Source organism: Myxine glutinosa, chromosome 7 (assembly GCF_964187855.1).
Source record: "Myxine glutinosa chromosome 7, kmMyxGlut1.1, whole genome shotgun sequence".
Lineage (NCBI taxonomy): Eukaryota > Metazoa > Chordata > Myxini > Myxiniformes > Myxinidae > Myxine > Myxine glutinosa.
Genome location: NC_136267.1, coordinates 16160809 through 16304987, shown reverse-complemented (window position 1 = coordinate 16304987; position 144179 = coordinate 16160809). Strand labels below are relative to the sequence as shown.

The 144179-nt window shown below is 43.9% G+C and overlaps 3 protein-coding genes across 4 annotated transcripts in view; 2 read left to right on the top strand and 1 right to left on the bottom strand.

Moving 5' to 3' along the window:
* The window catches only part of ABCG4 (ATP binding cassette subfamily G member 4), a 77052-nt gene extending 34592 nt beyond the window's left edge, over positions 1 to 42460 (top strand). The window contains exons 2-15 of the mRNA XM_078781309.1: positions 3285 to 3402; positions 5833 to 5950; positions 12602 to 12734; positions 13092 to 13142; positions 19335 to 19480; positions 20781 to 20904; positions 22588 to 22702; positions 23335 to 23474; positions 26619 to 26717; positions 26820 to 26988; positions 28155 to 28255; positions 35196 to 35354; positions 36809 to 36927; positions 41868 to 42460. Of these exons, the coding sequence (XP_078637435.1) occupies positions 3285 to 3402; positions 5833 to 5950; positions 12602 to 12734; positions 13092 to 13142; positions 19335 to 19480; positions 20781 to 20904; positions 22588 to 22702; positions 23335 to 23474; positions 26619 to 26717; positions 26820 to 26988; positions 28155 to 28255; positions 35196 to 35354; positions 36809 to 36927; positions 41868 to 42147 (1872 nt within the window). The 3' untranslated portion in view covers positions 42148 to 42460. The remainder of the gene's footprint in view (positions 1 to 3284; positions 3403 to 5832; positions 5951 to 12601; positions 12735 to 13091; positions 13143 to 19334; positions 19481 to 20780; positions 20905 to 22587; positions 22703 to 23334; positions 23475 to 26618; positions 26718 to 26819; positions 26989 to 28154; positions 28256 to 35195; positions 35355 to 36808; positions 36928 to 41867) is intronic.
* LOC144892896 (uncharacterized) lies at positions 28627 to 33667 on the bottom strand. The gene is made up of 2 exons (XM_078781310.1): positions 33435 to 33667; positions 28627 to 33328 (listed from the first exon to the last, which is right to left on the bottom strand). The coding sequence occupies exon 2, from the start codon at positions 33204 to 33206 to the stop codon at positions 31347 to 31349; it is 1860 nt and encodes a 619-aa protein (XP_078637436.1). The 5' UTR covers positions 33207 to 33328; positions 33435 to 33667; the 3' UTR covers positions 28627 to 31346.
* Positions 42461 to 58273: 15813 nt separating the features above from the next.
* LOC137431003 (uncharacterized) lies at positions 58274 to 114800 on the top strand. Of its 2 annotated transcripts, none has more exons than XM_068121853.2 (15): positions 58274 to 58601; positions 71507 to 71572; positions 84040 to 84104; positions 84270 to 84314; positions 86093 to 86422; positions 86554 to 86608; positions 88010 to 88062; positions 95003 to 95128; positions 95420 to 95561; positions 95773 to 95909; positions 96094 to 96231; positions 110065 to 110128; positions 110242 to 110422; positions 110635 to 110717; positions 111673 to 114800. In XM_068121853.2, the coding sequence occupies exons 1-15, from the start codon at positions 58577 to 58579 to the stop codon at positions 111909 to 111911; spliced, it is 1749 nt and encodes a 582-aa protein (XP_067977954.2). In that variant the 5' UTR covers positions 58274 to 58576; the 3' UTR covers positions 111912 to 114800. The 2 variants fall into 2 exon arrangements, with proteins under 2 accessions (XP_067977954.2, XP_067977955.2); XM_068121854.2 differs by having other exon boundaries at positions 58399 to 58601; positions 71510 to 71572.
* Positions 114801 to 144179: the final 29379 nt, after the last annotated feature.

Below are 144179 nucleotides of genomic sequence, written 5' to 3'. Positions count from 1 at the left end.
ATTTAACCATCTCTCATACATACATTCAACAACCTCTTCGTCCTATTCACTCCAACTTCTCCTGCAGCAATTATCATCTCTGTACACACCTCATCAATTTCCACCAACTCCACTTTCCCCTCCACATGTCTTGGTAGCTCCAGCTCTCCGTTGCTTCCTTCCCGGGTGAACAACTGTTTGGAATATCCTTCCCACACCATCAATATTGCGCCCCTCTTTGCCACGAGCCTCCCACCACCATTCTTAATCACCATCCCCTGTTCATGTCCAATTGCTATCCTCATCCTTGTTCCGAGCCAATTTTAGATCATCTTCCTCCCACCATCCTCTTCCAACTTGTTGTACACGTCATCTTCCATATCATTCCTCGCCTTATCCACAGCTCTGCTTGCTGCTGCCTCATGTGGACGTTAAACTGGGTGTTCTGTCTTATAGCATTAGGTGGACATTCTTATAGGTGGACATTAAAGATCCCACGGTATCCTTGGTGAAGAGGAGGCAGGTTATCGCTGGCATCCTGAACAAATTACAAACTCCCGCCTAAACTGCAGGGAGCTACTGATCTGGTATTCTTGGAGATTCCTTGACACCAGGATACACTGCTTGCTATATATTCGAGCATGATTGATGTCTGGGCAGCAACTTCTACAATCTACAGTATAAATAAATTCACTCAACCAGGTGTTCCTCAAGTGCCACGTGTGAACCGCCGTCTCCTCTTCTTCCTCCAACTCCTCTCCTCCTTCCTTGGGATAATCTTCAAATATCTCTTCCAGTCTATCACAAAGCTCTTCCAGCCTATCACAAAGCTTTTCCAGCCTATCACAAAGCTCTTCCAGTCTATCACAAAGCTTTTCCAGCCTATCACAAAGCTCTTCCAGCCTATCACAAAGTTCTTCCAGCCTATCACAAAGCTCTTCTAGCCTATCACAAAGCTCTTCCAGCCTATCACAAAGCTCTTCCAGCCGATCACAAAGCTCTTCCAGCCTATCACAAAGCTCTTCCAGGCTATCACAAAGCTCTTCCAGCCTATCACAAAGCTCTTCCAGCCTATCACAAAGCTCTTCCAGCCTATCACAAAGCTCTTCCAGCCTATCACAAAGCTCTTCCAGCCTATCACAAAGCTCTTCCAGCCTATCACAAAGCTCTTCCAGTCTATCATAAAGCTCTTCCAACCAATCTTCAAGTACAAAAGGAAAACTACATGACATAATGAATACTGTATATTCTCTGGGATATAATGCTGTGAATGCTGGAGCAATAAGACTGTTCCCTGACTACTGATACGGTCTGCTGACGCTGTTCCTGGTTACTCAAATCAGATGCATGTGTGACCAGGTATGTTTCTCACTTATTGAAAGGAGGTGTTGCATGACTTTTGGTGTATATCGTAAACTAGCCGAAAGCACCCGGCATTGCCCGGGTTCTTTTTGAATGAATTTACTACTATAATTCAGCTTTTACTTGCGGCCGTAGAAGATTGACTACTATAATTCAGCTCAGCTTTTAATTGCGAAATGGGCCCAGCCTGGCCGAGGCGGCCTCGACCGGCCTCGCCACCTAGCCTAAAACCTTCCCGGGCCCGTCCCAACATTTTTAGTTCTTTTTGAATGAATTTACTACTATAATTCAGCTTTTACTCTCGGCCGTAGAAGATTGACCACTATAATTCAGCTCAGCTTTTAATTGTGAAATGGGCCTTGACTGGCCTCGCCACCTCGCCTAAAACCTTACTGGGGCCCGTCCCAACATTTTTTGTTTTAGAGGTTTCCTCCTATCTTTCACTGTTCAGGAGATTAGCGCGTGCAGACAAACAAACAAAAACTTTCTTTTATATATATAGAAGACTAGCCGAAAGCACCCGGCGTTGCCCGGGTTCTTTTGAATGAATTTACTACTATAATTCAGCTTTTACTCGCTGCCGTAGAAGATTGACTACTATAATTCAGCTCAGCTTTTAATTGTGAAATGGGCCCAGCCCCGCTGAGGCAGCCTCGACCGGCCTCACCACCTAGCTTATAACCTTTCAGGGGCCTGTCCCGACATTTTTGGTTCTTTTTGAATGAATTTACTACTATAATTCAGCTTTTACTCGTGGCCGTAGAAGATTGACTACAATAATTCAGCTTTTACTCGTGGCCGTAGAAGGTTGACTACTATAATTCAGTTTTTACTCGCGGCCGTAGAAGATTGACTACTATAATTCAGCTTTTACTCGCGGCCGTAGAAGATTGACTACTATAATTCAGCTTTTACTCATGGCCGTAGAAGATTGACTCCTATAATTCAGCGTTTACTCGTGGCCGTAGAAGATTGACTACTATAATTCAGCTTTTACTCGCAGCCGTAGAACATTGACTACTATAATTCAGCTTTTACTCGCGGCCGTAGAAGATTGACTACTATAATTCAGCTTTTACTCGTGGCCGTAGAAGATTGACTACTATAATTCAGCTTTTACTCGTGGCCGTAGAAGATTGACTACTATAATTCAGCTTTTACTCGCGGCCGTAGAAGATTGACTACTATAATTCAGCTTTTACTCGTGGCCGTAGAAGATTGACTAATATAATTCAGCTTTCACTCGCAGCCATAGAAGATTGACTAATATAATTCAGCTTTTACTCGCGGCCGTAGAAGATTGACTACTATAATTCAGCTTTTACTCGCGGCCGTAGAAGATTGACTACTATAATTCAGCTTTAACTCGCTGCCGTAGAAGATTGACTACTATAATTCAGCTTTTACTCGCAGCCGTAGAAGATCGACTGCTATAATTCAGCTTTTACTCGCGGCCGTAGAAGATTGAATGAATGAATGAATGAATGATCGTTAAGATTGACGACTATAATTCAGCTTTTACTCGCGGCCATAGAAGATTGACTACTATAATTCAGCTTTTACTGGCGGCCGTAGAAGATCGACTACTATAATTCAGCTCAGCTTTTAATTGCGAAATGGACCCAGCCCGGCCGAGGCAGCCTCGACCGGCCTCGCCACCTAGCCTATAACCTTCCCGGGGCCCGTCCCGACATTTTTTGTATTAGAGGTTTTCTCCTATCTTTCACCGTTCAGGAGATTAGCGCGTGCAGACAAACAAACAAAAAACAAAAACTTTATTTGATATATATGGATACATAGATAGATTACCTTGCATGTGTATGAAAATAACCTTGTTATTTTATCCCATCTGTGGACTATCAGAGTGTCGTTCTATAAATAGGTTTGAACACAATACGTCCTTGCAAATTCACATCGCAATCTCACACCTGCTTGTGTTTCAGAATCGTATGAGTGAGGTACACCATCTCACCCACCTGCCTCTGCGCTCACCTGTGTCACTTGAGTTTCACAACATCACTTACTCTGTGAGGGAGGGCTCGCGTTGGTGTTCTCGAGGTAGTAAGTATGAATTCCACCCGTTAAAACACCTTATATTATCATCATTGTTGTTAACCCTCATTGGACTTGGTCCGAAACGCGGGCCTATGGATTGGTTCTCGTCCGTCCGTCCGTTCGTCCATTTGGCCGTCCGTCCGTCCATGCCAGCGTCCGCAACCATATATTGGATATGTATGGACTGATTTTGTTCATACTTGGTGCAAAGACAACACATGATGGTATACATATGCACATCATTTTGTTTCACGATGTGATCAAGTATGGCCGACTGGCAGCCATTTTTTTACTTAAACGTGCCCCCAACCATTTGTTCAACATGCATGGATCGATTTTGTTCAAATTTGGCACAACGACAATAAACGAGAGTATACATATGCACAAGATGTTGTTTTGTAATCCGACCAAAGATGGCTGACTGACGGTCTTTAACTCCATTCAGCAAAATTGCTAAAGCCACGGGGGCTGTGACACTTTATGGTTTTCTCCTTGTTATTGGTTCACGAGTTATCAAACAGAGTGACCACTATATTCGTCATGGGTGTTTGTCTGTCTGTCTGTCTGTCCGCAGCATAACTACCCAATGATATCATCTAGTCTTGATGAAACTTGGGTGGGAGGTTGATATCATGATCTAGTTGTGTCCTGCCTAGAGTGGGCGTATTGTGCCCATTGTGGGCGGAGCCACGCCCGAAAAAGATGTATTTTTAGGGGGTAATCGAGTTCAAGCTACATCTTCTCCGAGGGGTTTGGTGGAATCTGACAGGGGTTTCGATATTTGGTTAGGCCAATGTCACGTGTCTAGCCCCACGGAGCTCGAATTTTCATTTTCGCCCCAAGGTCAAGGTCACAATGTCACGAAATTTAGAAAAGTCGATTTTTGATGGTTATATTTCATTGTTCGCTTCCTGATAGGGTGAAATGTCGTACATGATCTTATATTATCACATACATCATGAAATACAAGTTTTCCAACAAATTTCAGAATCTTCGACCTTTGACCTTTGAAGGTCACAAAGGTCAAATTTGTCATTGAATACCGCTCGCTCGTGAACCATCGTCTCTCCTGACTTGTTCTTCTTCTTATTAGTCCCCTACTGGTGTACACCGGAGGGGACTATAGATTTGCATGCCATCCCTCCGTCTGTCCGTCTGTCAGTCCGTCAGTCTGTCAGTCTGTCAGTCCGTCACGCAAAGAACAGTTTTCCGGACTTATTTTCTAAACGCTTAATGCTAATGATTTCAAACTTGGTACATGGTTTCCTCATGATAAGTTACAGATCAAGTTCGAACTTCACGACGTTTCGATCATTTTTGACAAAGTTATGGCACTTTGAACTTTGGGAATTCTGATAATTCTGATGATCCTTAACTCAGTGCCATTTTAAGTTTTAATTTCCTTTCAAAAAGATTTTCTCTGCAATAATAGGACCGATTGAGATCAAATTTTCACCGTATGGGGGACTCGGTCTGTAGAATATTTTAATGGTAATTATGACGTCACAGGTCACGTGGTTCGGCCGCCATATTGTTTTTCGTGAAAACACGAACACCCCTTTTTCTCTGCAATGGCTGAACAGATCGAGGCCAAACTTTGCAGGCAGAATCGCATACCCATGACAAACAAAAAAGTCAACGAGCATGACGTCATGCATCACATGGTTTCAGAGTTATGACGTTTTTAAGCATGAACCTTTAAAACCGAGCTCTTCCCTCATTTTTGATCCAATCGAGGAGAAACTTCACAGATCTGTTCAGCATGTCAGTCTACTAAAATGTCCTTTTAGAATTTGCGATAGGGCACGTGGTTTGGCAGATATCGTTAATTAAATGAAAATATTAAGAAAATGGATATCTCTTGAATTGCTCGTACCTCAGACCGTGAGTTGGTAATTATATAATTCACACAGTGCAATATGTGCAGGCTGCTCCACAGAGCGACCTTGCGGGCTTATCAACGAGGCGAGGCGTGACACACATGTGTCTCAGCATACCTCAGATCAAGTTTGAAAACCAGCATCAACCGTGCATAAACTTGCATATTCGATCATTTTTGACAAAGTTATGGCACTTTTAACTTTGGTAGGGGACATGTATTGCAGCGCAATACTCAGAATGCTTGTTATTTTTTTCTCAAGGACAGCACAGATCAAATGCAAAAGGAGTGAAATAAAATTAACAAAATCGATGTTGTCTCAATAACATACGTGGTATTTATTCAACGTCACAGGATAAAGGGCAGTCCTATGGTCTCAAAAGCATAAACAGGTGGCAGTCACAGCACGAGAGGGTTGATGTAAGAACAGCATCTGCAAGGAAGATAAACAAAGCAAATTATCATTTCATAAATATGGTTTTGACCCATTAAAATTAGTTCAATACATGATTGATAGGTTTTGTTGACAATTAAGATACACTGAGATTGTTTCCCAGGGTACAAGACTGTGCTGAAAGGCCTTTCGGGCAAATTTGGCAGTCAAGAACTCATTGGCATTCTTGGCCCCTCGGGTGCTGGGAAATCTTCACTTTTGGACATCCTTGCTGGTTACAGGTGAACTCCACCTACATACCTACCTGTATGTATGTATGTATGTTTGTATGTATGTATGTGAATAACATGGATAAAGATATCAATAACATGGATAGTGAAAAACCTGGGAGTACCTGTTGAAACCCCAGCCGCCCCATCTTTCTCTTCCCACAAACATCCAGTTAACTACTTGAGAATGAAGGAAAAATAATATTCCTTATTTGCGATTAAATGTTTTGCACATAAAAAAATGAATAACACGGTTAGAAAAGGCTGATTATATTAAATAAAAAAGAGTGGTTCTTCTTCTTGAATGTCTTTCATATGTATAGTAAGCCAAATTTTGTGAACCCCTCCCCCCTCCCCTCCACCCCAAACAGGCAGTTCTGTCTTAATTTATTTCATTTCTTAAATTTGGAATAAAACTTTTTAAAAATCAATTCAGCATTTTTATCCTTATTAGGATGACGTAACAGTTCCCCGCTTTAGTACAGTACCCCCATTTTAGTACAGTACCCCCACTTTAGCCCAGTATCTCCACTTTAGTACAGTACCCCCACATTAGTACAATACCCCCATTTTAGTACAGTTCTGTGGCGGGCACAAGGGGCAATAATTCCGCACACCAGTGGGTGGCGCGAGCGTCCAGGCGGGGAACGAAAGCACATGCCCCGCCCTTCGACCGATCGGCCACGCCCGGGGACTAGGCGTGGCCTCGGGACATATATGCGGGCTCTAAGCTCGAGCCCGCCCAGTGCTGAAGTGCGAGCTTTGAATAAAGACTCTTGTTGTACCAATGCGTTGTGGCCTACCTCTCTGGCAATCGAGTCGTGTGTGCACAGCACCACACTGGTGACCCCGATTGGTTCAGCCGTTGCTGACCACCGAACGCGCCATGGCTACCAACGCCGTCGCAGTCAAACTCCCAGAGTTTTGGGAAGCCCAAGCCGTCGTTTGGTTTTTGCAGGCCAAAGCTCAATTCCAACTCCGAGGCATAACGGCGGACGAGACCCGGTACTACCACGTGGTCGCCGCCCTCGGGCCCGGCACTGCCGCCCGAGTCGTGTCCATCCTTCGGCGCCCGCCGGGCGACAACAGGTACGAGGCGCTCAAACGTCTCCTCACCACCACGTTCGGGCTCACAGAGACCGAACGGGCCGACCGCCTCCTGGACCTTCCCACCCTCGGCGACACACGACCATCCGTCCGGATGGATTCCATGCTGTCCCTGCTTGGAGACCAGCCCCCGGATTTCTTATTCCAGGCACTTTTCCTACGCCAGCTACCTGCACAGGTACGCCTCATGCTGGCCGGTTCCAAAATAAAGGAACCCCGCGCCCTGGCCATAGAGGCCGACAAGTATTTCGCGGCCTGCGACACACGGTCAGTGTACGGTGCTGCCGTAATGGATCCCGGTGCGGAGGCTCCAGCGCCCCCGGTTTCCCTCGTGGCCGCTGCTACGCCCCGTCCACTACCGCCGCCGCCACCACCACCGCCGCCGGCACGGCCGCCGCGGCCGTTACCGCCGCAAACCTGGTGCTACTACCATGCCAGGTTCGGCCGCCAGGCTAAAGCGTGTCGCCCGCCGTGCTCTTTTGACGGGTCGGGAAACGACCTGCGCTCACTTGCGGCCATGAGCGTCGGCCATTCCGGCAGCCTCCTGTTCATCATGGACACCTTGTCCGGGTGCCGTTTTCTTTGCGACACAGGAGCGCAGGTAAGCGTCCTCCCCGCCTCCACATCCGACAAGCAAACCGCGGCCGGGGCCCCGCTTTGCTTGCCGCCAACGGTACACCCATCTGCACATTCGGTAAGCGTTGCCTCTCCCTGCGGTTCGGAGGGCAGCGCTTTCAATGGTCGTTCGTGACCGCCAGCGTGCCAATGGCACTGCTCGGTGCGGACTTCCTATGTGCGAATGGGCTGTTGGTCGACGTGAAGCGCAGACGGCTCATCCAGGCCGAAACCTTCAGCTTGCTCGCTTGTTCGCTGAGCGGCTCGTTGAGCGGCTCTTTGAGCGGCTCACCGAGCAGCTTGCCAAGCGGCTTGCTGGAAGATTCCGTCCCGGCGAGTTTAGTTTGCACGCTTCCGGCAGCGGACGACTTTACCCGCCTCCTCGCCAGTTTCCCGGCCCTCACGCAGCCCACCTTCTCAGCGGTGGCCGTTAAACACGGGGTGGAGCACCATATACCCACGGTCGGGCCGCTGGTCTATTACCGGGCACCCCGACTCGAACCCACGAAGCTCGCCGTGGCGAAAGCGGAGTTCGCCACGCTGGAGCAGCTGGGGATCGTACGGCGCTCCAACAGCGCTTGGGCTTCTCCTCTGCACATTATGCCGAAGCCCGGCGGAGGATGGCGGCCGTGCGGGGACTACCACTGGCTCAATGATGCCACCACCCCCGACCGCTACCCGGTCCCGCATATCCAGGACTTTTCCGCCCGGTTGGCAAACACGACCGTGTTTTCCAAGGTGGACCTCATCCGGGGCTACCACCAGGTCACCGTCCAACCGGACTATGTCCCGAAGACGGCCGTCATCACCCCTTTCGGCCTCTTCGAGTTCCTGAGAATGCCTTTCGGGTTGAAGAATGCGGCCCAGGCATTCCAACGGCTTATGGACAGCGTCTTGCGCGACTTACCTTTCCTCTTTGTCTACCTGGACGACATCCTAGTCGCGAGCGCGTCCCGGGAGGAGCACCTGCTCCACCTCCGCATGCTTTTCGAATGCCTGGGCCAGCATGGCCTAATCATCAACCCCGCCAAGTGCCGTTTCGGCGTCGCCACCATCGACTTCTTGGGGCACCGCATCACCAGGCACGGGGCCGTCCCTTTACCGGCCAAGGTGGAGGCGGTCAGGGATTTCCCACGGCCCCGCACGATTAAGGGGCTCCAGGAGTTCCTGGGCATGGTAAATTTTTACCACCGCTTCGTGCCCCACGTCGCCCAGCTCCTCCGCCCCTTGCACGAGGCCCTCCGGGGCAAGCCGGGCAAAGGTGACATCGCCTGGTCGGAGCTGATGGCCGCGGCATTTGCGGGCGCAAAGCTGGCCCTGGCCGACGCCACCATGCTGGCGCACCCGGCGCCCGATGCACCGATCGCCCTCACCACTGACGCATCGGACTACGCGGTGGGTGCGGTGCACGAGCAGTGGGTGCGTGGTGCTTGGCAACCTCTGGCGTTTTTTAGCCGGCAGCTTCGCCCGCACGAACGCCGCTATAGCACCTTCGACCGCGAGCTGCTCGGGCTCCACCTGGCGGTCTGACACTTCCGCCATCTGCTGGACGGCCGCCCGTTCACGGCTTTCGTCGACCACAAGCCCCTTGTGTTCGCGATGGCCAAGGTCGCCGAGCCATGGTCGGCACGGCAGCAGCGTCACCTCTCTGCCGTGTCTGAGTACACGACAGACATCCGTCACGTGGCGGGTAAAGACAACCCGGTGGCGGATTGCCTTTCCCGGTCCGTCGTGCATGCGGTCCACCTCGGCGTCGACTATACCCGGATGGCGGAGGACCAGACCGCCGACCCCGGCGTCCAGGCCTTGCGGACCGCCGTCACAGGCCTCCGCGTCACCAAGGTGCCATTCGACGCCGCGGGCGCGGCCCTCCTATGCGACGTCTCCCTTGGCCGGCCTCGCCCCATCGTGTCCGCTGGCTGGCGGCACCCAGTTTTCGACGCCATGCATGGCCTGTCCCACCCGGGCACGAAGGCATCCCAGAAGCTCGTCGCGGCGAAGTTCGTCTGGCATGGCCTCCGGAAGAACGTCCGCGACTGGGCCAGGACGTGCCTCGCGTGCCAGCGCGCAAAGGTCCACCGCCACACCCAGGCCCCGTTGGCCCCGTTTGTGGTGCCCGAGCGTCAGTTCGACCACGTGCACGTCGACTTGGTGGGACCTCTGCCTCCCTCGCGGGGGTTCACCCACCTCCTCACCATGGTGGACCGCACCACACGGTGGCCGGAGGCCGTCCCATTGGTGGCGACGTCTGCGGCTGATGTTGTGCAAGCCTTCATCGCCACTTGGGTTGCCCGGTTCGGTGCCCCCTCGGACATCTCGTCCAACCGCGGCCCCCAGTTCACCTCGGAGCTCTGGGCCGTGGTGGCACAAGGGCTCGGGGTGAAAGTACACCGCACCACGGCCTACCACCCCCAGGCCAATGGCCTGTGTGAGCGCTTTCATCGCTCAATGAAGGCCATGCTCCGGGCCAGCCTCCGCGACGGCGGCTGGGTCAACAGACTCCCCTGGGTCCTGCTGGGCCTCAGGACGGCACCCAAGGACGACCTGTGCACGTCCTCGGCGGAGCTGGTCTTCGGGCAACCACTGCGGGTACCGGGTGAATTTATCCCCGACTCCACGGCTCCTTGGTCCGCGGCGCAACAGCGCTCCGCCCTTCAGGAGACCGCCCGGAGGTTCGCCCCGGTGCTGACGGCACACCACGGTTGCCCGCCTTCCCACGTCGCCCCGGAGCTTCGCACGGCGAAGTACGTCTTCGTCCGGCACGACGCCCACCGGGCACCGCTACGGCCCCCGTATGACGGGCCCTTCCGCGTGCTGGAGACCGGGGACAAATTTTTCACCATCGACATCGGCGGTGCCCCGGATCGCATCTCTGTGGACCGCCTCAAGCCGGCCCAACTCGATCCGGACCACCCCCCGCAAGCAGCTCTGCCTCCATGTCGAGGCCGCCCCCCGGCGGTCGGACCCCCGACACCCCCCAGCCCCGCCGTCCCGCTACCCCCCAGCCCTGCACCCATCGCCAGGGGGCGTTTCGGCCGGGTCATCCGGCTTCCCCGCAAACTCACCCTTCAGGTGCGCGGGAATTCTGGGGGGGCGCGTGTGGCGGGCACAAGGGGCAATAATTCCGTGCACCAGTGGGTGGCGCGAGCATCCAGGCGGGGAACGAAAGCACATGCCCCGCCCTTCGACCGATCGGCCACGCCCGGGGACTAGGCGTGGCCTCGGGACATATATGCGGGCTCTAAGCTCGAGCCCGCCCAGTGCTGAAGTGCGAGCTTTGAATAAAGACTCTTGTTGTACCAACGCGTTGTGGCCTACCTCTCTGGCAATCGAGTCGTGTGTGCACAGCACCACAGTTCCCCCATTTTAGTACAGTACCCCGACTGCAGTACAGTACCCCCACTTTCGTACAGTTCCCCCACTTTAGTACAGTAGCTCCATTTTAGCCCAGTGTCTCCACTTTAGTACAGTACCCCCACATTAGTACAATACCCCCATTTTAGTACAGCTCCCCCATTTTAGTACAGTACCCCGACTGCAGTACAGTACCCCCACTTTAGTACAGTTCCCCCACTTTGGTACAGTATCTCCATTTTAGCCCAGTGTCTCCACTTTAGTACAGTACCCCCACATTAGTACAATACCCCCATTTTAGTACTGCTCCCCCATTTTAGTACAGTATCCCCTCTTTAGTGCAGTACCTCCACTTTAGTACAGGATCTCCACTTTAGTACAGTACCCCCACATTAGTACAATACCCCCCATTTTAGTACAGTTCCCCCATTTTAGTACAGTATCCCCTCTTTCGTGCAGTACCCCCACTTTAGTACAGTATCTCCATTTTAGTACAGTACCCCCACATTAGTACAATACCCCCATTTTAGTACAGCTCCCCCATTTTAGTACAGTATCCCCTCTTTAGTGCAGTACCTCCACTTTAGTACAGGATCTCCACTTTAGTACAGTACCCCCACATGAGTACAATACCCCCCATTTTAGTACAGTTCCCCCATTTTAGTACAGTATCCCCTCTTTCGTGCAGTACCCCCACTTTAGTAGAGTATCTCCACTTTAGTACAGTACCCCCACATTAGTACAATACCCCCATTTTAGTACAGTTCCCCCATTTTAGTACAGTATCCCCTCTTTAGTGCAGCACCCCCACTTTAGTACAGTATCTCCACTTTAGTACAGTACCCCCACATTAGTAGAATACCCCCATTTTAGTACAGTTCCCCCATTTTAGTACAGTATCCCCTCTTTAGTGCAGCACCCCCACTTTAGTACAGTATCTCCACTTTAGTGCAGTACCCCCACATTAGTACAATACGCCCATTTTAGTACAGTTCCCCCATTTTAGTACAGTATACCCTCTTTAGTGCAGCACCCCCACTTTAGTACAGTTTCTCCACTTTAGTACAGTACCCCCACATTAGTACAATACCCCCATTTTAGTACAGTTCCCCCCTTTTAGTACAGTATCCCCTCTTTAATGCAGTACCCCCACTTTAGTACAGTATCTCCACTTCAGTACAGTTCCCCCACTTTAGTACAGTACCCCCAGAGTACAGTATCCGCAGTTTAGTGCAGTATATTCACTTCAGCACAGTACCCCCACTTCAGTACAGCAACCCCACTTTAGTACAGTATCTCCACCTTATGGTGGAGCTGAGTACAGTACCCCAACATTAATACAATACACCACTACAGTACAGTACCCCACTGCAGTACAATACCCCCCACTGATATTTTGGTTCTATTTCCTCGTCCTTGCTTCTCACACTCATGTTCATCAGGTTGTGTTTCCAGTGGTGAGTGGTCAGGCCCCCATTGTTCAAAATACCCAATGACACGGCTCACAATGATGACGTGCTGTGTCATTACACAGTGAATGTGGAGTTGTGGTTTACTTTACATGTGTACTTGAATTTCATTTGGCAGACAAATGGGTGTGTCTGGTGAGGTTCTCGTGAATGGTCAAATCCGTGAACCCAGCACCTTCCGTAAACTGTCATGTTACATCATGCAAGACAACGTGCTGCTTCCACACCTGACCGTTAACGAGGCCATGATGGTAAGATGGTATCCTTGGGAACTTGCAGTCTGTACATCACAATGGCCGTATACACGTCGGTACTAGCATACCGTACAGTGAATACCTCTAGTGTCCTGTCTCTGCACACACCCTCACGCTACCTGCGTAATGTCCCATTGGTGGATCCACAAATCCCCATTTCCTTTTGAAAAGATTATGCCAACGTGTGCCAGGACAGTCCTTTAAAATTCCGAATTTTTGTCCAATTTTTATGAGGACCCATCATGTCGAAACCACAGCGCACTCTCCACACCCGTATGAAGTGTTTATGAGTTTGAATTTGCTTTTTGAAAACCAAACATGAAAAACAAATGAAAAGCTTCTTTTACTTTACAGGTCTCTGCAAATCTCAAACTGCGGGACAAAATGGAGGAGAAAAAGAAACTGGTAATGAAGCTGGATTTTTTGTATTACATTTCAACATGTCGGGGCTGGTTGTTCGGTTTAAAGACTCGTGTTTCTTCACTCTCACTTTCTCCACTCTCACTTTCTCCACTCTCACTTTCTCCACTCTCACTTTCTCCACTCTCACTTTCTCCACTCTCACTTTCTCCACTCTCACTTTCTCCATTCTCACTTTCTCCACTCTCACTTGCTCCACTCTCACTTGCTCCACTCTCACTTGCTCCACTTTCACTTTCTCCACTCTCACTTGCTCCACTCTCACTTGCTCCACTCTCACTTTCTCCACTCTCACTTTCTCCACTCTCACTTTCTCCACTCTCATTTCCTCCACTCTCACTCGCTCCACTCTCACTCGCTCCACTCTCACTTGCTCCACTCTCACTGGCTCCACTCTCACTTTCTCCACTCACATCTTTCTCCACTCTCGTCTTTCTCCACTCTCACTTTCTCCACTCTCATCTTTCTCCTCTCTCACTTGCTCCACTCTCACTTTCTCCACTCTCGTCTTTCTCCACTCTCGTCTTTCTCCACTCTCACTTTCTCCACTCTCACTTTCTCCACTCTCACTTTCTCCACTCTCATCTTTCTCCACTCTCGTCTTTCTCCACTCTCGTCTTTCTTCACTCTCACTTTCTCCACTCTCACTTTCTCCACTCTCATTTTCTCCACTCTCACTCGCTCCACTCTCACTTGCTCCACTCTCACTTTCTCCACTCACTTTCTTCACTCTCATCTTTCTCCACTCTCACTTTCTCCACTCACTTTCTCCACTCTCACTTTCTCCACTCTCGTCTTTCTCCACTCTCGTCTTTCTCCACTCTCGTCTTTCTCCACTCTCGTCTTTCTCCACTCTCACTTTCTCCACTCTCACTTTCTCCACTCTCATTTTCTCCACTCTCACTCGCTCCACTCTCACTTTCTCCACTCTCACTTTCTCCACTCTCACTTTCTCCACTCTCACTTTCTCCACTCTCACTTGCTCCACTCTCACTTGCTCCACTCTCACTTGCTCCACTCTCACTTGCTCCACTCTCACTTTCTCCACTCTCGTCTTTCTCCACTCTCGTCTTTCTCCACTCTCGTCTTTCTCCACTCTCGTCTTTCTCCACTCTCACTTTCTCCACTCTCACTTTCTCCACTCTCATTTTCTCCACTCTCATTTTCTCCACTCTCACTCGCTCCACTCTCACTTGCTCCACTCTCACTTTCTCCACTCTCACTTTCTTCACTCTCATCTTTCTCCACTCTCACTTTCTCCACTCTCGTCTTTCTCCACTCTCGTCTTTCTCCACTCTCATCTTTCTCCACTCTCACTTGCTCCACTCTCACTTGCTCCACTCTCACTTGCTCCACTCTCACTTTCTCCACTCTCACTTTCTCCACTCTCACTTGCTCCACGCTCACTTGCTCCACTCTCACTTTCTCCACTCTCACTTTCTCCACTCTCACTTGCTCCACTCTCACTTGCTCCACTCTCACTTGCTCCACTCTCACTTGCTCCACTCTCACTTTCTCCACTCTCACTTTCTCCATGCTCACTTGCTCCACTCTCACTTTCTCCACTCTCACTTTCTCCACTCTCACTTTCTCCACTCTCACTTTCTCCACTCTCACTTTCTCCACTCTCACTTGCTCCACTCTCACTTGCTCCACTCTCACTTGCTCCACTCTCACTTGCTCCACTCTCACTTTCTCCACTCCCACTTGCTCCACTCTCACTTGCTCCACTCTCACTTGCTCCACTCTCACTTTCTCCACTCCCACTTGCTCCACTCTCACTTGCTCCACTCTCACTTGCTCCACTCTCACTTTCTCCACTCTCACTTTCTCCACTCTCACTTGCTCCACTCTCACTTGCTCCACTCTCACTTTCTCCACTCTCACTTGCTCCACTCTCACTTTCTCCACTCTCACTTGCTCCACTCTCACTTTCTCCACTCTCACTTGCTCCACTCTCACTTGCTGCACTCTCACTTTCTCCACTCTCACTTTCTTCACTCTCATCTTTCTCCACTCTCACTTTCTCCACTCTCGTCTTTCTCCACTCTCGTCTTTCTCCACTCTCACTTTCTCCACTCACTTTCTCCACTCTCATCTTTCTCCACTCTCACTTGCTCCACTCTCACTTGCTCCACTCTCACTTGCTCCACTCTCACTTTCTCCACTCTCACTTGCTCCACTCACTTTCTCCACTCTCACTTGCTCCACTCTCACTTGCTCAACTCTCACTTTCTCCACTCTCACTTTCTCCACTCTCACTTGCTCCACTCGCACTTGCTCCACTCTCACTTTCTCCACTCTCACTTTCTTCACTCTCATCTTTCTCCACTCTCACTTTCTCCACTCTCGTCTTTCTCCACTCTCGTCTTTCTCCACTCTCATCTTTCTCCACTCTCACTTGCTCCACTCTCACTTGCTCCACTCTCACTTGCTCCACTCTCACTTTCTCCACTCTCACTTGCTCCACTCACTTTCTCCACTCTCACTTGCTCCACTCTCACTTGCTCAACTCTCACTTTCTCCACTCTCACTTTCTCCACTCTCACTTGCTCCACTCTCACTTGCTCCACTCTCACTTTCTCCACTCTCACTTTCTTCACTCTCATCTTTCTCCACTCTCACTTTCTCCACTCTCGTCTTTCTCCACTCTCGTCTTTCTCCACTCTCACTTTCTCCACTCTCACTTTCTCCACTCTCACTTTCTCCACTCTCACTTTCTCCACTCTCACTTGCTCCACTCTCACTTGCTCCACTCTCACTTGCTCCACTCTCACTTGCTCCACTCTCACTTTCTCCACTCCCACTTGCTCCACTCTCACTTGCTCCACTCTCACTTGCTCCACTCTCACTTTCTCCACTCCCACTTGCTCCACTCTCACTTGCTCCACTCTCACTTGCTCCACTCTCACTTTCTCCACTCTCACTTTCTCCACTCTCACTTGCTCCACTCTCACTTGCTCCACTCTCACTTTCTCCACTCTCACTTGCTCCACTCTCACTTTCTCCACTCTCACTTGCTCCACTCTCACTTTCTCCACTCTCACTTGCTCCACTCTCACTTGCTGCACTCTCACTTTCTCCACTCTCACTTTCTTCACTCTCATCTTTCTCCACTCTCACTTTCTCCACTCTCGTCTTTCTCCACTCTCGTCTTTCTCCACTCTCACTTTCTCCACTCACTTTCTCCACTCTCATCTTTCTCCACTCTCACTTGCTCCACTCTCACTTGCTCCACTCTCACTTGCTCCACTCTCACTTTCTCCACTCTCACTTGCTCCACTCACTTTCTCCACTCTCACTTGCTCCACTCTCACTTGCTCAACTCTCACTTTCTCCACTCTCACTTTCTCCACTCTCACTTGCTCCACTCTCATTTGCTCCACTCTCACTTTCTCCACTCTCACTTTCTTCACTCTCATCTTTCTCCACTCTCACTTTCTCCACTCTCATCTTTCTCCACTCTCGTCTTTCTCCACTCTCACTTTCTCCACTCACTTTCTCCACTCTCATCTTTCTCCACTCTCACTTGCTTCACTCTCACTTGCTCCACTCTCACTTGCTCCACTCTCACTTTCTCCACTCTCACTTGCTCCACTCACTTTCTCCACTCTCACTTGATCCACTCTCATCTTTCTCCACTCTCACTTTCTCCACTCACTTTCTCCACTCTCACTTTCTCCACTCTCGTCTTTCTCCACTCTCGTCTTTCTCCACTCTCGTCTTTCTCCACTCTTGTCTTTCTCCACTCTCACTTTCTCCACTCTCACTTTCTCCACTCTCATTTTCTCCACTCTCACTTGCTCCACTCACTTTCTCCACTCTCACTTGCTCCACTCTCACTTGCTCCACTCTCACTTTCTCCACTCTCACTTTCTCCACTCTCACTTGCTCCACTCTCACTTGCTCCACTCTCACTTTCTCCACTCTCACTTTCTTCACTCTCATCTTTCGCCACTCTCTCTTTCTCCACTCTCGTCTTTCTCCACTCTCCTCTTTCTCCACTCTCACTTTCTCCACTCACTTTCTCCACTCTCATCTTTCTCCACTCTCACTTGCTCCACTCTCACTTGCTCCACTCTCACTTGCTCCACTCTCACTTTCTCCACTCTCACTTGCTCCACTCACTTTCTCCACTCTCACTTGCTCCACTCTCACTTGCTCCACTCTCACTTTCTCCACTCTCACTTTCTCCACTCTCACTTTCTCCACTTGCTCCACTTTCTCCACCATCACCTCCTCATGGCCGGTACGGGTTTCCATTTGATTGGCTACTCACTGTCGCCAACCCGCAACGCCCCTCCACATGAGCTTGGGGAGGCCTGAGGCCTGCAATAGGCTGGAATGGACATGGTTTATGGGTTTTTAATGCAACATCCCAGAGCTAGTTGTTATTTGTCATATTTGAGAAATATTTGAAAAAAATAAGTTATGACATCACATTTAAGTAAGACGATATCTCTCCTTTGTTTACCAAATACATATCTATTGCAAACGGTTCACAGTGCAGTATTATAAGCATGTGTTGGACACGTGTTTCTGCCTAAAAGCTTCATTATCAAAACGAAATCGACCGACAATGAAGGTTGTTGACCCAGTCAGTTTGTTACATCCATCACCGAAGGCAGCCGGACATTATGTTTTCACCCCTGTCTGTTTGTCTGCAAGCACGATATCTCAAAACGATTCGGACGAAATTTGATGGACAGGCTTTATTTTTTTATTGTTTTTAAATACAAGGTCGAGGCTCGTGTAAGAGCTAACATTGATCACAAAAAGACAAACTGGCACATAAAACATAAAACATGATAAAGGGAGCGGGAGAAAAGATGGAGAGCAGGGGCATCGGGAGATCTGTGGGAGGGAGAGGGGTTGGGGGGAGGAGGCATGGGAAGGGGGGGGGGGGGGGGAGGTGGGAGAGGTATAAAACACATGGACACTGCTCGGACTTCCAGGAAAGAAGTCGGTATTTCAATAAAGTGGTTTTGGGGTGTATTAACGGGGGTAGAAAAGATCAAGGTTTTGGATGGGGGAAGATAAGAGATGGTGGTGAACAGCTGTTTTAAGGACCTGGAGGGAGGAGTGGGATTGAAGGGAGTGAGGGAGTTTGGGTGTGTGACACGGACAAATTGATTCAATTTTGGGTGAAGATGCTGATCCGGATCCGGTAAATATATATATTTCTTTTTTAAAGTGATTCTTCACCATTGACAGATGGGACCAAAAACGAAATTTCAAAAACTTATGGACGGATTATGACGAAACTTGGTGGATGAGTTTGGCACGTGATAAGAACAAGCGATTACATTTTGTTTAAGGTCCACATGCAGATCCGGCCTATCAGGGCTACAAAACGTAAACTATTCAGCTTGGTGGAGGGATGCGCTCTACCGAGTGCAGTTCTAGTTACCCTGCGCGCACAAAGTGAAAAGCGGGGTTAAGCGATCGGGTGCGTTCGTACATACATGTCATATGTACGTACGTACGTGTCTGCATTTTTAAAATTAATTTTCTCGGCAACCCTTGATCCAATTGACACGATATTTTCACCATAGTATGCGTCTTCTCATGTTGAATCATGTAGTGGTAATTATGACGTCATATGGCATATGGCACAGGCGCCGTATTGGAAAAATCGAAAACATTTGGACCTCTATATATCCGAAACCGCTTCATGGAAAAAATTGAAACATGGTCATTGTAAAGAACTCCTCATGGTGAATAAGTGTTGCTAACGATGACGTCAATGGTGCCTTTATTATGACGTCATAATTCGATAAGTACGATGCTCAGTCCAATCAGCTGGAAACTTATTGAGCGTCATCTGCACAACAAATATATTGGAGAATGTAAATGTATGACGTCATCGGTCACGTGGTCTGGCAGCCATATTGGATCAAGGGAAGAAAAAAAACCTTAAAAAAAACAGAAGAGTTGACTGCGCAGGGGAGTAACCTGTTCGCCAGTGCAGAAAAGTGCTGAGTTATCAATTGTTTGGTGTGAAAATGCATCATCACAGTTGGTGAGTAATAAAAGGTTTGCCAAGACATCTCAGGGATTAAACAATATCAATTAATAAAAAATTTCTACATCACTTTCAAATCAGTCAAATGCTGTGTCGCCGTATCCTGTGAACTAATTGAAGCAGTCCCTTTGTTCTTGTGTTTGTATGTCCAGGTGAGTGAGATTGTCGCCGCACTAGGCCTGGGTGGATGTGAAAGCATCCGAGCTGGAAGCCTCTCCGGTGGTCAGAGACGCCGCCTTACCATTGGCCTCGAACTTGTGAACAATCCACCTGTAATGCTTTTTGATGAGCCTACAAGGTTCGTGACGTCATCGTATAGTCTGTGTACGGTGAATATGATCACCATTGCAAAAGGAAATTCTGTTACACCGACTTACTGGCAGAGTGATATGTGCATTGAGTATGGACACCTGGACGGGACTCCACCCTCAGACCGTTAGACACGCCTGCTGGGGTCATACATGTGATTACCTCCGCCAACAAAAGTGGATGGAGGTTATGTTTTCACCCCTGTCTGTCTGTTTGTCTGTTTGTCTGTTTGTGAACAAAATATCTCAAAAAGTTGTGGACGGATTGGGACGAAATTTGGGAGAGATGTAGCATATGTGACAAGGACGAAATGATTAGATTTTGGTGAAGCTACGGATTCGGATCCGGCTACCAGAATTTTTTACGTGATTCTTCACCATTGGGAGATCGGGCCAAAAATGATAAAGAGCAAGATATCTCAAAAGGTTATGGACGGATTTGGACGAAACTTGTTGGACAGGTTGTGTATGTGACAAGGACAAATAAATTCGATTTTGGTGAAGATCTGAATATGGATTCGCATATGAGAATTGTTTAATTTTTCTTAAGTGATTTTTCACCACTGGGAAAGAGGGCCAAAAACTACACATTGCGGGATGTCTCAAAAAGTTATGGATGAATTTAGACGAAACTTGTTGGACAGGTGTTGTGTGTGACAAGGAAGAATCGATTCAATTTTGGTGAATATCTGAATATGGATTCGGATATGAGAATTATTTAATTTTCTTAAGTGATTCTTCACCATTGGGAGATGGGGCCAAAAACTATACATAGCAGGATATCTCAAAAAGTTATGGATGAATTTAGACGAAACTTGTTGGACAGGTTGTTTGTGTGACAAGGAAGAATCGATTCAATTTTGGTGAATATCTGAATATGGATTCGGATATGAGAATTATTTAATTTTTCTTAAGTGATGCTTCACCATTGCGAGATATGGCCAAAAACGATACATAGCAAGTTCTCAAAAACTTATGGATGGATTTGGACGAAACTTGTTGGACAGGTTGTGTGTGTGACAAGGAAGAATCGATTCAGTTTTGGTGAAGATCCGGATCCGGATCCAGCTAGTAGCATTTTTAAGTGATTCTTCACCATTGAGTGATATGGCCAACCAGGCGGAGGTATGCTCTCTACCGAGTGCCGTTCTAGTTGGTCATGTAATTGTGATTATAATTATCGATATTTAAAAAAAATGAAGAAGATTGGATGAGTAAGCAGATGACACTGTGTGTGTGTGTGTGTGTGTGTGTGTGTGTGTGTGTGTGTGTGTGTGTGTGTGTGTGCAGTGGCCTGGACAGCTGGGCCAGTGAGCAGGTTGTGTCCCTCCTCCGTGGCCTAGCAGCTGGGGGACGCACAATTGTATGCTCACTACACCAGCCCAGTGGACGCCTTTTTCACATGTTTGACCAGGTATTCTACTAGATAAATGGATAATAAACTTCCCTCTACCTCCATCTCTGTCTCTACCTCTACCTCTCTCGACTTGGTGAGTGACGGATTCGTCTTTATATGTCTGTAGGACAAAACATCGAAGATTCGCAATTAAATTTGTTCCCAGAGTATGTTTGTTTGTTTATTTGTTTGTCTGTCACCTACATGTCGCAAATTCTCAATCGATCTTCACTAAACTTTACACCAACTGATAGAACTAGCCAAAAGGTGGATACGTAGTGTTTTTAGGTCAATAGGTGAAAAGGTCAAAGGTCAAGGTTGCATAAATTGTCACTTTTCATCCGATTCACTTGATATCTACATATACAGTTATATATAATGTTTGTGCAACCGAAGAGCATGGGTGGATGGTGAAGCCTCGGTCGACCCACATGAGTATGTCTATTAATTACGTACTGTTTGACCGAGTACGTCTATTAATCAGCACCATGACGACTTCGATTAATTACAGACTATTGGAACATACTTTTTAGACATTTAGACCTTTTAACCATTTGAACATTTCAATGCCATTTTTGCCCCCTTAGATCCTTTAGACATTTTGTAAACACAGTCGAGGCTCATAGAAGAGTGGGTACACTGAATGTATCAGGACATAACAGGACGAAAGGAACAGTAGAGAGGGGCGCACCAACAGCAGAGTTAAAGGCCAAGATGTGGGGAGGAATGAGGGGTAGTGGAGAACACATGGGGTGGGTATAAGATGGATACAGAAGGAAAGTCTCAGGAGGAAAAAACTGGAAATTTGGAAGTAGAGGTTAGGGCAGTGTGGGGGTGGGGGAGTGGGGTTGCGAGTGTAGAGTAGGTCATGGTTTTGGATTGGGGATGATCTGAGATGGTCGTGAACAGCTGTCTTGAACACCTAGACTCCTAGAGAGAAGAATGACATTGAAGAAGATGTGGAAGTTTGTTCCACAGGCAGGAGGAGGGGTGGGGAGGATTGTTTTACACCTTTTTACCGCTCATACCCCTTTAAACTCTAACAGACCATTAAACCCCTTGTAGACCGTTGTAGAGCCCGATAGACCATTTAGACTTTTAAACTCATGGGCATGTTAGACCTGTAGACCGTTAGACCCCTTTCGACGCACACCACACGGACATCTATGGAGTCTTCTTGCAATATACATTATACAGGTTATACTTTTTTCAGCGAATAATGCGCAATCTCCACCCACCTGGAAGCTGGAAGCTGGGTACTCTACAAGGTGGAACAAAATTTGCATATTGGGTCATTGAATTGGTTCACCAATCAAAACCTGGAAGCATGTTGCTTACTAGTGAGGTACCTGTGCTATGCACGAGTGGGAGCCCAAAATCTCAACCGGCGTTGTCCGGGCCGGGGGAAAATCAAAATCATAATTGTGTTGAGAAATTTATGAAACTTCTCGCCCACTGTAGGACACCTGCTGGGACCCCAAAGGGTCCACAGAAAGTTTGGTGCGGCTGGCCCAGTAGTTCGGGGATGGACGGACGGACAGACAGACACTCCTGCTTTACGATATAGATTTGCATTTTGTATGTAATGTGCCATGCACATCTTTCTTGTTTAATAGTGAAATCTTTCCTTATTTGTTTTGTCCTTTTTAGATGTTTCGCTCTCGTGCATGTCCTAATCCTAAGCCTTCGCTCTCCCCGCAGACATATGTCCTGAGCCACGGTTGCTGTGTGTATCAGGGCTCGGTGACGGGATTGGTACCTCATCTCGCCCAACTCGGCTTGCAGTGTCCGACATACCACAATCCTGCGGACTTCGGTACTTTATTCTTCTTCTTCTTCTTCTTTTCTTTCTTTCTTGTAATGTAGAAGGCTCCAGGCACAGGCTATGTCGTCCTCATCGAGGCCAGGCCGAAATAAAAGAGCTGCATTATCATCAGAAATTATTTCACCTTACTCCACATTTCTGGATCACAAAAGTTGATTTCAGTAAATTTCATATCATGTGATGCGTAAACAAACTCATTATCTCGAAAGAAAATAACGATCACCTTATTCTTCGTCTTCCTTGTCTATTTGCTTGTTCTATACTATGGTCACATGGTCCATCTTTATGACTCGGGGTCAGTGTGGAGAGAGATTGAGGTAACTCATCATCCGTGATGAGAGAAACTCTCTCAGCATCTCATGCCAAGCAACATGGCACAGAGAAATAGAAGTGAGCAGGAAGTGGGGAATTGCAATTTAATGAGGATACTGACAATCACAGACTTTTTCCTGTTCCGAAGGCAATGTTTAATGCACACAACCGAGTGCAAACAGGCAGGATAGCCAGCTTAACACCATGACTTAAGACGAGCATACTGTGACATACATCGTACTTTGTGCAACAGCAGAACCCCATTAACCGCACTCCATGTTCCCTCATTCCTTCGAATTCATCGGATTTAGTGATGGAAGTGGCTTCTGGCGACTACGGGGACCTGACGTCCCTCCTCGCTGCTGCTGTTCAAGATGTCGCCACAGACGCTACGCGGCCCAAGATGTCCACGAGTGACCCTTCTTTGGAGCCCTGTCTCACAGGCCTAACTGTGAGGAAATCCCACTTTCAAACAAACCACCATCGCACACGGTGTAGGAGTGTCGCGCCACCATTGCAACATCTCGTTTACGTTTCTGCCTTCTTTATACGTTGCAAAAATTTACTCAAAAAAATTTACTTTCGTATTTATTCATTAAAATTTATTTATTACATTTATGAAATAAAATAAATTTAAATAAAATTTTAAAATTAAATTAATTATAGTTTAATTATTAAATTTTTAAATAATATATTATTAAAATAAATTAATTAAAATATATATTAATTAAAATAAATTAATTTTTTTAATTATAAATTATAATTATAAAAATTATAATTTATAATAAATTTATTTTATTTAAATAAATTTAGTGAATTTTATTTATGAAAATTTATTTATTAAATTTATGAAATAAAATAAATTTAAATAAAAATTTAAAATTAAATTAATTATAATTTAATTATTAAAAAATTTAACAATATATTATTAAAATAAATTATTTTAATAATGAAGGTGGAGGAAGGTTATTTTCACACCTGTCTGTCTGTTTGTTTGGCTGTGAGCAGGATATCTCAAAAAGTTATGGACGGATTTGGATGAAACTTTTTTGGATGATTTTTTGATTTGGATGAAATTTGGACCCATGGGTCCTAAAATCCTGTTCTTCCGCTCTTTCACTCCCTCTCTCTGTTCTCCTCACCCTCTCTTTTGCTCAAGGTCATCTGCCATCTGCTTGGAAATCAGCCAACATCACCGCTTTGCACAAAAAAGGTGCAAAAACAGATCCTAGCAACAACAGACCAATCAGCCTTCTCCCAATTATCAGCAAAGTCATGGAATCCATCATTGCTTCAGAGATGAAATCTTTCCTCTTCTCCAATGGCTTGATCTCTGATCATCAATTTGGTTTCAGACCAGGTCACTCTACTCTGGACATGCTGCTTCTGCTGTCTCAACAATGGATGGAGGTTCTCAATGCCAAACAGGAAATTAGAGCTGTCTCCCTTGACATATCACGTGCCTTCGATACCGTCTGGCACCCTGCTCTGCTCACCAAACTCTCCTCCTTTGGTATCCATGGAAATCTCCATGCATGGCTGGCGGACTACCTCTCTAGTCGTAGCCAACGTGTGGCCCTGAATGGGTTTCTCTCATCTCCCCTTCCTGTTCAGGCTGGAATTCCGCAAGGTATTGTTCTGGGCTCTGTGCTTTTTCTGGTCTTTATCAATGATCTCTCCGACTCTCTTGAAAATCCTCTCTATCTCTTTGCTGATGACTCTACTCTCTGTCGCTCCATTCCTCATCCCTCAGATCGGCAGTCTGCAGCCTCCTCACTCTCTGCAGACCTGGACAAAATCACAGACTGGGCAAACAAGTGGAACATGTCTTTCAATCCTGACAAATCTCACACTCTTACGATGTTTCTCCGAAAAGACCGACTGGACAACCCTCCCATCTACTTTCTGAATAATCCTCTCCAAGAAGTTCTGTCACTCAAGCTTTTGGGTCTCATTATCTGCCATGATCTTTCCTGGGAAAACCACATTTCAAATCTGGCCTCCAAACCCAGTCGCCGACTGGGCATCCTCCGTCGTGCGAAGTCCTTCCTTGGCACACCTGAGCTCCTCACCACATACAAGGCTTTCATCTGCAGCTCAATGGAATACTGCTCTCCCTCCCCTCTGGGCTGGTGCTCCTGCCTCACACTTCGCTCGTCTTCACGCTGTTGAAACCAAAGCGCTCAGAATCATTGGAATCTCCCGCGATGAAGCTAACTCCGAGTGCCTTTCGCTTACTCACCGCAGGCAGGTTGGTGGTCTTTCCGTCTTCGACCGACTCCTCTCCGGCCTTGCTGCGCCAGCTCTCTCTGGGCTCTGTCCCCCAAATATTCCTACAGCTCGCACAAGATCTGCCAGCAACCCTCTTATGGTTAAACTGCCAAAATCAAGACTCTCTGCTCACCTTCACTCCTTCATTCCTCTTTTCTCCCACCTCTGGAACAAACTCCCTCACTCTCTCCAATCCCACTCCTCCCTCCAGGTCTTTAAAACAGCTGTTCACCACCATGTCTTATCTTCCCCCATCCAAAACCTTGATCTTTTCTACCCACGCTAATTTCACCCCAAATCCACTTTTTTGAAATACCAACTTCTTTCCTGGAAGTCCTTGGTGTCCTTGTGTTTTATACTTCTCCCACCCCCCCCCCCTTTCCCACGCCTCCACCCCCCAAGCCCTCTCCCTCCCACAGATCTCCCGATGTCCCTGCTCTCAAATGTTGTGTTTGTGTGCTTCCGCTTCTCTCCCCATCTTGTCTACCGCTCCCCTTTGTATATACGTTGTTTGTCTGTTGGATTTGTTTCTGTGATAAATGTTAGCTCTTTCACGAGCCTCGATTCTGTATACAAAAAAAAACAAAAAACTTGGTGGACAGGTGTTGTGTGTGTGACAAGGACTAATCAATTTGATTTTAGTGAAGATCCAGATCTGGATATGATCATTTTTAAGTGATTCTTCATAATTGAGAGCCGGGGCCAAAAGGATATATAGCAGGATACTTTTTAATGTTTTGGGCAGGTTATGACAAAACTAGGTGGATGAGTTGGTTCGGTGACAAGAACAAGCCGATTAGATTCTGGTTCAGGTAGGAATCCAGATCCGGCCTGTCGGTGAGATACAAAACGTAGACTGTTCAACCTGGCGGAGGTATGCCCTGCGGAGTACCGTTCTAGTTTTGGGCCTTTTTTGAGGCCCTCAACTCACGTCTCAATCACAATCCTTCCTTTTCACATTTAACGGTTTTTTCCCTTGACAATTGGCTGTGATCGAACAGCTGGCAACCTGTTGGGTAGGTGTTTGCTCCATTGAACCAAGGCAGTTTGGCAGCTCGTTTCAGTCTCCAACGATATATAGGAAGTAATTTATTGTAGAATGGAAAAGTAGGATACTCTTGAATGTTTTGGACATTAAAAGACTAAGCCGTCTTGCGGATGACGGCTATTGTCGATCTGCATCGGCGGACAGGTAGAACGATGGAAACCAGGTGGAAGGTGCGTACCATTACTATACTGACCTCCATCGTTACTATAGTATACTGGATTCCCATCAGTCGTGTTACGTTACACACAGAGGGAGGAAATTGCCTGTGAATTGCAGGAGCCGTGTGGCTGTGCCTGCCGGTCGTTTGGTGCCAGTTTTACGACCCAGCTGTGCGTTCTGCTTCATCGCAGTCTCATCACCATCACTCGTGACACTGTGAGTACAGTCACATATCGGGGGCATCGCACAAATCCATTCATGTAGCCGCTCCTTCATTCACCGCAGCTCATTCATTCCCTTCACTCATTCTCCCACCAGGTGCTGTGCCACCTGCGTCTTGCATCACACCTCGCCATCGGCGTGCTTGTGGGACTGCTCTACCTGGACATCGGCTCCGATGCCAATAAAGTCTTCAATAACTCGGCTTTCCTCTTCTTCTCACTGCTTTTCCTCACTTTCGCTGCAATGATGCCCACTGTGCTCACCTGTATGTCCTTAGCTTACACCTCCGTGACTTATTGATATTATCTATTTATTTAATTGTTTGTTACCTCCAACAATTATTTGTATACAAGGACAGGAAGGAATACAAAAACCGTTTAATTAGTGAAATCCTCATTTCGTGGTGCATCAATAATGTCATAATTTGGCCATCTATTTATTACATATGCAAATATAGCAGATTCTTACCCTCCCCGCTGTCCACACCTGTTCATATGCCTCGTACACCGAAATGTCTTTGAAGACCCTTCCCAGCAATATTTGATTTTCTCTTTCCACCAATCTCACACACCTAAATCGACATTTGTTATCTTCGCCACCGAAGGTGGACGGAAGGTATGTTTTCACCCCTGTTTGTCTGTTGGCATGATATCTCAAAAAGTTGTGGATGGATTTGGGTGAAACCTAGTTGGGTGTGTGACAAGGACGAATTGTTTCGATTTTGGTGAAAATCCGAATCAGGATCTGGATACTAGAATTATTTAATTTTCTTAAGTGGTTCTTCTTCACCATTGAGCCTGGTGTTGGCTTAGCGTTTAAGGTGTCTGGCTCGAGATGTCAAGGTCAAGCCACCTTCAGCCACTAAATTAACACCAGGTGGGTTGACTCAGTCTGTCATCCTTTTGAGGTCGGCAAAATGTGTACCGGGATGAATGAGCCATTCGAGTGTCCTGTGTCGGAGTGGCGACCCGTCAAGGATTGTGCCCATTAGCCAAGAAACTGCTTCGGCAGCCATATGTATCATCACGATGCAAAAAGGAGTGGTCATTGTCATCATTCTCACCATTGAGAGATAAGGCCAAAACGATATATAGCATGGTATTTGAAAAGCTGTGGACGGATTTGTGTGAAACTTGGTGGACATGTTGGGTGAATGAGAAGAACAAGCGATTAGATTTTTGTTTCGGTCAGGATCCAGATCCAACCTATCAGTAGGTGAGTAGGATACAAAACATAAAGTGTTCAGTCTGGCGAAGGTGTGCGCTCTACAGAGTGTCGTGTTCGTTTCTGAATGTATTTGGAATTTCCTTGTCTGACCAAGGACTGCAAAGTGTTGTTATTGCACAAGAATGTACGGGATTTTAATTCATCGGTATTTTATAAAGCACCAAAGAATGAATCAAATGGGAATGAATCGATAGTGTGTGCCAGTCCCTACAGAGATGGCTGTGTTTCTACGTGAACACCTGAACTGCTGGTACGGACTCAAGACCTACTACATTGCCAAAACTCTGGCAGACATTCCATTCCAGGTTTTTCCTGCTTTACACTTGTTTTCCACTTGTGTGTGAAATTGCACATTTGCGGCTGCTGTTGTGATTGGTACTACGTACTGCGCAGTGACGTCTGGAGGCGTGGCTTCGGTAGTTGCTGGCGGCACGTCATGATTGTCGTGTGTTCTGTGAGAGCTTGGTATCGTCTTTAATAAACAACTTGATTGAAGGAGATTCCTGAACCGACTACATGGTGGCAGCGGTGGGATCGTGAAGATCAACAAGCAGTTTGACGTTTGGTCTTGTTTTTCTTTGCGGATTATCACGGCGGCACGTTCCGTGTTTTTTCAACATGGCGAGTTCCCGACAATGGACTGTGTTGTGAAAATCAATCAAGTCCACAACTTTGTCCCATAGGTAGGTTTAATAACAATCAGATCTCTGGCATCATCCTGTAAAATACAATCATGCAATATATATCAGGATCTTGGCATCATATAGGAAGGATCGATAATATTAGTCAATGCAAGCAAGCCTAGAATATGTGCGGGTACGTACCATTCAAGTCTACATGTCATAGTATAATGTCGCAGGAGTGGCCCAGAGTCGCGGATGTCCGAGGTCTTATAGACGCCTCTCAGCGGTATAAGTGAGCATCACACCTGGGTTCAACTTTGATACATTTTCACTACATTCTCCCCGCCGTTAGAACTACACTGCCGCTAGGCAGGAATCAAGCGTGCGTCAGCATTAATTGATCGGTGATGTCAATCCATGTCAGTCGGTCCATCCGTAGCGGTCAGGGCGGCGAATTACCCTGCCAGCACGGGTCCGGAAACTACCGGGTACGACATCCCCAAGCCCGGAGTCCCCTGCATCGGAGTAGCCACTGGAGGCAGGTGTCGAAGGGGGCACCTCAGTGCCTTCAGGCAGGGGTGTATCTGGCGAAAGGAGGGACGGCAGATGCTCCATAGGGGGAGCTTCGGGAGAGTCCATAGACTCGTAGATCGGTTCGTCGATATCCCTAAAAGGGTCGATGACCCCACAAGGGGCGAGATGGCGTACGGAGACAGTGGACTCACGTCCATCTGCCGTCATCACATGAGCATGCTCAGGATTAGCCTGGAGTACCTGCACCTTATCCACTAAGGGATCGTACTTGCTCGTGCGAACCGCACGTGTGAGATAGGCCGGCCCCGGCTCAGCGAGCCAACTGGGTAAAGATAGGATACTACCCGAGCTTCTAGGGTGGTGGAACAGTCTTTCGTGAGGAGTCTGGTTGGTGGCCGTACATAGTAGAGCCCTGATCGAGTTCATCGCCGCGGGTAGCGACCAAGCCCATTTATCTAGGCCCCGGCCGAGGGTCCTGAGGCTTAGCATGACGGCCCTCCATATGATCCCATTGAAGTGTTCGACCTGCCCATTCGCCTGTGGTCTGTACGGAGTGGTGTAACTCGAAGTGACATTATTTTGGAGCAAGAAGCACTTCACTTCCTGGGACAGGAACACCGCTCCCCGATCTGTATGCACGTAGGCCGGATACCCAAACATAGAAAACAAATTCTGCAGGCACCGTATGACTGTGGCAGCTGTCATATCTGCGCACGTGTAAGCGAAAGGGAATCGCAAGTACTCATCAACGATAGTGAGCAGATAACGAGAGTTACTCGACACCGGCAGCGGTCCTTTGAAATCCATCACCAATCTCTCCCACGGTCTAGTAGCCCTGACCAGCGTCCCCATGGGAGGGTTGAAAAACGCGGTTTGAGTTCCGCACATACAGCGCAGTCACGGCAGACCCGGCGGATGTCCTCAACCGAGTACGGCAGATTACCACGACGCACAAAATGAGCGAAACGCGTCACCCCAGGATGACACATAGTGTCGTGCAAAGCGCGCAGACCCTCCAAAGTTATGAGACCCGCGCACGTAGCCGGCCTCGATAAGGCGACGGTGACCAAGTTATCCTTCCCCGGGCGATATTTGATGGTGTAGCAGAAGTCGGCGAGTTCGATACGCCAGCGAGTGATTTTCTCATTCTTAATGCGTTGAGCATGTAAGGTGTCGTACATAAACGCCACGCTTTGTTGGTCCGTGATGATTTGGAAGCATCGCCCAAGCAAGTACGGACGCCATCGCCGAATCGACTCGACGATCGCGTACGCTTCCTTTTCGACAGACGAATGCCTCCGCTCAGCGGAGGTGAGAGTCCGCGAAAAGAAAGCCACAGGCCCCCCCCCCCCCCCTGGGAGAGAGTCGCCGCTATCGCATGATCCGAGGCATCACTTTCTAAGACGAAAGATTTGCTCTCGTCGATCGTCGCCACTGCGGCGCCAGCGATGTCGGACTTAAGGCCCCTAAAGGCAGCCAAGGCGGCTGGGCTCAGGGGAAACGCGTCGCAGGCCACAAGTGGGCGGAGTTTCGCGGAGAAATCTTGCACCCACTTAGAATAATGGGCGACCAGCCCGAGAGCACGCTTCAGCGAAGCTCGATCGCAGGGCGGGGCCATATCGAGCAAAGGTCGCAGACGCTCCTTATCTGGAGCAACAGAGCCGTGGGTCACGGTGTACCCCAGAAGATCTATCGTGTGCATGGAGTAACGACACTTAGCTTCATTCATGGTTAGGCGATACCTCTGCGCGACCTCGAGGAAGCGCTTCAGATTAGCATCGTGATGCCCCTGGTCATGCCCACAAACCGTAAGATTGTCCAGATATACAAAGACATCTGTCAAGTTCTCCTTAGCAATGAGGTCGTCCATAGCCCTCTGAAAACAGGCGACCCCGTTCGTCACCGCAAAAGGTAGTCGGGTGAACTGGTATAACCGTTACCTGATTCAAAAGCGGTGTAGATGCGATCGGCCCCTGCGGATGGCGGATGGATGGATGGGATGGATGGATGCGGATGGATGGATGGCGGAGCGGATGGGGATCTGATGATATGCACTACGCAGATCGAGAGTGCTATAGATTGAGTACTGGGCCACCTGTCGAACCAGTGCGTCCATCCCCGGTAGGGCGTAGGCATCCAGCTGTGTAAAGCGATTATCGTCTGTGAATAGTCGATTACCATTCGTTTGCGATGCGCTTCACTTCGCACCACTAAGACCTGGGCCCGCCACGGCGACCGGCTAGGTTCTATGATACCTTCCTTTAAGAGCTGGGCTGTTTCTTTCGCAATGAATTGTGCGTCTGCCCCGTGAGTAGCGCCGTGATTTTACCGCTACAGGTGTGCAGTCCGTGGTCATGTTGGGGAACAGCGAAAGAGGCTCAATTTCCATTCCTGCGAGTGCACACACAGCAAGCGTGTCAGTCCCACCAAATTCCATTTCCAAACGTCCATGTCGCTTAAGAAAATCATGTCCTAACAGAATATCAGCACATAAAGCAGGTAAGACCATGAGATGTACATCTGGAAACATGCGTCCCTTTATCACAAGCTTCAATCGACATTCCCCTTTTGTGCTGAGCCTAAGCCCTTGGGAGGCCATAAAGATCCGTCGTGTTGTCCCAAGGACCGGCCATCCATGTTTACTCACCAGTCGATGATCAATAAAACTATCTGTGGACCCCGTATCGATTAAAGCCCGTGCAAAAATGCCTTCGATCATAAGTGGAATAATGGCCTGAGCAAGGCCGGGTGGACCGGCAGGTATTGAGCCATCCGAGCGAGATGATCGCGCCTCGCGTGTAGATCCAACGCCGGCTACAGTTTTCCGGCCGTTCGAGCAGCCTCCAGAGGGCGCTCGTGCCAAGCGCGTAGTTTGCTGTGCCAAAGCAGGAGCTTGTAGTTCGTACGAGCAGCCATTGGATGGCGCTCGTGTCACGCGAGAAGGGTCGAAGCCAACTGTAGTTTCACGTGCTGAAGCAAGAGCTTGTAGTTCGTACGAGCAGCCTTCGGATGGCGCTAGAGTCGCGCGATGAGTCTCAAAGCCATCATGAGACGTTCGGATACCAGCCAAGGATGATCGCTCCGCGTTCGGTCGTGTTAGCGCCACTTGTTTTGGCGGCCCGATGTATCTCACCAAGGTCGAGCGTGCAGCCAGGGGCCCACGAGGAGGAGCGCCGCTCATCAAAGCCGGGTGAGGCGCCCCGCTCTGTGCTCGGCCCGTTGGCTCGGCGATAAGCCCATTCAGGGTCGCGCGAGTTTGTGTGCCCCGCGCAGCCTTTTGGCAAACTTTTGCAAAATGTCCTTTTGTCGAACACAAATGGCATATCGCTTCCCGAGCCGGACATGCAGACCTGGGATGTTGTCGATTCCCGCAGAAGTAACACGTAGCGTTTCGTACAGGCTTTGGTCTAGCCGCCGCAGCTGCCGCCAAGCCAGAATCCGGGTCCTCCTCGGGAGCGGCCAGGGGTTCCGCTAGTGTGGTCGAGTCCGCTCCCATATCCTCGGCGGTAGCTCTCTCCGGTCGCGTGTGTTGAGAAGCCCCCGCAACGACACGTGTGTGATCATAGGCGTTAGATTGCTCCCGGGCCTCATCGTATACATGTGCCAGCCGTAGAGCTTCCGTGAACGTCAGGTCCGCTGTTTCCAAAAGTCTGGTTCTGATAGTTGACGAGCTGATCCCAGAGACAAAAGAATCTCGGACAAGATCATCTTGGACTTGATCATGAGTGCGTACCTCGGGAGTACTGTCTGCAAGTAGACGTCGCAGCTCTTGGGCGAAGTGATCTATCGTCTCAGCGGGCTGTTGACTCCGCGTTGCGAGCAAATGCCTGGAATACACCACACTCCGTTTCTTAATGTAAATTCGTTTTAGCTCTGTCACAGCGGCATTGTACGTCGTACACTGTTCGATGCTCCTGTAGACGTTATGGTGTACTTTAGTCTGCAGCACGTCCAGTTTCGTTTCTTCAGTGACAACGGCATCCTGGGCTTTGAACTGATTATCCAGTGTCTTGAGCCAATGCGTCAGCTCCGAGCCCGAATCCACTGCTTGTGTGTCGGCGCCGAATATCGGTACCTGGATCATCTTGTGTCCCGCCATGTTCGCCTCTTGTCCTCGAGTGGACGGCAAGACTGATTGTTATTAAGTGTTGTGAAAATCAATCAAGTCCACAACTTTGTCCCATAGGTAGGTTTAATAACAATCAGATCTCTGGCATCATCCTGTAAAATACAATCATGCAATATATATCAGGATCTTGGCATCATATAGGAAGGATCGATAATATTAGTCAATGCAAGCAAGCCTAGAATATGTGCGGGTACGTACCATTCAAGTCTACACGTCATAGTATAATGTCGCAGGAGTGGCCCAGACTCGCGGACATCCGAGGTCTTATAGACGCCTCTCAGCGGTTTAAGTGAATCAACTTTGATACATTTTCACTACAGACTGGTCCAGCTCGGAGCTGGCGGAGACTTTCAAGTTGTTTATTAAAGACGATACCAAGCTCTCACAGAACACACGGCCGTCATGTCGTGTCACCAGCAACCACCGAAGCCACGCCCCCAGACGTCACGACGCAGTACGTAGTACCAATCACAACAGCTGGCAGGAGAACTAATTTGTCGCGTACTCGCCTACGAGTTGTCGAGTCTGGGCTTGATTCCAATTATAAAACGGATTATTAGACTCTCATCCTGATGCTTCTTAGGTGGAGCGTTGTCTCAGTAGGCATGCCATCCTTCACAGGGACTGTGAATCCCATTGTCCCATATGTTCACATTTGCTTTTGGACATTGAACAGCCCAACGTATCCTGCGCTGCTAGCCGAGCCGACTTATAAAAATTGTGTCCTAATGTACCAAGTAGTATGGTCGTTTTAAGTCAAAATCATGGGCTACCGGGAAAAAATTGTTACCTAAGCATATGTGGTATCAATCAAAGCGTATTTTTGTGCTCTTTAACATGGTGAAAACTCCTCTTCAATCCTCCTTGGGGAAAAAACGCTATAGTCGTTTTAGTGAAGGACCCTTTTTCAGTCAAATTTCAATGGCTTCCCATGTCAGAAACCACAGACACGATGTAAGCATCCATGATTTGTGCCTAGATGTATTATCAAAGTTCTTTAATCCAACGCCTTTCATATATTTTAACAGTAGGTCATGTGACTTAATTTAATTAGCGTATTTACTAAAATGTTTATTTTAAACTTTGGGTTTCCAGTTTGTTTACCATTCCAGTTTGTTCCCTGTTATTTTTTTGCAATGTTGCTTGGTAATGGCCTGACTATACGCCGGACGCGTAATATTTTTTTCCCATGATGGTACAGGGCAATTATACTATACTATACTATGCTATATTTTAATGACAATTGCCCTGTACCATCATGGGGAAAAAATTCGCACCCCGGACACAAGGCTGTTACCATGCTGGATAAATCGTGCTGTAAAAAGTTTTCCCCAAAGAGGATCAAAGAGGAGTTTTCACCCTCTTGTAGAGCATAAAATTGCGCTTCTTTTGATGCCATATCTGCTTTGGTAACAATCCTTTCCCGGTACATCAATCGAACGACCAGACTAAAGGTCCTCACGGATGAGGCAATGTAGCTGCAATGTATAAAGGAATGAATCACTCATTCATTACATGACTCATTCAATTGATATCTGAGACATCAAATGCTGCAACCCTCAAGTAGCAATAAAATTATATATTTTTAATCAGCTACTTGTTACTTTGTTGTTTGCAGAAAAATGAATAGAATGCGAAACCTCAGTACAAGCAAATGAATGAATGAATGAGTGATTTGTAATTTAATACAAACGCTGTACAGAAATCCCACCGAGTGTCGAGGGAATGAGGAAATCCTCCCCCATCCCCTGCTAATTATAACTCGATGAATGAGTGAATGATGATTCATTCCATTGTTATTTCTTCTCTACAAGGCGATTTAGATAATCTCCCAAGAATTTCTGTCTCACCTGATTCCTCAGCACACAATTGTCAACCTGCAATCTTTTTTTTTTTTTTTTTTGCTCGTTTATCACATATAAGGAATGAAAATTAATGAATGAATAACTGTGTGAACAGATATCGTTTCCAGCACTGTACTGCATCCTGGCATACTGGCTCACTGGACAACCAGCCGAGCCGGTCAGGTTCCTCCTCTTCTCAGCAATGGCAGCTCTTACTTCACTCGTTGCTCAATCTCTGGGCCTGCTGATTGGTGCAGCCTCACCCTCCATTCAGGTCTGAACTTAAATCCGTTCCCTTTTGCCTTTTTCCTTTTTCACTTTTGACATCTGGTTTTGTTTTTTACTGTTCACCTGCCCTGGACCAACGAGCAAACCCGTTTAGTTGTCATTATTTCCAAAAACAAATGTTATTCCCTCTGTATCACCATTGTTTGCTCAATGGAATATTCATCACAATAGGCGCCCACGGAACTACGTAACTTCCGGTTAGTGCACCCTCGTGACAACAGTCTCCAATACATTCAGAACTCCACTGCCCGTCTACTCACCCATTCCCGGACCCGTGACCACATCACCCCCGTCCTTTACAAGCTTCACTGGCTCCCCATCCCCCAGAGAATCCAGTACAAAATCCTCCTCTTGACATACAAAGCCCTCCATAACCTGGCCCCATCCTACCTGGCTGACCTCCTCTCCAGACACACTCCCACCCGCAACCTCCGCTCTGCTGGTACCAACCTCCTGACCCCCCCCCCCCCATCCGGACCAAATTCAGATCCTGGGGGGACAGGGCCTTCTCCATCGCTGCTCCCACCCTCTGGAACTCGCTACCTCACACCATCAGAGACTCCTCCTCACTGACCACATTCAAAACATCACTAAAGACCCACCTGTTCAACACTGCATTCAACATTCAACCCACAGCATTTAACCCCTGACTATCACTTCTCCTTCTCCCTCCTTTTGCTTTAAATATTTCCCTATTGATTCTTGTCTTTTTGCAATTGTTGTTTTCATGTATTGTTATGCATTATGTTTTCCACTCTGTCAAAGCGCCGTTGGGCTTCATGAAAAGTGCTATACAAAATAAATGAATTATTATTATTATTATTATTATTATTAACAGTCACGTGATTGGATACGTTGAAAACAAACCACAAAAGGGCACGTGTTACAGCTTACTTCCGGTAGTCTCGCCCTCACCTATTCTTTATAAATCCTGGCATAACATGATATGGTCCTTTGGAAAAATCTATCAGCCGGTCCACAATATTTATGAGCTTTGTATACTGTATTTTGCTGGGAGTGGCAAGATGGCCTAGACTAGAAAGCTGTCTATCCTGGGTTTGAATCCAGCTATAAACGGACATCTTATTTTAACTGGATGTCCCATCTTCTAGCTTTAGTTGGTACATGTTAAAGATCCCACGGTGTCCTTTACGAGGAGGAGGCGAGTTATCGCGTAATTCCTGCCTGGAGCAAGTGGTCTGGTCTTGGAGGTTCCTTGACACCAGGTGACGCTGCTTGCTATCTTTGAGTGTGATTCCTACCTGGGCAGAAACTTGTGCACTCTATACAAACTAACCACATGGGTCACATGTTTCAAGTGAACGGCCTTATTTTGGTACGAAAGGCCAGGTATGGTATTTTGCTGTCTTCACCTCATCAACTTTTCACCATCAGCAACAATGTCAGCTAATTCTCCGTAACCGATATCTTTATCATCAGGTGGCAACTTATGCCGGACCCCTCTCAGCTGTTCCCATCCTTCTTTTTTCGGGCTTCTTTGTGAGCTTCGATACCATACCCTATTACATGCATTGGCTGTCATACACCTCCTACGTCCGGTAAGCATCTGTCTATGCACCTTTTACCTTTGGGTGTTCATTTGGTATTGTTCTGTCTGTGCAAGATTGTGTGAGACAAGAAAGTTGGGTAAATTTACAAGGAGATTAGACTTAGAAGGAGAGAGAGATAATTCGGGTTTGGAGGTTGGTAAGGGATGTGCAGACGAGAGAGACAAGTACTCATCGAATTAGGCAGCAGACAAATGGCAAATGTGAAAGTATGTTAACTCGTCAGAAAGACAAAATGTAGTACCTGTTACCTGTCCAATAGAAACGAGTTTCCCCCTCGAGACACTACTCTGGTTCGGTATCATCCAACCAATCAGAATGTGCCAGACTAGCCCACACTGGCTATATCATGAACATCAGTGGAAATTCCCATACTTCCCAGTATGACGGCAGAAAGGAAATTTCATAACCATGCGCTGACTGTTTTGTCTGAGCGGGAATCATTCCTCGGCATTGATCGCGGCCTTGTTGAACATCCGAGTGACCGTGTGCAGAACCTCCAAACAGGTTTAACAACATAGTGAACTAGAACAGCACTCGACAGAGCGCATTCCTCCGCCAGAGCGCATTCCTGAACAGTTTATGTTTTGTATCCACTGATAGGCCAGATCTGGATTCGGACCTGAACGAAAATCTAATCGGCTTGTTCTTGTCAACGAACCAACTCATCCACCAAGTTTAGTCTCAATTTGTCCATAACTTTTTAAAATATCATGTTATATATCGCTTTTCGCCCGATCTCTCAATGCTGAAGAATCACTTAAAAATTAAATAATGATCGTATCCGAATCCATATTCAGATCTTCACCAAAATCGAATCATTTCGTCCTTGTCACACACACACAACCTGTCCAACAAGTTTCGTCCAAATCCTTCCATAACTTTTTGAGATATCCTGCTATGTATCGTTTTTGGCCCTATTTCCCAATGGTGAAGAATCACTTAAAAATTAAATAATTCTCGTATCCGAATCCATATCCAGGAATTCATCCAAAATCGAATCGATTCGTCCTTGATACACACCCAACCGGTCCACCAAGTTTCCTCCAAATCCGTCAATAACTTTTTGAGATATCCTGCTATATGTCGGTTTTAACCCGATCTAGCCTGAACTCCCAATGGTGAAGAATCACTTAAAAATTAAATAATTCCCGTATCCGAATCCATATTCAGGTCTTCACCAAAATTGAATAGATTCGTCCTTCACACACCCAACCGGTCCACCAAGTTTCCTCCAAATCCGTCAATAACTTTTTGAGATATCCTGCTATATGTCGGTTTTAACCCGATCTAGCCTGAACTCCCAATGGTGAAGAATCACTTTAAAATTAAATAATTCCCGTATCCGAATCCATATTCAGATCTTCACCAAAATTGAATCGATTCGTCCTTGATACATACCCAACCGGTCCACCAAGTTTCGTCCAAATCCGTCCATAACTTTTTGAGATATACTGCGATATATCGGTTTTAGCTCTATCTCCCAATGGTGAAGAATCACTTAAAAGATTCCACTGGCCGGATCCGGATCTTGATCTTCACCAAAATTGAACGGATTCTTCCTTGTCAGACACCCAACCTCAGACACCCAAATTTCGTCCGAATCCGTCCATATCTCTTTGAGATATCTTGTTCACAGACAGACAAACAAACAAGAAATATGTCGTGCATAGCACGTTACTTGCGAAATCCCTAAAATAAGTTGTTGGCCTATGATGACCTCAAAAATAATCGGTGGTTGGATTCAGTGACCGGGTATGCAAATCCTCTTAAAATTTCAAGTCGATCAGATGAAAATTGAGGATTTTAGAAATTTGGCCTACGTTGACCTTTTGTGCTATGTTGACCTCAAAAATATTTGGTGGTTGAATTCAGTGACCAGATATGCAAATCCTCTTAAAATTTCAAGTCGATCAGATGAAAATTGAGGATTTTAGAAATTTGGCCTACGTTGACCTTTTTGACCTCAAAAATAATCGGTGGTTGAATTTAGTGACCAGATATGCAAATCCTCTTAAAATTTCAAGTCGATCGGATGAAAATTGAGGATTTTAGAAATTTGGCCTACGTTGACCTTTTGTGCTATGTTGACCTCAAAAATATTTGGTGGTTGAATTCAGTGACCAGATATGCAAATCCTCTTAAAATTTCAAGTCGATCGGATGAAAATTGAGGATTTTAGAAATTTGGCCTACGTTGACCTTTTGTGCTATGTTGACCTCAAAAATAATCGGTGGTTGAATTCAGTGACCAGATATGCAAATCCTCTTAAAATTTCAAGTCGATCGGATGAAAATTGAGGATTTTAGAAATTTGGCCTACGTTGACCTTTTGCGCTATGTTGACCTCAAAAATATTTGGTGGTTGAATTCAGTGACCAGATATGCAAATCCTCTTAAAATTTCAAGTCGATCAGATGAAAATTGAGGATTTTAGAAATTTGGCCTACGTTGACCTTTTGCGCTATGTTGACCTCAAAAATATTTGGTGGTTGAATTCAGTGACCAGATATGCAAATCCTCTTAAAATTTCAAGTCGATCGGATGAAAATTGAGGATTTTAGAAACTTGGCCTACGTTGACCTTTTGCGCTATGTTGACCTCAAAAATATTTGGTGGTTGAATTCAGTGACCAGATATGCAAATCCTCTTAAAATTTCAAGTCGATCGGATGAAAATTGAGGATTTTAGAAATTTGGCCTACGTTGACCTTTTGCGCTATGTTGACCTCAAAAATATTTGGTGGTTGAATTCAGTGACCAGATATGCAAATCCTCTTAAAGTTTCAAGTCAATCGACCAATATACTTGAAAAATCTTCGATTTTCGCAAGTAGCAAACAGACAGACAGGGGTGAAAATATAACCTCCATCCACCTTTGGTGGCAGAGGTAATAAAACCTGTTTAATGATAGAGGGCAAACTGGCATTGCCATATTAAATCGGAGGACTCAAGTGTTTGTGTGCTTTCCCTTCTCTTGTCTTCCGCTCCCTCTTTTTATATATTTTGTTTGTCTGGTTGATTTGTTTGTGAAGTAAATGTCAGCTCTTTCACGAGCCTCGATTCAGTATACAAGAAAAAAAAAAAAAAAAAAAAATCTCAAAGCGTTGCAGCAGTAATTGGGATGAGAGGCTGGGCTCATATGTTAAGGAACTTGAATTTGACGTGAACTTTTGTTTATAAAATCTAGAGTAATGTGTAAAGATTGATAAGTTATGAGGGGGTTTTAGTTGATTGTGTTGGTAACCAATGCCCATTAGTCCTGCGTTTCTGTTTTCGCGCATACCTTGAAAATCAAGATGACAGTGAGTGGGATAATGAGGGAGGACTTGAGAATATTTATGAAATTTCTGGTCAATCGAAACGTCATATTTGTTGAAATTTTCAGATGATTGGCGAGACAGTTTGGTGATGATTGCCTGTCAAGGATATTGGTATTGAAGAGGATCTTTGGGGGAAATAATCATAAATCTAGAGGTAGTATTAACATTGCATGGGAATGTAGTGAGGCCTCATCTAGAATATTGTGTACAGTTTAGGTCATCACGTCTGAGGAAGGACATAACTACCATAGAGAAGGTACAGGGTCGGGCTATTGTATCGATTCCGGGCTTAACTAGACGAAGCTATGAGGAATGGCTGAAGGAGACGGGACTTTATACATTAGAAAGGAGGTGGTTTTGAGGGGATCTGATAGAGATGTTTCAGATAATGAAGGGTTTCGATCAAATAAGTGGAACCACCTTTAGAGGCCATTTTTCCCCGCAGAGCGGGGGTTGACCTTTTTCGGGTACCGTGGTCCCCTTTTTGAAGCAATGTTTTATGGCCGGATGCCCTTTTTGCCACCAACCCTGTTAGTCGCCTCTTGCGACACACAGGGAATTAACAGTGAACTGGTACTCAATTTGCCGACCTCGGAAGGATGACAGGCTGAGTCAACCCCCCTGGCATTGATTCAGTGATTGACCGGGATTTGAACCCAGGATCCTAGGATCCCAAGCCGGCACCCTAACCGCTAAGCCAACACCAGGCGTTCGATAAAATAGGTGCAGAATAATTATTGAGCACAGTTGATAGTGATAGGACCTGGGGCCATAGCCTGAGAGTAAAGAAGAGGAGTCAGGACGGTGGTAAGGCAGGGGTCTCTCACTCAAATGTTATAATTAATTTCAAATGTTTGTGGGCTTGTTTGTGCATTTGTTTGTCTGTTTATTTGTTACTCTTTCACGGAAGAACCGTAGCACCTAGACTCTTAGAGGCACCGAGGTTTGGGTGTAGGTACTTCAGAATCTGGCCAAGGTTTTAAGCGACCACACGTTGGCCTTGACATCCGTTTTGAGGCCACCAAAGGCTTGTATCTTGGGATGCGCTTGGGAAATCTTGTGTCTTGGGATGCGCGGTCAGGCAGCGATGCTGCCGACCCGCAAGCAAAAGGTAATCACCATGAGGCCAATAACTCCATCAATGTCCAGCACGTCCTGAAACCACCGCCGGGAAAAGCTCACTCAGCCGGGCAGCACCGAGTACCCTCACCCCCTCCCCAACCCGAGTAAGTAAATAATATGATCCTTTAATAATACTGAGCAAAATGAACAACCATATTCAGCTTTTTAAAAAGGCCTCAAATCGCAGCATCACTTCTTAACAGCAATATGATCGATCACTTGCAGTTCAAAAACACAGCATGTACACCAAGCGTGAACCGGTGTATTTTATACACAATAACTGCAGCTGCAGTCAATCAACACACATGAAAGTTTAACTTTAACCTCATATGGGCGTAGTATGTTAATTATAGTATCTGGCCAATGTTGAGTTTGTTAAACCCACCTCTGCCAACATGCTTTGCCATACTCTCACAGTCGTGTCAATGTAAACACTTCCTCTTATTCACGACACCCTGCCTTCTGTTGCTCAACCCCATGCCTTGCAGATACAGCTTTGAAGGAATCGTTCGAATAATCTATGGGTTAGATCGTAGCCCGTTGCACTGTGACGAGGCTGTGTCTGAAGGCCCGACACTTAACCCGAGCTGTCTGCCGGAACCTGGCGCAGCCTCCTGCCCATTTTCCCAACCTGAGGCGGTGTTTCGCACCCTCGGAGTGAAAAATGGACCGTTAGTCAAGGACTTTGCCATGCTGGGTGTCTTTGTGTTGGTACTACGTATCGCCGCCTACGTGGCCTTGCGGCTTCGCCTGGCACGGCGAAACTGAGTCGCTCCAGGCTGAGCCGGAGTGAGACTTGCAAGGTTTGAGGTGAAAGGTACACTCAGGTGGAATGAGCCTCAATTCCAGGCCTAATTGCTGGTGCTAGATGACATGATGTTATGAAACATGCATGACTGCCAAGGTCCATGATCTACATGCCTGGTGAGCGTGAAAGGCTGTAGCACTTTGCTGGCGATGTCAGCACTCCTTGAGAGGGAAAGAGTTGAATCATATTAATAACCACAGGGTTCATTATCCTAATTTATTATTGAGAAAAGAAACCTTATATGTAATAAAGCATGTATAGTATTTACTCTCCACCTGCTGTTTCTGTGAAAGCAATATGATCGATTGATGGAGCAATAGCATAAGATCTTTATTATTATATGACGAGTAAAAAGTCCGTCCAAAATGACGGGTTGGAGCAGTTTATTCGATGGTGCAGCCTCGTGAGCGTGCCAATGTCGAGCCTCGGCCTAGTGGCAGGTGTGCTCATATCTTCTTTATTTATTAGACATCCTACGGATGTAAATGAACATTCGTTTTACTCTGCACATCATGTGCAGTGAATTTCACCTCCCTTTACCTTGTATTTATTGGTATTGTCGTTTGAGTACCCTGTGTGGTGAACACCGCTAGGTGACACGGAGGACCAAACGTGCTTCAACACTCCGAGGCATTTAGTTCAAAAATATAGCGGAGAGTACGCGTGGGGGCAAGTGGGGGGGGGGGGGGGGGGAGCAAGCCTGAAGAGCTTACCTTTACGGATCCCACCGGCAGTCTTCAAACCTGCAATAAATAAACTTAAACGATACGAGTGTAAGATGTACAAAAATAAATACCGGCTTTATTAGGAAATTGCCGGTACAAAATAAAACACGGAGAAATAAAACTATGATTCTTAAATTGGGACATCCCCACAATGGACCCAAACACAGACAAAGGTAAAAATAACTGGAAAATAATTATGTGTGATTTATGTAGGGGACGAAGGCCGGCAAATTGAGTACCAGTTCACTGGTAATTCCCTGTGTGTCGCAAGGGGCAACTAACAGGGTTGGCGGCAGGAACGGCATCCGGCCATAAAACATTGCTTCAAAAAGGGGCCATGGTGCCCAAAAAAGGCCAATCCCTGCTCTGCGGGGAAAAATGGCCTCTAAAGGTGGTTCTATGTAGGGGACTTAACTCAAATCGGCTGGGGTATCTTGTCAAGAATCGTCCAGGGCCCGCGCATGCAATCCGGACGCGGCTTCTGCCTTGGTGGGAAGAAGATCTCAGTACGCCCTCACTAGGCTGTGCTCATGGGCATGGCGTAGGCCTCCCGCGCGAGGCGAACGAGCAAGTGTGCAGCCCGCTCCCCCAGCCGTGCCCGTCCTCACGAACTCTACACGGGAACCACAGCCCACAGCTCTTCGTTCTCAGCTCTTCCACCTCTTCACGACCACAAGCAAGATGCCGGGCCATGGCCACCCGCGATGAAGCCTGTCCACTATTGCTTTTTGGAACGAGAGGCAATGGTGGGAACGTTCGCTCTCAATCCTAGATGCCAGACGCCAGAGGGGAACGAGGAGAAGATGCCGGTACACAACCGTCCACTGCCAGACCCAAACCGAGATGGAAATGTCTGCCGCTCCAACCACTCTGTACATGTTGCTCTCTCATCATGTCCCGCCACCCCTATCTCATCCAACCAGTGCGTGCCACCTCTACCAGTCCTTGTCAATCAAAGCCCCAACCAATCACGGCTCTTCGGGGTGTGGCCTCACAGAGCTGCCTGTGCTGTGCGATTTTCAAGTCGGGGTAATCAGCAGCAGTGCTCGATCTGGGTTTCCGGTTAGTTTTATTATTAATTTGTGTATTTATTGGGCGATTTTGGCTAGTGTCTAGTGTGGTGTCATAAGGAATAAAGGAACAAACTACAGAGGCCATGACACACAGGGGATTAATTTACCCATAATCCCTGAGCTAATTAACATACCCCACTCCTCTGATGGGGACGAAGAATGGAAGATACACTTACCTACTTATGGTACATCGAGATGGTTCTTCTTCTTCACGACAGCCGGAGCACACTAATCTAAACATTCTACCTGGCTCTAAGGTAATCATTGTCTACCCCATACAAACGTAACAGTATTTACATTAAAAAAAACGATTCTGTACAACGCCCTTTGCAAGCCATCTATCTATAATTCCAGTAATCTCTGTCTGTACGTTTGTCTGTGACCGCTGTTTCTCGACAACCACGGGTCCGATATACTTTTAACTTGCCAGGTATATTGCTGGGGACCCGAGGATGTGCCTTTTCAAGGTTTCATATTAATCGGACAATTACTTACCGAGCTATGTCCAAAAAACGATTCAACCAATCAGAGAGCAGCGAACGATCGCGTGTGCCGAACGTGGCGGGCACACTCTGCCTCGGATGGCACATTTGAGAGCGTATTCATTTATTTCACGTTTGCAAACTATGTTGGCGTTAAACTATGTTTTACAACTAATAAAAACGAATTTGCGATTCATTCGCTTTCCTGCGCGTTTGTGCACGCGATGGCGATTTCTTTACCAAACTCCGGAAGCCGTTCGCTTTGGACCAAACCATTGCATGTAAATAGAGGGGGGGGATTGTCACCACTCGCAAGCCGTTCGCTTTGGACCAAACCATTTCATGTAAATAGAGGGGGGGGGATATAATTTTAGATATAGATATAGTACGGGCATGCCCTAGTAGTCTACAATTCCAATAGAAGAGGCAAAATTACTCTTTTATGGAAAATGTTTTTCGAGTTTGTTTTATCCTCAAAAATAGACAATAGTGAACACACATTCAAGTTAAAAGATTGGCCTAAAATATTAGCCTTTACCCTTATGAAGGCAGACAGACATTTGTACAAACACGCAAACTGACATTTTTAAAATTTATTGTAGATGAGATGTAAGTAATATTTACTCCACGCTTTTTGGGGGAAAAAAACGAGGTAATTGTAATATTGTAATCGGCTCCATCTGTCAGTCTGTCTCTCCATCCGTCACGCTATCTCCTCCTAAACGGCTGTGCAGAAATTCACCAAACTTGGTAGTTATGATCACATAGCAAGAAGGTGCAAGAGCAGTATCATTTTGGACCCGCCTCCTGGGGCGGTGCCAAAAGGTCAAATACCAGAAAATGCAATTATAGGCACATTTTTAAACATTTTAAATGGAAACGTGTACAACTGTACATGCAATCAACATCGGGGGACGAAACGTAAACTATTCACTCCGGTAGAGGTATGCGCTCTACGAGTGCCTTTCCAGTTATTTATGTATTTCTGATCTGATGTACCATATCCTGGGTTACACAGCGTTTGTTCTGCCGAAGCAGTTTCTTCGCCTGGGGTCACATTGGGCGGTTTGCCATCCCTCTCCCAGCAATAGTTAGGGCAGGAATTTATAATTTGTTCAGAGTGCCGATGATAGCTTGCCTACACTTTGTGAAGGACACCGTGGGTCTTTAACATCCATCAACGAATACCGGCAGATGGAACGCCCAGTTTAACATCCATATGAGGACCGGCACACACATTGATGATTTACCCTGTCTGTGAAACACCTGTCTGTGAATTGCTGGATTAAAATAAATAAATAATAATCGTAAAATAATTAATTTCTTAATCAATTGACTACTAGCATTTATTGACCTAAACCATTTAATTAAATGACTTAAACCACCACCATTTATCCGAATCTGAAACTTTTGAAAATTAATTAAACCATTAATCGAAAAATGAAATAATTAATCGATTAATCAATAAATCAAAAATACCCTTTAGAGACAAATAACTTGGCCATTGTCGTGTCCAAATATCAGCTTCCTAGCTCAAAGGGTGCCTGAGATATTGCCCAGATGAGAAAGAAAATAAACAAGTTTTAATAAATCGATAATAATTAAGCACTTAATCAATTAAATTATTAATCAAAAAACAAAAACTGGGTGTAGGTACTTCATTTTTGCCTTGTATATGACCATTTTTGCCTTGTATATGACCATATACCATTTTTGCCAAAGCACTTACTTCCTATATCAAAAGTTCAGCTTCGTAGCTCAAAGGATGGCTGAGATATCGCCCGGACAAACAAACAAAGAAACATGAAAGATGTGCAGAGCACGATACTTGCAATATCCACTCCTCTCCGCCTCCACCTCCCCCCCCCCCCCCAAAAGTTGCCATGGATACATCAAATTGTCCATTTCATTAAGATTTAAATTGACGATCTTCATCAAAGCTCGGTTCAATCGAATGTAAATGGATGATTTTAGAATTTGACCTTGAGTTGACCTTTGACCTTTTGACCTCAAAAATTGTTGGTTTCTCAATTTAGTGAATCGATGTGCATATGCTGTTTAATTTTCAAGTCAATCGGATGAAAAATGGCAATTTCAGAAATTGGACTTCAAGATGACCTTTGACCTCCATCAATAGGCTTCTTCCTTATGACCAACTCTAACATTTGGTGAAGTTTCATGAAGATCGGATTAAAATTGTGACCTATAGGTGATCGACAGACAAACAGACAGACAGACAGACAGAATAACACACATAACCAACCGATATGCCGTACTTGAAAAATCTTCCATTTTACAAGTAACAAACAAAGGGAGTGAAAACTCAGTAAACCCCTTCAGTGCCCAGTGATGACATCATGCAGCAACTGGAGATGGAATAGGAAAGGAGTGGTGCACAACAATTTATGGTCTTTATAACATTTCTAGATCCCTTTAGAGACAGACTATATAAACTATAGAAAAGACGATAGAAAGTCTACACCCCCTTTCAAAATTTTCACCTTTAGTTTCCTTATAGCCTGCAATTAAATTGCATTAAATCAGACTTTTTCCACCTTTATTTACGCATCGTATCCCACAACTTCCAAGTGAAAAACAAATTATACAAATTTCAGATAATTCATTAAAATATATTGGATTTAGGTCGAAGCTCAGACTGGGCCACTCAAGGACATTTACCTTTTCGTTCCTTAGCCACTCCAGTGTAGCTTTGGCCCTGTGCTTCGGGTCATTGTCATGCTGAAAGTTGAACTTCCGTCCCCATTTCAGCTTTCTCGCATAGGGCAACGGGTTTTCCTCTAGGGTTTTTCTGTATTTTGCTCCATCCATCTCCCTTTCTATCCTGACAAGTGCCCCAGTCCCTGCTCATGGGAAACATCCCCATAACATGATGCTTCCACCACCATGCTTCACAGTAGGGATGGTGTTCTTTGGGTGATGTGGTGTTGGGTTCGCACCAAACGTAACATTTTGCATTTAGGCCAAAAAACTCCATCTTGGTTTCATCAGATCACAAAACCTTTTGCCACATGGCTTCAGAATCTCCGGAGTGGTTTTTTTGCAATCCTCAAATGGGACTCAAGGTGGGATTTTTTGAGTAATGGCTTCCTTCTTGCCACCCTGTCGTACAGGCCAGATTTGTGGAGACCAAACAAAACTTGGTGGACAGTTTGGGTGTGTGACAAGCCCGAATCGATTCGATTTTGGTGAAGATCTGATTTGGATTCATATACAAGTTATTCAATTTTTTTAAAAGTGATTCTTCACCATTGAGAGATCGGGTGAAAAGCGATACATAACATGATATTTTAAAAAGTTAGGGACGAGTTATGACAAACTTGGTTGACAAATTGTTTAGGTGACAAGAACAAGCTGATTAGATTTTGGTTCAGGTCCGAATCCAAATCCGACCTATCATTGGGATACAAAACATAAATTGTTCAGCCTGGTGGACGTATGCACTCTACCGAGTGCTGTTCTAGTTACCTTCACCACCAAAGGTGGATGGAGGTTATGTTTTCACCCCTGTCTGTTTGCCTGTCCGTTTGTCTGAACAAAAGATCTCAAAAAGTTGAGGACGGATTCGGACGAAATTTGGCAGAGATGTAGGGAATTTGACCAGGATGAAATGATTAAATTTTGGTGAAGATCCGAATTCGGATCCGGCTACAATAATTTTTTAAGTGATTCTTCACCATTGGGAGATAGGGCCAAAAACTATACATAGCAGGATATCTGAAAAAGTTGTGGACCGGTTGGGTGTGTGACAAGGATGATTCGATTATATTTTGGTGAAGATCTGAATATGGATTCGGATATGAGAATTATTTAATTTTTAAGTGATTCTTCACCATTGGGAGATGGGGCGAAAAACGATACATGGCAGGATTCTCAAAAAGTTATGGACGTATTTGGACGAAACGTGTTGGACAGGTTGTGTGTGTGACAAGGAAGAATCGATTCAATTTTTGTGAAGATCCGGATCCGGATCCAGCTAGCGGAATTTCTATAGCGATTCTTCACCATTGAGTGATATGGCCAACCAGGCGGAGGTATGCTCTCCACTGAGTGCCGTTCTAGTTTATTCTGAAATAATCAGAATCATTGTAATTTAACATAGGTAGAGGCCATTTAACTTGGCATGTGATTTTGAAGGTGATTGGTTACACCGAAGCTAATTCACAATTATTGCTATTATAAGGGGGTTGAACACCTATCTAACCAATATATTGTATTTATATATTTTAAATCAATTTTCTTAATTTTTTAAAATTAATTCTCCCTCTTCACCCATGTGTGTATTGTCGAATAATGAATAGATAGTTCTGGGTAAAACAGAGGTCTAGTTATTGTCAGTGGCTCCATCTTAAACATCAAACGGCCTTTCACTGCACATACGAAATGTTACACAAGAGAACTGGACAAAGGAAGCCATTTGGCTTGTGCTACCTGTGTCTTGTTCAAACCCGATAGCACACACCTGCTGCAAGAAGAGGCGATTATACAGCAACCCTGAAGGATGGAATTTCACACCAGCACATACCTGCCTACACTCTTTGCAACCGATCCAGTGATGTTGAACTTCCACAACCTAAATACATATGGGACAGCCGGCTTTACGTCCCCATCAAGAGGACTGCATGCTCCACGACGCAGCACCCCTCGTGCCAAAATTCAGAGGCCATAACTCTACCCTTCCTTTCATATTAAACCGAATCGAATCATAGGACAATATCCAGCCTTCCATATTAAACAGAAACAAATCATCGGACAATATCGATCCTTCCATATTAAACCAAATCGAATCACAGGACAACACCGACCCTTCCATATTAAACCAAATTGAAACATATGACAACACCGATCATTCCATATTAAACCGAATGAAATCATATAACAATACCGATCCTTATACATATTAAGCCGAATCAAATCATATGACAATACCGATCCTTCCATATTAAACCGAATCAAATCATGGAACACCCAGACTTCCATATTAAACCGAATTGAATCATAGGACAATACCGATGCTTCCATATGAAACCGAATCAAATCATATGAGAATACCGATGCTTCCATATGAAACCGAATCAAATCATATGAGAATACCGATGCTTCCATATGAAACCGAATCAAATCATATGAGAATACCGATGCTTCCATATGAAACCGAATCAAATCATATGAGAATACCGATCCTTCCATATTAAACCAAATTTAATCATAGGACAATACCGATCCTTCCATATAAATCGATGATCTTGAATGATGAATTGATGTATATTAATGTATATGATCCTTGATCCGTCCATACCGATCCTTCCACCGATCCTTCCTTCCATATCCCAATCAGGATCGATGTCCCTCCTTCCATATTAAACCAAATCAAATCATATGACATTACCGATCCTTCTTTATTAAACCGAATCAAACAATATGCCAACACCAATCCTTCCATATTAAACCGAATCAAATCATAGAACACCCAGACTTCCATATTAAACCTAATCAAATCATATGACAATACCGATCCTTCCATATTAAACCGAATCAAATCATATGACAACACCGATCATTCCATATTAAACCGAATCAAATCATATGACAATACCGATCCTTCCATATTAAACCAAATCAAATCATATGACAATACCGATCCTTCCATATTAAACCAAATTTAATCATAGGACAATACCGATCCTTCCATATTAATGTATGATCTTGAATTATGAATAAATGTCTATCCATGTTTATGATCCTTGATCCGTCCATACCGATCCTTCCACCGATCCTTCCTTCCATATCCCAATCAAGATCGATGTCCCTCCTTCCACATTAAACGGAATCAAATCATATGACAATACGGATCCTTCCATATTAAACCAAATCAAATCATATGACAATACCAATCCTTCCATATTAAACCGAATCAAATCATATGACAATACCGATCCTCCCATATTAAACCGAATCAAATCAGATGACAATACCAATCCTTCCATATTAATGTATGATATTGAATTATGAATAAATGTATGTTCATGTATATGATCCTTGATCCGTCCATAGCGATCCTTCCACCGATCCTTCCTTCCATATCCCAATCAAGATCGATGTCCCTCCTTCCATATTAAACCGAATCAAATCATCGGACAACTCCCAGACTTCTATATTAAACCGAATCAAATCATAGAACAACTCGCAACCTTCCATATTAAACCTAATCAAATCATATGACAATACCGATCCTTCTTTATTAAACCTAATCAAATAATATGACAACACCAATCCTTCCATATTTAACCGAATCAAATCATAGAACACCCAGACTTCCATATTAAACCGAATCGAATCATATGACAATACCGATCCTTCCATATTAAACTGAATCAAATCATAGGACAACACCGATCCTTCCATATTAAACTGAATCAAATCATATGACAATACCGATCCTTCCATATTAAACTGAATCAAATCATAGGACAACACCCAGCCTTCCATATTAAACCAAATCAAATCATATGACAACACCCAGCCTTCCATATTAAACCGAATCGAATCATATGACAATACTGATCCTTCCATATTAAACTGAATCAAATCATATGACAATACCGATCCTTCCATATTAAACTGAATCAAATCATAGGACAACACCGATCCTTCCATATTAAACTGAATCAAATCATATGACAATACCGATCCTTCCATATTAAACTGAATCAAATCATAGGACAACACCCAGCCTTCCATATTAAACCAAATCAAACTAGAATCCGGGCACTCGGTAGAGCGCATACCTTCGCCGCAGCTACTGTTCTGTACTTGGCATGGGAGTGTATGCGATGTGAAACTTTATGTGAAATGCGATCGATTTTTAAAAATCAGAATTTGAGCAAATCTGTTTCATTCGTCTGTTAATATGCCTCCCCGATTGACAAATCTGCAATTTGAATTTCATTTGAGGTTGAAATGATTGCGGGAGATCGCGTTATAGTGATGACGTCTTGGATGGACATCCTCTTCTTCAGTCGCTCATAACTTTGAGTGAAATACGATCGAGTTAAAAATAGTCAGAATTTGAGCAAATCTGTTTCATTCGTTTGTTAATATGCCTCATCTCTTGACAAATCTGCAATTATAATTTTTTTTGAGGTTGAAATGATCGCGGGAGATTGCGTTATAGTGATGACGTCCTGGATGGACATCTTCTTCTTCAGTCGCGCATAACTTTGAGTGAAATACGATCGAGTTAAAAATAGTCAGAATTTGAGCAAATCTGTTTCATTCGTTTGTTAATATGCCTCATCTATTGTCAAATCTGCAATTATAATTTTTTTTGAGGTTGAAATGATCGCGGGAGATCGCGTTATAGTGATGACGTCCTGGATGGACATCTTCTTCTTCAGTCGCTCATAACTTTGAGTGAAATACGATCGAGTTAAAAATAGTCAGAATTTGAGCAAATCTGTTTCCCAAAATCTAATCAAATGTGTCCCGTATAATAACCAATCATCCCACCAAATTTCATGCAATTCGGTTGAATACTTTTTGAGTTATGCGATTAACATACACACAGACATACAAATAAATACACAGCGATCAAAACATAACCTTCCGCTTTTGCGAAGGTAATCATATGACAACACCCAGCCTTCCATATTAAACTGAATCAAATCATAGGACAACACCCAGCCTTCCATATTAAACTGAATCAAATCATAGGACAACACCCAGCCTTCCATATTAAACTGAATCAAATCATATGACAATACCGATCCTTCCATATTAAACTGAATCAAATCATAGGACAACACCCAGCCTTCCATATTAAACCAAATCAAATCATAGGACAACACCCAGCCTTCCATATTAAACCAAATCAAATCATAGGACAACACCCAGCCTTCCATATTAAACTGAATCAAATCATATGACAATACCGATCCTTCCATATTAATGTATGATCTTGAATTATGAATAAATGTCTATTCATGTATATGATCCTTGATCCGTCCATACCGATCCTTCCATATTAATGTATGATCTTGAATTATGAATAAATGTCTATTCATGTATAATGTATATGATCCTTGAACCGTCCATACCGATCCTTCCATATTAATGTATGATCTTGAATTATGAATAAATGTCTATTCATGTATATGATCCTTGATCCGTCCATACCGATCCTTCCATATTAATGTATGATCTTGAATTATGAATAAATGTCTATTCATGTATATGATCCTTGATCCGTCCATACCGATCCTTCCACCGATCCTTCCTTCCATATCCCAATCAAGATCGATGTCCCTCCTTCCATATTAAACCGAATTAAATCACAGGACAACACCCAGACTTCTATATTAAACCGAATCAAGTCATAGAACAACTCGCAACCTTCCATATTAAACCTAATCAAATCATATGACAATACCGATCTTTCCATGTTGAACCAAATCAAATCATATGACAATACCGATCCTTCCATATTAAACCGAATCAAATCATAGAACACCCAGACTTCCATATTCAACCGAATCGAATCATAGGACAATACCGATCCTTCCATATTAAACCGAATCGAATCATCGGACAACACCCAGCCATCCACATGAAACGAACAAGTCGTTTGGAAATAAGGACTTCTTTCCTAGAAGTCCAAGCAGTGTCTATGTGTTTTATACCTCAACCCTCCTTGCCACGCCTCCCCCCCCCCCAAGCCCTCCATCCCACAGATCTCCCGATGTCCCTGCTCTCAGATGTTGTACTCGTGTGCTTCCCTCTCTCTCCCCATCTTGTCTCCCGCTCCCTTTATTTAATGTTTTATGTGTCCCTTTGTTTTTTTTTATCATTAATGTTTGCTCTTACACGAGCATCGATCTTGTATACAAAAATAAATAAATAAAACCGAATCAAATCAAACGACAAAACCCAGCCTTCCATATTAAACCTAATCGAATCATAGGAGAATAATCAGCCTTCCATATTAAACCGAATCAAATCGTATGACAATACCGATCCTTCCATATTAAACCGAATCGAATCATAGGACAACACCCAGCCTTCCATATTAAACCTAATCGAATCATAGGAGAATAATCAGCCTTCCATATTAAACCGAATCAAATCGTATGACAATACCGATCCTTCCATATTAAACCGGATCGAATCATAGGACAACACCCAGACTTCCATATTAAACCGAATCGAATCATAGGACAATATCGATCCTTCCATATTAAACCGAATCGAATCATAGGACAATATCGATCCTTCCATATTAAGCCGAATCGAATCAGAGCACAATATCGATCCTTCCATATTAAACCAAATCGAATCATTGGACAATATCGATCCTTCCATATTAAACCGAATCGAATCCTCGGACAATATCGATCCTTCCATATTGAACCGAATCGAATCATAGGACAATATTGATCCTCCCATATTAAACCGAATCGAATCATAGGACAATATCGATCTTTCCATATTAAACCGAATCAAATCATCCGAATGTTTAATCACAAATCAATGTTTTACATCGATCATCGTCATCAGTTGATTACTTGCAAAATCGAAGATTTTTCAAGTATATTGGTCGGTTGCGTTTGTGGTTCTGTCTGTCTGTTTGTCTGTCTGTCTGTTAGTTTGTTTGTCACTGGCCTACTGGTCACAATTTTTAACCGATCTTCACGAAACTTCACCAAATGGTAGATTTGGTCAAAAGCAAGAAGCCTATTGTTTTTGGGGTCAAAAGGTCAACATAGGCCAAAGGTCACCAACTTTGCTTAATTTCTAAAATCCTCAATTTTCATCTGATTGACCTGAAATTTGAAGAGGACGTGCATATCTGGTCACTGAATTCAACCACCAAGTATTTTTGAGGTCAAAATAGGCCAAAAGGTCAACATAGGCCAAATTTCTAAAATCCTCAATTTTCATTCAATTGACTTGAAATTTGAAGAGGACTTGCATATCTGGTCATTGAATTCAATCACCAAGTATTTTTGAGGTCAACATAGGCCAAAAGGTCAACATAGGCCAAATTTCTAAAATCCTCAATTTTCATTCAATTGACTTGGAATTTGAAGAGGTCTTGCATATCTGGTCACTGAATTCAACCACCAAGTATTTTTGAGGTCAACGTAGGCCAAAAGGTCAACATAGGCCAGAATTCTAAAATCCTCAATTTTCATCCGATTGAATTGAAAATTGAACAGCATTTGCACATTGAGTCACTAAGTAGGGAAACTAACTATGTTTGAGGTCAAAGGTCAACTCAAGGTCAACCTTCCAAAATCAGCATTTTTCATCTGAAAAATTGTCACTTTTCTTCCTATTGACCTGAGCTTCGATCAAGATTGTCAATGATAATCTTGATGGAATGGACAATTTGCTGTATCAATGGAATTTTTTTCTTGGGTGGAGGGGGGGGGGGGGTAAGGGGGGTGGGGGTGGATTTTGCAAGTAACGTGCTCCGCATGACGTCTTCGTGTTACTTGCAAAATCGAAGATTTTTCAAGTATATTGGTCTGTTGCGTTTGTGGTTCTGTCTGTCTGTCTGTCTGTTTGTCTGTTTGTCACTTGCAAAATCAAAGATTTTTCAAGTATATTGGTCGGTTGCGCTTGTGGTTCTGTCTGTCTGTCTGTCTGTTTGTTACTTGCCAGAAAAGAATCCGTCAAGTATGTTGATCGGTTGGTTTGTCTGTTTGTCTGTTTGTCTGTCTGTGCGCAGCACGTCTACATCGTTGCACATAGAATCGCCAAACTTTACACACATATTTGTCTTGCCCTGCAATAGACTGTGCCCAATTTTTAACTCTCTCGGCCCAAGGCCTCCATGATGATGTCATAATTTGATAATTCGACAAGTACAAAACTTCATCCAATCAAGATGCAATTTATTGAGCGACATGACGGCATAAACTGGTGGAGAAAAAACAATAATGATGACGTCATCGGTCACGTGGTTCGGCCGCCATCTTGGAATAACCGAAAAAAATTGCACCTCTATATCTCCGAAAGTGCTGAATCGAAAACATTGAGACATGGCTCATTGTAAAGAACTCTCCATGGGGAATAAAATATGTTAATGATGATGTCATAGGTGCCTCCATTATGACGTCATAATTCGACAAGTACAAAACTTCACCCGATCAAGATGAAATTTGTTGAACATAATCTAGGAATGAATTAGTTTAGAAAACAAATAATGATGATGTCATCGGTCACGTGGTTCGGCCACCATATTTGTTTTAACACAAAAGCCTTAACAAAAGCAAATTTTAAAAAGATAATTGGTTTTGGGTCGTCCTTTCTGCATATCTCCTGGGATTGTGCGTTGGAGAGACAACCGTGATGGCGGGGAGTGGTTGGCAAATCAAAAAAAAAAAGTACATTCCGGCAAGTCCTCGGTCTTTGACTGATTTTTCATCTGTCTGTCTGTCTGTCTGGCTGTCTGTTTGCAGTACTACGTTTACACCGTTGCACGTAGAATCGCCAAACTTTACACACATATTTGTCTTGCTCTGGAATAGACTGTGCCCAATTGATGACGTCATCAGTCACGTGGTTTGACCGCCATCTTGGAAAAACCGAAAAACTTTGCACCTCTATATCTCCGAAAGTGCTGAATAGAAAAATTGAAACATGGCTCATTGTAAAGAACTCTCCATGGGGAATAAACTATGTGAATGATGATGTCATCGGTCACGTGGTTCGGCCGCCATCTTGGAAAAACCCAAAAAAATTGCACCTCTATATCTCCGAAAGTGCGGAATAGAAAAAATTGAGACATGGCTCATCTTAAAGAACTCTCCATGGGGAATAAAATATGTTAATGATGTCATCGGTCATGTGGTTTGGCCGCCATCTTTGAAAAAACGGAAAAACCTTGCACCACTATATCTCCGAAAGTGCTGAGTATAAAAAATTGAGACATGGCTCATCTTAAAGAACTCTCCATGGGGAATAAAATATGTTAATGATGTCATACATCACGTGGTTCGGCCGCCATCTTGGAAAAACCGAAAAACTTAGCACCTCTATATCTCCAAAAGTGCTGAATAGAAAAAATTGAGACATGGCTCATTGTAAAGAACTCTGCATGGTGAATAAAATATGTTAACAATGATGACGTCATCGGTCACGTGGTTCGGCCGCCATATTTGTCCTAAATGGCCGATAAAAAAGTAAATTCCGGCAAGTCCTCGGTCTCTGACAGATTTTTCATTTGTCTGTTTGTTTGTTTCCGGCAAGTATGTTGATCTGTTCGTTTGTCTGCCTGCCTGTTTGTCTGTCTGTATGTTTGTCTGTCTGTCTGTCTGTTTGTCTGTTTGCAGCACTACGTCTACACCGTTGCACGTAGAATCACCAACTTTGCACACGTATTTGTCTTGCCCGGGAATAGACTGTGCCCAATTGATGACGTCATCGGTTACGTGGTTCGGCCGCCATCTTGGAAAAACCGAAAAACTTTGCACCTCTATATCTTTGAAAGTGCTGAACACAAAAAATTGAAACATGGCTCATTGTAAAGAACTCTCCATGGGGAATAAAATGTTAATGATGACGTCATCGGTCATGTGGTTCTGCCGCCATCTTGTAAAAACCAAAAAACTTTGCACCTCCATATCTCCGAAAGTGCTGAATAGAAAAAATTGAGACATGGCTCATTGTAAAGAACTCTCCATGGGGAATAAAATATGTTAATGATGACATCATAGGTCACGTGGTTCGGCCGCCATATTTGTCCTAAATGGCCGATAAAAAAGTAAATTCCGGCAAGTCCTCGGTCTCTGACCGATTTTTCATTTGTCTGTTTGTCACCGGCCTACAGATCACAATTTTCAACCGATCTTCACGAAACTTCACTAAATGGTAGAGTTCGTCAAAAGCAAGAAGCCTATTGTTTTTGGGGTCAAAAGTTCAAAAGGTCAACATAGGCCAAAGGTCACCAACTTTGCTAAATTTCTAAAATCCTCAATTTTCATCCGATTGACCTGAAATTTGAAGAGGACTTACATATCTGGTCACTGAATTCAACCACCAAGTATTTTTGAGGTCAACATAGGCCAAGTTTTTAAAATCCTCAATTTACATCCGATTAACTTGAAATTAAACAGCATTTTCACATTGTGTCACTGAATTGGGAAACCAACGATTTTTTAGGTCAAAATATCACAGGTCAACTCAAGGTCAAACTTCTAAAATCATCGTTTTTCATCTGAAAAATCGTCACTTTTCATCCTGTTGACCCGAGCTTTGATCAGTATCGCAATTTTTAATCTTCATGAAATGGACAATTTGCTGTATCGATGGAAAACTTTGGGGGGGGGGGGGGGGGGTATTTTGCAAGTATCGTGCAACGCATGACGTCGTCTTGTTTGTTTGTTGATCATCAGTCACGCTTCATTTGTTTGTTGCAAGACCAGGGAACATCCTCGCATGGGAAACTATTTTTTGTCACTAAATCGAATTTTGTTTAAAATAAAAGTGAAAGTATTTTGTTGAACTATTTTCGTGACAACAACTGTGAAGCTTAATTCACATAAACAAAGCATCTCATGTAATAAATTATTAATGCGCAACGTATATGTTTTGTTCACTATGAGTTTTTAACTCGGCAACTATCCTTCTTTAGGAATACAATGAAATATAACTTAGAAACGATACGAACAACAACTTGAAGCAATCTAAAGTGACGCACATTTCACGACGTAAAGCAAGCAGCAAACACTGATTTAAAGGCTTGTTTATTGGGGCGGAGCGAACAACCCCGAGTGCGCGTTCTCCTCTTACACATAAACCGCTTACGGACGGATATGTGACCGGAACGGAAGAACTAATCGCAACGATTCCTGTTCGCGTCGGTAAAAGTCCAGAGTTTTACAAACCGGAAGAGAGAATGTTTTTGGCGTGCCCCACTTCCGGTAATGACGGCAGCGCGTCCTGTCTGCGCGATCGCACGTCCGAAACTGCATGAGATTGGCGTCGTGTGCTTGACGTCGCGGACCGCGGGAGTTATCGGACATCGACACGCGATCGTGCTCGGGGACACGACCATCGACGGGTGGACTGCGCGCGGATCCCGACGGCATGGCGAACTCGACGCGCGCAGGACGTGAGCTGCTGAATATGCAGGAGGGGGAGGACTTGGAGGGGGGGGGGGGGGGGGTAGGACACGAGGAGGGTACACGAGGAGGAGGGTACACGGGGAGGAGGACACGGGGAGGGGGGACACGGGAGGGGGCAGGGGTACACGGGGAGGGGGGCGGTGGGTAACACGGTGATGGGGCTGGAGGTAACACGGGAAGGGGGGTGGGGAGCACACGAGGAGGGGGGTACACGGGGAGGGGGGACACGGGGAGGGGGGCAGGCGGACATGGGGAGGGGCGTGGGTACATGGGGAGGGGGTGGGGGTACCACGGGGAGGAGGGCACACGGGGAGGAGGATGACACGGAAAGGGGGGCGGGACACGGAAAGGTGGGGGGGATGCGAAAAGGGGGAGGGACACGGAAAGGGGGAACACGGAAAGGGGGGCACGGGTAGGCGGGTACATGGTGACGAGGGGGACACGGGGAGGGGGGTGACACAGGGGGAGGGACACGGAAAGGGGGAACACGGAAAGGGGGGCACGGGTAGGCGGGTACATGGTGACGAGGGGGACACGGGGAGGGGGGTGACACGGGGAGGGGGGCACGGAAAGGGGGGTACACGGTGATGAGGGGGACACGGGGAGGAAGGGGACACAGGGAGGGGGGTACACGGGGGGGAGGGGGACACGGGGAGGTGGGGGACACGGGGAGGCGGGGGACACGGGGAGGGGGAGGACACGGGGCGGGGGGGAGGACACGGGGAGGGGAGTACACGGGGGGGAGGACACGGGGAGGGGGAGGACACGGGGAGGGGGAGGACACGGGGAGGGGGAGGACACGGGGCGGGGGGGAGGACACGGTGAGGGGGGGGACACGGGGAAGAGGGGGACACGGAGAGGAGGGGGACATGGGGGAGGGGGTTGCATAGTTCATATGGGGGCTTCGAGCGATTGTGAATATTTATGAGCGCCGTGCGTAGTCATGGAAACGCGTTGAAAGACCACGGTCTGCTGTTGATGTTTTATCCGCTGAAAGACCACGGTCTGATGTTGATGTTTATGTGCGATCGGGGTGAGGCAGCCCCTCGTGTGGATCCTGACCTCCCATTAACTCTTATTGTGCCCCTAAACCTTCGTTTCCCTTTCTCCCCCAAAACCTTCGTGCGATCGGCGAAAGACTTTCCCGTTAACCCCCATGAAGGAGTAAGGTTTCCGCAGCACAATTGTTAGAACATTACCTGTACGTCCGAGTATTACACGTGCGAGGGACTAATAGTCATCCGAATATCCTCCACCTTGGTCCAGGTATCCAAGTACTAAGGTCCATCCGAATATCCTCCACCTTGGTCCAGGTATCCAAGTACTAAGGTCCATCCGAATATCCTCCACATTGGTCCAGGTATCCAAGTACTAAGGTCCATCCGAATATCCCACACCTTGGTCCAGGTATCCAAGTACTAAGGTCCATCCGAATATCCTCCACCTTTGTCGAGGTATCCAAGTACTAAGGTCCATCCGAATATCCTCCACATTGGTCCAGGTATCCAAGTACTAAGGTCCATCCGAATATCCTCCACCTTTGTCTAGGTATCCAAGTACTAAGGTCCATCCGAATATCCACATTGGTCCAGGTATCCAAGTACTAAGGTCCATCCGAATATCCCACACCTTGGTCCAGGTATCCAAGTACGAAGGTCCATCCGAAAATCCTCCACATTGGTCCAGGCATCCAAGTACTAAGGTCCATCCGAATATCCCCCACATTGGTCCACTAGTCCAGGTATCCAAGTACTAAGGTCCATCCGAATATCCCCCACCTTGGTCCAGGTATCCAAGTACGAAGGTCCATCCGAATATCCTCCACATTGGTCCAGGTATCCAAGTACTAAGGTCCATCCGAATATCCTCCACATTGGTCCAGGTATCCAAGTACTAAGGTCCATCCGAGGGATGGCAAACACATTGATGAATCATTCAGCCTGTGAAACACCAGGATGGTAGTTTGTAGCTCGGTCGGGATTCGAACCCAGGTTAGACAGCCGAGAGTTGAGTGTGTTTGGTTTGGCAAAGCCATGTTTACACCATCTGTAAATGTACATGTTCATATCGTACATCCAATGGAGTAATGGCTTCTCATATGATGGCCTATTCAAACATCATGTTCTAGAATCTAGATGGTGTATACTGTATAGCATGTTATGTATAACATGTGGTGTATAACATGTGGTGTATAGCATGTAGTGTATAGCATGTGGTGTATAACATGTGTATAACATGTGGTGTATAGCATGTGGTGTGTAACATAGTTATGTATAACATGTGGTGTATAACATGTGGTGTATAACATGTGGTGTATAACATGTGGTGTATAGCATGTGGTGTATAACATGTGGTGTATAGCATGTGGTGTATTGCATGTGGTGTATAACATGTGGTGTATAACATGGTTGTGCATAACATGTGGTGTATAACATGGTTGTGCATAGCATGTGGTGTATAACATGTGGTGTATAGCATGGTGGTATAAAACATGGTGGTATAAAACATGTGGTGTACAACATGGTAGTGTATAGCATGTGGTGTATAGCATGTGGTGTGTATAGGTATAGCATGGTGGTATCAAACATGTGTATAACATGTGGTGTATAACATGGTTGTGTGTAGCATGTGGTGTATAACATGGTTGTGTGTAGCATGTGGTGTGTAACATGGTAGTGTATAGCATGTGGTGTATAACGTGTGGTGTACAACGTGTGGTGTACAACGTGTGGTGTATAGCATGGTAGTGTATATCATGTGGTGTATAGCATGTGGTGTATAGCATGTTGTGTATAACATGGTAGTGTATAGCATGTGGTGTATAGCATGTGGTGTATAGCATGTGGTGTATAGCATGGTGGTATAAAACATGTGGTGTATAACATGGTTGTGTGTAGCTTGTGGTGCATAGCATGTGGTGTATAACATGGTTGTGCATAGCATGTGGTGTATAACGTGTGGTGTATAGCATGTGGTGTATAACATGGTAGTGTATAGCATGTGGTGTATAACATGGTGGTGTATAGCATGTGGTGTATAACATGGTGGTGTATAGCATAGTGGTGTGTAGCATGGTGTGTAACGTGGTGTGTAGTGGTGCATAGCATGTGGTGTGTAACAATGTGGTGTATAATACGATGGTGCATAGGAAGGTGGTGTGCAACGTGGTGGTGCGTAGCATGGTGGTGCATAACATAGTGGGGCATAGCATGGTGGTGTGTAACGTGTTGTGTAGCATGGTGGTGTGTAGCAATGTAGCATGGTGGTGCGTAGTATGGTGGTGCATAGCATGGTGGTGTATAACATAGTGGTGTGTAGCATGGTGGTTGGTGGTGTGTAACAATGTGGATTATAATACGATGGTGCATCGGAAGGTGGTGTGTAACATGGTGGTGCATAACATAGTGGTGCATAGCATGGTGGTGTATAACATAGTGGTGTGTAGCATGGTGGTGTATAACATAATGGGGCGTAGCATGGTGGTGTGTAACGTGTTGTGTAGCATGGTGGTGTGTAGCATGGCGGTGCATAGCATGGTGGTGTATAACATAGTGTTGTGTAGCATGGTGGATTGGTGGTGTGTAACAATGTGGATTATAATACGATGGTGCATAGGAAGGTGGTGTGTAACATGGTGGTGCGTAGCATGGTGGTGCGTAGCATGGTGGTGCATAGCATGGTGGTGTATAACATAGTGGGGCGTAGCATGGTGGTGTATAACATAGTGGTGCGTCGCATGGTGGTGTATAACATAGTGGTGCATAGCATGGTGGTGTATAACATAGTGGGGTGTAGCATGGTGGTGTGTAACGTGTTGTGTAGCATGGTGGTGTGTAGCATGGCGGTGCATAGCATGGTGGTGTATAACATAGTGGTGCATAGCATGGTGGTATATAACATAGTGGTGTGTAGCATGGTGGTGTGTAACAATGTGGATTATAATACAATGGTGCATAGGAAGGTGGTGTGTAACATTGTGGTGTATAACATAGTGGTGCATAGCATGGTGGTGTGTAATGTGGAGGGTTGCATGGTGGTGTATAACATAGTGGTGCATAGCATGGTGGTGTATAACATAGTGGGGTGTAGCATGGTGGTGTGTAACGTGTTGTGTAGCATGGTGGTGTGTAGCATGGCGGTGCATAGCATGGTGGTGTGTAACGTGTTGTGTAGCATGGTGGTGTGTAGCAATGTAGCATGGTGGTGCGTAGTATGGTGGTGCATAGCATGGTGGTGTATAACATAGTGGTGTGTAGCATGGTGGTTGGTGGTGTGTAACAATGTGGTGTGTAGCATGGTGGTTGGTGGTGTGTAACAATGTGGATTATAATACAATGGTGCATAGGAAGGTGGTGTGTAACATTGTGGTGTATAACATAGTGGTGCATAGCATGGTGGTGTGTAATGTGGAGTGTAGCATGGTGGTGCGTAGGTAGGTGGTGTATAACACGGTGGTGTGTAGCACGTTGGTGTTTAATATGATGGTGGTGTGTAACATGGTGGTGCGGAGCATGGTGGTGTGTAACGTGGTGTATAACGTGGTGTGTAACGTGGTGTGTAGCATGGTGGTGTGTAACATGGTGGTGTGTAACATGGTGGTGTGTAACATGGTGGTGTGTAGCATGGTGGGGCGTAGCATGGTGGGGCGTAGCATGGTGGTGTGTAACATGGTGGTGTGTAACATAGTGGGGGCGTAACATGGTGGTGTGTAACGTGGTGTGTAACATGGTGGTGTGTAACATGGTGGTGTGTAACACAGTGGGGAGTAGCATGGTGGTGTGTAACGTGGTGGTGCATAGGTGGTAGGTGGTGTATAACACGGTGGTGTGTAGCACGTTGGTGTTTGATATGATGATGTGTAACATGGGGGTGTGTAACATGGTGTATAACATAACGGTGCTACGTACCATTTTACCGTAAAGGTACAATGCAGTTGGTTCAAGTTAAATCTGAACGCACAACTCAAATGCATCAATTTGCCTATTCATGACGCCATGATGAGCTGGGATTGGCAGATCTTCCTCTGGGTGTGTGCGCGATCGAACTTATTTGCATATATATGAGGATCACGTTAGCTCTGAGCCATGCGGGGAGCGTGGTGTGGTTGGGATGGGTCATGGGTGTGGTTGGGATGGGTCATGGGTGTGGTTCGGATGGGTCATTGGTTTGGTTCGGATGGGTCATGGGTGTGGTGGTTAGGATGGGTCATGGGTGTGGTGGCTATGATTGGTCATTGGTGTGTTGGTTATGATTGGTCATTGGTGTGGTGGTTAGGATTGGTCATTGGTGTGGTGGTTATTACATTGGTCGATAGGGTTCCACGCAAAGTATTGACATGGGCAATGAGGAAGTTAGGAGTGGAGGAATGGTTGATCAGAGTAGTGATGGCAATGTACAAAAGAGCGCGCACAGCTGTAAGGACGAAGGACGGGAACAGTGGTGAGTTTGAGGTGAAGATGGGAGTGCATCAGGGGTCGGTACTAAGTCCACTACTATTTGTAGCTGTGATGGAGGTGCTGGCTCAGAACGTAAAGGAGGGTTTACCGTGGGAGTTGTTGTATGCAGATGATCTGGTGTTGATTGCGGAAAGTATGGATGGACTGAAGGAAAAGATGAACAAGTGGAAGGAATGTATGAAGACAAAAGGTCTGAAGGTGAATATCGGAAAGACGAAGGTGATGGCAAGTGGTAAAGCATGTGGTGAGGTGGAAAGAACTGGGAAGTGGCCGTGTGCTGTGTGCAGGAAGGGTGTCGGAGTGAACTCCATTCAATGTACAATGTGCGCTGAGTGGGTTCATCAAAAATGTAGCGGTCTGAGAGGGTCATTAACCAGTGTGGCAGCTACATTCAAATGTAAGGTGTGCACAGAGGGAGCTGCAGATGGAGAAAATGTTGAGTTGGATCTTGGAGACGGCGTGAAGCTGGAAGGTGTGAAAACATTTTGTTGCCTAGGAGACATGCTGAATGGAGAAGGTGGATCAGACTCGGCAACAGTTGCTAGAGTGAGATGTGCAAGGAAGAAGTTTCGGGAACTGAGTGGCGTGCTGATGAGGAGGGGAGTGTCGTTGAAGCTGAAGGGAAAGGTGTATGCTGCATGTGTTAGAAGTGTTATGATTTATGGGAGCGAGACATGGGTAATGAACGTAGAGCAGCAACGAAGGCTGGAAAGGGTGGAAATGCGAATGGTTCGGTGGATGTGCGGAGTATCGTTGAGAGAGAGGAAGACAAATGATGAATTGCGAAAGATGATGGGAATAGAGCCTGTGATTGATGCTGTGAAGAGGAACAGGTTGAGATGGTTTGGTCATGTGTTGAGGAAGGATGAAAGTGACTGGTTGAGAAGAGTGATGGAAATGAATGTAGAAGGAAGTAGAGGACGGGGAAGACCGAGAAAGACTTGGCTAAATGTGGTGGAAGAAGAAATGCGGGCAAGGGGGTTAACAAGGAGAGATGCAGAAAATAGGGCAAGATGGAGAAGATTGTCATGGGGGACCGCAAGGCTAACCCCCGCTCTAGCAGGGAAAATGGCCTTAAAATGCATGTTGTTGTTGTTGTTGTATTGGTGTGGCCGTTAGGATTGGTCATTGGTGTGGTGGTTAAGATTGGTCATTGGTGTGGTGGTTAGGATTGGTCATTGGTGTGGTGGTTAGTATTGGTCATTGGTGTGGTGGTTAGGATGGGTCATTGGGGTGGTGGTTAGGATGGGTCATTGGGGTGGTTAGGATGGGTCATTGGGGTGGTTAGGATGGGTCATTGGTGTGGTGGTTAGGATGGGTCATTGGTGTGGTGGTTAGGATGGGTCATGGCCAATGCGGTTTGGATGGGTTATTGGTGTGGTTAGAATGGGCAATGTGTGTGGTTGGATGGGTCATGAGTGTGGTTGGGATGGGTCATGGCTGTGATTAGGATGGGTCATGGCTGGTGTGGTTAGGATGTGTCATGAGTGTGGTTAGGATGGGTTATGAGTGTTGTTGTGATGGGTTATGAGTGTGGTTATGATGGCTCATGGGTGTGGTTAGGATGGATCATGAGTGTGGTTGGGATGGGTCATGAGACTGATGGTTCCACCTGTCCATTGATAACAACATGGCTTCACATGTGGTGTATGTGTACTTCATCTATTTCATAATGGTATAAAATACCACGAGCTTGGCTCTTATAACCGTTGTACGTCCTTTTTATCACGTTCATTGTGTACAATATTGTACAATCCGCATCCATTCCCAACGTGGTTCGACCGTTCGACATCCATTGAACCCCATCCAAAGCGATCGCACTCCTGGGTCAACCTGTTCCGAGCCGTATACGTGGTCGCACCTGCAGGAATTTCATAAATGGCAAACTTACCTGTTTTAACACCTGTATGGTCGGCAGTCCCTGTGCTGTCTGGGACCAGGTTCAGCTGCAGGTGCATGAGACCCTGTAGTGCAAGGCGACCTCATGGTGGTTCGATGTCCATGTGAAACTTTAAAAGGAACATTTTGATAATTTGCATAAAATGTGCGTTAAATTCCATTGTTTGGATGTTTGATGGTTTAAAGTGCGTTGTGCTGAGTTGAGGGGGCGGAGCGGGGGGCGGGGAGACGGTGGGGGTTGGGGAGGGGTTGAATGCAAATGAGGCCTTGATATGCAAATGAGGCCTTGATATTCAACGCTTTGGTATTTTATGTAAATTTCCGCAGCCAATTTAAATCCTTGGATTCCCAGGATTTACATAGTTGTCTCCCATTCCCCGCACTCATCCCGATTCCACCCGCGGTCTTCCTTCTGTCACTCACCCTACTATCCCCACCACTCGTACTACCATCCCCACCACTCGCCCTACCATCCCCACCACTCGTACTATCATCCCCACCACTCGCCCTACCATCCACACTACTCGTACTACCATCCCCACCACTCGTACTATCATCCCCACCACACGCCCTACCATCCCCACCACTCGTACTACCATCCCCACCACTCGCCCTACCATCCCCACCACTCGCCCTACCATCCCCACCACTCGCCCTACCATCCCCACCACTCGCCCTACCATCCCCACCACTCGCCCTACCATCCCCACCACTCGCCCTACCATCCCCACCACTCGCCCTACCATCCCCACCACTTGCCCTACCATCCCCACCACTCGCCCTACCATCCCCACCACTCGCCCTACCATCCCCACCACTCGCCCTACCATCCCCACCACTCGCCCTACCATCCCCACCACTCGCCCTACCATCCCCACCACTCGCCCTACCATCCCCACCACTCGCCCTACCATCCCCACCACTCGCCCTACCATCCCCACCACTCGCCCTACCATCCCCACCACTCGCCCTACCATCCCCACCACTCGCCCTACCATCCCCACCACTCGCCCTACCATCCCCACCACTCGCTCTACCCATCCCCACCACTCGCTCTACCATCCCCACCACTCTCTACCCATCCCCACCACTCTCTACCCATCCCCACCACTCGCTCTACCCATCCCCACCACTCGCTCTACCCATCCCCACCACTCGCTCTACACATCCCCACCACTCGCTCTACCCATCCCCACCACTCGCTCTACCCATCCCCACCACTCGCCCTACCATCCCCACCACTCGCCCGACCATCCCCACCACTCGCCCTACCATCCCCACCACTCGCCCTACCACCCCCACCACTCGCCCTACCATCCCCACCACTCGCCCTACCATCCCCACCACTCGCCCTACCATCCCCACCACTCGCCCTACCATCCCCACCACTCGCCCTACCATCCCCACCACTCGCCCTACCATCCCCACCACTCGCCCTACCATCCCCACCACTCGCCCTACCATCCCCACCACTCGCCCTACCATCCCCACCACTCGCCCTACCATCCCCACCACTCGCCCTACCATCCCCAAGACTCGCCCTACCATCCCCACCACTCGCCCTACCATCCCCACCACTCGCCCTACCATCCCCACCACTCGCCCTACCATCCCCACCACTCGCCCTACCATCCCCACCACTCGCCCTACCATCCCCACCACTCGCCCTACCATCCCCACCACTCGCCCTACCATCCCCACCACTCGCCCTACCATCCCCACTACTCGCCCTACCATCCCCCACCACTCGCCCTACCATCCCCACCACTCGCCCTACCATCCCCACCACTCGCCCTACCATCCCCACCACTCGCCCTACCATCCCCACCACTCGCCCTACCATCCCCACCACTCGCCCTACCATCCCCACCACTCGCCTCTCCTTGTCCTTGTCCGACTACCTTCACTCGTGTTGACCCACTCATCATCATCCGCCTGTGTCGACCACTCGGTGATCTTAAACCACTCGGTGAGCTTTTTACCATCATTTGCGGATCTTATCCTCCTATAATCAGGTTTTTCTTCTTTTTACATTTTACTGTCTCGCGCTCAATCTCACCTTTTGACGTGCTTTCCATTCTATCGCTGCCAACAGGTGTGGAAGTTTTTCCAACCTTTGCCGTCCACACCTCCACCATTCCACCTTTCATTCCTTCTCGACGTTTTGTTTAATGTCGGGTGTAGGAGACCCGGGTGGCGAATTTGTCATTGTGGTCTGGGCGACCTGAGGGGCACGGCTTGGTGGTGCTGGGCAGCGGGGAGAGGGTAGGAGGGGGTACCAGGCAACCAACCTAAGTGGATCTTGTCGTCGTGGAGTTTGGGAGTGTGACCCGACCCGAGTGGCGATGTTGGGGTGGTGGTTAGGGTGACCGAAGTGGTGAGGTTGTAGTGGTGGTTGGGATACCTGAGTGATGAGGTTGGAGTGGTGTTTTGAATACCTGAGTGGCAAGGGTTGGAGTGGTGTTTGGGATACCCAAGTGGTGAGGTTGGGGTGACTTGGGTGGCAAGGTCGGAGTGGTGGTTGGGGTGACCTGAGTGGCGAGGCTGGAGTGGTGGTTGGGGTGACCTGAGTGGTGAGGTTGGAGTGGTGGTTGGGGTGACCTGAGTGGTGAGGTTGGAGTGGTGGTTGGGGTGACTTGATTAGCAAGGTTGGGGTGGTGGTTGGGGTGACATGAGTGGTGAGGTTGAAGTGGTGGTTGGAGTGGTGGTTGTGGTGAGGTTGGAGTGGTGGTTGGGGTGACCGGAGTGGTGAGGTTGAAGTGGTGGTTGGGGTGACTTGATTAGCGAGGTTGGAGAGGCAGTTGGGGTGACCTGAGTGGTGAGGTTGGAGTGGTGGTTGGGTTGACTTGATTAGCGAGGTTGGAGTGGCAGTTGGGGTGATCTAAGTGGTGAGGTTGGGGTGGTGGTGCCGAGGCACTGAGAGCATGGCCACAGCCAATTCATGAAGATGTTCAGAAATTGAAAGAGTGACCACAATAATAAGTATTCCCACGGTGGTTGGTGTGCAGTGACCACAATGATAAGAAAAAGAGCAATCAAAGATTGCAAACCCTTGCCACGATGTATTTTCAGTGGTTTTTAAGGCTTTTGTGTTAAAACAAATCTGGCGGCGGAACCACGTGACTGATGACGTCATCATTCTTTTTTTTTCTTCACTAATGTATTCCTTGATTATGCTCAATAAATTTCATCTTGATCGGATGAAGTTTTGTACTTGTCGAGTTATGGCGTCATAATGGAGGCACCTATGACATCATCATTAAGATATTTTATTCCCCATGGAGAGTTCTTTACAATTTTTTTTTTTTGTATACAATATCGAGGCTCGTGAAAGAGCGAACATTAATCACACAGAAAGACAAACCGACACATAAAACATATAACATAGGGAGCGGTAGACAAGATGGGGAGAGAGGGGGAAGGACACAAACACAACATTTGAGAGCAGGGACCGAGAGACATGGAGACATCGAGAGATCTGAGAGAGGGCGAGGGCTTTGGGGGGGGGGGGGCGTGGGAAGGGGGCAGTGGGAGAGGTATAAAACATATGGACACTGCCAGGACTTCCAGGAAAGAAGTTGGAATTTCAAACAAGGTGGATCTGGGGTGAATTAGCGGGGGTAGAAAAGATCAAGGTTTTGGATGGGGGAAGATAAGAGATGGTGGTGAACAGCTGTTTTAAAGACCTGGAGGGAGGAGTGGGATTGAAGGGAGTGAGGGAGTTTGTTCCAGAGGCGGGAGAAAAGAGGAATGAAAGAGTGAAGGTGAGCGGAGAGCCGAGATTTCGGCAGTTTAACCATCAGAGGGTTGCTGGCAGATCTTGTGCGACCTGTAGGAATATTTGGGGGACAGAGCACAGAGAGAGCTGGGGGTGCAAGGCCGGAGAGGAGTCGGTAGAAGACAGAAAGACCACCTACCTGCCTGCGGTGAGTGAGTGAAAGGCCCTCAGAGATAACTTCATCGCGGGAGATTCCAATAATTCTGAAAGCTTTGGTTTCAACAGCGTGAAGCCGAGCTAGGTGTGAGGCAGGAGCACCGGCCCATAGGGGAGAACAGTATTCCATTGAGCTGCGGATGAAAGCCTTGTATGTGGTGAGGAGCTCAGGTGTGCCGAGGAAGGACTTCGCACGACGGAGGATGCCCAGTCGGCGACTGGCTTTGGAGGCCAGCTTGGAAATGTGGTTTTCCCAAGAAAGATCATGGCAGATAGTGAGACCCAAAATCTTGAGCGACAGAACTTCTTGGAGAGGATTGTTGAGAAAGTAGATGGGAGGGTTGTCCAGTCGATCTTTTCGGAGAGACATAGTAAGAGTGTGAGATTTGTCAGGATTGAAAGACATGTTCCACTTGTTTGACCAGTCTGTGATTTTGTCCAGGTCTTCAGAGAGTGAGGAGGCAGCAGACTGCCGATCTGAGGGAAGAGGAATGGAGCGGCAGAGAGTGGAGTCATCAGCAAAGAGATAGAGAGGATTTTCGAGAGAGTCAGAGAGATCATTGATGAAGACCAGAAAAAGCACGGGGCCCAGAACACTGCCTTGGGGAACTCCAGCCTGAACAGGAAGAGGAGATGAGAGAAACCCATTCAGGGCCACACGTTGACGACGACTAGAGAGGAAGTCCGCCAGCCATGCGTGGAGATTTCCATGGATACCAAAGGAGGAGAGTTTGGTGAGCAGAGCGGGGTGCCAGACCGTGTCGAAGGCACGTGATATGTCGAGGGAGACAGCTCTAATTTCCTGTTTGGCATTGAGGACCTCCATCCATTGTTGAGACAGCAGAAGCAGCATGTCCAGAGTAGAGTGACCTGGTCTGAAACCAAATACAATGAGCCATGTCTCGATTTTTTTCGATTCAGCACTTTCGGAGATATAGAGGTGCAAATCTTTTCGGTTGTCCAAGATGGCGGCCGAACCATGTGACCTATGACGTCATCATTTTTTTTTTTCGCCACCAGTTTATGCCGACATGGCGCTCAAGAAATTGCATCTTGATTGGATGAAGTTTTGTACATGTCGAATTATGACGTCATAATGGAGGCACCTGTGACATCATCATTAACATATTTTATTCCCCATGGAAAGTTCTTTGCAATGAGCCATGTCTCAATTTTTTATATTCAGCGCTTTTGGAGATAGAGGTGCAAAGTTTTTCGATTTTTCCAAGATGGCGGCCGAACCACGTGACCTATGGCGTCATAATTATCATTAAAAAATTCTACAGGTGGAGTTGCACCTATGGTGAAAATTTCCTGTCAATCGGACCAACGGTTGCAGAGAAAATCATATTTATTCTGTGCGGACAAGCAGACAAACAGACAAACGGACTCGAATGCAATGCCCTCTCCTCTAGCGAGGGTAAATATTCCCACGGTTGTTGGTGGACAGTGACCAACCACCTGACCATGGAGTGTTTAGTAGTTTGATTGTAATATTAAACATCCCCAATAGTTGTTGATTTGTTGTGTTTAGTAGTTTGATTGTAATATTAAACATCCCCAATAGTTGTTGATTTGTTGTTTTCTTTTGTTCATATCCCAGCAGTTCCTGACATGAGAGATGTGGGGGAAGGATGTGCTGATGCAGGTTGGGGATCAAATCCAACAGGTGAGTTTCGTGCTTTGTTTTTTTCGGTATTAAAAATCCCTCTGGTGAAACTGTGGTAATTTCGAGCAACAACGATTTTAAAATCTGTTAATTTTGCTGCAATATAAATTAGCTTCACACGTGTCATTGATACACACTACAACCTGTATTACATGCTATCTACATATGATATCTGCATGACCGTAGAGGTGGGGGTTGGAGTACTCGGTGGTGTCGGAATGCATTCTATCATGGGATGTCTTGTAGTAATTTCTGGCTAATTTGGGAAACTATGTTCTTCTTTTTTGAAGTTCCTCCTTCAGATTTTAACAACTTGGACTTTACACGGTATAAAACAAATTCACACTTCTAGGAATTTCAGGAAAGAAGTTGGAGATTGAGAGAGGTGGATTTGGGGTGTTTTAACAGGGTTAGAAAAGATCAAGGTTTTTGGATGGGGGAAGATAAGAGATGGTGGTGAACAGCTGTTTTAAAGACCTGGAGGGAGGAGTGGGATTGAAGAGAATGCGGGAGATTGTTCCAGAGGAGGGAGAAAAGAGGAATTAAGGAGTGGAGGTGAGCAGAGAGTCTTGATTTTGGCAGTTTCACCAGAAGAGGGTTACTGGCAGTTCTTGTGCGACCTGAAGGAATATTTGTGGGATAGAGCAGGGGGGGCTAGGTCGGAGAGGAGTCGCTAGAAGACAGAAAGACCACCTACCTGCCTGCGGTAAGTAAGTGAAAGGCCCTCGGAGTTAGCTTAATCGCGGGAGATTCCAATGATCTGAAAGCTTTGGTTTCAACAGCGTGAAGCCGATCTAGGTGTGAGGCAGGAGCACCAGCCCAGAGGGGAGAGCAGTATTCCATTGAGCTGCGGATGAAAGCCTTGTATGTGGTGAGGAGCTCAGGTGTGCCAAGGAAGGACTTCACACGACGGAGGATGCCCAGACGGCGACTGGCTTTGGAGACCAGATTTGAAATGTGGTTTTCCCAGGAAAGATCATGGCAGATAGTGAGACCCACAAGCTTGAGTGACAGAACTTCTTCAAGAGGGTTGTTCACAAAGTAGATGGGAGGGTTGTCAAAGTTGTGGATGGATTTGAACGAAACTTGAGGGATGAGTTGACAAGTTGACGAAAGTTGGGGGGACAAGAACAAGTCGATAAGAGTTTGGTTCAGGTCTGAATCCAGATCTGGCCTATCAGTGGGATACCAAACATAAACTGTTCAGCCTGGCGGAGGTATGCGCTCTACCGAGTGCCATTGTAGTTTGTTTATTTATCTATCCATCCATCTATTTATTTATCTATCTATTTATTTTTCTTTCTATTTATTGTTCTATCTATCTAACTATCTATACATCCTATTTATCTATCTATATATCTAACTATCTATCCATCCATCTATTTATTTATCTATCTATTTATTTTTCTTTCTATTTATTGTTCTATCTATCTATCTAACTATCTATACATCCTATTTATCTATCTATATATCTAACTATCTATCCATCCATCTATTTATTTATCTATCTATTTATTTTTCTTTCTACTTATTTTTCTATCTATCTATCTAACTATCTATATACAGTCACGTGAAAAAGTAAGTACACCCCATGTAAAGTTTTGACTTTTTCAACATATTTCAACATACAGATATTTGATCTTCATTTCAACAATATTGATAGATAAAGGTGATATAATATAACAAATATCATGAAACATTTACATTTTGTAGTCCATTGTATAATTTAAATAAACATAAATGCAAATTTCGCATGTGGAAAAAGTAAGTGCACCCTTGGCTCTAATGGGTGGTGTTGCCCCCTTTGGCAGAAACAACCTCAAGTAGGCGTTTCTTATAACTGTCTACCAGTCTCTGACCTTGACTGGGAGAAATTTTTGCCCACTCCATGCAGAATTCTTTCAGCTGTACGATGTTTGAGGGGTTTCTTGCATGCACAGCTCGTTTCAAATCCCCCCACAACATCTCGATGGGATTTAGATCCGGGCTTTGACTTGGCCATTCCAGAACCCTCCATTTCTTTATTTTCAGCCATTCCTTGGTGGATTTACTGGTATGTTTAGGGTCATTGTCATGTTGCAAGGTCCACCTGCAGTTGCGTTTCAACTTTCCAACAGATGGCCTCAGATTATCCTCAAGCACCCTCTGGTACAATGAATAATTCATAGTGGATTCTATGATGGTGAGCTGCCCAGGCCCTGATGCAGCAAAGCTGCCCCAAACCATAATATTTCCACCACCATGCTTTGCAGTTGGTATCAGGTTCTTGTGGTCAAATGCTGTCTTTGGTTTTCGCCAAACATGTCTTCTGGTACTGTGGCCAAATAGCTCTAACTTTGACTCATCTGTCCAGAGTACATTGTTCCAGAAGTGCTGGTCTTTGCCTAGGTGTTCATTTGCAAACTTTAGTCTTGCCCTGATGTTCTTTCTGGACAGCAAAGGTTTCTTCCTGGCACACCTCCCATGTAGATCAAATTTGTGCAGCCTCTTTCTAATGGTAGACTCGTGCACTTTGATATCAACAGTGAGAAGAGCTACCTGTAGGTCCCGTGATGACATTTTGGGGTTCTTAGAGACTTCTTTCAGCATCTTGCGGTCTGCTCTCGGGCTGAACTTGCTGGGGCGGCCTGGCCTGGACAAGTTGGCAGTTGTTTGAAATCTTCTCCACTTTTAGATGATCTTCCAGACAGTCGAATGATTGATTTCAAATTGTTTGGAGATCGTTTTAAATCCCTTCCCAGACTCGTAGGCATCTATAACCTTCTTTCTGAAGGCCTCAGAGAGCTCTTTTGATCTAGGCATGGTGACGCCGCACACGTCAACAACAAAGAGCAAACCAAACTAAATGTCTGAGGTTTAAATAAGACAGGTTCCTCCAAGATCCTCTCTGACGATGTTCTAATCATTTGCACCCGAGCTGGTGCACCTGATTCTAATTTTAGGTATTTGAAGTAGTGATAAATGGAGGCCTTTGGAGGGGTGTACTTACTTTTTCCACATGCAAAATTTGCTTTTATGTTTATTTAAATTATACAATGGACTACAAAATGTAAATGTTTCATGACATTTGTTATATTATATCACCTTTATCTATCAATATTGTTGAAATGAAGATCAAATAGCTGTATGTTGAAATATGTTGAAAAAGTCAAAACTTTACATGGGGTGTATTTACTTTTTCACATGACTGTATCTATCTAACTCTATATCTATCTATCTATCTAACTATCTATCTATCATATGCTCAGTGTGCATGGAATATTTGAGCATTTAGATGTTGGAGGTGGTACAGGTGTCCTTATTAGTGCATTTGATATACACTTTGTAGATAGCTAATTGGTTGTCTGTGTATGTATCATGACTCATGAAGGAAATTGAAGTGTCAATAATTACCTTCGGTGGATGGAGGTCATGTTTCCACTCTTGTATCTGTTTGTGAACAGGATCCTATGGACGGATTCGGACGAAACTTGGTGGACAGGTTGGATGTCTGCCAAGGACGAATCTATTTTATTTTGGTGAAGATTCGAATCTGGATCCAGATCAGATAATTTTTTAATTTCTAAGTGTTTCTTCACCATTGAGTGTTAGGGCCAAAAACTATATATAGCACGATAACTCAAAAAATTGTGGATGATTTATGACAAAACTTGGTGAATGAGTTGGGTGGGTGACGAAATAAAGCTGGTTCGAATTTCGTTCAGGTCTGAATCCAGATCCGGCCTGTTAGTGCATACAAAATGTAACTGTTCAGCCTGGTGGAGGTAGGCTCTCTGCCGAGTGCTGTTCCATTTTGAAGGATGTGCTCACATTCTCGGTGTTGTAAGAAGTCAAATCCACAACATTGTCCCAATGATAGGTTTAATGCGAATTCGATCTCTGGCAACACCTTTAAAAATACGATCATGCAATATATCAGGATTATATAATGAAGGAGAAGTCCAGCAATTGACAATCAATGCAAGCAAGCCTGGTTCATCTAAATATACGCACCATTAGAGTCTACGCTGTCACAGATTATATGTCACAGGAATGATCCGGAGCGATGGTCGTCCGAGTTCTTATAGACGCCTCTCAGTGGTTGGAGAGAGCATAACACCTGGGTTCAAATTAGGTACAATTTCATTACACTCGGTCACCCTCGCATAACTTTAACCTCACTTAACTACATATTAGAGACAAATATTAAACGAATTTATAATGAACGAATGAAATACACAAATGGACAATTAAATGAACAGTTACAGGGGTACTCACCAAAATGTGGGGTCAAAATTGCTTGTCGTGATGGGGGACGTGTGGTTGTGGAATTTTGGAAAGAAGTGTAGGGGATGTTGGGACTTCCGGATGTGACGGAGCGGTGTGATGCGTTGGATGGGCGCGTAGTGTTGGAGTTGTGCAGGCCGAGCACTGTGTGGTGCGCTGGGCTGGATCATTACCATTATTGTGATTAAACCCAAGGCTGATGAATACAGCTGCATCCTGTTTGAATACCTCGTTTCTCGGTCTTCACATAGGAATCTTTACAGTGGCGTAGTCGGCAGGATACATTATGATCTGAAAACGGGAGAAGCTGAATCATGTGCTATGAAAACATTGTGATATGAGGTAGAGGAACTTCCCACTAGATCGAGCCTTCTCCAGGGTAAAATTATTGTGACCCCACATGAACAGCAAGAACTAATTGAGATCATCATTGAGTTTCCTGAAGTTTTCACCAAAGATCCTGGCCACACTGATGTTGCCCAACATCACATTGATGTGGGAGGTGCTGTCCCTGTTCATTCGCATCCATACCGCTTGGGACCAGAACGCAGAGACACACTTCAGGACGAACTAAATCAGCTCTTGAAAAGCGTAAAGATTGAGCCGTCGACATCGCCATGGGCCTCGCCTGTTGTTATGGTACCAAAAAAGAATGGAAGGTACCGGATGTGTGTTGACTATAGGAAGTTGAATGCTGTGACAAAAGTAGATGCTTTTCCCATGCAGATTGTCAATGCTACACTAGGATCCCTACATAGAGCTAAGATATTCTCCTCCCTTGACCTATGTAGCAGCTATTGGCAGATGGGTGTTGTCCCTGAGGATGTTGAGAAGACTGCCTTCATCTGTGAGCAAGGCCTCTTCCATTTCAGGGTCATTCCCTTTCGAGTTGTAAATGGTCCAGCAAGTTTCCAAAGGTTGATGACTCAGGTGCTTGGAGATTTGGTTGGCCACACTTATGTCTATTGTTACGTGTTCCTCTACGATCTCCTGGTCTCGGTACACTTCCGAACCCCGAGAGGAGCCACGGCAGAAAAATATGTTACCCTGTGTTAGAAATCAATAGTGAAACCACACCAATGATTACAAATGAACAAATAATATATTGAAAATCACACAGGAATAACGAACGGTACAACAAATGGCAATTAAGAGTGCACTCTATATACCATCAATAAAGTCAGAACTCACTGCGCTCCCATCGAGTGAAAAGGACACTCCTCAATGTCTCTATAACTTTTCCCAAGGCGAATGTGATTCGCTCCAACGGTCGCTAAAACGATATCCAGTCGAAGCCCGAATCTCGCTCTCCAGTCGATATTCGAATCGCGTACAGTTGACAATGGTGATCGCCCCCGCCGAAACTGTACAACGGCGCCCTTCAGAGGGGCACCTTCACCGCTCACTCAACGAATCGCAACGTAATTGGAGACGAAGCGGTCGCACACACACATCCCCGACAAACGGTAGGATGTTGGGGTGAAGATGACGCGAGGCAAAACCTTTGTAGGTGTCCGAAGCGCAGGGTTCAAAATGGCCGACGGCTCTTACTTGAGCCGATGCGACTAGGCGAGGATTCGTCAAAATCTCAGCGCCCAAATCTGACTACGCAGATTTTCCACTCCAGCGATAATTCCTATCGCCGGATGTCCCTTCAAGGAACTCAAAATTCCCTCGCGACTTTCGGTAGACCAGCCTCGCTATGGAGCCTTGACGTCACGCGTCTTCTCCAACTTTGCTCGCGCCGCCTCTTCCTCTTCACCTCCTCCTTCCGGTTCGGTTTCCTGTATCATTTTAAGTTAACCTTTTTAACTTTAGATAGCTGTTCCTGAATAATAAACCTATTGAGAATAATAATAGTACATAATATCAGAAATATGTCAAGTGGGTGAAAACCACAACAGCGGAAGTGACGAATCCGTAACACGATCTCGATGACATAGTGTGTTATTCTTCCAGTGCACAGCAGCGTTTTTCTGATTTGCCGGAAGTTCTGCGCAGGCTTCACGTCGCTGGCTTGACTGCCACTCAGGAGAAATGTCAGTTTGATAGCCACTTTTTTGAAATACCAACTTCTGTCCTGGAAGTCCTTGGTGTCCTTGTGTTTTATACTTCTCCCTCGCCCCCCCCCCCCTTCCCACGCCTCCTCCCCCCAAGCCCTCTCCCTTCCACACATCTCCCTGCTCTCAAATGTTGTGTTTGTGTGCTTCCCCTTCTCTCCCCATCTTGTTTTCCGCTCCCTCTTTTTATATATTTTGTTTGTCTGGTTGATTTGTTTGTGAAGTAAATGTTAACTCTTTCACGAGCCTCGATTCAGTATACAAAAAAAGGAAAAAAAAGAAGAAAAAAAAGAAATGAGGTACCTGGGACACATTGTGACGTTAAACGGACTGAGACCAGATCCAGAAAAGGTTTCAGCCATTTGCAGCTATCCAGAACATACAAAAATATAGGAACTGGAACGTTTCCTGGGCATGATATCATGATATCATGGTACCAGTTTCCAACCCCAATTTACTGATTATGCAGAGCCCCCTGTACAAACTCAGGAAGAAGTGTATGGGATGGAATTGGACTGAAGACTGTCAGTCAGCTTTTGCGACGTTGAAGGAGGGGCTGATGATCGAGCCAATCCTTGGTTATCCAAATTACAGAGATACATTTACTGTACATACAGATGCCAGCAATGTAGGACTTGGCGCAGTGTTGATGCAAAAACAGGGATGCAGTATCATGACTATTGCCTATGCAAGTCAAACTCTCACCAGGGCAGAGAGGAATTACAGCACGACTGAGAAAGAATGATTTGCAGTTGTTTGGGCTCTGGAGAAGTGGAGGCCATATATGGAAGGTAAACAGTGCCGAGTGGTAACAGGTCATCAAGCTCTATGCTCTGGCTGTTCCGGAAGTCGAAGCATCAGTCTGGAAGACTGGCTCCTTGGATCTTGCGGCTACAAGACTTTACTTTCCAGGTGGTGTACCCGTCTGGGCACCCAACATTGTGTTCCTGATGCCTTATCCAGGATTCCAGAGGTTACACATATTGTTGGAGTGGTAGTGGATGAGCTTCAGTCTTCCAGCACCTCTACAATTGATGGAAACCCAGCTGCATGTTCTGCTGCACAATGCACACAACCCCAAGATGACCTACTCAATAGGATCCAGTGTGATGATTGTGACTACTGGTACCACCAATGTTGTGTCTATCTCGGAGGAAAACAAGCAGAGGAGATTGACAGATACTCCTGCCCTTCCTGTCAATCTCGCATCTCCAAGCCTAGAGAGAAAGCACGGAAGTTGTCTTCAACCCCCTTGCAGAATTGCACTCTTAACTTGAAGGCAGTACTAAAAGAGCAGCAACGGGACCCTGAACTACGTAACGTCATCCAGAATCTGGAGAAGGTAGATATTCGGGGGAAACCAGAGTCTGGGACTGCGATTGAAAGGCTGGCAGCCCAGTTTCACTTGAAGGACAAGATCCTGTTTCGCTCTGACGGTTTTCTGGTAATCCCGAAAGCCCTCCAGTATCCTGTGCTCGTAGAATGTCATACAAAACCCACTGCTGGACATCTTGGCAGAAAGAAAACACCGAACAGGCTGAGAAGTATGAAGGTTTGTTGGAAGGGTATGTCCCAGAAGGTACGTAGCTTCATACGCAGCTGCTCAATGTGCCAATAGACTAAACCCCTGTTTCAGAAAAAATCAGGAAAGATATTGTTGACCAAATCTACTCGACCCTGGGAAATAGTGGGAGTAGACCTCATGGGACCATTTCCAAAGAGTTATGCTGAATATGAATACATACTCGTGGCTGTAGACCATTACACTAAGTTAACAGAAATACTGCCGTTGAAGACTGCTTTGGGTCAGACAGTTGCATGCGGGCAAGTACGACAGTTGTTTTGCCGATATGGGGCACCAAATTCCCTCCTTTCTGACGATGGTCCTCAGTTCAGGAGTAAGGCATTGGCAGCAGTCTGTCTGGAATGGGGTGTTGTGCAAGTCTTCATCACACCATATCACTCGCAGAGCAAGTGGGTGTAACGAGTCAACAGAAACATCAAGTCGATGATCCAAGCCTTCACTTCAACAGATCATCGACAATGGGATATCCATCTATCAGAATTTGCTTTTGCCTTGAACACGGCAACTCATGACACCACAGGTGTTGAACCTGCTTTCCTGATGTTTGGGCGTCGACTGAGGAGCCCACTTGTGAACAGACTGGGTTTTGACGATGAAGGCGTAGCAGCTGTCCCAAGCAAAGAAGTGGTTCATGGTAACTCTCAACATGCAAGGTCGATGTCTAAACTATATTACGACAAACGAAAATATGTGGATGTCCAAGTGGGAGATTGCATCGTGGTGAGAACCTACCCACAATATAACCCCAAGAAACACTTCAGTGCGAAGATAGCACCACGATGGATGGGCCCATTTGTCATCAAGTGACAACTAACACCTGTGAACTTTCATCTCGCGAGTGTGGAGACACCGCAAAAATCGAGAATAGTGCATGTGGACCAATTGAAACCATGTCCTGAGGGATGAGGGCAAGGCAAATGACTCAACATCTTTTTTGATGGGGACAATTTTATTTGAACTTGTGATTGATTCTCAACAGTGATTCTTAAATTTGAACTAAAATGACAGTTTAAAATTGGATTGCAAACTGTCAAGTTGGAAAGTTAAGTTTTGTTTGTTGTGTTTTTCTTTGTTGATATGATTGAAAAGACAGTAAAATAAGCTATGGGTTGATTTTTTTTTTGAGGGGGTGGGGGGAGTGTAAGGGGATGTTGGGACTTCTGGATGTGACGGAGGGGTGTGACGCATTGGATGGGCATGTAGTGTTGGAATTGTGCAGGCCAAGCACCGTGTGATGTGTTGGGCTGGACCGTTACCTAGATTGTGATTAAACCCAAGGCTGATGAATGCAGCTGCGTCCTGTCTGAATACCTCGTTTCTCGGTCTTCACATACGAATCCTTACACAAGGAGGGAGAGGTCGGCCTTCATGTCTCGGATGGACTGCTCAAATAATTTGTGGGCTGGGAAGGCAAAGGGTAGTTTAGGTCGGAGTGATACGACGCTTTCCTCGTCATGATCGGGCTTTCGGATAGGTGGTGCAGCGAATCTGGAATCAAGAAATCTCCGATCGAGCTATTCAACAGACTGCCGTGAATATGGAATCGAGAAATGTCTGATCGAGCCATCACCCAGGCCGTGGCGAATCTGGAATCGAGAAATCTCCAATCGAGCTATTGAACAGGCCTCGGCGAATCTGGAATGGAGAAATCTCTGATCGAGCTATCGAACAGGCCGTGGCAAATCTGGAATCGACAAATCTCAGATCGAGCCATTGAATGGGCCACGGCGAATCCGGAGTGGAGAAGTTGTCACCTAGGTTTCGGGCACAGTGGTCCCCTTTTTGAAGCAATGTTTTATGGCCGGATGCCCTTCCTGCCACCAACCCTGTTAGTCGCCTCTTGCGACACACAGGGAATTACCAGTGAACTGGTACTCAATTTGCCGACCTCGGAAGGATGACAGGCTGAGTCAATGCCCCTAGCGTTAATTCAGCAATCGACCGGGATTCGAACCCAGGATCCTAAGATCCCAAGCCGGCACCCTAACCGCTAAGCCAACACCAACAAAAAGATGGTGCGATCACAGCGCTTGGGAAATATAAATATTTGTACGAAAACGAATTTTGTGTTGAGAAAATCAAGAAGGTTAATCGTGGCTGCAAAGCTAGGTGGACAATCATTGAGTGCTTGTACTACAATGTGTCACGTGTTCATGTTTATGAAGGAGTAGTGAACTGTGACAAAATGTAATGTGCTATGACCAGCACTGATAATCTTTTTTCGCTAATAATCTGTAACATTTTTAATTACTGTACCTCCACACGATAACAAACATGTTGGAAAACTATGTACATTCCTAATTTATCCAAAGAGGCATCCCACAAAATAATTCAAATCGTATGGACAAAACATCTCATTAATATTCCTGACCCTGGAAGTGCCGTAGCTTGCAATGCGAGTGTCAGGGAAGAATTAACATCTCTGTTGTTTTGTTAAATCTACCATAGTTGATCTGGCTTCGTCTTGTACTTGCATCGACTTATCTGTGAATGAAGGGAAAATGGGGAAATTATCTAATTCGACATCGAGGTATACACCAAAAAATACAGTACACAGTATTGCTTGGTTGAGTCTGTTATTCTGTCTGTCTATGATAATTGCCTACATATTGCAATTCGACACTGATGTTCACAAAACAACCTCCTGATGGAGGTAGTCAAATATCGTATAAAATTGTCAATTTTCATCTGATTGACTTGGAATTTGACCAAGGTTTGCATATCAGGTCACTGAATGGGTTCACCAATCAGAGGCTTGTAGTTCTAGCCTATTGTTTTTGAGGTCCAAAGGGCAATGTCACAGCGACTGATTTAGTAAGTACCGGTCTACGTTTCTTTCTTTGACTTCTATGCACTCCTGAACCACTGAACAGCATGACTTCAAAACTGGTGGTTGTACTCAGGATAGTCATGGGAAGGTTTTTGGGGGTAAAAACCATATAATTATAATAGCCCCCTGGAGTTCAGGGTTTGGGCGGGGTGAATCCCAGTTTTCTCTATATAAATGGGTATCCAGTAGCGCCACTCCCACTCGTAGGGAGTATTAGAAGTTCAGACTTTATTACGCTGATTCTGGGGGACTTAAACTGTCCATTATTCTCGGCAAATTAACCCATAAATTCTAAGTAATAGTGAGATTATGGACATTAGGGAGATGATTCCTCAGGCAAGAGAAAAAAATGAATGAATGAATGATCGTTTTAAGGCCATTTTCCCCACAAGAGCGGGGTTTAGCCTTGCAGCCCCCATGACAATCATGGTTCCCTGTTTGAGGCAATGTTTTTATGGCCGGATGCCCTTCCTGATGCCAACCCTTGGTCACGCTCTTACGATGCGCAGGGATACGGTGTACCTATTCTAAATCGGGGTACACACCGTGATCATTCATCCCAGCAAGCTGGTACTCAAATTTGCCGACCTCGGAAGGATGACAGGCTGAGTCAACCCACCTGGCGTTAATTCAGCGATCGACCGGGATTCAAACCCAGGATCCTAGGATCCCAAGCCGGCACCCTAACCGCTAAGCCAACACCAGTGATAGAAAGAAGAAAATAGAAGAGAGAAAGGGGCAAAGGCCTGATAGTGTTCCCATCTGAACAAATGGCTCGTGATGTGAGGAGCCCAGGTCCAAATCCCATATAACGTTCGTTTGTCCATCCTTTACTAATGTCCTTGGAATTTAGCAAGTAAACTGATATCCTCAAATACCCCTGTCATGCATGTGTTGTGTACCATGAGCGTTGGATTAAAAATTATGAAACTAGAAGACGTCATGCACGATACTTGCAAAATCCACCCCCCCCCCCCCCCCACCGCCCCGCTACCATCCCCCCGAAAAAAAGGTTGCAATTGATCCAGCAAATTGTCCATTTCATCAATATCAAAATTGACGATCTTGATCAGAGCTCAGATCAATAGGATGAAAAGTGATGATTTTTAGGTGAAAATGTATGATTTCTGGAGTTGACCGTTGACCTTTTGACCTCAAAAATAGTTGGTTTCCCTATTCAGTGAGGCACTATGCAAATGGTGTTCAATGTTCAAGTCAATCGGATGAAAATGTATGATTTTTCAGATGAAAATGAATGATTTTGGAAGTTTGACCTTGAGTTGACCTTTTGACCTCATAGTTCGTTTCCTTATTTAGTGACTCGATATGGAAATGCTGTTCAATTTTCAAGTCAATCGGATTAAAAATGGCGATTTTAGAAATTTGACCACCAGATGACCTTTGATCTTTGACCTCAAAATCAATAGGCTTCTCAATTGTGATGACCTCTACAACTTGGTGAAGTTTAGTGAAGACCGGTTGAAAATTGTGACCTGTAGGCGACAGACAGACAGAATAATGCACAAGACCACCCGATACACTTGAAAAATCTTCGATTTTGCAGGTAACAAATGGACGCACATCGAAAGTAAAAAAAAAATTGAATACAAAGTTTGACTTTATGCTCCAGTGGGACCTTATGATGGCAAATGGACATACGGATGTTCAAGATTATCGGTATCATGGCTGCCAAACAAAAAGATTCATTCTTCTTTCAATGTTACAGGTCACAAGGTCAATGGACTGGACATGCAGTTTGTCGGGGCTGTTTCTCCCAGCATGTTGGGACCGGTCAGTTTTACTTCCTTTATCGTCCTAGTCTCACTTTTTCAATCTCCCATTTCTTATGTTACTCGTTCCTTCGATTAATTACCTGCTTCGTTCACCGGCAGATGTTTCAAATGTTCACGTGTATTCTTGACTGTATTTTTAATCCTCCATTCTTCCTGCTTTTAGGTGCAGTTGTTGGGTGTTCTTCCAAATGCCTCCTCAATCTTGCAGGTAACAACACTTTCTTTTTTTTAATACAAAGTCGAGGCTTGTGGAGGAGCATAGAACAGATCAGGACGTAACAGAACAAAGGGAACAGTAGTTATTGAAGGGGGCAACGACAGGGTTGAGGGACAATATAGAGGAAGACTTGGACAAAGGAGGGATATCGGAGGACACATGGGGTAGATAAGATGGATACAGAAGCAAACTATCCAAAAGGAAAAATTGGAAACTTGGAAAGAGGTGGCTTTGGGGAAGGTTAATGGGGATATAAAATATGGTTTTGGATTGGAAATGATCTCAGATGGTGGTGAACTGCTGTCTTTAAGATGTGGAGGGACGAATGAGATTGAAGAGAATGTGGAAGTTGGTTCCACAGGCAGGAAAGAAGAGAAACTAATGAGTGGAGGTGAGCAGTGATCCTGGATCCTGGATTTAGGTAGTTTCACCACTTGGGGGTTGATGGCGGTCCGTGTGAACCCTGCAGAAACCTAGGGTGGGGCAAAGCCCGGAGAGGGCAGAGGGTGCAAGACCTGAAAGGAGGCGGTTTCAGACAGAGACCACCGAACTGATGCGTTAGTGATAGGCTTATATAGTCATTTTCGTCACGGTATATTCTAATAATCTTGAAGGCCTTGGTTTCCATGGTGTCAGCTGAGCAAGGTGTGAGGGCAGCCCAGAGGGGAGATCGGTACTCCACCAAGCTGCGAATGAAGGCTTTATAGGTGGATAGGAGTTCAGGTGTGTCACGGAAGGACTTTGTACAATGGAGGATGCCCAATCGGCAACAGGCTTTGGAGGCCAACTTTGAAATGTGGTTTGTCCAAGAAAGATCATGATTGATAGTGAGACTGGGGAGTTTGAATGACTGAACTTCTTCAAGAGGATTGTTAAGTAAGTAGATGGGAGGGTTTGCCAGACAGTCCTTTCGGGTGAGTGTGAGATGCATCAGGATCGAAAGACAGTCCAACTTTCCAACTCTTACCGCTTCAGCTTCTGATTTGGATCGGTGACCTCTATCTGCCCCCCCCCCCCACCTCCCCCACTCCGCCCTCTCTTCCAAAACAATGGAAACAACTCCTTGTGCTCTCAGGGAAGAAACTGGCAGTCGTCACCTATGTTTTCTTCTGATATTCTCATCAACATCAATTAATCGGAGTACTCGGACAGTCAAACGGCACGTGTGAACTTTGGGCACAGTGTACACGGAGGTGGACACACAGAGGAGGAGGATGTCCGCGTTAGTGAGAAACTCGTCACACGACTTCGTTGTATTACATTCGTCACATTTTGGTGCTTAAATGCCAATTTGTTTCAAACGTTTCAAGTTGATTCCTCTTCCTCTGATATTGTTCCCCAGATAAAGGGCGACGGCTTGAATGAAGCAGCAGTGCCTACTCCGATCACTGCAGCGACTCCGGTCGGGGATAAAGATGGGATGGTAGATTCACCATTACTGATTAGGGGGTACTTTGAATGGTTAAGGGACTTTACGACGTACAGGCCTCGTGTTTCTCCGACATCTTTTGTATAAAGATACAACACGGGATGCGGTGGGAAGGACCTCGATGGGCAATTTTAAAGGTGACACCCGAGGTGCAAATCCCAAACACTCTGTTGATATGTCCACTGTCTATTGATATTCTTGTTAATTCGTGTCCCTGTCGCATGTGGTCACTTTTGCATTTTAGCTGTGCGTTCTCTCCAGGCCACTTGTCTCCGCTGCTCGTGCATTACGCAGATGAGCTGATCTTGTCTCGTGTCCTCTCACCACCCTCGCCCCTCAGTTTGCCATTCCTACAGTTCAACAACAACAACTCTTCCTTCACCAGCTCCAAACCTCCGCTTTGTCTACTCCACCTCGTCCATTACCGTCATGCTCTGCATCCACGTCCACACCTTCTCAACAAACCACCGTCCTTTCTTCTCTCCCATCACACACCACCTGCCATGTCCAGTCCATATCCTGTCCATCCTCCACTTCCTCCTCGTCCATGCCACTCGTGACATCATCAGAAAGGGCTTCCTCTCTCGTCACCTCCTCTTCCCCACTTTCCTCTTCATCAATTGCCACATCTGTCCTCAGTACTGTTCCCACCATACAGCTGTCCGCCCAGGTGAAACGAGTCCCCTTCTAAGTTCCTTCAACATTTTCCCGTCCTGGATTGTATTGATTTGTTGCAGATTTATTTGTGCCTGTTTTTGTTTGATGACTTCACTCTGCATCTTGTTTTGGGATATTCCGTAGGAAGTAGCATCTCCACAAGTACTGTTGATGTCACGTGGCATGCAACTCAAACCAGGTACCTGTGTTTTGCCCTTCACCTTCCAGCCATTCTCATCCTGGTGCTTCTCAATCAATATGTATACATCCCTAATTAAAACCAGCTCGTATTCAGCACCTACGCTCATCAACATTTTCCTCTAAATGACATATTGCAATTTCCACATCCCTACCTTTGCTTCATCTTCATTCCAACCCATTAATCAAATTACCGAACGCACTATCATATGGAACTACAACGGCACTCGGTAGAGCGAATTCCTCCGCAAGGCTGAACAGTTTACTTTTTGTATCCCACTGATAGGCCGGATCTGGATCCAGACCGGAACCAAAATATAATCGGCTTGTTTTTGTCACCTAACTAACTCATCCACCTGGCTTTGTCATAACTCATCCATAATTTTTTGAAATATCATGCTGTATATGTTTTTAGCCCTATTACTCAATGGTGAAGAATCACTTTCCGAATCCATATTTAGATCTTCACCAAAATCGAATCTATTTGTCCTTGTCACACACCCAACCGGTCCACCAAGCTTTGTCTAAATCCGTCCATATCGTTTTGAGATATCCTGCTATGTATAGTTTTTGGCCCTTTCTCCCAATGGAGAAGAATCAATTAAAAAAATTAAATAATTCTCATATCCGAATCCATATTCAGATCTTCACCAAAATCGAATCTATTTGTCCTTGTCGGGCACCCAACCGGTCCACCAAGTTTCGTCCAAATCCATTAATAACTTTTTGAGATATCCTGCTATGTATCGTTTTTGTCCCCATCTCCCAATAATGAAGAATCAATTAAAAAATTAAATAACTCTCATATCCGAATCCATATTCAGATCTTCACCAAAATTTAATCTCTTTGTCCTTGTCAGACACCCAACCGGTCCACCAAGTTTCGTCCAAATCCGTTAACAACTTTTTGAGATATCCTGCTATGTATTGTTTTTGGCCCGATCTCCCAATGGTGAAGAATCACTTAAAAAATTCTCGTAGCCGGATCCGAATTCAGATCTTCACCAAAATCTAATCATTTCGTCCTCGTCACATACGCTGTACACCTCTGCCAAATTTCGTCCGAATTCGTCCATATCTTTTTGAGAAATCCTGCTCATAGACAAATAAACGAGGTGAAAACATAACTTACGTCTATTTTTGGTAGCAGAGGTAACAATAGATTTGACAAAATGATGTTTTCTGATTTTTTTTTTTTTAACAAGGAAAACTTCTTCTCCACATGCAAGCTGCGGCCTCTCGGTTTGAGGCTGAATTTTGACTTTCCCCTAAGCCAATCCTGTTACATGCTCTTCTCCTCTGGGGTTGTTGTTGTGCGTGGGTTATTTAAGGTTTTCTTTTATTCTTTCATTCGTGTTGCATTCCATTAAATAATCCTTGTATTGTCCATGGAATGTTTCAGGTGTGATTCAGACAACAGTGCAACCTGCCCAATCCCGCTCTCTTCAAGATACGGTGTGTACTCATCCTGAACGTACGATGCTGCATGCAGTGCTTCAGATTGGTCCCATTACTGATACTTTGTTTGGTCTTTGTTCCAACACATTAATCAAGTCACCAAAGGCAACATCAAATGAAACTGTAGTAAATTTGGGATACGACTGAATTCCGACTTGACGTTCTGTGGGCGATGACTGAAGGAAGCAAACGAGAAAACTGGTGCTATCTGATGGGCTGTTCCACTAGTGAAACCCACATAACATTACCTTGTTGGTGCATCTCTGGTGGAGTCATGTGAAACCGTCACAGCTTCCTCAACTACTATATTCCCATTCGAAACAAAGTTGAAAGTTCCTTATGCAACTTACAAAATGCAACAAGAAAAAGTAAATCACAAGTTCAAAACAAGAAAGAGCAATCGGAGATTGCAGACCCTCGCCAGGACATTTTGTGGGGTGTTTTTGTACATTCTTTCATTATTTTTTACAACCCCACTTTCATCAGACATGCGTGACACTTTTTTTTTTTTTAATGAGGCTGTCCTCTGGGTCTTTTGCATCCTCGGAGTATTTTGGTCATCAGGGACCTATGGCTCTTTTGGGTCATTGGGGTGTTTTGATTCGTCGGGTTTTTTGGGGTATTCGGAGTCCTCGGGGTCTTCATGGTATTTAAGCATCTTCAGGGTATGATGGGGTATTGGTGGTCTTAAAGGTTCTTCAAAGGTCCAATGGAGCTCAGCAGTCCAAAGTGTCGAAAGGTACGTACATTCTTAGTCTAGTAGGAAGATTAGGTCCCCCTGCACCCCCTGGAGATATACTTCTAATCAGTGTTTCTAGATTGGAAAAAATGTGTAGAAAATGACTAGCTATGGCCCCAAGCTGAAAAAATGTCCCACATACCATTTTTATGCAAATTACTGCTGCCATTATCAAAAAAACGATTTTTGACATATCTCAGCCAATATTGCAGATAATTGAAAAATGAAGGTGTCTAGACCCATGTTTTGAAGGGCATAGATCATGATAGAACTATTCATAACATGATTACATGTGTCTATGGTATACTAGTATGCATATTAATGCTGTAATTACAAAATAATCAGTTTTACAAATGATAAGGATACGTTAATACTGCAGATAACTTAACATGGTACATAAGGGGTCTAAACCCAGGTATTTTCAAGGTTAAATGTCAACAAGATGCTCCTGAGTCTTGCATAGGGGCGGGACATTGGCAGTAACATTGGTACCACTCAACTTTTCTTCCCACCATTGACTTTGTATTGCGAGAGATTTTCACTTGCTTATTTAAAGGTTTCTCACCCAGCCCACGTAAAATCTACCAACTCCTGCTGTTAACTCCCAAACATATTTTTTTATGTTATCCAATCACAGTGCAGAAATGACAGACTAGAGATCCAAATTAGTGCTGCTATAGCTGCCATTTTACATTTCCATCCATGTAACATGCGCGCTCGCGCGCTCGTATCAATTGGTAATGTCGCGCGCTCGTATCAATTGGTAACGTTGATGTTATTGAATACCTCAGTTGAAAGTTCAGTCTTCCATTCCATCTGTGTGTTGTTCTTGGTATTCATCCTCCAATCTAGCCAGGTAAGATGCTAACTATAATGTTACTCACACTCTTGACTTCAGTTTCTGCATGAAATCATAAACAGGCAGAATAACAGCTGAGCCAGCTAGCACCATGTTAGCTAACGTTAAAGCTAGCCTCATCTATGTACAGTATGTTCCTAATGTCGGTGTAACTTAAACTTTTGTTAATGCCAAACATGAGACATATCTGTTGACTTCTGTATATGAATTGAACCAGAAAGAGGCACGACAGCTGAGCTAGCTACAGTAACTTAGCACAATGTTTCATTGGCCTAGATAGCTAACGTTAGTGTGGAAGAATTTAGATGTTTTAGCTATTAGCACTTTTGATGCCACTAAACATGGTTTAGTCAGCTAAAAAGTACCCTAGTGTAGAACATGACTCAGAACCTCTGTTACCTCACTGAAAACTCAGAGCCTCCTTTCACAGGCACTTTTAACATCATTCGTGATTTCTTATTTGTCATTTAACAGTGATGGTAGACATCGACAGCAAGCATGCCCAAAAGAAAACGGAGTGTAGAACCTGCAGCCCAAAGCTCTCCTCCTACATGCATCCTTCATGTACCATCCATGTCTGATCATGGGGATTTCACGCCCCTCCGTAAAATTAAAGGATCTGCTTCAGAAAAACTGCAACTGCTTCAAAAGATCCGGGATAGACGTCTCAACCAACCGCATGACTCCCCATGTCGTATGCAATCAGTATGTGATCAGATCCCGGCAACTCTTCCTGATGACCTAGAAAGAGTAGGATATCACAGCAAGTGTTATAAGCACTTTGTCCGCCACTTTCATCGTCTGGGAGATGATACAGAACCAGGGCCATCAACCTCATCATGGCATCACTCTCCTCGTAAACCAGGAGGTTCTGCTGAACCCATCTTCCCGCCAGAGTGTATATTTTGTGAGAAAGTTGAGACCAAAGATGCTCATCGCAATACTGAGAGGCCTACAACCTTCCCATCCTTTAAAAACAAAGAAAATGCATGGGAGCAAATCGAAACACGGGCTGAGAAAATGGGTCTCTATCGACTCCATCGAAAGGTGAAAAACAAAGACCTCTTTGCATGTGAGGCCAAACACCATCCGTCATGTTTTAAAGCTTTCCGCACAGCATTCTACAACTATGAGCGTGCGATTCACAGAGCCGAAGCACCAAAGGAGCAGGCTTGCATGTCAGCCGCCCATGAAAAGGCATTCAACTCAGTACTGGAACACATTCAAACCCAGGTCATCCAGCAGAATAAAGTTCTACAGCTTTCTTCCTTGCGCTTGCTCTATGTCGAGGAACTGAAACTGAATGGATATGAGAACTCAAATTATCGGTCAGAGAAACTACTGAAACGCCTACAGAATGACCCAATCAAGGAGCATATCCACTTCACGAAGGTTGATCATGACAAATGTGATGTCATTTCTTTCTGGCTTGTGCACAGCTCAAACATAACAGTTTCCAATGCTCTCGCACGAGCATTCACACTCGGAAGCACAAACAAGAACCAAAATGTTGCCCTCCAACTTCGCCAGGGTATTCTACAGGCTTTCAGAGAGTGTAAAGACCAACCATGGCCACCAACAGCTGAAGACATGGAGCTCAATCCTGAAGACATCCTACCTCCAGACCTTGTCCGCTTTCTCAGCGTGCTAATGACTGGCAAGGAGGGCATCGAGACAGAAAAGGTGAAGCGTCTGGTCTTCTCCATTGGACAAGATCTGTGCTGTGCAGTGTCAGATGGAAAATGGAAGTTACCAAAGCACATTCTCCTCTGTGTGACTGTAAGGCACCTGTTCCGAAGCAAACAGCTCACCACAATACTACACAGGCTTGGACACTCTGAGAGCTACGATTTCGCCTTGGAGTTGGAAACTGCTCTCGCCAAGGTCCTGGATGAAGTCTCAACTTATCGTACACCACAAATTGTGACAGGAGAGGGCAACCTTGTATTCCACTGTGAGTGGGACTGGATACAGGGTCAGGGAAGCATCGCCAACTTGTCAACGTCTCTGAGCTGGCAGAATCCCTGGGAGAGGACTACTGTGCCACTCTCCTGGGGTACTATGTGTTCAGCGGAGAAGACTGCACCAGTGCCTTCAAAGGGAAGGGAAAAGTCGGGCCCTTGAAAAAGCTGGAGAAGAATCCCAGGTTTCACAGGGCATTCGGTGAACTGGGTGACAACTGGGATGCCAACCCTGAGGTGGAGAGGCAGTTAGAAAAATTCACCTGTGTGATGTACGGCCAGAGTCGCGAGTCATCAGTGGACATTGTCCGTGCCAAGCTGCTACGAAAAATGGTGGGAGAGGACAAGACCCTCACATCCAAGTCCAAGGTTGATCTGGCTCGCCTTCCTCCATGCCAGTCTGCCCTGAAGCCGCACATCCAGCGTGTGAACCACCGCGTAGCATTGTACAAAAGAGCCGATCAACCTATCATCGAAAAGCCAAAACCTTATGAGGAGCAAGGATGGATAAGGACTGATGAAGGACTGTTGAAACCAATGTGGTCCAGTGGTCCCATCCTACCAACCTCACTGGTGGATCTTCTGAACACAGGAGAGCACGAAGAGGAGGAGGAAGAGGAAGGAGAAGAAGAGTTTGACTCTGACGATTTCGATGAAAATGATGATGACTGACTCAGTGTAGAATCACTAATGCTAATGATGTTTATCTAAAACAAGCAAGAGAAGAGTGGTCACATTGAGTGCTAGGACTATTTTGACAGTTGTAATATTTAGAAAAATAAAACTTTGTGTTAACGTCTGTGTAGACGGACCTTAATATGAGTCTATTATTTCGTAAAACTGTGATTATTTTGTAAATAAAGCACTAATTAGCATACTAGCAAACCATAGACACAGGTGATCTTGTTATGAATAGTTCTATCATGATCTACACCCGTCAAAACATGAGTCTAGACACCTTATTTTTTCAATTATCTGCAATATTGGCTGAGATATGTCAAAAATCGTTTTTTTGATAATGGCAGCAGTAATTTGCATAAAAATGGTATGTGGGACATTTTTTCAGCTTGGGGCCATAGCTAGTCATTTTCTACACATTTTTTCCAATCTAGAAACTGATTAGAAGTATATCTCCGGGGGGTGCAGGGGGACCTAGTCTTCCTACTAGACTCTATGGTCGCCAAACCATGTGACATGAATTATTCAAGGGCAGCATGGTATACGCAAGGCATGAGGAACGTATGTGTGAAGTTTCCGTTCGATCTGTTCAGCTGTTCTGGAGAAGTGGCTTTTTAAAGTTTTATTCTTCAAAAAAATCATAGCTGCCAAACCATGTGGTCACAAGCCATGTGGTCATAACTTCATTATCATGGAACGTTTTGTTTGTCATGGGTATGCAATCACGCATGTAATGTTTTGCCTCAATCTGATTAGCTGTTTCAGAGAAAAAGGGTTTTTAGTGGTTTTTAATGCTTTTGTGTTAAAACAAATATGGCAGTCGAACTATGCGACCGATGACGTCGTCATTATTATTTTTTTCTCCACCAATTTATCCCTAGATGACGCTCAATAAATTTCTTCTTGATCGAATGAAGTTTTATACTTGTCGAATTATGACGTCATAATGAAAGCACCTATGACATCACCATTAACATATGTTATTCCCCATGAAGAGTTTTTTTTTACAATGAGCCATGTCTCAATTTTTCTACGCAGCGCTTTCAGAGATATAGAGGTGCAAAGTTTTTCAGTTTTTCCAAGATGGCATCCTACCATGTGACCTATGACGTCATAATTATTTTTTTAATTCTACCTATGAGGTGCACCTATGGTGAAATTTTTCTGTCAATCAGACCAACAGTTGCAGAGAAAAGCATACTTATTCTGTACAAACAGACAGACACAGACAAACAAACGGACTCAAATGCAATACCCTCTCCTCTGGCGAGGGTAATGGACTCCACGAAACTGCGACGCAGAAGTGAACGAGTCCATGAAAATCGCTAATATATGCTGGAACTTTCACGCTCAGAGATGAAACCTAAAGACTACAAATTAAAAATTCCTGCCTCGGCAGGAGGACGCGTCGCGAGATATTAAATCTCCCCAGGAGAAAACGTGAAAGCCTCAGGTGAACACAAACAGCACGGATGAGTAAATACTATGCCGTATAATTAGCAGTTATTTATCCGTGTCACTGCCAAATTATTTTATCCGTGTCACTGTCAAGTCTGAGAAGTATCCCCAATGTATTTCCACTCCTCTCCGGCCTTGCTCCCCCAGCTCTCTCTGGGCTCTGTCCCCCAAATATTCCTACAGGTCGCACAAGATCTGCCTGCAACCCTCTTATGGTTAAACTGCCAAAATCAAGACTCTCTGCTCACCTTCACTCCTTCATTCCTCTTTTCTCCTGCCTCTGGAACAAACTCCCTCACTCTCTTCAATCCCACTCCTCCCTCCAGGTCTTTAAAACGGCTGTTCACCACCATCTCTTATCTTTCCCAATCCAAAACCTTGATCTTTTCTACCCCCGCTAATTTCACCCCAAATCCACTTTTTTGAGGTGACCTTTGTCTTCTTTCCTGGAAGTCTTTGGTGTCCTTACGTTTTATATCTATCCTGCCTCCCCCCAGGCCCTCTGCCTCCCACACATCTCCCGATGTCCCTGCCCTCAAATGTTGTGTTTGTGTGCTTCCTCCCCTTCTCTCCCCATCTTGTCGACCGCTCCTATTTTTATATACTTTGTTTACTTGTTTGTTTGATTTGTTTGTTTGATAAATGTTAGCTCTTTCATGAGCCTTGACTCTGTATACAAAAAAAAAACGTATTTATAGCGAATAGCCAGTGGATGGTAAACAAGGAGTCCGTTGAAAGTCCAGAGTTGACCGTCCGAACCCAACGACATGCGCTTCACTGAACGAAGATCTCCATCCTGAGAAATGTCCAAATCTTCTGTTCTTCAACGAAATTGCCACCAGGTTTACGGAAAAGTGCTGGAAGTTGATTGGTTGTTCCTTCCTTCCAAACAACGCCCAGCGATGAGAACAAATTGTCCGATGTACTCGCTGAGCTTACTGCTAGTCGGACACAGGTGTTGCATGTTGAGGGCGTATTGGAATGTACAACCGTGCAGATTGGTTGTTTTTGATTTCCGTGGGATATAAAAGTGTGTTGACATTGGAGTGCACGTGCATTTGTTTTGACTGGAAAGTTTGCCGAACTGGTGCTATAAAAATTCATTCGGACCGAGCGGCTTGCTCGTGGCAAAAAATTGTGTGCAATTATGAATGATGGAAGAAATCGAAGATGCTGCAGAACAATAAATTTGACAAAATGATGTTTTGTGCTTTTCAAACCAAGAAAACTTCTTCTTTACAGGCCTCCACAATTCCAACCCGCCGCCTGGAACCTCCCTCACAGCCAGAAGATCCAAGAGAACTTGAGGAGCTGGAGAAGTTTTCAAAGATGTTCAAACAGCGAAGGATAAAACTTGGCTTCACTCAGGTACAAACGGTTTTAGCCAAGTTAAGATTTGCACGTAGTTAAGATTTATCATACTTTACCCCCCCCCCCCCTCCTCCACGACCCCTCTCCCTCCCACCCCAACTGGGAGGAAGTGATCTTTAAAGTGAGTGAATGGAGGAGTGAGGAAAAGAGTTAGGAAGATATGGGAAGGTGTCTGGAAGGAACAGTTGGAAACCATTTTGGTAGACATCAGACATGGTGCCATCATTAATGGTATCTTTTTGGGCTGGTGAGGTTTCGGACATCCTAAGGTGGTCTCTGCATATACAGGGTGACGTCGGAGTGGCTATGGGTAAGCTTTATGGAAACGACTTCAGCCAGACAACGATCTCCCGGTTTGAGGCTCTCAATCTGAGCTTCAAGAACATGTGCAAGCTGCGGCCTCTGCTTGAAAAATGGCTGAATGATGCAGGTACAGGTGGGGGCGCTCAATGCCAACATACTTCATATTTTATTTGTTTATCGTAACCTCACTTGTCAGGTTACATTTTGATTATCATCCACAAGCTTGGAATCACTAGCTTTGGTTAGCGAACCATTATTCTACTAGAACAAAAAATGATTTTTTTATCCACCTGTCCAACTTCCCACAACTGTGCATTTCTCTGCTGCTCCTTACCTAGAGCACGCAGCCTCAGAGTCTGGGCCTTGTTATCAAGGCACGAGTCTGCTCGCAGGAGACGCTATGGGTCGCCGGAGGAAGAAACGAACGAGCATTGATACTTACATCCGTAATGCTCTGGAGAAGAGCTTCCAGGAGGCATGACGGACACTCGCGGCTCACTCGCACAAACTTTCAGGCTCCGTGATTACCTGCCGAGATGAAACCTAAATGCTAAAAACTAAAAATGCACGACAAGTCCGCGACATATGTTCATGTATTGAAATATTCAACATTCAGTGAATGTGCAGAATTTCTGAGTATGATTCTTTTTCCGGTGCAGAATTCAAAACCAACATCTGGGGAGCTGGAGTTGATGGCTGAGCAGCTGCACATGGAAAAAGAGGTGGTTCGGGTCTGGTTTTGTAACCGGCGGCAGAAGGAGAAGCGGATAAACATTCCCAGCCTAAATCACAACATGGTACGAGGAAAAAGCAAATGCAAATAAAAATGCACCCTTTCTGAGGTCTCAGAAACTAAAAAGCATGCCGTCGATGGCTCGCCCACGTTGCTTCGACTGTTCCCGGAAGTCCACATCCTTGTGGCCATAACGGCAGGCAAAGGTCCACAGTAGACGAAATGTGCTCTTTGGTATTTGAATGCCATGGTGACGAACAAAACCCGAGTTGGCACTGATTTGATCGAAACTTCGTGCGAAATGAAACTTTGTTTGGGGTTGTAAACCTACCCTGAGGCCTGAACTCTAGATTCAGGGTAGATTTGTGGGGATAAAGGGGGGAAAGGTTTAAAAAAAAAAGAAGATTTAAAAAAAAATATATATATCCACTATCTAAGGAACCATAAAGGAACCCAATGATAGGCTGGATCTGCATCCGGACATTAACCAAAATGTAAATCTGCTTGTCTTGTCATACACCCAACTCATCCACCAAGTTTTATCACAATTCGTCCACAATTTTTGAGATATCGTACTATATATCGTTTTTGGCCAAATCTCAATTGTGACGAATCACTTAGAAAATTATATTGTACTAGCCGAAACCCGTGGAACATCCACGGAAGGGAGGATGTGGTGTATGGATAGAGTGTACCATTATGGATGGCATAGGGGATTTGCTTGTCCGAGTAAGAGTTAGGAAGAAAGATGAGAATGAAGAGTGCGTATATGAACAACGATCGCCGACACCGGCACAAATGCATGCTCTGGATTGTCCACTCAGTGGACGGCTTGCTTTCGCCTTCGCCTGTCCAATCAGCGGACGGCTTGCTTCGCCTTCGCCCAGCAGACGCCAATGCGATGGCGTCGTATCGGCAGTTAATCGGATGCTTTTGGGCCCCAACGTCGGCTAATTCAGATTTTACGAGTATGGCTGTACGTGATGAACAAAGATTGCGGTTCGTAGATCGTAAATCCATTAGTGCCGTGGGCATCGGGTCACTGGGTGCGGCGTAAAAGGGATAACAAAGTCGAGTCCTTACGCTATTATTATATTGTATTGAAATTGTATCATGATCTGAATCTTCACCAAAATAGAATCAATTCGTCCATGTCACACACCCAACTTGTCCACCAAATTTCGTCCGAATCCATCCATAACTTTTCGAGATATTGTGTTATGTGTTGTTTTTGGCCCTTTAAATGGTGAAGAATCACTTAAAAAATTATCGGATCTAGATCTGAATTTTCACCAAAATCTAATCGATTCGACAATGTCACATACCAATAATTTATGAGAAAATGTGCAGAACGTCGGCTGCACAATGTGCTGATTATTGCCTTTAAAAGATGTTTGTGCAGTCGGATCCCGACATATGCAGTCCCAACATTCGCGGGTTCCGAGTATTCGCTGTTGATAAAATGCGACCTGCTTCTACATTCGCGGATCAGTGTCCCACATATTAGCGGTTTTTCATGGGCGCAAAAAAAATAATTTCCATCCACCTCACAGACTTAGTTGGTACTGGGTTGATTATCACTTTTCACCTATGGGTAGGAATATCAGATTAATATTGTGAGCATTTTTGTCCCCCGTCGCACCGCGGAGCGAAAGGGGGACTATGGTTTTACCCTCCGTCCGTGTGTGCGTTCGTGCGTCCGTGCATGCTTCCGTCTGTCCGTGCGTGCGTACGTGCACTGCAATATCTTCATTAAAGTAAGCGAAGGACCGAATTCTAATTTGGTGTGTGGGTGCAACAAGGCATATGGAAGAACCCTATTGAAAATTAGGTCACCACGTCAAAATCCAAGATGGCTGTCACCATATCTAAACATTGTGAGCGTGATATCTTGAAACATAAATGAACTACTAACTTCTAATCCGGTGTTTGGGTGTATCGAGGCATAAGGAAGAACGCCATTGAAAATTGGGTCGCCACGTCAAAATCCAAGATGGCCGCCACCATATACAGTCATGTGAAAAAGTAAGTACACCCCATGTAAAGTTTTGACTTTTTCAACATATTTCAACATACAGCTATTTGATCTTCATTTCAACAATATTGAGATATAAAGGTGATATAATATAACAAATATCATGAAACATTTACATTTTGTAGTCCATTGTATAATTTAAATAAGCATAAATGCAAATTTCGCATGTGGAAAAAGTAAGTACACCCCGACATTTATCACTACTTCAAATACCTAAAATTAGAATCAGGTGCACCAGCTCAGGTGCAAATGATTAGAACATCGTCAGAGAGGATCTTGGAGGAACCTGTCTTATTTAAACCTCAGACATTTAGTTTGGTTTGCTCTTTGTTGTTGAAGTATGTGGCGTCACCATGCCTAGATCAAAAGAGCTCTCTGAGGCCTTCAGAAAGAAGGTTATAGATGCCTACGAGTCTGGGAAGGGATTTTAAAAGATCTCCAAACAATTTGAAATCAATCATTCGACTGTCTGGAAGATCATCTACAAGTGGAGAAGATTGCAAACAGCTGCCAACTTGTTCAGGCCAGGCCGCCCCAGCAAGTTAAGCCCGAGAGCAGACCGCAATATATATATATATATTTTTTGTATACTGAATCGAGGCTCGTGAAAGAGCTAACATTTACTTCACAAACAAATCAACCAGACAAACAAAATATATAAAAAGAGGGAGCGGAAGACAAGATGCGGAGAGAAGGGGAAGCACACAAACACAACATTTGAGAGCAGGGAGATGTGTGGGAGGGAGAGGGCTTGGGGGGAGGAGGCGTGGGAAGGGGGGTGGGAGAAATATAAAACACAAGGACACCAAGGACTTCCAGGAGGCAGAAGTTGGTATTTCAAAAAAGTGGAATTTGGGTGAAATTAGCGGGGGTAGAAAAGATCAAGGTTTTGGATGGGGGAAGATAAGAGATGGTGGTGAACAGCTGTTTTAAAGACCTGGAGGGTGGAGTGGGATTGAAGAGAGTGAGGGAGTTTGTTCCAGAGGCGGGAGAAAAGAGGAATGAAGGAGTGAAGGTGAGCAGAGAGTCTTGATTTTGGCAGTTTAACCATAAGAGGGTTGCAGGCAGATCTTGTGCGACCTGTAGGAATATTTGCGGGACAGAGCCCAGAGAGCTGGGGGGGCAAGGCCAGAGAGGAGTCGGTGGAATACGGAAAGACCACCAACCTGCCTGCGGTGAGTGAGTGAGAGGCCCTTGGAGTTAGCTTCATCGCGGGAGATTCCAATGATTCTGAATGCTTTGGTTTCAACAGCGTGAAGACGAGCTAGGTGTGAGGCAGGAGCACCAGCCCAGAGGGGAGAGCAGTATTCCATTGAGCTGCGGATGAAAGCCTTGCATGTGGTGAGGAGCTCAGGTGTGCCAAGGAAGGACTTCACACGACGGAGGATGCCCAGTCGGCGACTGGCTTTGGAGGCCAGATTTGAAATGTGGTTTTCCCAGGAAAGATCATGGCAGATAGTGAGACCCAAAAGCTTGAGTGACAGAACTTCTTGGAGAGGATTATTCAGAAAGTGGATGGGAGGGTTGTCGAGTTGGTCTTTTCGGAGAGACATCGTAAGAGTGTGAGATTTGTCAGGATTGAAAGTCATGTTCCACTTGGTTGCCCAGTCTGTGATTTTGTCCAGGTCTGCAGAGAGTGAGGAGGCTGCAGACTGCTGATCTGAGGGATGAAGAATGGAGTGACAGAGAGTAGAGTCATCAGCAAAGAGATAGAGGATTTTCAAGAGAGTCGGAGAGATCATTGATGAAGACCAGAAAAAGCACAGGGCCCAGAACACTGCCTTGGGGAACTCCAGCCTGAACAGGAAGAGGAGATGAGAGAAACCCATTCAGGGCCACACGTTGACTATGACTAGAGAGGAAGTCCGCCAGCCATGCGTGGAGATTTCCATGGATACCAAAAGAGGAGAGTTTGGTGAGCAGAGCGGGGTGCCAGACCGTATCGAAGGCACGTGATATGTCAAGGGAGACAGCTCTAATTTCCTGTTTGGCATTGAGGACCTCCATCCATTGTTGAGAAAGCAGAAGCAGCATGTCCAGAGTAGAGTGACCAGGTTTGAAACCAAATTGATGATCAGAGATCAAGCCATTGGAGAAGAGGAAAGATTTCATATCTGAAGCAATGATGGATTCCATGACTTTGCTGATAATTGGGAGAAGGCTGATTGGTCTGTAGTTGCTGGGATCTGTTTTTGCACCTTTTTTGTACATAGTGGTGATGTTGGCAGATTTTCAAGCAGATTGCAGATGACCTTGAGCAAAAGAGAGGGTGAAGAGAACAGAGAGAGGGAGTGAAAGAGCGGAAGAACAGGATTTTAGGACCCGTGGGCTGATGCCGTCAGGTCCAGTTGCAGAATCAGAGTCGAGGGTTGACAGAAACTTTTCCACCTTGTCAGGAGGAAAGGACACAGAGTCCAGGAGCAGCTGGGTACGACTGGGTACGGTGGGTACAGAGCGGGATGGGTTTGGGACACAAGATTTAGAGGCAAACACAGAGTTGAGGCATTCAGCTTTTTCACGTGCGGAGTCAGCCATGTGGCTGTTTGAGGTGAGGGAGGGGATGGAGGGGGAACAAACACCAGAAACAGATTTGACCAGACGCCACAAGGATTTGGAAGAGGGAGACAGATAAGAGAGTTCGGTCCTGAGAACGGAGAGATATTGTTTCCTGGCTCTCCTGAGGGTGGACACACACTTGTTTCGGGCTTTGTGAAAGGAAATGAGATTTCCTTCCGTTGGATTTGCTTTCCAGGAGACGAAAGCAAGTTGTTTCTGGGCAATAGCCTCACCACAAGATTCCGTGTACCATGGACGGGAGGAAGGGTATGACAACTAAAGACGAGATGGGATAAATCTGTGCATGAGAGAGAGCAATTTACTTTGGAAGAATTCCCAGGATGAGTTGATGTCAGAGGCGGTAGAGATGGGAGACCAGTCCAGATGATTGATGGCTGCTTGAAGACCGTGCCAGTTGGCCTGAGTGAAATGCCAGACTCGTCGACGCTGAGGAGGCTCTCTGAGAATGGTCAGAGAGATGTCCACTTTTACAAGCACATGATCAGATGAGCCGATTGGAGCAGAAGAAGAGCAGCAGACATTTTCAGGGAAGTTAGTCATAACCAAGTCCAGAAGAAAAGATGCTCTGTTGACTGAGATCCGGGTCGGGAAATTGACAAATTGTGTCAGTCCCAGTGAGTCACAGAAGGCCTTTGCTGAAGAGCCATGGCTGGTGAGAGGTAACCACACCCAGCCAACTGGCATGGTGACTATTGAAATCACCACATATGAGGAAGAGAGAGTTGGGATGGGTAGATAGAAGTTGGTCCATATTATCAGACAGCGAGATGTAGATGGAGTCATCACTGTTTGGTGAACGGTACAACACACATATGAACAAAAGGTGGGAGCGAAGGGGAAGCCGTAGCCAAAGTATTCCTGGGGGTGAGGTGGAGAGAGGGCAGTGCAGGGCGAGTGAGGAAGAGAGTTTTTTTTATAAAGATAGCAACCCCACCTCCAGGACGAGTCTGGTCTATCATACCGGACGGAGGAGGGAGTAACCTGGGAGAGATACCAAGGAATCAGAGACATCATGAAGGAGGAAAGTTTCTGTTAAGCAGATCACGTCTGGTTTGTCAGAAGCAACCTGTATGGAGAGATCAGTCAAGTTCGAGCGAAGGCCCCGGATGTTTGAGGTCCATACTGTTAAAGAAGAGGAAGGGGGAGCATCGGATACAGAACAGGGGGGGGGAGCGGTAGGGTAAGATGTGGAAGAGGAGGAAGAGGTAGGGAGAGCTGTTGAAGGTGTGTCAGAGATTTCAGAATAGCTTGGAGAAAGGGAAGAATGGGGCGGACAAAAGGTTTGATGGTGATTGGGTGAGGAGCAGTGAGGTGTTATTTGAGGAGGGGGAAGAGTGAGGCAGAAGGTTGAGGGAGATGAAGGTGAAAGTTGGAAGGGGGAAGAAGTGGGGAGGATGCTTTGAGGAGGAGGGGTGAGAGGGGAGTCTAGGAGGGGAGGGGTGTGGGGGGAGTTTAGGAGGGGAGGGGCAAGGGGGAATATTTGAAAGAGATGGGTGATGGGGAAGATTTGGAGGGGAGGGGCAAGGGGTAGATTTGGAGGGGAGGGGTGATGGGGAAGTTTTGAAGGGGAGGGGTGATGAGGAAGTTTTGGAGGGAAGGGGTGATTGGGAAGTTTTGGAGGGAAGGGGTGATGGGGAAGATTTGGAGGGGAGGGGTGAGATTGGATTTTGAAAAGTGTACGATTAATGGGAAACGAACATTTATTGCAAAATGAGTTTCTTGAGACCTTCGAGTCAAAAATACGTTTGAGGACACTGAAGGATGGGTGGAGTGCTGGAGAGTTCAGGGAATGTATGAAAGAGGCACTGTAAGAGATGGAATTTTTTTTTGGAATGAATAGATTTGGTGAACAAGTCGAAAGCATACTTTTATAGAAGAAGAAGAAAAAGGTGTTATAGTATACGACAGAATACAGTTCTTCAGAGGACAGTTGAAACATTTTTTGACAACGTGATCACGTGATCATGAACAACGTGGTCGAAGAACGAACGAACAAATAAGAACGAACAAACTGATAAGAACAGAGAAGGAAATATTTTTTTGTTTTTTGTTTTTTTGAGTTGAGATTTTAAAACAAGGAAGTATGGGGTGAAAAGACCGTGAAAAACAGAGACCGAAAGTAATTGCAGCACAATCAAAGAACCGCTGCGACAAAAACAAAGCCTCAAGCCAAGGTCGGACACGGTAGCCGACTACACTAGGCCTCAGAATACGCGACACGAACTAACCGACGATTCTGTACACAGGGATGAAAAACCAACACCGGGAATCCTATTAAAGACACACCAATAGTAACACACACCGAAAGAAAGATACAGTTTTGACAAAAACAAAATTGTGAAAAATTACTTAACTTCGAAAGCGTGCGCGCATGGACAGCTTTGAAGAGACGTGACCTCCAATCTTCAAGATGCTTAAAGAAGTCTCGAAGAACCCCAGAATGTCATCACGGGACCTCCAGGTAGCTCTTGCCACTGTTGATGTCAAAGTACACGAGTCTACCATTAGAAAGAGGCTGCACAAATTTGATCTACATGGGAGGTGTGCCAGGAGGAAACCTTTGCTGTCCAGAAAGAACATGAGGGCAAGACAAAAGTTTGCCAATGAACACCTCGGCAAAGACCAGCACTTCTGGAACAATGTGCTCTGGACAGATGAGTGAAAGGTAGAGCTATTTGGCCACAGTACCAGAAGACATGTTTGGCAAAAACCAAAGACAGCATTTGACCACAAGAACCTGATACCAACTGTAAAGCATGGTGGTGGAAATATTATAGTTAGGGGCAGCTTTGCTGCATCAGGGCCTGGGAAGCTCACCATCATAGAATCCACTATGAATTCTTCATTGTACCAGAGGGTGCTTGAGGATAATTTGAGGCCATCTGTTGGAGAGTTGAAGCTCAACCGAAGGTGGACCTTGCAACATGACAATGACCCTAAACATACCAGTAAATCCACCAAGGAATTGCTGAAAAGAAAGAAATGGAGGGTTCTGGAATGGCCAAGTCAAAGCCCGGATCTAAATCCCATCGAGATGTTGTGGGGGGATTTGAAACGAGCTGTGCATGCAAGAAACCCCTCAAACATCGCACAGCTGAAAGAATTCTGCATGGAGGAGTGGGCAAAAATTTCTCCCAGTCGATATCAGAGACTGGTAGACAGTTATAAGAAATGCCTACTTGAGGTAGTTTCTGCCAAAGGGGGCAACACCACCTAATAGAGCCAACGGTGTACTTACTTTTTCCACATGTGAAATTTGCATTTGTGTTTATTTAAATTATACAATGGACTATAAAATGTAAATGTTTCATGATATTTGTTATATTATATCACCTTTATCTATCAATATTGTTGAAATGAAGATCAAATAGCTTTATGTTGAAATATGTTGAAAAAGTCAAAACTTTACATGGGGTATACTTACTTTTTCACGTGACTGAATATGTCTGAACCTTGTGATCGAAATATCTTGAAAAATAAAGGAACTACTAACTTCTAATCTGGTGTGTGGGTATATCTACGCATAAGGAAGAACGCTATTGAAAATTGGGTCGCCAGGTCAAAATCCAAGATGGCTGCTGCCATGTATGTCTGAACCTTGTGAGCAGAATATCTTGGAAAAATAAGCAAAGTACCAACTTCTAATCTGGTGTGTGGGTGTATCTAGGCATAAGGAAGAAAGCTATTGAAAATTGGGTCGCCACGTCAAAATCCAAGATGGCCACCACCATATATGTCTGAACCTTGTGAGTGGAATATCTTGAAAAATAAACGAACTACTAACTTCTAATCTGGTGTGTGGTTGTGTCTCCAACCCACTCGCAAATATTATCGACTCTTCCATGTTTTCTGCGTCTCCCACTTTGTCAACTCGCATCACTTCACCGACGGGGGACCTAGGCATAACGCTTGTCTGTTTAAGGATGGTTCACAAAGACGATCACAAACGCTCCACATGGGGAGGAGATAGATGGGGGAAGAAGATTATAGATGGGATGTGTCGTGGGGAGTGGAGTTGCTTGGTTTCTTACAAAATTATTTTATCATTTAGTTTTGATCACGAACCACGAGTGATTATTTAATTATATATCTGTTGTTTCGTTTCATTCAAGACGAATGCTTCGTTTCATTTCATTCAAGACGACACGCTTTGGCGACCACACAAGGTCGAAGCACAAACTGTTCGTTTTTTATAGAGACATGACACTGGCAGTAAGACTGAGAAAACCTTTTGTAATTTTATTTGTAAGCATTTAATGAAAATTCTAATCATGTGCATTCGTGTTCATAAAATTTATACATTTTCCTTTATGGGGAAAAAAAAACATTTCCCACCTGACTTCGAAAAGCATCTTTCACGCATCACACATAAAAAATCTCTACATGCGTGTAAACCATCCCCACCAAGCCATTCAACATGTGGTTTTTTGCGGGCATATTCGCGGTTTGCTATTACATCTGCGGCCCTTTGCTCCACGTATTCACGGATTTTTACGGGATTTTCCCTTATGAATCATGAACTACCGGGAACCTATCCCCCCTTTTTCCATTGAAACAATGCCCCCACATTCGCTGCATTTCCCAGGAACGTATCCCCCGTGAATGTCGGGGTCCGACTGTATTTCAAAGATTTCTATCAAAACATTGATGGTTGGTGGGGGAGACATTTTTGAGAAATCAATAACGACAAAGTCATGCTCCAGTTATGTACACATCCTAAAGAATTCCCTGAATTGAAGTTGAACTATACACAAAGAATTAAGTTAAGCACCCCCTAATATATATTCTTTGTGTATATGTATACATTGGCATATATTCTAAGGTATGTGAGATCAAATAATGATTGGTATGACATTAGCAATTATCCATTGATGAAATTGGAACGTGCATTACATCGGGAATGGAACAGCCTGCCACAGCAACGCATACGACAGCTTACAGGGTCTATGAGACGTAGGGTTGAGTCAGTGATCCGATCACGTGGGTCCTACACACGTTATTGACGCAAAGATCGCTAGAGGTCTTCTCAGAACAATGACTGTACGTTAGAAAACATAAACGTCATCCACACTGTCCGTGATGGACCTATAGCTCCATACTTAAATTGAGGTGAAAATATGCCTATAATTCCCAAAAAATTTCACCTTAAATTATTCAGAATAAAATATTGAAAACGGCATGATTGTTATGTTTTTATGTGACCATAATATCACTTCTCCAGAAAATATAGCAATATCATGGGTATATTACACTGTTTTGACGACAACAAACTTGTAATGTGCGAGGTTGTAAAAAAACGGGGGGGGGGGGGGGGGGTGCTTAACTTAATTCTTTGTGTATACATAAAGCCTCCACTCCGATTGCACTATGAGTCACTACAACTGGGGATCGATCGTTTTTATAATTATGCAACTCGCTTAGGCTAACCCTTGCTCTAGCAGGGAAAATGGCCTTTAAATGCCTGTTGTTTTTGTTGTTGTTGCTTAGTTAGGACTATAAATATAAGTATCGATCACATGTGTCAAAAGCTGTTGTCAAAGTGAGTCCTCAGGTGGGTCAACGCAGAATACGGGATTTGGCAGGAAACCCAGAGCTTTTGATGTCTAGTGGTCAAAACTCGGCCCAAATCATTTCCTGCCTGCCAAATCTAGCTCTTAATGCCTGGTCACTAAAACTAGAATTCCTTGTTACTTGCAAAATCGAAGATTGTTCAAGTACGAGTATATTGGTCGGTTGAGTTTGTTCTGTCTGTCAATCACCTACAGGTCACAATTTTAAAACGATCTTCACAAAACTTCACCAGATGGTAGAGTTGGTCATAAGGAAGAAGCCTATTGATTTTGAGGTCAAAGGTCATCTTGAGGTCAAGAGGTATAAAACACATGGACACTGCTCGGACTTCCAGGAAAGAAGTCAGTATTTCAAAAAAGTGGATCTGTGGTGAATTAACGGGGGTAGAAAAGATCAAGGTTTTGGATGGGGGAAGATGAGAGATTTTTTTTTTATATTGTATAGAAGATCGAGGCTCGTGTAAGAGCCAACATCAATCACAAAAAAAAAACGAATCAACAAAACATACAATAAAGGGAGTGGGAGACAAGATGGGGAGAGAGAGGGAAGCACACAAGTACAACAGTAGAGAACAGGGACAACGGAAGATCCGTGGGAGGGAGAGGGCTTGGGGGGAGGAGGCATAGGAAGGTGAGGGGGGGGGGGGTGGTTGGGCTAAGGTATAAAACACACGGACACTGCTAGAACTTCCAGGAAAGAAATAAGTCGGGAGTTAAAAAAAAGTGGATCTGGGGTGAATTAACGGGGGTAGAAGAGATCCAGGCTTTGGACGGGGGAAGATAAGAGATGGTGGTGAACAGCTGTTTTAAAGACCTGGAGGGAGGAGTGGGATTGAAGAGAGTGAGGGAGTTTGTTCCAGAGGCGGGAATAAAGAGGAATGAAGGAGTGAAGGTGAGCAGAGAGTCTTGATTTTGGCAATTTCACCAGAAGAGGGTTGCTGGCAGATCTTGTGTGACCTGTAGCAATATTTGGGGGACAGAGCACAGATAGAGTTGGGGGAGCTAGGCTGGATAGGAGTCGGTTGAAGACAGAATGACCCCCAACCTGCCTGCGGTGAGTGAGTGAAAGGCCCTCAGAGTTAGCTTCATTGGGGAGATTCCAATGATTCTGAATGCTTTGGTTTCAACCGAGTGAAGCCGAGCTAGGTGTGAGGCAGGAACACCAGCCCAGAGGGGAAGGCCGTATTCCATTGAGCTGTGGATGAAAGCCTTCTATGTGGTGAGGCACTCAGGTGTGCCACGGAAGGACTTCGCACGCCGGAGGATGCTCATTTGGCGACTGGCTTTGGAGGCCAGCTTGGAAATGTGATTTTCCCAGGAAAGATCATGGCAGATAGTGAGACCCAAAAGCTTCAGTGACAGAACTACTTGGAGAGGATTTTTCAGAAAGTAGATGGGAGGGTTGTCCAGTCGGTCTTTTCAGAGAGACATAGTAAGAGTGTGAGATTTGTCAGGATTGAAAGACATGTTCCACTTGTTTTACCAGTCTGTGATTTTGTCCAGGTCTGCAGAGAGTGAGGAGGCAGGACACTGCCGATCTGAGGGATGAGGAATGGAGTGGCGGAGAGTGGAGTCATCAGCAAAGAGATAGATAGGATTTTCCAGAGAGTCAGAGAGATCATTGATGAAGACCAGAAAAAGCACAGGGCCCAGAACACTACCTTGGGGAACTCCAGCCTGAACAGGAAGAGGAGATGAGAGAAACCCATTGAGGGCCACACATTGACTATGACTAGAGAGGAAGTCCGCCAGCCATGCGTGGAGATTACCATGGATACCAAAGGAGGAGAGTTTGGTGAGCAGAGCTGGGTGCCAGACCGTATCGAAGGCATGTGATATGTCAAGGGAGACAGCTCTGATTTTCTGTTTGGCATTGAGGACCTCCATCCATTGTTGAGACAGCAGAAGCAGCATATCCAGAGTAGAGTGACCTGGTCTGAATCCAAATTGATGATCAGAGATCAAGCCATTGGAGAAGAGGAAGGATTTGATATCTGAAGCAATGATGGATTCCATTACTTTGCTGATAATTGGGAGCAGGCTGATTGGTCTGTAGTTGCAAGGATCTGTTTTTGCACCTTTTTTGTGTAAAGTGGTGATGTTGGCTGATTTGCAAGCAGATGGCAGATGACCTTGAGCAAAAGAGGGGATGAAGAGAACAGAGAGAGGGTGAGAAAGAGCGGAAGAGCAGGATTTTAGGACCCGTGGGCTGATGCCGTCTGGTCCAGTTGCAGAATCAGAGTCGAGGTTTGACAGAAACTTCTCCACCTTGTCAGGAGAGGAAGGACACAGTCCAGGAGCAGCTGGGTTCTACTGGGTAAGGTGGGAACAGAGAGAGATGGGTTTGGGACACAAGATTTTGAGGCAAACACAGAGTTGAGGCATTCGGCTTTGTCACGTGCGGTGTCAACTGTGTAGCCATTTGAGGTAAGGGAGGGGATGAAGGGGAAACAAACACCAGAAACGGATTGGACCAGACGCCACCAGGATTTGGAGGAAGGAGACAGGTTTGAGAGTTCATTCTTGAGTGTGGAGAGATGGTGCTTCCTGGCTCTCCTGAGGGTAGACACACACTTGCTCCGAGCTTGGTGGAAGGAATTGAGATTGCCTTCAGTTGGATTAGCCTTCCAAGAGGCAAAGGCAAGTTGTTTTAGGGCAACTGCCTCACCACAAGCTTCAGTGTACCATGGACGGGAGGAAGGGTAATACAACTGAAGACGAGATGGGATAAATCTGTGCATGAGAGAGACTAGTTTACTTTGGAAGAATTCCCAGGAAGAATTTATGTCAGAGGCAGTAGAGATGGGAGACCAGTCCAGATGATTGATGGCTGCTTGAAGACTGTGCCAGTCAGCCTGAGTAAAATTCCAGACTCGTCGATGCTGAGGAGGCTCTCTGAGAATGGCCAGAGAGATGTCCACTTTAACAAGCACATGATCAGAAGAACCGATTCGAGCAGAAGAAGAGCAGCAGACATTTGCAGGGAAGTTAGTCATAACCAAGTCTAAAAGAGAAGATACTCCATTGACTGAGATCCGGTTCGGGAAATTGACAGATTGTGTCAATCCCAATGAGTCGCAGAAGTCCTTTGCTGAGGTGCCATGGCTGGTGAGAGAGGACCCCACACCCAGCCAGCTGGCATGATGACAGTTGAAGTCGCCACATATGAGGAAGAGAGAGTTTGGATGAGTTGATAGAAGTTGGTCCATGTTGTCAGACAGCGACATGTAAATGGAGTCATCACTGTTTGGAGGACGGTACAGGACACATATGAACAAAAGGTGGGAGCGGAGAGGAAGCCATAGCCAGAGGTACTCTTGGGGGTGCGGTGGAGAGAGGGCAGTGCAGGGAGAGTGAGGAAGAGAGTTTTTGATAAAGATAGCCACCCTACCACCAGGACGAGGCTCAGGTCAATTCATTAAATTCAAGGTTAAACTTCTAAAATCATCAATTTTCATCTAAAAAATCATCTATTTTCATCCGATTGACCCGAGCTTTGATTAAGATCGTCAGTTTTAATCTTAATGAAATGGACAATTTGATGTATCCATGGCAACTTTTTATTTTGGGGAGGGGTGGATTTTGCAAGTATCGTGCTCTGCATGACATCTTCTTGTTTATTTATTTGTTTATTTATATCCACTCAAAGTTGTCTTTATCCATATCCGTTTGTTTATATTCTGTGCTGTAGTCTTGTCCTTGTTTCTTTGCCCAGCATCCGATTGGTGAAGAGATGCAAGATCAGTCCCCTTCCAGTGAGCTTTCGTGTTCAACTTTTGGTAAGTCACGTGCTCAGGCCTTCGACTCGTTGTTCGTCTCGCTCCCAAGTTAATCACCGACTGACTCTGTTACCATCTTTGATACATTAACCTCTGTGTTTTATTTTCTCCAGCCGCACAAAGAACACCGGTCGCTCCCTTGATGGCAGGTAGCCCCAGCAATGCTGTGGAGATGGCCGCCGGCAAATCATCAACCGGAAGTCAATTGAACAGCACACCGGGGGATGTACGGCTGCTTCTATCACCAGGAAAAACAGTGACCCCCACCAATCAACTAATGGTTGCAACCAGCAGGTTAGTAATTATTGCAGGAACAACATGGAGGATCCACCATTTTGAGAAAATCTCAAGCCGATTTAATGATTCGCGAGTGCAAACTGATTTCACGTTGTCACATTGCCAAGTTGTCCATAAGACTTGTGGTACTTACTATGGTATAACCATGTTTACTGAGAATGTAGAAAACATCATTCTGGTTCCTCATCTGCCCCCCCACCCCCTCTCAGCGGTGCTGTGCTGGGTAAGAATCCGGGGATATTAACTACGAAGGAGAGTCCAACTCTCATTACCAATACATCCATCTTGCAAGGTACCCCAGTGAAAAATACACCATCTACAGATTTATTTTTTGTACAAAAAGTCAAAGTTCATGGAAGAGCTTGAACACACAATGGATAACACAACAGAACAAAAGGAACAGCGGAAAGAGAAGGGGGAATGCCATCAGTATGGCCGATGGACAAAATAAACGGAGACGGACAACGGATATGGTTAAGGATTAGGGATCTCGGAGCGAAAACGAGGTACGTATCGTCAAAACAGAGACGAGTAGGCCGCACTTTAACAGGGACACGGATTCGACAATTCAACACAGCTAGGTATGGTTTGGCTTGGAAAATTGGACGAAAACACGACCAGCAACACAGTAATGAAATTAAAACTGTAAAATAAACGTATCTAGTTCTGGAAACGTAGCTTTGTTGAGCTGGAGGGAGGAACTCAAGAACCATCATTACACGTGGAAGAACCCAAACCTGGAAGATGTACAGAAAAATAATGGTTTCTACATCCATAGCAACACTAAGCATCATGTCATCAGCATCAGGTCTCTCAAATGCAGGTCACAGTCAACCCACATACTGGCCACCAGGACCTTGTGACATTGGGGAGACGTGGTCTACAAATACACATACCACTGGCGCTAGTCTCCCACACCCAGACCACCAGCAGCAGGCCTCACATGACCAGGCCACAGTCAACTGGTCTCCTGGCTACCAGGGCCTGTGGCTGACAATGGGTAGACCTGGTCATACACATATACATACAAACACCAACAGCACTAGCTCTCTCACACCCAGACCACCAGCATCAGGCCTCACATACCCAGACCACCAGCATCAGGCCTCACTCTGTGTTCTACTCACCTGCTCTTTCTCTTTTAGATCTTGCTTGCGCTTCGCCCACTTGTGACAGTCCACCCTCCTTTCCTCAAAGTGGATCTCTTCTGTTGTTACCTGCCATCCCCCACCCATCTTTTCTTCCAGCACTGGCAAACAGTAGTGGCTTGTTCGGTGGGAACATGTTGATTGGCGGGACAGCAGGCAGCCACCCCAGTGGGCTGCTTTCTGCCCCATTTTTCCTCGGATCCTCGGTCCTTCCCACAATTAACACGGTCCCTGCCTCAATCGCGGCCTCTCCTGCCGTCACTGGTGCACCCTCGCCGCTTGGCGTGACGACGGCCATTGCTGTAACGACGGCAGAAGCATCCACCAAGGCTCAATGACCCCACTGTATGGTGGAAACTGTGACCATCCAGTTGCCATGGAAACAATAGTCTGCTCGGAACAGATTTTAAAGCAAAAAAGAAAAACTGGCTGTTGGACACGTGTTTTATAATTGTGTCTCCCTACAGACATCTGGACACTAATTTTGTTTACCTAATAAATTAAATGAATGTTTTTGTTTTGTTTTTGTAGAGATTGAGGCTCATGGAAGAGCTGATAGAAGGGTGATGTGGAGGAGAGACAGGGTGCAGAAGCGTAACCGTAAGTAGAGAAAGAGTCTTCGCTCCAGAGATTGCCTCTGCAAGACGATGTATTCTCATGATTAGTTGCGTTTCTTTATTTCAAGTCGGGAATCCGCTTATAATGGAACATCGTTGGAATCTTCGTGCGGTGCATTTAAACTAGCATATCACGGAGTGTCGGTTAAAGAATGTTTGTCCCATTTATTTGCTCTTTACTACCTTGGAAAAGTGGGGAACAAAATTTGTCGTGGAGTTGCAGAGGCGGAAGGTTGTGCTTTTGTTTGGAAAGGGCTGGCATGTGCAGTGGTAGACGGTTGTAGATCAGGTTGTTTTGGCCCTTAAGGACTTAGAATATAGCTGCCTAATCAGAGAAGGCCCGTGTAGGTCGGTGGTGGACCTAGCTATAACCGCACATTTGTGGAGGTGGTGCAGCATTGTTTTGTTTGAATGCCAAAAAAACAAAATGGAGGGAAAGAGACTGGCAGCATGAAATGGCTGAAAAATACCTCAGTGACTCGAACACCAAAAAAGTAGAAAGGCCACCTTGGATATTGTAAAAGAGTGAGGTAGATGGACATCGCTTCTCCCTGTGCGTTGAGCATCCAGATATATATTCGGTTTAAAGCCAAAGAGTCCAGCCTGGACAGTGACGGAAACGAGTACCAACGGGTTAGGGCCTGCACTGCAATATATACTTTTGGACACGGTGTGGTGTTTGCAGCCTGGGCCTAGTGCGAGGAAAAACCAGACTGACAATGTGTAGTCAAGAAGTGGTCTTGGTTGGACAATCTTGGAGATAGATGGAGTGGGACAGTAGTTGTTTAGCACTTTGTGTCCAAAGATTAGAAACAGTTTGTCTTTCGCTTGTCCCGCTTGGCTTACTCTCGACGGTGGTCTCTTCGAGCAGATGGAGTATGAAGGACATCCGGAGGGACGACGTGGCTCGGCGACTGTTCGCTGTGCATAGACCTTTGTGCCTGACCTCGACGAGCGGCCATTGCCCTTCTGGTCTAACCTTATCGTTGTTGTAATCGAAACTGTCCCTCCACCTCCCCTTTGTACGTTCCTCTTCCCAGCGGCCATGTTTTGCTGCCTTCGTCCCTTATACCTGCCTCAAAACCAAAGATTTTATCGCTCCTGTGTCTTGTGATCACATAACGAGTGGTTTTGTCGGATCGTGCTTGTTTATTCATCAGACTGTTCCTGGTCAACTCATCGATTCCTAATTTTAATCGAGGGTTGAAGCAAAGTCACGGTGGAGATCTTTTTTCATTTTTTTTCTTTTTTAAGCACAAATTAGTGGTTTGTTTTAAAGCACCTCGTCTTTAACTCGAGTCTCAAGGCGGTTTTTTTTCTCTTTACTTTATCATTATTATTACTATTGTGTCCATAATATCGCTCAATATCGGAGTCTCTGCACACTCGAGTGGTTCCCTTTTCCCCCTTAAATGAGGGATCTCTCGTCACACCTTTTAAAGTAACACTCCGGTTTGGTTGTGATTGTTTTATTTTATTTTATTTTTATTTTTTGTGTATACAAGATGGAGGCTCATGTAAGAGCGAACATTAATGACAAAAAACATAAACGGACAAATAAAAAACATGTAATATTGGGAGTGGGAGACGAGATGGGGAGAGAGAGGGAAGCACACAAGTACAACAGTAGAGAACAGGGACATCGGGAGATCTGTGAGAGGGAGGAGGCATGGGAAGGGGGGAGGGGAGGGTGGGAAAGGTATAAAACACATGGACACTGCTAGGACTTCCAGGAAAGAAGTTGGTATTTAAAAAAAGTGGTTCTGGAGTGAATTAACGGGGGTAGAAAAGATCAAGGTTTTGAATGGGGGAAGATAAGAGATGGAGGAAGAGAAGGTAGATAAGAGTGATCATTCTCCCTTCGTAATTCGTTCTTCCAACAAGTGATCGATCAATCATTTTCTCATTGCAAACTAATTGTTCGTGTGAATGTTTTCTTTTGCTCGTCACTTTTTTGCTGCCTTTGTTGAATGTAATGCCTTCTTACCTGTTTCTTCGTACACTTTATCCTCTTCATTCGCATCTCTTTCTCTGCACTGTCCAATACTGGCGTCCATTGTAAACATTCATAAATGCTTGTGACCATCTCCCACTTGCCCCCCTTTTTGGGTAGTGGGTTTTGGTGCGGATTTGTAGATGATGTTTTATTATTTATTTATTTCCCCAAACCCCCAACCCCCAAAACAGCTGTTCAAGACAGGTTGTCTGTTGATGTGAACTTCCGGAGTCTCATGTCATCATTACACACAGTCCTTTTGGGTTGTGATCAAACTCTTGTTCCTCCTTCCGTTTCTTTATTATTTTTTCATCTGGCTGTGAAGAGGAGGACAGAGAACTAAAAGGACGTTCACCCGGAAATACTAACAGCAGCTTCCTAGTTTGAATCGTGTTGCCACCCAGCGGTGGTATCCCTTTTTTGCCGGGAGTGTTCGGCGATCATGCAATTGATTGGTGGGGTTGTATAGTGGTGAAGGTTTTGATTTATCATATCTATTGTTATAATAATAATTATTATTATTATTGGACTTTATCCTCCTGATGAGCATTCTATTTTCTACTAGATTGTAACTACTGTATTAGCCAGTTGCTAATAAACCTTGAATTACTTTACCAGTTTACGGAGTGTCTTGTGTATACCTGCTCGACAGATACCTGCTTTCTGATGCTGTTATTCCTGCCTCTTTGGTACTTTGGTTTTGTTCATGTGATGCAGGGATGGCATGCCATATCATGTGATCGACTCGTCCGCATTCTGTTCGGGGTGAACTCGACTGCAGCAGAGTAGATTGCCGTGTGCTGATATATGGTTATACCTATTGGTGAAAAGTACATGTTCAAGGTTAACCTGCACTTGATCACATGCTCTTTCAAACGGTTTTAACAAGCTGACACGGATTCATGTCATACAAGCTGAAATGTGCACAGTAATCACATTTTACCCAGAAAAGGCCTTACACTATGGTACACCTCAGCACACGATGTGCAGCTTCAGAATGCTGCACGAGGAAGTGACATCACTGCACAATGGAATGGTACGCGATGTTCCCCCAACCAGTACCGCTGTACCTTTCACCGACATCGTTCATTTTACAGGGACTTGGAACAAAACGTGCCAGTTTACCTCAAACATGTGCTTCTGTTTTCAGACAAAATGTACTTTGGACAACACGCCATTCATTGGTACATAGAGATAGAGCACTTAATGCAGAGCCTTAGCGGGATATTTGTCTTGGCGACTACTTTCACACACTGGGGGTGTTGTAGTCAAGTGCATCTACACAACACACAACACACACACTCCGCAAAGCAATTCCTAATTAGGAATTAGAAGTTAGGAATGGAGGAATGGTTGATCAGAGTAGTGATGGCAATGTACAAAAGAGCACGCACAGCTGTTAGGATGGGAACAGTGGTGAGTTTGAGGTGAAGGTGGGAGTGCATCAGGGGTCGGTACTAAGTCGACTACTATTTGTAGCTGTGATGGAGGTGCTGGCTCAGAACGTAAAGGAGGGTTTACCGTGGGAGTTGTTGTATGCAGATGATCTGGTGTTGATTGCGGAAAGTTTGGATTGCCTGAAGGAAAAGATGAACAAGTGGAAGGAATGTATGGAGACAAAAGGTCTGAAGGTGAATATCGGAAAGATGAAGATGATGGCAAGTGGTAAAGCATGTGGTGAGGTGGAAAGAACTGGGAAGTCGCCATGTGCTGTGTGCAGGAAGGGTGTCGGAGTGAACTCCATTCAATGTACAATGTGCGCTGAGTGGGTTCATCAAAAATGTAGTGGTCTGAGAGGGTCATTAACCAGTGTGGCAGCTACATTCAAATGTAAGGTGTGCACAGAGGGAGCTGCAGATGGAGGAAATGTTGAGTTGGATCTTGGAGATAGCGTGAAGCTGGAAGGTGTGAAAACATTTTGCTACCTCGGAGACGTGCTGAATGGAGAAGGTGGATCAGACTCGGCAACGGTTGCTAGAGTGAGATGTGCATGGAAGAAGGTTCGGGAGCTGAGTGGAGAAATGTTATGATTTATGGGAGCGAGACATGGGTAATGAACGTAGAGCAGCAACAAAGGCTGGAAAGGGTGGAAATGTGAATGGTTCGGTGGATGTGCAGAGTATCATTGAGAGGAAGGACAAATGATGAATTGCGAAAGATGATGGAAATAGAGCCTGTGATTGATGCTGTGAAGAGGAACAGGTTGAGATGGTTTGGTCATGTGTTGAGGAATGATGAAAGTGACTGGTTGAGAAGAGTGATGGAAATGAATGTAGAAGGATCTAGAGGACGGGGAAGACCGAGAAAGACTTGGCTAAAGATGGTGGAGAAAGAAATGCGGGCAAGGGGTTTAACAAAGAGAGGTGCAGAAAATAGGGCAAAATGGAGAAGATTGTCATGGGGACCGCAAGGCTAACCCCCGCTCTCGCAGGGAAAATGGCCTTAAATGCATGTTGTTGTTGTTGAACAACATCCAAGCTGGCCTCCAAAGTCAGTCGCCGTCTAGGCATCCTCCGTCGTGCAAAGTCCTTTCTGGGCACTTCTGAGCTACTCAACACATACAAGGCTTTCATCCACAGCTCAAAGGAATACTGTTCTCCCCTCTGGGCTGGTGCTCCTGCCTCACACCAAGCTCAGCTTCACGCTGTTGAAACCAAAGCTTTCAGGATCATTGGAATCTCCTGTGATGAAGCTAACTCCGAGGGCCTTTCATTCTCTCACCGCAGGCAGGTTGGTGGTCTTTCTGTCTTCTACCGACTCCTCTCCAGCCTTGCTCCCCCTGCTCTGTCTGTGCTCTGTCCCCCAAATATTCCTGCAGGTCGCACAAGATCTGCCAGCAACCCTCTTATGGTTAAACTGCCAAAATCAAGACTCTGCTCACCTTCACTCTTTCATTCCCCTTTTATCTCGCCTCTGGAACAAACTCCCTCACTCTCTTCAATCCCAATCCTCCCTCCAGGTCTTTAAAACAGCTGTTCACCACCATCTCTTATCTTCCCCCATCCAAAACCTTGATCTGTTCTACCCCCGTTAAAACACCCCAGATCCATCTCCTTCAAATTCCGTTTTCCTTCCCGAAAGTCCCAGTAGCGTCCATCTTGTTTTATCCCGTGTACCCCGCCTCAGCCCTCTCCCTTCCACAGATCTCCCGATGTCCCTGTTCCCTACTGTTGTTGTGCTTCCCTCTCTGTCCCTCTCTTGTCTCCCGCTCCCTTTATTATATGTTATCTGTGTAAGGTATTACACAAGCCTCGACTTGGTATACAAAAAACCACAGTCCCTGCCTGAGTTTGGGGGAAGTGCCGTCACTTCCTGGAATACTCTGGGTACCAGCAACGTCACAACAATGGCTAAACGTCGTTGGGGGCCAAATGGGCTCAAATTCATCAAGGATGTTGGCAATAATGTCTACATTGCTGCTGGAGAGCCCCTTTTCACATCGGTTATTCTACAAGTCATCAGTACGGCGATACAAAGATTAAATGTGGGGAGTATAACAGGAGAATCTTAATGAAAAATTATTTTTAACTATGAAAGTTTTATCGCCTGTTCGTCAGTAATTTTTTGGCAGCCATCTTGGATAGAAAAACGAACCTTATCCGATCACACGAAACTTCACAAACGTGATCCACCACCCATACATATGCAGAGTGATGGCATCTACCCGTTGTGCGACTATGTGGAGGCTCATTGGCAACTCAGTCGCATTGTTCTAGTTTCTTATGGGAACTGTGTTCTTTTTTTGAAGAAATATGGATGACTTTATTGAAACTTGTTGAATTTTGTTTTATTTACTTTGTTTGAAATTGTAATTTACCACAAATGTTGTCATTCATTTTATTATTTTTGTGCTTTATTCCTGGTTTAAAGTGTGTTTATATAAATTTGTTGCCTTCAAAGCATTTTTGTTCATAGCCTGGTGTTAGCTTAGCGGTTAGGGTGCCGGCTTGGGATCGCCGGATCCTGGGTTCGATCCCGGTCAATCGCTGAATTAACACCAGGGGGGTTGACTCAGCCTGTCATCCTTCCGAGGTCGGCAAATTGAGTACCAGTTCACTGGTAATTCCCTGTGTGTCGCAAGAGGTGACTAACAGGGTTGGCGGCAGGAAGGGCATCCGGCCACAAAACATTGCTTCAAAAAGGGGACCAAGGTGCCCGAAAAAGGCCAACCCCCGCTCTGTCAGGAAAAATGGCCTCAAAAGGCGGTTCCAAAGCGTTTTTGTTCACCCTGTATGCTCTTTCAGCATATAAAGGAAAAATGCTCGAGACCTGCCGGATCCGTCAATCCTTTATTTTCCAACCCGAGCAATTGTCACTCGACCGCTCATCACTTCCGGCTGACACCGGATCAGGAAACACGAGATGAAACAAATTTCCATATCACATATTAAAGGCAAAATGATGCCGCTACACTCTCAATGTTTTGGATAAAACCATAAATAAAGAAACAAACTTAATATCTTTCAAACATATTACTTCATGTTTAGCTGTAATACTCAAAATGCTACTGGTACCCGACTGCAAAGCCTCAATGAGCCGGCGAAGCCAAAGCCTCTTGCCACTATTTTACCCATCACGATGGCATCAGTGGGTTAGGTAGTTGGTAGTAGGTAGGTGTAGTAGGTACCGTACCTGGTAAGACTTGGTAAAAGAGAAGAGCAGACAGTCCTCCCCAATACCTACATACAATAAATGTCACAGGAAGCTTAAGGAAGTAACTATACGATGTGCTCGCTTAGGGCCTATTTTAAGAAATTTTAACTGGGCTCAATATACGTTTTCACAGTATGTGTGTAGTCTTCTAACTTCAGTCGCTGTCAGGACTAGTTCTCTCCGGGCACTGCGGCTTCCTCCACCAGAAGAAGTTAGCTTGCAGTAAGATCAGTGCCGACAGATCAGACGATAGCACCATTTCAACGACAATGTGAGTAGTGTATATATGTTGCTTCTGGGACACTCTCATTTTCCCATTGACTTACATGTTAATTTTCCTCAACCTCATTGCCCATTAACACCTCTATTTCTCCCACCCTAATCTTTATGAACCTTTTGTCTATAGTACCTATCCTTAATGTTGTTCATTAGACCACTCAAACACTACAAATATTTGTTTTCCCTTATAGACCTATAATCCTTCTTCTACATATCATCTGGCAGATTATCTTTGACCCACTCAAACATCGACCCATTCACTTACATGTTAATTTTCCTCTAACCTCTTTACGAACCTTTTAGCCTTTTGACACTCAAACAATGATTCCCCCTTTGTCTTATGGTACTCTTACTATCAATGATCCCGAGTAGACCACTCAAACATCGATCCTACAAATATTTGTTTATGCGTGGGAAATAATTTAATTCTCTTGCCACTCCCTTCACCATCTAATATATTAACAAAAAAGATGTTTGAGTTTGGTTCTTTATTAAGATATTTTAACTGAGCTAAGATAAAATGGTAAACCTCCCTCAATGTTCTTGTTTGAGTGCCTCCAGTGCCACATACCATTTTTAAATTAAAGTATATATTTTCCTGACAACCATCAAAGTTTTCCGTCCACTCAAAAATATTTCCATCTTTTTTACCCAATTCACCGGTATTTAAATTAATTCTCTTATTTGTTTTGTAAATTTTTTTACCAGTTGTCTTTTCAATTATACCTATTTGATATTTTTCACATTCGTTATGTTTACCATTTATATACCAAGGTTGATTACACCTCCACTCTTTAGTCTGGTTGGTACTTGGTTCTATCATTTATATAATAGTAAAAAGGTGGCGGTAGCCCGTTAAAATCCCTAACCCCCCTTTTTAACTTATCACTTATATACTTATATAACCATAAGGGAGACTATCAATTCCATTTTCTAAAATAAACCTCTTATCATCAAAAGCCCCCAATGCTTTCTTATTCACCTCTTTTGAATATAATTTATGTTTATAACTTCTTATTCCATTAATCTTTCTAAACTCTTCTTTCTTTGTTGTTAAACAGTTATAATAATCCTTAAAGTTTATTGTTTCTTTATATTAACATTTTTCTTTACACCTTTTAAGGTCTTATCAGTCTTTTCAACGTTATTCACAATGTATTAATAAGCATAAGCCTTTGACCTCAATCCCACAAATTCACTCATGACATTTCCTCCTAATTCATCCTTAAACTTTCCAATCACCTTTTTATTTTTAGAAGAGAACAACTCACTCTCTGGACTGTAATTACTAGTGTCATAGATATTAATGTCCTTTTTCATGTCTGAATAAACATCATCAGTATTAATTTGCAAAATAAAACGATCTGTATCCATATAAAGTAGATTAACATCATTTTGATATTTCTTCCTCAAGTTATTATAAAAGTAATCATACATTAATGACTTTGATAAATCAAGAATTGATGTTCCAATATAAATAGGTTTGTCCATTTCAATACTCTCTTTAATCAAATGGATCGCACAAAAGTTCTCAGTAAAGACCTCAGCTCTAGTAAAACTCGGTCTATTAATTAATTTTGATGCTTGTTTCCAAGATGTTGATAGTCTGATATTTTGTCTTTTTCTCACATTTTCCATGGTCTTACCAAAGACCGCATTATTCATCAATTTATAAAAGTCTTTCTCAAAATCTGTTTTTGACTCTGTTCTTCTTTGTGTATTAAAATCAATGTACCCCTTTAACCAATGACTTTGATTGAACTTTAGAACCCTGTGGATCTTCTCTACTCTTAGACCTTTCGATAAATATTGTCGCAAATTTCTTTGGTGTAGAACATAATTTTTCTTGTTATATAATGTAGTAAGTAATTTTTCTGTTGATTCACCTATATTAAATGATTGTTGATAATCACTTAACCACTCCTTCTTTGGACTTTCCTTTTCACAAGCAAATGGGAGATCTTTGTGTAGGTTATGAAGTTCCTCTGGATATTTCAAATCGACCTCAAAATAATAACCAACCTTTGAATCATCCAATTCTTTTTGTGTAGAGATACATACATCTTGTAAAACCTTTTTGTAATCTTTTTCCTTTACCCATCTAAGTTTTCCATAAAGAAGAGCCTGAGACATTGCCCAGCCATACAGGTTGTTCGCATCATAATACATCAATTAGGAGCTCTCTACCATTGCTCATTGTCATTTTGTTTGTTGTTTTGTTGTTTTGTCATTTCCAACATCGCGCTCCAAGCCAATCCAGGAGCAGTGTAATAGTGAGCAGGATCCAATCCATATTCAGAATGACAGATTGTTCTGAAAGCCTCAAACACATCAGCCAACAAAAGCACATCAGTTTTGAGGTACAAATCGTGATGCTCACCAAGATTCTTAATGTTATATTTTTTCCAAACATTTTGTGCGTGTACATAATCTTTATCAGATATATGACTATTATTTAATTTGTTATAGAAATTTTCTTTTAAAGGAAGTTGTGTTTCATTGAATCTCTCAAATGAGTCCATATAGTCATAGGGGTAAATTCCCTTTTGTGTTAGTAAATCTTTATCTGAAAAATACTCTGAAAGACATGGAAACTCTTTTAGATTTTGAACCAAGTTTGCCAATGGACTTGCCATGAATGTAAATGTATCAAGAAATCTGATATGAGTAATAGGAGATGTGTGAATTGTTTTTGTGAATGAAATGTATTTCTGATCCGTGTTAGGAATTGCTGAGATACTTCCAGAAGTCTTTGAGAGTTCCTTGATAAATAGATGTGTATCATAATGAGCGTTGTTATGAAGAAATACAGGAATGAAAGAGGGGAGTTGATAATTAATATTACAACTTTGATGAGCCGGACCTCTATATTTACCAGTGAGATGACAATGGTCTCTAACCTTTAGACCTTTACCAATTTTCTCTTCACAAATATGACAGACATTGTTTTTTATAAATTCCCTTTTTTCTTTACTTGTTAAGGACATTGGTTTATTGGTTTCTCTCATTATCTTGGTTAATCGAACACAGTCTTTTTCTAGTCGTTTCACAAACTCCTCTGGGGTATTTGAGCCTCTATACATCTCTAACTTGTTATATTCATCACAAACGGATGATTTGATATAACAAAAACCACAAGGAGTATGTTTTTGATATTTATTTGTGTATGATTCTTTTGGATCTGGAGAAGCAGTATCAATTTTTTCTAAAATACTTTCAAGATCAGCATATATAACAAATGGATGTTTTATTGTTTTCTTTTCATCTTTGAATGTGATCTTTGAGCCTTTTTTAGGCATGTTGATTACCGTTGATTTATGTTCACCACAATAATTTGAATGTTTATCTAATCTTTCTTGTGTATGTAAGAAGTTAAGACAACGCATACAAATATATATTTTATTTGTTCTTTTACATACTTGTGGTTTTATTAATTTTGTAATATCTTTGATGTATGTATAATGTGAATTTTCGTCTGAATTAAAATATAGAAGATTAATATGAGTTTGTTTACAATTGTCAGAAAGCTTTAAAACCTGAATGTTGTTTGTTTCTGTTAGACCATAAACATTAACTGATAAATTATTCAACTTTTCAAATTTAGGAATATCATTTAAAGTCATCGGAAACTTTAGATCTTTCGTATTTAATGTATTCTCATATTTTTTATATTGAGATACTCTTTCATCATGAAAATGTGGAGGATGTAAGTGTGCTAGAATAGACCAGAGAAAACATTTATTGTCTTTATTTTTGATATTGATAACTGCTTTTCTATTTTTGATAACACTGGGTAAATCAATGTAAGAAGAAGCTTTTAGAGGATCTGATTTAAGAATATGAATGTCTTTGTAAATAATTTTTCCGATATTGAATCCACTTCCTACGATTGAATTATCCACATCTTGCTCTTGTTTAATAAGTTCATCATAGACTCCTGATGTTTTAAAATCTTGATATGAAGATATAAAGTGTTGCTCAGTTCTCATGTATGGTGTATCTATAACTCCTTCGTCCTTTGTCATTTCTAATTTTACTCCCATATAAAATTTAAGTGGTTTCATTTCTTTTAGTGTTTTTTCAATCAACGTTTGAACAGCAGGTTTAACTATTTCTACAGCATCAACTATAGACTCTGGTTCAGGAGGTTTGAAGTTAAAGACTCTTATTTTAATATGTCCTTTGAATGCACCATCAGAGTTTTTAGTTGTGATAAAATTTGATAAATGTTGATTTGTTTTAAGATGTATTTCGAAGCCTTTCTTGAGGATATTTTTATTACAGGCAGAACAGTGTTTTGTTTCCTTCTGAATAGGAGATAGTAGGTGAAGTAGATTAAATGTGTGTTTGTTAGTTTTAAGGTGTCTTTTGTATTGTTTATATTCTTGTTCACAAACGTCGCAATACGTTGCTTTGATCATATTTATATAGCAAAATTATACTTAAAGTAAAACACCTTTTTAGAGGCTTTTTTAAAGATGAAACTGTGCTTAAAGTAAAACACTTGTAGAAGAAAGTGTCTTTTTACAGGCTTTTTATATATGAAACTATACTTAAACTAAAACACTTTTTCACTCAGAATCATCTGAGTCATAACTATCACATGAATACTCAGAATCATACTCAGAGTCATCAATAAAGCTACTCTCATAACTATCATTTGAGCACAAACTATTAGCATCATAACTATCATTTGAGTTCAATGAAATACTATCATCACCATCGTCCGAGTTCAATGAAATGCTATCATCACTATCGTCCGAGTTCAATAAAATAGTAAAATCTTCACTGCTGTAATGACTCATATTTAATTAGCAGGAAAAATATTCCCATCAATATCTATATACTTTCTTTCATTAACAGATTCAATCTCTACATTTTTAATATCAAAAGTTATCTTTAAATAATCTCTAACTATCATAGAACGAAATGACATTTCACCAGAAATATTAACATCATTCATTTTACTAAGATCTACACCCTTTGGATTATTAAAGTAAATACAAATTTCTCCACGAGTATTGTTGATGGTCTTATCATTCTTTTTCAAAGTATCATGATCGATCACTTTTTCAAGCTTTGAATAAATTGCCAGGAGTAGAGGAGACACTTTTGTTAGATTTACTTTAATGGATATCTTTCCAGGTATAGTTAGAGCTCTTCCTTTAAATGAAATAGAGGGGCTCATGTTATTTTCCATAACTGGTTTTACCCAAAAATTTCCATATTTATCTTTGTTCAATTTAACATCTTTGACATATTTTTCTATATCTTTCACTGAAGTAGAGATTGATTGAAATTTGTCTTTTGTGCTTTGAAACATTGTATTTATTAATGAATAAACTTGCGTTTAGTTTAAGTAAAAATTTACCATATAAATATGACAAGTTCTGAAGGATATTTAGAATTTCCAGACTCTCCATATGATAAATTAGAGAATTGTTCGGCTTGTGATAGAATAGGGCTTAATAATGAGGGTTCATATAAACAATGTATTTTCTGTGATTTAATTTTAATTAATGATAATTAAAAAAATTAAAAAATATATAACTCTTTTAAATTAGAACCAAAAATGAATTACTTTACAAGATTAATAAGAGAGATGAATGTTAAGTATTGTGATGATAATACACCATTTCTTTCAAGGGAAGAGACTATTTGTATTGAGGAAATGTATAAGGGTTTAATGATATTTATTATTCAGAATAATTTTAATTATTCACCCTCTCTTTTGCTCAAGGTCAACTGCCATCTGCTTGGAAATCAGCCAACATCACCGCTTTGCACAAAAAAGGTGCAAAAACAGATCCTAGCAACTACAGACCAATCAGCCTTCTCCCAATTATCAGCAAAGTCATGGAATCCATCATTGCTTCTGATATGAAATCTTTCCTCTTCTCCAATGGCTTGATCTCTGATCATCAATTTGGTTTCAGACCAGGTCACTCTACTCTGGACATGCTGCTTCTGCTGTCTCAACAATGGATGGAGGTCCTCAATGCCAAACAGGAAATTAGAGCTGTCTCCCTCGACATATCACGTGCCTTCGACACGGTCTGGCACCCCGCTCTGCTCACCAAACTCTCCTCCTTTGGTATCCATGGAAATCTCCACGCATGGCTGGCGGACTTCCTCTCTAGTCGTCGTCAACGTGTGGCCCTGAATGGGTTTCTCTCATCTCCTCTTCCTGTTCAGGCTGGAGTTCCCCAAGGCAGTGTTCTGGGCCCCGTGCTTTTTCTGGTCTTCATCAATGATCTCTCTGACTCTCTCGAAAATCCTCTCTATCTCTTTGCTGATGACTCCACTCTCTGCCGCTCCATTCCTCTTCCCTCAGATCGGCAGTCTGCTGCCTCCTCACTCTCTGAAGACCTGGACAAAATCACAGACTGGTCAAACAAGTGGAACATGTCTTTCAATCCTGACAAATCTCACACTCTTACTATGTCTCTCCGAAAAGATCGACTGGACAACCCTCCCATCTACTTTCTCAACAATCCTCTCCAAGAAGTTCTGTCGCTCAAGATTTTGGGTCTCACTATCTGCCATGATCTTTCTTGGGAAAACCACATTTCCAAGCTGGCCTCCAAAGCCAGTCGCCGACTGGGCATCCTCCGTCGTGCGAAGTCCTTCCTCGGCACACCTGAGCTCCTCACCACATACAAGGCTTTCATCCGCAGCTCAATGGAATACTGTTCTCCCCTATGGGCCGGTGCTCCTGCCTCACACCTAGCTCGGCTTCACGCTGTTGAAACCAAAGCTTTCAGAATAATTGGAATCTCCCGCGATGAAGCTATCTCTGAGGGCCTTTCACTCACTCACCGCAGGCAGGTAGGTGGTCTTTCTGTCTTCTACCGACTCCTCTCCGGCCTTGCACCCCCAGCTCTCTCTGTGCTCTGTCCCCCAAATATTCCTACAGGTCGCACAAGATCTGCCAGCAACCCTCTGATGGTTAAACTGCCGAAATCTCGGCTCTCCGCTCACCTTCACTCTTTCATTCCTCTTTTCTCCCGCCTCTGGAACAAACTCCCTCACTCCCTTCAATCCCACCCCTCCCTCCAGGTCTTTAAAACAGCTGTTCACCACCATCTCTTATCTTCCCCCATCCAAAACCTTGATCTTTTCTACCCCCGCTAATTCACCCCAGATCCACCTTATTTGAAATTCCAACTTCTTTCCTGGAAGTCCTGGCAGTGTCCATATGTTTTATACCTCTCCCACTGCCCCCTTCCCACGCCCCCCCCCCCAAAGCCCTCGCCCTCTCTCAGATCTCTCGATGTCTCCATGTCTCTCGGTCCCTGCTCTCAAATGTTGTGTTTGTGTCCTTCCCCCTCTCTCCCCATCTTGTCTACCGCTCCCTATGTTATATGTTTTATGTGTCGGTTTGTCTTTCTGTGTGATTAATGTTCGCTCTTTCACGAGCCTCGATATTGTATACAAAAAAAAAAAAAAAAAAAAATGGAAATGTTAATACAAGATACTATATAAATAAAATAATGAATTATTTTGAAATTAAACCCGAACTCAGGATAAAATATAGAGTTTCTAAAATAGCTCAAAAAAAGTTAGATGACTTGTTTTCCAAATATATAAATGAATGATTTTTTACCCGTTTGGGAAAATAAGATAAAATTTAATAACCATAAAAACATTCCAAATTCATTGAGATGTCTAATAGTTGGTTCAAGCAGATGTGGAAAAACCTGTTTACTTTTAAAGATGCTCCTTGGTCCTAATGTTTTAGATTATGATAATTTAATAATTTTTACAAAGTCAAGTTTTCAACCCGAGTATCAACTACTCTCACAGGGTTTTAATGCGGGTCTTAAAAAGGAAGACATTATCGGTTTATTTAAACTTCAAAACAAACTAAATGATTATATTAATATTGAAGATATAATACAATTATTTTGTGATACACAGAAATCAAAATCGAAACCAAAACCCATAACTTGTATTCTCAGTGATAATACGGATGATATACCTTCACCTCAAGATTTAGATAAATCAAAAAAGAACGTCGTCATCTTTGATGATTGTGTTAATGAGAGAAACCAAACAGTAATGGACAGCTACTATACAAGAGGGAGACATTCTTCTTGTAATTGTATTTATCTTAGTCAGTCATATTTTCAACTCCCTCGGCGCTCACTAAGAAACAATGCCAATACTTTTATTTTATTTAAGTTAAATTCAATAGATGTAAATAATTTTTGGAGAGATAATTGCTCTACGTTATGTAGTAAAAAAGAATTTGAAAATTATATGAAACGCACGATTGGAAAATATAAATATATTGTTGTGAAACAAGATGAGATACTAACTGATAATTTACACACATAAATGACAACTATTATTATTAATCTTGTGGGTAAATCTGCTTCAGGAAAGAACTTTCACAAATCTAAACTCTTGAATAGTAAAAATGAAAAGATTGTAAGTTTTTTTTAAAAACACCCTATGATTCGTTTTGTAAGTACTACAACCAGAGCAATGCGACCAGGAGAAGTAGAAGGGAAAGATTATTACTACATTTCAATGGAGAAACATATGCGATTGAGGAACAAAGGTCAAATATTTGAGGAGGTCTCTCTTGGTTCTACAAAATATTCACATTGTAAGAGTGAGTTAAATAAAGTAAAATCTAACGGTGTTGGGATTTTAGAAACGAATCCTGAAGGAATGAGACAAATTATTAAACATTTGTGTGGTGATGGAGTTAAGATTTTATCATTCGGTTTTGATATCAATGAGGAGACTCAACGCAAACGTATGAAAAGCAGAGATACAAGTATTAGTGAAGAAGAAATAACAACTCGTATTAATACCAATAAAGAATTTGATGAAATATTTAAAGAAAAGGATTTATTTCAACACATTTACTATAATGACAAAGAAAAGGAAAATTTTCCCATTGACCTTTACAATTCATTAAATGATATTTTTCAATAAATAAATACAGAAGATGAATACCGAAGAAAGAGCAAGAAAGTTTAAAGAACATCAAGAGTTGGTTTCAAAAGTTGTAAAGCAACAGGAAGAGATAAAGAAGAAACGGAGACAGTAACTAACTGGTGAAGAAGCCTTTGAAAGAAAACAAGAGAAATTTTTTAAACCACTTTTGAAAACTCAACACTCACCTACAGTTCCCACAGTAGAATATACTCCAAAAAAACTTCAAATGCTCAAAGATTTTAGTCAAATGACGGCGCAAGAACTTGGAGAATTAGAATATGATGATGAAGGATTATTTCGGAAACTTGAGGAGGTAAATCAACCACCTAATTATGTTGTGGAAGCTCTTCAAAACAATGAATATTAGGTGGGTTCAAAAACCAGAGCAGGTGTCATTCCAACAGAAGAACCAGCACAGTTCCATCTTGTGAAAGAAAAGTTATTGATATTTAATGATAAATTGGTGTTCTTAAGTTCTGCTCAACCAAATGTTGAATTAACTCCAAGATTAATGTTTCTTCTAACAAACTCCGGATTCAGCGGTTCAAAATATTTTGATGAACCACTTGATATGGAAAATGCGGAAGATAGGGTATATATTGATTTACTAAACTCACTTGATTATGGTGTTTCTGTTGCCGGTAAAAGTAAGAAGAATGAGAAGGAGAAACATATTATTGATGCTTTAAGTAAGCTTGGTTCGGGTGTTAGCTTTCTTCCAAATGACCCATCACAATTAGTTAATAGGTTATTATTGTTGTTAGGTAGTAAGAAGGCTGGAAACAACAATTGTTTTAATGAAGCATCCGCCATTTTAGATCAGTTGATGAATATGAAAATAATTAATAAATGTCAATACAAAGATATTTTATTAGATATTAAATAAGATGAGAAGCACAATTCTTAGTTTTAATTTCACAACGAGTGATTACACAGCTTCATTCCCTTACCCACTACAACTTGACCCCCTTACCTCATATGAAGCTTCTTTGTTGTCAATGGAGACTTACAATACACTTTTTAATATCACAGAGAAAAACAACAAGTTTAGTTATAATCCAGGAAGTGGGTACAAAACTAAAACAGTTTCACCCGGAGCTTACGAGATTTCTCAAATATCTTCTGAAGTCTCTCGCCTTATGAAAGAAAAAGGTGATGAACCAAAAAATATTGTAATAGATATTCAAAAACACACTTCAAAATCAACTATTAAACTTAAAAATAATTATAAAGTTGATTTCACGATTGAAAAATCGTTTAGAGAGCTATTGGGTTTCTCTTCAAAAAAGATTGAAACTAACGGAACGTTTTACAGTGATAATGTCATTCAAATATCCTCCGGTATAAATTCAGTATTAATTCATTGTGATTTGATTGATGGCGCTTATAACGATGGAATAAGAACAAATACAATATTTTCATTCAGCACATACTCAACACCGATTGGTTATAAATTCAATATGGAACCAAAAAATCTTGTCTATTTACCTGTGTCAGGAAAAACCATATACAGTGGGACCTCTAAATCCGAATTTAATTCGTTCCAGCGGCAGTTCGGATTGGGAAAAGTTCGGAATTAGAAACTATTTTCCTCATAAGAAATAATGGAAAGTGAATTAATCCGTTCCTGGACCCCAAAAACCCATTATCAAGACACTGTTAACTGCAAATACACATGATTCAAGGTAAAATAAGATGAGTAAATGCCCTAAATATCAAATAATAATAATAATAAAAACAAGAAATAAATGTACTAACATGAAAATAACTGCATTTTCCTTAGTGGAGAGTTCTGATGGTGCATGTGGAAGCTGGAGAGGAGGAAGGAGGGAGAGGGTTTTATTGCTTGGAAGGTGAGGCACCTTCCAAGCTAACATCAGATGACTGTGCTTCTGGTGTTTGCTCTCTTTGTCTCTTAACACCACTTGTAGAGGGTTGGGGCTCACTAGGCTTGCTTTCTTTAGAGAACCACCTCTCCAAAGTTGCCTGGTGTTGGCGACTTTTCTTAATTTTTCTGAAGTGGTCAATCACATTGTCACTGAACAAGTTAATGCTCCTGTTAACCACTGCTTTATTAGGGTGCCACTTTTCAACAATGGCCTGTGTTTTAGACCAATGGAAGCACAGTTCTCTAATTTCAGCACTGGAAATATGAACGACGCTAATGCTATGTTGGCGGTTCGGTTATAGAAATACATTCGGAATTAGGGACAAAATTTTCTCGAATTTACGGTTCGGAATTAGAGTAGTTCGAGATGAGGGGCGTTCGGAATTAGGGGTCACTACTGTACAGAGTAAATTTTCGGATAACCGATCAAGATAATCGTATGATCTCCTTTAATGAAGAAATTATATCCATCAGAATTCACCTACGTGAAGTTTTTCAATAAATAAATAATGGTTATTGTGAGAAAACACGAGTTGGGAAAATATAAAGTAATTACAGGGGATGGGATGTTCCTTTCACCATACTATAAGGGTGAAGGTATGTTTCTTGGTCGAGGATACTATAAACCAAAGAGACAACGGGGTGTGGGTCATCAATTTAGAAATAAAGGAGATGGGATAATTGATACTCTAATGGGTATTGGTTCAACCATTCTTAAACATAAAGACCTAATTGGTTCAACTGCTTCTGCCGTGGGCTCAGTTGCGGGTGCTATAAAGAGTATAAAAGATGCTCAAAAGGAGTCTCATAAATTACAAGCAATCAAAGAAATAAAAAAAGGTAAAACTCAACTATCTTCACAAGAACGACAAAAAATCATTAAAATACTTGGGTCAGGGTTTCAACAATTTTAATGCTATATAAATACAAGTATGGAAGCGATTGATAGTATCTATGATTTGGATGATACGATTATCTATCTATAATTCCAGTAATCTCTGTGTGTATGTATGTATGTATGTATGTATGTATGTATGTATGTATGTCTGTGACCGCTGTTTCTCGACAACCACGGGTCCGATATACTTTAAACTTGCCAGGTATATTGCTGGGGACCCGAGGATGTGCCTTTTCAAGGTTTCATATTAATCGGACAAGTAGTTACCGAGCTATGTCCAAAAAACGATTCAACCAATCAGAGAGCAGCGAGCTATCACGTGTGCCGAACGTGGCGAACAGACTCTGCCTCGGACGGCACATTTGAGAGCGTATTCATTTATTTCACGTTGGAAAACTATGTTGCCGTTAAACTATGTTTTAAAACTAAATAAAACTAATTTGCGATTCATCGTAACTGCGATTTGCGACCTTCCGGACAGTGAAGACTTCACTTCCGGCAGCCAATCACAGAACGCGTTGTTGCGAGCCGAGCCGAGCGCGTGCGCCATTACGGTTCGTAATTCGATTTCTTCCGGAGAAAATAATAATTTCTCGATTTCTTATGCGCATTATTTCTCCCAGAGCGAAGGGCGGAAGCGAAGAGCGTTGTTTTTTTTGTTTACGGGCGTACGGGCGTACGGGCGGGGTAGAGCGTACGGGTAGCGTTTTTTTTTTTTTTTGGCAAGGAACGGGCACCCACGTACGGGCATGCCCTAGTCATTTCAAACTCCACTAAAAAGGAAGACTATTTTAAGGTAAATGCTATAACAGGAACAGACTGGAATTCAAACGGAACAAAAAGTTTTGAAATAAATAATCAACAAACTTACTTGAATATAGCTGATAGTTTCTTGCTGTGTAAATTTAAATTCACTAAGGCTGCGAATAATACTAACGCTACACTCGTAAATGATTTCTTCTGGAAAACGTTTGACAGTGTCTGCCTGTATATTGGAACACAAGAGGTTGAAGCGGTTGATTATGTCTCTGCTACATCTGAAATGATGAAATTTACACTATATTCGTTTAGTGATAGAATGGGTAAGGGAGCTGTTGAAGGTTTTATTCCTGATATGTCAACGGGAACAAATGCTGACCCTGGTTATATTCAAAGGAAGGCAATGTAAAATGATGAAACAAAAGCAGAGAATAGTTTTACTGTAGCAGTACCTCTTAAAGGTACATTTGGATTTTGTGATTATGATAAAGTTTTGTATGGTCTTAAAATTAGATTTCAACTACAAAGGAATGATAATGTAAATAGGTTGCTTTTTGGGGCTGAAAATGCTTTTGGTGACAATAATAAATTTGTTATTAATGATTTGTGTTGGTATATCAGTGAATATACTCCTAATCTTAAAACGGAAGAGATGTTAAATAAAAGACTCAACTCAAAGACCCCGCTAAATGTATCATACCTTAAAAGAAGATGTCAACACGTTAAACTGGAACACACTACCTACACTTGGAATTTAGGTGTTCTTCAAGGAAAGCCACGATACCTCTGGCTCATTTTTTAAAAACCAGATGGGGAGGACGGTACTAATAAGAATAATGCGCTGTGTGATAATGCTAAGGTGAAACAACTTCGGGTTTCTCTTGATGGAACATTTTATCCGCGAGATAGATTGGAAATTGATTGGGAAAAAAATGATTATGCGGAAGCCTACAAGTCTTACCAAAAGGTGTGTGAAAGTAATGGTAATAATAACCCTATTTTGGATATGGTTGCGTTTCAAAAACTTTATACAATCTACACAATTGACCTGAGTTCTCAAAAGGAAACTATAAAGTCTAATAGAGTGGATACTTCTCTATACATTGAAAGAGGAGAGAATGAAGAAGTTGATGCTTATTGTTTGCTTTTGGAGGAAACAGAATTACAGATTAATACAGATAATGGTGTTATGATTAATATCACATAGGTTTTTTCTCATAAATAAATGGTAGGGGTATATGTTAATCAAATCAATCTTAATAAATTAACATCTTGTATTCAAAATCAAAAGCCTTGTATTATTAATGTTAATACAATTCAAAGAAAAGGAGCTGTAAGAATTGATGTTTTACTCACACACACACACGAGTAAAAACACTAAATGATACTGGTTCACTTAAAATTAAAATGACAAAACCTATGTTAAAGAAATATTCAATAGACGAGTCAAGAGGAGGATTTCTCCCGTTTCTAATTCCTTTATTTGCTGGTTTAAGTGCGGCGGGAGCATTGACTGGTGGTATTTCAGCAGCGGTAAAAACTGCTAACGAAAGGAAGGCACAACTAAAAGCTCAAAAAGAATTGGAAAGACATAACAAGGAGTTGGAGAAACAAATTAGTGGAAGTGGTGTAATTGTAGATTTTGCTCAAAAACTTGAAAGTCTACCTGATAAAGCTAAATTGTTGGTTGGAGATATGCTTTCCTCTATCGCTCAAGCGGGTGTTAAACTAACTAAACGGGGTAATGGATTGTATCTTTCTCATAAATAAATGGATAAATGGTTTAAACAATTTGGAAAGAATACAACGTCAAATATAGAACTAGCTAAGTATTGTAAAACACTAAAAATTGATAATGTGGTTATTTGTATGAGAGATGAATTAATACATATAAATAAGAATACAAAGAATATTATTATGAATTTAGACACACAGAATGGTTCTCATTGGGTTTGTATTCATAATAGTCAGGATAAATATTATTTTGATAGTTATGGTATGCCACCACCTGTTGAAGTAATACAATTCTTACAGAATGGTGTTTATCAAACATTTCAAGTTCAAGAAATTAATTCTAAATGTTGTGGTCAATTATGTTTATATGTATTATTTCAACTCAACAATAATGAAATTTTTTATGATATCATTTTTAATCTAATATAAATGACATGTTGGAAAAGATGGTTCTATCTTTGGAAAATCCTCTCAGGATATTGATTTATCAAATTATTATACAAAGGCACAGGCTGAACGACAAAAATATAGTATAAGTAAAAATATTAATATGAAGAATACTTATAAATTAATCAATTATCCAAACCCTACAGATGCGAATGACTTAATTAGATTCAGTGATTTATCACAATATATATTTTTAAAGAAAACAGCACGTTTTGTTAAACAAGTAAAATTTACAACCACAACACCTGGTTATACTGACCATACACCTTTCCTCATTGAATTTAACTACCTGCTTACAATTGAATTTTATGAAGAAGGACATATAGTTAATATGCGAATTAATAAATGGGGGTATGATATGCCTGATTTAGGGTATAATTGGTATTTTTCAATAAACTTAGAAGACCTACATGATTTGAATCAGTCTCGTAAAGAAGAATATTATCCGCTTGGCGAGGATAAGGATTTATGTGGAAGTACAATTAGTAAACAACGAATACATGATTTTAAGAAAAGAAAAATATATGATAGTATAGCGATGGTTAGCATGACAAAGAAGGAAGGTAATGAGATAAGGATAGAAAGCCGAGGAATACAAACCGATTTGGAAGTGGGAAGATGGGGTGTTATTACCTGTCATAATATTAATCTCACATATATTTCTGATACATAAATGGCAGGAAGAAGACTACAAGAGAATTATAATTTTTGTATTCAAGGATACCTACAAGAAAAGGGTGCTCGGTATTACATACCTTATGATGTGGAGCATATACATGGGAATTTTGTCATTAAAAACTGGCCTTATACTGATATTGTTAAACCCACAAATAGAGACTTGTTTAAAATATTAAATAAAAATGAACTTCTCAAAGTTATGAAATATAAAACTCTTTTAGAAATCGTCAACAAATCTTATTGGTATCCTATTATGAGAAAAATAATTATTGATACAAGAATATCTCAAAATCCAGATGAGTATATGTATAATATTCTTTGGGGTTCAAACTCAAGGGTAGCAAGGGAAGGAGTTGAAGAAGAGAAGGAGGAAAGAGTGAAGGAGGAAAGAGAGAAGGAGGAGAAGGAGGAAAGGGAGAAAAAGGAGAAGGAGGAGAGGGAGAAAAAGGAGAGGGAGGAAAGAGAGAAAAAGGAGAGGGAGGAAAGGGAGAAAAAGGAGAAGAAGGAAAGGGAGAAAAAGGAGAAGGAGGAGAGGGAGAAAAAGGAGAAGGAGGGGGAGAGGGAGAAAAAGGAGAAGGAGGAGAGGGAGGAAAGGGAGCAAAGAGAGAGGGAGGAAAAATATAAAAAGATGGAAATCAGTGAGATTCGTAAAAGATTGAGTGTATTACAGCAAATAAATCAATCTCAACGCACCGAAGAGGAAAATAAAGAATTAACGACTCTTACTAAGATAATGATTTTAAAAATGGTTGAGATGAGTTCAGCGAGGAGATTTACATGAAGAAGACAAAGATTATGTGGTTGATGATGCTATTGACTTTAGTTGGTTTTTATTTGTAAATAAATGGAGGAGAGAGTGAAGGCATTCCTAAGGATTCTTTATGTTTTAAAAATCAAGATAGAAATGTATATGTTGAAAACCAAAAAGGTTTTGATACTCTGTCGGACTTTTTCTGATAAATAAATATGAGTTATTGTCTCAAATGTAAAAAGAAAACTAAATCTAAAAATATCTCATGTTAAAGCTAAAAATAATAGAGTTTATCAAAAAGGAATATGTCAAGTGTGTGGCTCTAAAAAGTGCCAATTCATCTCTCCTAAAAGTGGAGGAGACATACAAAAGTTTCTGTCAGGAAGTAAATTTACAACAACTGGAATTCCGGGGGAATTGCACCTTCCAGGGTATTCTTTCTGTGGTCCCGGAACAAACTTGGATAAAAGATTAGATGAGGCTAACAATCCTAAACCTTGGTCTAAACCAAAAAATAAGGTTGATGAAGTGTGTATGAAGCATGATATTGCTTATGGGAATACCACTATATTGGATGAAAAACATGAAGCAGACAGAGAAATGTTGTATAATTTGTCCTTGATACGAAATCCTACATTGAGAGAGAAAGTTGATAGGTTTATTGTGAAGAAAATGATGTGTCAAATTGAAACTTGGTCTTGGTTATTTCCCAAAAAACTATTAAACTCCAATGATGTTATCAAGACTGAGGAGCTTTTGGCTAATGAATTACATAAACCTATAATCACAAAGTTTAAAAGAAGGAAAGTTTATTCTAAATACACTGACCACATATGGTCCGCTGATTTAATCGAACTAAATAATGATAAGGGATACAGGTATGCTTTAACCGTTATTGATTTGAGGAGTAGATTTGCCTGGGTTGTTCCTTTGAAAAACAAGAGAGGTAATACTTTAATGTTAGCCTTCAAGCTAATATTTGATAGGGATAAAAGAAAACCAAAGAAACTGTGGACCGATGAGGGAACAGAGTTCTATAACAAAATATTTATGAAATTTCTTAAGGGGGAGGGTATTAAATTATACAGCACCTTTAATGAAGGAAAAGCAGTTGTTTTTGAGCGTTTTAATCGTACTTTGAAAGAGAGACTATATAAAAAATTCACACAACTCGGTTCTCAACAATGGGTATATTTAATCGAGGATATTGTCGATAATTACAATAATACAGTTCATTCATCAACAAAATCAAAACCATCGGAAACATTTACAAAATTAGAATATGAAAAGGAGATTAATTTGAGAAAGCCCAAGTTTAAAGTTGGTGATATTGTAAGAATATACAAATGGAAAAGTCATTTTGAGAAAGGTTATACACAAAAATGGACTCGTGAATTATTTAAAATCATTGATGTAATGGATACAGCTCCTTGGACCTACAAATTATATGATTTAAATGGAGAAGAAATCTTGGGTTCATTTTACTCGCAAGAATTACAAAAAACACAAGTAAGCAGTTAATACCCTTGAAAATAATAAATAAATAAATAAAATGTAATGGGGATACGTTTTTAAATCTGTGAACCCCAAACACAGAATCCCACAACTTTTTAGTTGGGGCTTAACTTTTGTGTGTGTATAATGGGGATACGTTCTTGAGATCTGTGAACCCCAAACACAGAATCCCTCAACTTTTCAGTTGGGGCTTAACTTTTGTGTGTGTATGTGTGAGTGAGTCATAATAATATACAAACCCTAACCCAACCCCATCCCTAACCCAACCCCATCCCTAACCCAACCCCATCCCTAACCCAACCCCATCCCTAACCCAAACCCATCCCTAACCCAACCCCATCCCTAACCCAAACCCATCCCTAACCCAACCCCATCCCTAACCCAACCCATCCCTAACCCAACCACATCCCTAACCCAACCCCATCCCTAACCCAACCCCATCCCTAACCCAACCCCATCCCTAACCCAACCCCATCCCTAACCCAACCCATCCCTAACCCTCACATTCAAAATCCCAACCCTAACCCAATCCCATCCCTAACCCAACCCCAACCCTAACCCTCACATTCAAAATCCCAACCCTAACCCAACCCCATCCCTAACCCAACCCCATCCCTAACCCTCACATTCAAAATCCCACCCAAACCCTAACATAATCTTTTTTTTCTTCTTTTTAAAAAATACGTATTTCATTTTTTTTTCTTTCCTCTTCTTCCAATTCTGTCTTTCAAGGCTTTCAAGTTTGAAGAAGTAGAAATGGAAAGAAAGAATTTTCCAGCATTTTCTTCCTCGAACTTTCTTGATATTGCTTAAATCAAGCGTCATTAAACAAAGAACATTGTTCATTGCTTTAGAATCCAAAGAGTCTCCAAGATGGATCCCACAGGTAGAGTCTCCAAAATAAAACCAACTTTCCAAGTTCCCAAGGTATAACCACATTCCTGTTGAGCCTCCAAGATAGGTATCACATTCCGAGTCATCAAAACAAAACCCCCATTCCGAGTCTCCAAAAATATAACCATCTTTCCAAGTCTCCAAGGTAGAACCACAATTTTCAGAAATATTGGGGGTTTCCGTGATAAGTCTCATATAGTATAACTGCGGACCATCAGGGAGAACTCTCCTTGCCCAATTTTTTAGGGTTTCTATGATGTGTCTCGCATAGTATAACTGCGGACCATCAGGGAGAATTCCCGTTTCCCAATTTTTTAGGGTTTCTATGATGTGTCTCACATAGTATAACTGCGGACCATCAGGGAGAACTCTCCTTGCCCAATTTTTTAGGGTTTCTATGATGTGTCTCACATAGTATAACTGCGGACCATCAGGGAGAATTCCCGTTTCACAATTTTTTAGGGTTTCTATGATGTGTCTCACATAGTATAACTGCGGACCATCAGGGAGAACTCCCCTTTCCCAATTTTCAGAAATTTGTGGGTCTCCAATGTATGACTTGTATTCTGGCTCATCAAGGTAGAACTTGTTCAGTGGGTTTTGTTTTGATAACTCACAACAAGTATCATCATGGTAAAACTCTTTTTCAGGATTTTGTGGATCTCCAAGGTATAACTCTTTGGCTGGGTCATCAAGGTAGAACTCGTTCTGGGGTCTTGGTTGTTCAAAATGTCTTCAAACAAAAAAATAACTTCATCCCAAGTTGTGTTAAAAGCAGAATTTTCATTTCGTATCTCAGATACAATTTCCTGTGAAAGAAAATAACAATGTATTAATTTAATACAATATTTTTACTTGTATAAATCAAGCTCTATGAATATAAAAATAAACTTTGTTAACTCTTACACGAGTCTCATCTAAAAAACAAAAAAATTAAAATAAATAAATAAATAAATAAATAAACAAACTTACCTCCATTGATAAGAGGTTCCAGTCCAGTTCATCAATCTGAAGGTTGAGTTCTACACAGGTAGTAGGACTCCAAGGAATAGCAAAGTTATCCCATTCCATTTCGGCATAGTAGTCCATTCTCAAGTGAAGCAGAAAGCGTGTTTGAAAAAGCCTGTGTGGTCGGTGCCTTTTATAAGGACTGGGTGTGTCATTTCCTGTGGAAATTCCCTGGGCATGTCTTTATTAACTGGAAATGATGTGATGGAAATTCCCTGAAAATGATGTAATGTCTTAACTGAAAATGATACAATGGCAGAGTTTATAAAGTGGGTGGGGCTAACAAAAAGGGGGTGGTGCTTAGTAAAAAGTGGGCGGAGCGTAGTAAAAGTGGGCGGGGCTTACCAAAGTGGGCGGAGCTTACCAAAAAGTGGGCGGCACTGGAGGCGCTCAAACAAGAACATTGAGGGAGGTTTATCATTTTATCTCAGCTCAGTTAAAATATCTTGAAAAAGAACCAAACTCAAACCTCTTCTTTAATAATATATTATATGGTGAAGGGAGTGGTAAGAGAATTAAATTATTTCCCACACATAAACAAATATTTGTAGGATCGATGTTTGAGTGGTCTACTCGGGATCATTGATAGTAAGAGTACCATAAGACAAAGGGGGAATCATTGTTTGAGTGTCAAAAGGCTAAAAGGTTCGTAAAGAGGTTAGAGGAAAATTAACATGTAAGTGAATGGGTTGATGTTTGAGTGGGTCAAAGATAAGCTGCCAGATGATATGTAGAAGAAGGATTATAGGTCTATAAGGGAAAACAAATATTTGTAGTGTTTGAGTGGTCTAATGAACAACATTAAGGATAGGTACTATAGACAAAAGGTTCATAAAGATTAGGGTGGGAGAAATAGAGGTGTTAATGGGCAATGAGGTTAAGAGGAAAATTAACATGTAAGTCAATGGGAAAATGAGAGTGTCCCAGAAGCAACATATATACACTACTAATGTGTGACTGTCGTTAATCAAACCGTGTCGATGGCGCTGATTGGCTGACCTAAGCTGATCGCTGATTGGTCAGCTCACAAAATTTCGCAAATTCAGACCTAAAATGACACCATTTGCATTCTGGATGAGATTAAAATTGATAAAATTTACTTCTTGATTAATTCGGTGAATTCCGTCTCAACTTCGGATATTTCTGGCCGTGAAAAACTATTCCATACGGTTGCGAGATTTCTAAAAAATAATTCTTCGTCAATTTTAGAATATTTGACGCCGTTTTCACCCTCCGAAATGCGTAATAAGCTTTTTTGAAATATTTTTTCAAATGCCCGAATCTCATTGGTTCCGGTGTTTGGTGACGATTTTCGTTGAAGATAACGAGGTTGGTCTTAAAGTATTTGAATTACAAATTAGAGGTGCATAAGAATGTGAATCAAACAAAGACGGGTGAAACAAACTCCTATTGAACTTTTTCGCAATTTTTTTATGCATACTTCCGCATCCGGAAGATGGCGGCCTCCTTTGAGTGATTTGGTTTTTGAAATATTTTTTCAAATGCTCGAATCTCATTGGTTCCGGTGTTTGGTGACTATTTTCGTTGAAGATAACCAGGTCCGTGCTGGCCGAGGTTGGTCTGAAAGTATTTTAATTACAAATTACAGGTGCATAAGATTGTGAATCAAACAAAGACGGGTGAAACAAACTCCTATTGAACTTTTTCAATTTGTTATGCATACTTCCGCATCTGCAAGATGGCGGCCTCCATTGAGCGATTTGGTTCGTCAAAGCCCTCGAAATTCTCAAGCCAACGGATCCAGAAAAATCTGGCTTTTCAACATAATACGTACGCGTTCATTGACAACCCCGGCTTCGCCGGCTACTAGTACCCGACTGCAAAGCCGCAATGAGCCGGCGAAGCCAAAGCCTCTTGCCACTATTTTACCCATCATGGTGGCATCAGTAGGTTAGGTAGTTGATAGTAGGGCGGTGTAGGTACCGTACCTGGTAAGACTTGGTGAAAGAGAAGAGCAGACAGTCCTCCCCAATACCTACATACAATAAATGTCACAAGAAGCTTAAGGAAGTAACTATACGATGTGCTAGCTTAAGGCGTATTTTAAGAAATTTTAACTGGGCTTAACATACGTTTTCACAGTATGTGTGTAGTCTTCTAACTTCAGTCGCTGTCAGGGCTGGTTCTCTCCGGGCGGCAGCTTCCTCCACCAGAAGAAGTTAGCTTGCAGTAAGATCAGTGCCGACAGATCAGACGATAGTGCCGTTTCAACGGCAATGTGTGACTGTCGTTAATCAGACCGAGCTTGCTTTCTTTATGTAAACAGCTTATACCGTATTTCTGGCCGTGAAAAACTATCCCCTACGGCCGCGAGATTTCTAAAAAATAATTATTCGTCAATTTTAGAATATTTGACGCCGTTTTCAACGTCCGAAACGCGTAATAAGCTTTAAAAAAATATTTTTCAAATCCTCGAATCTCATTGTTTCCGGTGTTTGGTGACGCTTTTCGTTGAAGATAACCAGGCCCGTGCGGGCTGAGGTTGGTCTTAAAGTATTTTAATAATAAATTGGAGGTGCATAAGATTGTGAATCAAACAAAGACGGGTGAAAGAAACTCCTGTTGAACGTTTTTCAATTTGTTATGCATACTTCCGCATCCGCAAGATGGCGGCCTCCATTGAGCTTCGGAATTCTCAAGCCAAGGCATAATCTGGTTTTCGTCATAATACGTACGCGTTTATTGACAACACCGGCTTCGCCGGCTACTATATAACTATCAAAACACCAAGGTTCCAACTCGCCACAAGGTTAAAGGTGAAGTCAGTTGAATGAACGGTAAGGAAATGGTGGGAAATTAATAATGAGAAGAGCGAAGAGCCTGAGTAATCAGATTTATGGTTCCTGATTGGCCGTAAAGTGTATCCAATCAAAATTGAGAATCTAACTCAGTCACGTGATGTGTGATATGCAGACATTCGTGGCATGTCCACGAAGCGAATGTGACTTCTTTTTTTTGTAGACAGAATTGAGGCTCATGTAAGAGCTAACACATTGAACATGAAAACATGTACAGACACATAAAACATACAATGAAGGGAGCGAGAGCCAAGATGGGGAGTGAGAGGGAGTACATAAGCACAACAACAGTAGAGATCAGGGACATCGGGAGAACTGTGGAAGGGGAAGGGCTGTGGGGGGGAGGGAGGGGTACACGGTATCAGAGCCCTTTATACACATAAACATGTGTATAAAGGGCTCTGCACGGTATAAAGCAAATGAAAACTTCTAGGAATTTCAGGAAAAAAGTTGGTGATTGAAACAGGCGAATTTGGTGTGTTTTATCAGGGGTAGAAAGGATCAAGGCTTTGGATGGGGGGAAATAAGAGATGGTGGTGAACAGCTGTTTTAAAGACCTGGAGGGAGGAGTGGGATTGAAGAGAGTGAGGGAGTTTGTTCCAGAGGTGGGAGAAAAGAGGAGTGAAGGTGAGCAGAGAGTCTTGATTTTGGCAGTTTAACCATAGGAGGGTTGCTGGCAGATCTTGTGCGACCTACAGGAATATTTGGAGGACAACCCACAGACAGAGCTGGGGGAGCAAGGCTGGAGAGGAGTTGGTAGAAGACAGAAAGACCACCTACCTGAGTGAGTGAAAGGCCCTCGGAGTTAGCTTCATCGCGGGATATTCCAATGATTCTGAAAGCTTTGGTTTCTACAGCGTGAAGAGGAGCCAGGTGTGAGGCAGGAGCACCAGCCCAGAGGGGCGAACAGTATTCCATTGAGCAGCTACTGCAGCTACTTAAAAATTCTACTGGCCGGATTCAGATCTTCACCAAAATCGAATCGATTCTTCCTTGTCAACACACACAACCTGTCTGCCAAGTGTCATCCAAATCGGTCCACAACTTTTTGAGAAATCTTGTTCACAAACAGACAGACAAACAGATGAAAAATCGGTGAGAGACCGAGGACTTGCCGGAATGTACTTTTTTTTTTTTGATTTGCCAACCACTCCCCACCATCGCGGTCGTCTCTCCAACGCACAATCCCACGAGATATGCGGAAAGAACGACCCAAAACCAATTGTCTTTTTATGATTTGCTTTCGTTAAGGCTTTTGTTTTAAAACAAATATGGCGGCCGAATCACGTGACTGATGACATCACCATTATTTGTTTTCAAAACTAAATTATCCCGAGATTATGCTCAAGAAATTTCATCTTGATCGGATGAAGTTTGTACTTGTCAAATTATGACATCATAATGGAGGCACCTATGACATCATCATTAACCTATTTTATTCCCCATGGAGAGTTCTTTGCAATGAGCCATGTCTCAATTTTTTACATTCAGCACTTTCGGAGATAGAGGTGCAAAGTTTTTCGGTTTTTCCAAGATGACGGTCGAACCACATGACCGATGACATCATCATTATTTGTTTTCTAAACTAATTTATTCCTAGATTATGTTCAAGAATTTTCATCTTGATCGGATGAAGTTTTGTATTTGTCGAATTATGACGTCATAATGGAGGCACCTATGACATCACCATTAACCTATTTTATTCCCCATGGAGAGTTCTTCAAAATGAGCCATGTCAATTTTTTATATTCAGCACTTTCGGAGATACAGAGGTGCAAATTTTTTCGGTTTTCCCAAGATGGCGGCAGAACCACGTGACCGATGACATCATCATTTTTTTTTTTTCTCCACCAGTTTATGCCGACTGTTATGTGCTCCTCCCCAAACCCCGGTCACGGTGTACCTCCGAGCCCTGAAAGGAGTCACGGCAGAAAGATGTGCTATTATGTGTGCCAATGACCAATGGTGAAACCACACCAATCAATCGATACAAAACCCAAGTATTGTTTTAAAATCGCACAATAATAACTTGTGCAAGTACAAGAAAACCTCAATTGCACATCAAACACCATATAATTCCTATGATGGTACCACCAGTTTCTTAACTCAATAACTCACGGTACTCCACGTGAGCGAACTGTAACACCCCCAAAGTCACTGTCAGGACACCAGGCCAAAGTCGATCCACGCTCAGGTGATCACTTGAAAAAAGGTCGTACTGAGACCTGAACCCAGGACGGCTGACAGTCGACGCTGCAGAAGAGCCGCTGGGTGAGGTCGGGCCGACGTCGGTCAGGTAAAAATTCACCCAAAAGGAGATTGGGAATTCACACCTTCGGTTCACCAGACAATGACGCTGACATGAACGAGCAGCAGTTCCCAAGCGGAGAACCACAAATTCCCCAGCGAAATCCACAAGAACCAGGTTAACGGCTGGTGCGAGGTGAAATGGCTGGTGCGAGGTGAAATGGCGGATGGGCCCGTAATGGAGCCATTTAATCTCTTGGATTAAATCATACCTCTCTGACAGACGCCAGTTCATCTCCATCAATAACTGCAAATACCCCACTGCTCCCCTCCCCCAAGGTGTCCCCCAAGGTTCAGTTCTTGGCCCCCTCCTCTTCATCCTTTACCTGTCCCCCCTCGGTCACTTGATCCGCCGTCATGGTCTCCAATTCCACTGCTTCGCCGATGACATCCAGCTTTTCATCGCCATCA

What these genes read in the sequence shown, in the direction of transcription:
- LOC144892896 (XM_078781310.1), bottom strand. Translation starts at nt 33,206, where the DNA reads ATGGCGGGACACAAGATGATCCAGGTACCGATATTCGGCGCCGACACA.
- LOC137431003 (XM_068121853.2), top strand. Translation starts at nt 58,577, where the DNA reads ATGGCGAACTCGACGCGCGCAGGAC. An exon ending in CCAGCCTAAATCACAACATG is followed by an intron (nt 96,232 to 110,064) that starts GTACGAGGAAAA and finishes TTCTTTGCCCAG; the next exon opens with CATCCGATTGGTGAAGAGAT. An exon ending in CTAATGGTTGCAACCAGCAG is followed by an intron (nt 110,423 to 110,634) that starts GTTAGTAATTAT and finishes ACCCCCTCTCAG; the next exon opens with CGGTGCTGTGCTGGGTAAGA.